Genomic DNA, 144,179 nt, shown 5'->3' on the forward strand with positions numbered 1-144,179 from the left:
CGGTTCCGTGAGTTCGCCTCAAGGGAGGATCATCATCCTGAGGTATTGAGTCGACTCGCAGAAATCGAAGCCCAATTTAGTGCCGGGGACAAGAAATTAGATGTAAAGCCACAGTCCAGAGCACCGTCGCCTACTCCCGAAGGAACTATTTCTCAACTACCGGTGCCACAAGACACCAACTATCGTTCGGAATCGCATTCTGGTTCTCGTTCCGGTTCTCCGACACCTTTCGGCATGCCTGGCTCAAAGATTAACATCGAGCCCAGTGAGTGGAGTCGAGTCCATGAATCTATGGTAGGCCGTACTACTGGGAGCTATGCCTCGATCGTGGAACGTATAACTAAATGGGGAATTGCCTTTAGCGGAGCTACCGACCCTATCTATTTCATAGAGCAAATAGAGACTCGAGCCGCGACGTACCGTTTGAGCTTGAAGACACTGCCTCCGATGATAGCCATCTTATTGACCGGAAGGGCCGAAAGCTGGTGGCAAACCAGCGGGTATCCGGAGATGACATGGGTCGATTTCAAGTCCGAATTTCTAGAGTTCTTTCTACCCCCACTCTATTTTGAGAAACTAGAGGATAGCAGACGTGGTCGAAAACAACGCCATCAGGAACCATACAAGGAGTATCTAGTAGACCTTCGATTAATGATGAAGAGAGCTCATTACTCGACGTTACAGGAACTCGACAGGATCTACGAAAATCTATTACTACAAGCTGTATACCCGACAAAATGATTTCCAAACGTTACCCGGCTTAACCAAGTTGAGTTATGAGTTATGAGACGATTCGTGGAAAAGGAGCAACGCCGTTCAAAATAAGCCCTTTGATCATATAACTTCCAGCGTAAACGGGACTGCTATATGTCAACTCTTCGAAGCACCCGTGGATATCGGCACAGCTTGCCGCAAATGTGCGGAAGCTGGTCACATCGCACGAGAATGTACGAAGCCCCGTGTGTTGTTCTGTTGGCAATGCGGGTTACGTACCATCGAATGTTGCCGTCGTTCGGGAAACGGACCAAACCTCCATCTCAATCTGGGCCAGACGGAGGGACCAGACCAGGACCCCAGCCCAGTAACCGCCTCCTCCTAAGGAAAGGCCCCATCCAACTGCATGTCTTCGTCAATAGAAAACCAATGGTAGCTACCTTGAAGTGGCTCTTCAGCACTTCGCCTCCTGCGAGACATTCATACTAATATTAACCTTGCCGATAATACTCGGACCTCGATCAAAAGTTCTCTCAGGGCAAGCATCAGTCTCGGGGCACAAACCGTACATATGACATTGTTAGCGATGCCATCGATGATGGACCCTCTTATTCTGGGAGTGGATTTCCTTCGGAACATAGGAACTTCCATATGTTGTGGAGGTTATCTGTTACAGTTGCCTACTTTCGATAAGCCACACAGTCCCGTCGTGGCGAAGGAACACACGCAGCCTAATGCTCTTATAAATCGGTTAGATCCTGCAGAAACGCCCGCTAAGCCCCAGGATAGCTCGGACTCTCAACATAGCGACAAAACAGTATCTCAGTCGGGCTCAGTCTTGCCGCCTCCAACACCTGATGCCGTCCTTAAAAACCCATTCCGCCAGCCCGGCAGCGAAAAGGAACCGGTAACCGAGATGGACGCCCGATTAGCCTCAGTAGAAGCTGAGATCCGCGACGAGGACTGAAAGCCGGAACAATCATCCAGTATGGAACAGGAGACACTAGAGCCGGAACTTAAACCATTCTTGACGCGGAAATCACTAAGTTCGATGGACTCAACGGCATTACCCCAATAGCACAACATGTCATTGTTTTGAAACACGATCGACCCATGAAGCAGAGGTACTATCCCCGTAATCCGGCCCAACAACAAATTATCAACGAAACAGTAGACGCATTGCTGAAGGAAGACCGTATTGAACCATCCAAAAGCCCTCACAGCGCACCAATCGTGTTGGTAGGTAAGAAAACTGGCAATACTTGCATGTGCATAGACTTTCGGCAGCTGAACGCTCAGTCAGTGCGCGACGCATACCCCTTACCTCATATACACCATATTCTAGAGAAATTGAGGAACGCAAAATACATCTCTACTCTAGATTTAATGAGTGGGTATAGGCAAATACCCTTATAGGTCAAAAGTAGAGAGTGTACAGCTTTCACAGTGCCCGGACGCAGGTTATTCCATTGGAAAGTCATGCCTTTCGGCTTACACTCCGCATCCGCCACGTTCCAGAGGGCTTTGGATAGCATGATTGGACCCGAAATGGAACCACATGCCTTCGCTTATCTAGACCATATTATCGTAATCGGAAAGACGCTCGAGCAACACCTCTCACACCTGCTTAAAGTTTTTCGACGTCTACGTAAAGCCAATTTAAGAATCAACCGAGACAAATGTCGTTTCTTCAAAAAACGGATCCAATTTCTAGGTCACGTTGTCAGAGAAAATAATATCCATACTGACCCTGAAAAGGTAGCAGCTATCCGCAATCTTTAGCCTCCAACCAATGGCAAGGAGTTACATCGATGTCTCGGTGTCGCCTCTTGGTATCGTCGGTTCGTACCCAACTTCTCTGACACGGTGCAACCTCTCACGAGTTTGTTAAAGAAAGGTTTGAGTTGGTTTTGGAACTTAGAACAACAACAGGCGTTCGATGTACTCAAGACCCGTCTCATCACTGCCCCGGTAAAGTTCTGCTTACAGACTGATGCCAGCGACGTTGGCCTCGGCGCAATGCTCACTCAGAGTATCAACGGTGCGAAAAGAGTCATTGCTTACGCTAGTCGACGTCCCTTGAAGGCGGAGGAAAATTACTCGACTACTGAGAAAGAATGCCTAGCGATAGTCTGGGCCATCAGGAAATATCGTTGCTATTTGGAAGGCTATTGCTTCGACGTGATCACGAACCATTTAGCTCTCAAATGGCTAAACTCGATAGAAAATCCCACGGGCGGGTGGCCAGATGGACGCTGGAGTTGCAACAATACGAGTTCGAGGTACATTATAGACGAGGTAAGCTGAACGTGATTGCCGATGCCTTATCGCGTCAACCTTTGGATGTACTTCACTGGGCACAACTAGTAGAACCGGAGAGCAAATGGTGGCTAAAGATGCGGCAGCACGTCACGGAGCACCCTGTGGATTTCTCAGACTATATATTCGAAAACGGCCAGATTTATCGCAGACGAGACTCCCACCCCGATGACCACGGTTCTACACCTTGGAAACTATGCGTCCCCTTAGAATTTCGACACCAAGTACTAAAGGAATGTCATGATATGGTGACGGCTGGCCACTTGGGAATCAGGAAAACCACTTTGCGAGTGACCCAAAGATACTTTTGGCCTGGCCTCTTCCGAGATGTTGCGCGTTACGTTAGATGCTGCCTCGTCTGCTCGCATTTTAAGCCGGCGCAAATGAAACCAGCGGGCAAAATGCTCACCCGTCAAGTCGCGGAGTCGTTCGATACCGTGTGTACTGACTTTATCGGGCCTTTGCCGCGTTCTAAGCAAGGTAATACAATGTTACTAGTTTCTTGGATTTATATAGTAAATGGGTCGAGATGGTACCACTTCGTAAGGCCACTGCAGTTGCTTTGGAGAAGGCATTTCGGGAAAGGATCTGGGCCCGATTCAGCAATCCTCGTACCCTCGTGAGCGATAACGGTACCCAGTTGACTAGCAAGCTTTTTAAAAACTTCTGCAAAACGTCCGGAATTATACTCCAGCATACCGCCCCCTATTCTCCACAGCAGAATCCTACCGAGCGCGCAAATCGAACAATCAAAACCATGATTGCACAATACCTGGAGAATGGGCAAAACACTTGGGATCAATGGCTTCCAGAAATAACACTAGCGATCAACTCAAGCGTCAACGACACCACCGGATTCAGTCCAGCCTACATCATATTAGGGCGGGAACCCCGTATGCCCGGCGCCCTTTATGACCAAGTAACGGATGTCGCCGGTAACGAACCTCCTAGCCCTGAAGAGCGCACCCGACGAATGGAAGATATTTTCAAGCTCGTACATGAGAATCAACTGAACGCAACCCAGAATCAAAACAAATACTACGACCTGAGGCGACGCAACTGGCGTCCAAACATCGGGAGCATGGTCATGCTCAAGCAACATGTGCTGTCTAATGCCATCGAAGGGTTCAATGCCAAACTGGAGCCTAAGTATAAAGGCCCGTATAAAATAATCAAGTTTCTTTCCAGCATCGTCGTTAGACGACAAGAAACCCAGGGGCGTAAACGACGTACCGCGGGTCTGGCTGACTTAAAGGCCTTCAATAGTGACGACAGCGAACCACCAGAACTTGGTCCTTCTGACGACATCGGCCTCGGGACACCGCGTTCCCACGGCCCGCACGAGGCCACTGATTAAAGATCTTTCAAGGGGGATCACTTGTTGGTGGGTGCGCCTGCCCAACGTCCCCCTCCCTTCTAAAGAGGGGTTCGTCGCGCCGATGCCAGGCAAGAATTGTCTAAAACCATTGTATCTTAGTTTTAATCATAGCATTTTTGTAAACCGCACTCATAGGGCCCCGTTAGTACACTCAGAATGCAGGGTAGTTTTAACGCACTTTATATTTCACAGTATGTCACAGCAAGGAGAAGACGACGGCGATCGCGCGGCAGATATAGCCCGGATCGTCGAAGAAATTATAGCCGTATGGGAAAGGGAACATGGCCCTGTCATGCCCGTTCCCCCACAGGCGATAGTGCACCGGAAGAACCTGTCCGGCTTTGCCGCGTAGAGTTGGCCCCGACAGACATCCCTATGGAGCGACCATCAGGGAGCAAGGGTCACCAGGGCGACCGAAAACCACCCGACGAGGCTCAACGAGCTGCAGATTCTGCCCGACCAGAGCGCGCCGTGATCCTGTCGGTGGTCAATCTCCCCTCCTTGGCACAAAATATTGGACCCTCGGAGTCTGCCGGCCCCATTCATACAGAGGAAGAGACGATCGTCTCGGCCGCAGCTACGTTCTTTGGATCAGTCCCGGTGCCCGTGTGCCCCCGATATATGGCGCTCGGACAATATCGACAAAACATGGTCACACCCCCGCTACCCCAAACGGAGCCCCTCGTCTGGCCGGCAGAGCGCGTTTTCTTGGAGGAGATGTTCGTCCTGCCGTACCCAGGGCCGGACCCTGATGAAGTACTCGCCGTCCCAATAGAGGACTACAGAGTCCCAACCGCCGATGACCAGGGATCCAAGTCCCACTCTCCGTCCCACCGTGTATCGGACACCCCTCCGCGGCCCGTACATGAGTCTTCCAAAGCCCGAGCAGACCCAGTTCCACTCACAACGGACACCCCTCCGCGGCCCGTTTGTGAGTGTCTGGAGACACGTCCATCTCTGGCAGCCGTAGAAGTACGTAAAAGTACAGTACCGGACACCCCTCCGCGGACAGCGTATGAGCCGATAAGTCCCCCAACCGTCAGGGTCCGTGAGTGTCCACCTGTCAACGAGGAGATGCCTCTGGATCTCTCTGGGCCCCGCCCCCGACCAGCGCTCGCCCCAGCAAACGAGATCGCTACCACACCAACTCACGCCAGCATTGAGCTAACGTCGCGAGGTCCTTTGCGCCGATCCACGGCAATTTATGTGCCGGAGGCCACCCCCGCGGCTTCCAATTGGGTCATCACACCGAAAGAATGGATCGTCAACAACCCGGATAGGCGAGTGCCCGTTGAGATACGAGACCAGGTGGCGGTAATCTATCAAGAAGGACCCCGCCGAAACCACCGATTCCTCATGTGGGCGGAAGAGCATCTGTTCCGCATCGAAATCAAGCTACATGGGCGAGTCACGATCCGTTTCGTCCGGTCGAAGTAGGGACACCGTGTCACGAGTCACATTTCCATTGCGGCTTAAACTACGCCCATGTGGGGCCCCTCTGTATTGTTACTTTTATTTTTCATACGCCCATGGAGGGCACATTAAATACCTCAACATGAAAAGCCTCTCTCTCTTTCTAACTACCGTCTTGATGCGGCTGCAGCGTCGACGCGTCGCGGAGAGAACAACCTCCCGACTGCGGACGCTGCGCTGCATGGCGACGCTAAAGAGACCATGAGAAAACTAAAAGTGAAAGAGAGAGACGACGATCGTGACGCGTGCCAAAGCACAAGACGCATCGAATGTTTTCACCGTTAGGACATAAGTAGGCAGAGCAAGGGTGGGTTTGAACAGAGAGCTGGAATTAGGAGAAAATCACTTCGCCAGTAACCACGGGAGTAATCAGTCGCATTGTGAAACAGTGAGAGTAAATCAACAAGTGCAACCAAGAAAAACCAAGACTAGAGACCGAGTACCAGAGAGAGATCCTTCAGGAATAGCAGGTGAGCCCGTGACCAAAGTTCCCCTTTATTTCTACTTGAGTGCGGTAGGGACCCAGATTTCCAAATATGTTTAGGATTAATTAATTATTAATAAATATTACAACATGATCACTTAATCTAACCCGGCATTATTTCTTTATTCGGCACTGAACTTTCGTATACCCTTTCCCTTCCCTTTTCCTTGCCCACTTAACTATTTGAGTGGAGCCAAAGGATCAGCGGACTTCGGCAGGATGAGTTATTCTCCTGCAGTCGAAGTCAGTCGCTGGTCCCTATGCTCAGTCACTCAAGGTGAGGAGGCAACGGTTCTCGGCCAAGCGTGCTTCGCTTGGCAGACGAGATCAGTCGTTGCAGTTCCTCTTCACCATTCCTGTCTAATAACCCCACTAACATTTCCTTTCACGCTTCCTTTTCCCAGTCCAAGAGGCAACGGATCTTGGCCAAGCGGGCTTCGCTTGGCAGACGAGATCAATCGTTGCTACTCCTCTTGGACTCTCCTTCTACTCCTTTCCCTTCCCTTTTCTGCCCTTTAGGTGGTCTCAGTCCCCTATCCTAATACTCGTCAAGGTCTCCCGATCAAATAAATGTTCTGTAGACTGGATTCTGGGACTGAGAATTGTACCCCAGCCAGAGCTTCCTTACAACAGTATAATCACACACACGTAAAAGTTCGGTTAAAGGTAAACTGGATATTTTAGCAAGTGGAAAAAAGTGCGGGTATTCGGGGAAAAATCTCGTACTGGAAAGAATATGGCGATTTACAGGAGAACCCTTCGTCACTCTCCTCAGTATGACCGAATTCGGTTTTGGGAAAAATCCTACCCCTCACTCTCTGCTGTTCACCCGGTGGCGTGAACATACCGCCCCCATTGCAACAAGTTCCAATTGCCTTGCTAGACATGTCTAAGAATGGGGGGATGGCAGCGTTCTGGATCGCCAAGTCACGGGTGGAGATGGAGGGGGAACTTTGATGACCTCTGGATAAAAGACCGAATGAAAGGCGGGTGCCTTTCGGGCCTTTGCTCTTTGGGTTGGATGTACGCGACTGAGCTCTCGATGTTCAAGAGAGTGTGGTGTTGCATGCCACATCGGTGGCATCCTGCTGTGCTCCTGCAGGAACCATTGGAATACTCATGAGCCAAACAGTTCGGGCAGTATACGTTGCTCAAGACTATCCGTAGCCTGTCGTCATCTCGTAGTCCTCGAAACTGTGCCCCTTGACAAACGCGGCACCTGAAGTAATTGGAACTGCGTTCTAAATCGGATGGTGCTGCTGTCCTAAGAGACATCTTCGGACTGCTGGAGGAGGTGGACCGAAACCTTCTGGATTTTCCAGTAACAGATAACAGATCCAGAGATAACATCGTCTTGATCTCCACGAAAGAATCACCAACATTCTTTATGATTCGTTCCCCAAGGATAGTGGGAAGGAGCTCGGCTCCAAGCACCAAATCCACAGGAGCTCTTTGGTGAAATTGCGGATCAGCGAGCGGAAGGTCAAGCGAATCCTGCTTCACCTTATTCGGGACGGCGCGGGACGGAAGTGCTTCAGCTACACTAGGCAGCACCACGGCGACTGCTTGGAACTGTCGCAGCGGTTCGTCAGGAGGAGAAATCTGTAGGCGGCACACTTTGTCGCCGCTACCAGCATCGCATTGCCCAATGCCGCGAATGCTAGTTGATACTTTGCAGCTTGGAGGATTAATCAATTAAAACATTCTTTGGGAAATAAAGGACGCTTCGGATCCCATATCAATCAAAGCGCGGACTTAAAGCTGCTTGCCACGATGATGAATAGTTACCCTCGCAGTACCTAGAAGGCCAGTGTTGCGAGTGGAGGCGAAGTAACTTCCCACGTTTACATGAGGGCTGCTGGAAAAATCGGACGACGCAGAATTTGGAATTATACACGCATCAGGTGCTGAGCTCTCTTGCACTTGAGCGGAAAAGGCCTGAGCTCTTGCTGTAGGTTTTCGGCTTACGGATGGAAAGGTCTGACCGCTAGAGCTTGGTTGAAGGACATCTGTGGCCTCTAGTACACGGTGGCGATCAGTTGGGAATCGATTCAGGTCGTCCCAGGATGAGACGGCGGTCTTATTTGGAACGGACTGTTCCCACAACAGAAGGGTGCCCAAATCATTTTGCTCGTACAGATTGCTATGAGAAGGATATCCCAATTGTCTGTACGAGCCCCGGAAAGCTCAAGACCGGTTAAGCAACCTCGAATTGACGTCTGCAGTTCTCTCAACGCTTTGCCAGACTCTTGGGTTCCAGCTGGGATCTGTAGAAGCTGCTTGGCTTGGCTCATAGTCAATAATCGATTATTTTCGTATCGCGCAGTGAGGTTATCCCACGCGGACTGGAACCCTTCATTGGTCAAGAGTGATCTAGAAACAATGGCTCTGGCTTCACCGCGAGTTTTGCAACTTAAGTGGTAAAGTTTCTCCACTTGTGTTCGGCTTGGGTTATGGATAAAAATCGCAGCAACAAATCACGGAATGTAGGCCAAGCCAGGCTGTCTCCGTTGAAGATTTCGACTTCGCACGGGGGAACTGTGTGGCTTTGATGGGTGGAATTGACGGAGAGCCTGACTGGTGGGGGAGCCATTTTCGCGGACAACTACTCGATTCGCTCTCCAAACAAAGTCCCGCCTCGCACATATACCAAATAACAATATTCATGTTTAGCTTTAATTGTAGCTATGTGCTTCGGACTATCTTCGTTCTTTTGAGCCGTCAAGGCCTTATAGCATCGTGAAAACTCTGCCTCGACTTTTGTCCAAAGTGACTTAAGCTGGTCTAAGTGTATTTTAATGGAGACGAGTGGCACATCGTCAGCTAAAGCCTGGGACTCGCGAGTCTCGAACGCCGTTAATGCCTCGCACACGGCAACAAAGTCGGAAAGAGACATCGTAGAGTGTTCTCTGAGCTATTACGAATCGAATGGAAACAAATAACTTCGTGGAATGAGAGCTCTCAAGCGAGGAGATCGAAACGAAGCCGTAAGTGGACTGTATAATTTAAGGATAGAGGAGTGAGAAGGAAAAATGTCTCCTCTTTTTAATGAACACAATGAATAAGCATAGATAGCATAAATAAAATTAGAAGGATTTTTAGTTTTCCTCGCAGTTGTGTGAATAATTATAATTATAATCACTTGGATATTAAAATTTTTGCAATGTGGAAATATGTTGAAATTTATAAGAGTATTTAAAAAATATGGAAAAATTGAGATCAGTAGGATTGTGAGTGCCGATAACTTTACAATGAAGAAAAAAACTCGGAATTAATTTTCATTAAACGGACTAGATCAATTCCATGGATCTGTGAGGAAAAAGTCAAAATGCACCAAGACAAGACAAAATATTAATTCCATATGAACAAAATTGTACTTAGTTTTTTATAGAAAATATTTTGCGAATTAAATTCAATCAGTCGATTGAAATATGTCTTTTTTACACAATACGAAAATCACGATGGAAAAAATGGATGTCGTGACCGAGTCACGGCTTGGCTCAAGTGTCAGCACTGATGAAGCTTGAGTGTCAGCACTGATCGGGAGTCAGCTGTTCTGCCGTTGTTTATGTTTTGTGAATTTAATTAATTTTAAATTGTTTAACGAAGATCACGATTTCCTGCTTTAATTATGTAGGTTTCGAATTATTAAATTGCGGAAAGCCAATCGGAATGGCTGCAATTAATTTTGTGTGGGTGAAATCAAATTGTATGTGGACATATGTATGTGTGTAAATGTGTGCTTACCGCGGCAAAAGTATTACAAATTAAAGTATTAAAATTAAAAGTATTAAAAATTATTTGACATAAATAATTTATGCCGATGGACTAATGATCAGCCCGTGGAGTGTGCTGTACACTTTAAGTAAAGGTAAGTGGTACTTTATAAATTCTCGATTATTAAGCACATCTACTTGCAGGTTAGAAAACAGCTGTTTTTACATGTACGTTTATGTATGTATATATGTACATACATATGTATTGCTATGCAATTGGACTTTTAGGCAATCAGAATTTCAAAGAATGGAAAAAAAAGCACTTCATAAACACAAAAAATGATCGGGAAATACCATGTAATCTTTGGAACAGGGCACTTTTATAAGTTTGCAATGGGATATAATGTGAGTGAGATTTTTAATAAGAAATGTTGTACTTATCAGGAATTATGCCGATGCAAGCTGGAAGAGCGGAAGGAGATCCGGCTCGAAGGACCAATGTTCGTGGAGGGATCCAAATAAAAATACAAATAGTTGGCGGGTGCCAATTTCTTCTGGTCGGTGGGCTGGTAAATAATTAAAAACGCGCGGGAGCTTCATTTAAAACTATGATTTTTATTTATAATATATAATCTCACACACGAAAAAGTTCGGTTAATGGTAAACTGGATATTTTAGCAAGTGGAAAAAATGCGGGTATTCAGGGAAAAATCTCGTACTGGAAAGAATATGGCGATTTACAGGAGAACCCTTCGTCACCCTCCTCAGTATGACCGAATTCGGTTTTGGGAAAAACCCTACCCCTCACTCTCTGCTGTTCACCCGGTGGCGTGAACAACCCGGCAAACGTTGTTTTGCCATATAATTAATTAACTAGTAATTTCTAGTATCATTAATGAAACAGTACCAATCTCTTTAGCTAATACAAACAAACTGGATGGTTTACCCACGTATAATTGTCCGTGTGAAAAACATGGTGTTCTCAAATCTAATCCACAGACATCGTTTAACCTTGGGATTTGCTGATAGTCCTTGCAAATGCCAATCTAATCGAAAACTGAATACGTTTGAATTGAATTGGCACATCTGGATGTATAAAAGGTATGAGTGGTATGAGTATATTTTCACATCTGAACTTGCAATTTAAAATTCTGGCTTCGATCACATTTTTCATGAATTTTTGAATGACTAATCGCGTACCGTCGCGTACAGCCGGGACGGGTTCAGATTACAAAAAAGATGATTGGAGATCCAACCTTTAATTGTAAATTATGCGGTGGCATGCCTGGAAAATCCAATGAGTTCAAAAACTCTGTGGGAAAATTAACTGCTTCGCTGTCGTCGCAAACTGTATCAATAGATTTATATCATACCAAAGTCCCTGGCAACAACATTTGTATCTTCACATTTAAATTGTCACTCATGATTTATGTACTATGTGTGTACATCGGGCAATATTTGTTCTATGAGAGTACCTTGCGAATCAGCGATTGTGCAGAAATCGATCGGTAATTTTACGTATCCAGTTTCATCTATAGCAACTTTTCCATCACCGATATTAAGGAGTTGTTTTGAAAATGTTTCAGCGGATTGATATTGAAATATTTGAACGCGCATATTTATTTTTAGGTGTAATTTTTTAACATTCCGCCACAATGGAGATGATTTTAAGCAAGCGTTGATCTCATCAGCGTATGTTGAACGTGGAATGACTAGAAGTGTTTGTCTGAAATCACCTGATAGGACCAACAGAGTTCCGCCAAATAGTTTGTCACTGTTTTTAATATCTTTCAATGTCCTGTTCAACGCCTCAAGTAAATGTTTGCGTGCCATAGTAACTTTATCCTAAATAATAATTTTAGCACAGCACGTTTTAGCACAGTGGCCATGGACGATTGTTTCTTAATGTTGCATACTGCGTCAATGTTATTCTGTCGTTGTTGGACATTTGTTCTTCTTCTATTGACTGTGAAACGGCGTGGTTGTCGTTGTTCTAATCTTCTGACTTCACTGCGTTCAGCTCGTGTGTCTTCTGCTCTTCTTGATTAAATTGCACCATTCTGACATGTGCATCAGTATTTTGTTGCTGTATTTGTACTTCTGTTCTTTCGGATCTGCTATTTCGCAAGTACCGAGCATTACTTGTAGTGCGGCTAAAACCAGGCCCTTTGCGTTTTCTTGGCATTGCTCACTGTACAAAACGTACATAAAGAGAATTAATGAAATTATTTAATGATGAAAAATGTGACAACTAATTCAATGACGATTGATCAGTTATCGACCGGAGAGGAAAAATGATTAAATAACTAAAATGGCTATTAAAAAACATCTGATCAATTTTACAATACCCTCTGCAAGGGTATAAAAATAAGGGTTGATCGTGGAAGGGATGCTTCGTTCTATGCGCTGCACACTTCTGACCAAAATAAATATACCCTTTTTGCAAGGGTATAAAAAGGAATAATTAATATTTTAAGGGTAACAAAATTTGTTAATGTGCAGATTAAGCCTTCACAACTAAAGAGTAAAAAGTAGGTACAAGAATACATTAATGATAAACACAAAAATAAAAACACGTATCACTGAGTCGCGGGTAGGCAAAAAAAGAGAGCGCAATTAAACAGAAATAGGATAGAGAGAGCGCGTAAAATTGAACGAATGCAACGTTAATTTGTACACATTAGCGCGAGTGTTAGTTACAACAGTAAAATGTAATACACAAAACCAAAAGAAATAAGCAAAACCGCTAATGCAAATTTCGTTGTAAGTTTAAAATAATTTTGAAATCCTTCAAGATTTTTTTTTGCCCCTTTTGCAGGGATATAACAAACAAAAGACTCATCAGCTTTTTTCTTTCGGGAACGAGGAAATGTCCTTGCTTATAAAATATGACCGATAGTCTTTATATTGCTGCCGAACAGCTGAACTAACTCTCCATGCGAATCGCGGGATCTATGAGCTTATGACATTCCAATACCACTCGCGAGCCTTTCCTCCAAATAATATTTAATTGTGCTTGCACAATCCGATAAAATCACTTTCTAGAGTTTTTCGGTTAGAGCTCTTAATTTATTAATAAACTTTTCACTCCTAGACTTTCAGCGGATCCGTCAAAACGTAGATTCCACGTCTGCATTACATTTGCAATTTTTTTGTATTTGTAGAAACTGTTTGTTCGATCATATTTTGTATGACCGTATAATCTAACCCTTGATTGGCTTCACTCTTCGCTGATTAGACATTATTCTGGATAATAAAGTCTCATGTTGGTGACTACTGTGACTGGCATCCAAACATGATACTGATGTGTCACTATCTGATATAGCAGGTTCAGACTATGTAGACACATCTACTTCGCTCTCACAATTTGGGTAAAGCTGTTGCTTATATAGCAGGACTTCCAAACAAGATTTATGGAAAATGTGTTTACAGGACGTAGAGTAACATGCTTACGTGTAGTCTAAAACCAAGTAACAAATTTGAACTAGAGACATATTTTTATATGTGAAGATAGCTTTTCCGACCCCATAAATATTCTTGAGTCGAATATAAAAAACTTTCTCGGCATCGTTAAATTGAGTAAGACCATCTTTAGACACGGCAATGCCATGTTTTCTTTACGGATGACTTCTGTCATAAAATTGTGGTTATACACTTGGATAGTATGAGCATTGTTAGATGAAGCGACGTAACTATATCGGGAACGGATATGGAATTATTTAACATAGCACCTCTGATGCCACATTGCCTCTCTTAGCCGAGGGCATGAAAGTATGAAACGAATTCTCGTTAAACAGAGAGCTCTTCAGCGCATTTTGAATCTTGGAGGCATTCAAGAATATCGAAAAATTCAAAACCAGTGCTGAGTTGAGCTGAAGATTGAATACAAGCTAGCTCGACGACGTTCAGCTGTGTTTCTGACTGTTACTGACTCTGTTATTGACTCACGGCCTTCAAACGCTGCCACCGGTAGATGGAACCTGGTCCTTGATAGGTAATGATAGATGAAACCTGGTCCTTGATCTCAGGTTCTGTGACGTATAGCAATGGGACGGATAGGAAATGGCCAGGGGTCAAAGCCAAAGAATCGGTGGGGTCTTCAGACATAGGAAAAATCTGTCGCGAGCTCAGGCAAGCCATAATTTTAGTCAACAGAGTTGAGATCTCCTCGAAGGTATACCTTTGGTTGGAAGTGACCTTATAGAACAGAGTTTTGAAACTTCTAACTCTGACCTCCCACAATCCTCCCATATGTGGCGCCCCGGGCGGGATGAAATGCCTGGACATATTCTGATGGCTATAATGGGATAGAATTTTCTGCTGGGTCGACCTTAGTAAATCTTTTTCGAAAACTCTGGACGCGCCTACGAAGCTATTATTTTAACTTTTGCATTTTTTAATTTTGTTCTTTAAAATTTCTTGAATTTATTTTAATTTTTGCATTTGTTAATCTTGTTCTTTTTTTTATCGGCATTGCGAATTTATTGTTGCATTTATTGTCGTAAGGAGACTCCCGCATAACTATGTGAAAGTTAACTGATGCCCGAGCAGGGATCGCCTCGAAACCAATCGCGAGTGTCAAATCGAGTTCCAGTGAAATTAAAAAGATATCAAAGAAAAAAAGCAAAAAAAGGAAAAGAACAAATTATGAAAAAAAATTATTAAGAGACAAAAGCCTCCAGCAGGCGCCTGACAAACGAAACAGACAAACGACAAACGAAACAAGAAACAAAGGAAAATGTAAACAAATTACTTTTATGAAAATGTTTTATCGCAGTGCGTGGGTATTAAAAGAAACAAGAGAAAAATCGAAATGAAAATTAAATAAACTTTAATTTAATTGAATTAATTTTGATTAATTTGGTTTAATCAGAATAAATTTACAGTCGTTGCTCTCTCGCTCCATGCTACCAAAATGCTTGCTCGCCCTGCAGCCAAGAAGCGCCAAAGCTCCCTAGCTGGCCCTAAGTTGCTGCCGCAGCGCGAATGACCGTCCGAAGGTCGCCGCGCATCCGGTGTCACCCCCTTGGTTCTTGGGCAAGCGGTTAAAATGTTAGCTTCTCCATCCTTTCTGCTGAGCCAGCAATCCACGCTGAGCCAGCAGTTTGTGCGAGGGGAAGAATGGCCTAATGTTTGTGGGCACTCGCAGAGTTCATGGTTTTAATTTGTATATATTCAACTTACTATAGTAGCTTAAAAGAATTTTAGAGTTATTTTTTATACCATACACCCATAGGGTGAAATGGTATATTAAAGTCGCCAAAATGTATGTAACAGGCAGAAGGAAGCTTCTCCGACCCTATAAAGTATATATATTCTTGATCAGGATGAATAGCCGAGTCGATCTAGCCATGTCCGTCTGTCCGTCCGTCCGTCCGTCCGTCCGTCCGTCCGTCCGTCCGTATGAACACGCAGATCTCGGAGACTATAAGAGCTAGAGCCACCAAATTTGGTATGTATACTCGTGTAGTATGCACATGTTCAGAGTTAATTGGAATTTCGGCTACGCCCCCTTACGCCCCCAGGAATCACATAAAACTGTTTTTCTTAAAAAGTATAACAGCTAGACACATCAAATTTGGTTTATATACTCGTTTAGTTGGCGCGCAGAAACTAATTGTTTAAACTTTTTGCCACGCCCCCTTCCGCCCCCGGAATTTACATAGAACTGATATTCTTAAAAACTATGACAGCTACCGACATCAAATTTGCTATGCAGATTAGTTTAATAGACGCGCAGAATCTGGCTATTTAAAAATTTTGCCACGCCCACTTCCGCCCCCGCAAATCAAACAAAACTGATTTTATCAAAAACAAACAAAGCTAAAGTCACCAAATTTAGTATGTATACTGGCTTAGTATTCGCGCAGAGTATATATATTTTCATATTTTGCCACGCCCACTTCCGCCTCCATAATTAAGAAAAAACCGATTTTCTCCTGTAGTTTTTTGACTATCGCATTCAAATTCGGCAGACTAATTAATCTTATCTATTTCTACAAAACTACCAAATTTTATTGAAAACGGACTAGAAACATGCAAAATATGCGTATGAACGTATTTTACTACGCGGTCCACAAGGCCAGAATTGGACGTTGGCTAGTAGCGGCGCTAGAGTGCTCGTGTGTTCGTAGAGTGAGCGAGATAGCACATACTATGAAACATGTAAAAACAATTTAATAGACATATGTACATATGTACATTTGGTTTTCGAAATTTAAAAAAATTTGTTTCACCTGGTGTATGGTATACCCGAGTCGACGAGTCGACTTACTTGCTTCATTTTAATTTAGTTGTGTGCTCGGTTCTGCTTTCCAGACTAATTCCGATTTCTGCTGACTGGTCTTACTGCTTTTAAGCTCTGCTATTATGATGGGAACTATCCATCATACTTTAAACATAGGAGCAGGATGATAGACAAAGAGCATTATGGAGGGGCGACTTAAATTTCGTATGCAGATGGCATCACTGATTTTTCAAGGTTAATTTCAAACTGTGTAGCTTAAACGGCTACATGAACTGGTCTCATTGAGTTGATCAAGATTATAAATAATACAAAGCGTAAGATGAAGGTTTAATTTTATTTTAAAAAGTCAATATCAAGTTAATCTTTTACATATACTAGTTACAAAAAGGAAAAAGCAAATTAGGATTAAATTTTAAGTATATGTATATACATATGTATATATAGGGTTCGTCTTTTTATGGTGTGTAATATTTTGAGTCGATTTTCCACAATTTAAGTTTTTCATTTATCCATGGTCGTAAGTAAGCAACGTTTGCATATACTCCAGGTATATTTTCCTCTCCACAACCAATGCCCCAGGCAACAATACCAGCTGATTTAAAACGATTTGTTTCCCCTTTTATTGGACAAACCAATGGAGAACCACCATCGCCTTTGCAAGTGTCCTTTCCCTTTTCTCCACCAGCACAAATGAAACTATCATGTAAATTAAAATGTTGACCCAGCCGAGTTTCACGTAAATTTGATTGACATATATTCTTTTCTACAACGGGCAAGTCAATTTTTTTTAATATAACTTGGTATTCACCGTCTTTTCCAAATTTGTTTTTTCCCCATCCTGTAGCATAACAACGGTTATAGTTGAATACTTCACCAACGTCTGGCAAACATACCGGCTGGATGTTACTTTGGGAGGTAAAGGGACTTTCTACCAGAAGCAGTGCAATATCGTTATAAAGTGATCCTTTATTATAACGTTCATGATAAACTATTTCTTTGACATATCGATCTTCATGTGGGATTATTTCATCTTTTGTTTGAGTATCCCATTCGCCGGCTCTGACTGAAATAAATCAACATTTAATGGTTCAAATTATTACAGTGTCTCTAAATTTCTTTATTACCAATAAGAGTGTTTGCATCTTTATTATGAACACAGTGAGCCGCTGTTAGTATTATATCAGGAGCTATAAGCGCACCACCACATTCATACAAATTTAATTTATTTTCCTCTCGTAAAATTGCAACCATCCATGGAAATTCTCCGAATTCTGCTTCTTGATTAACCGCTCCAGTAATTTTAAATCCAACACCGTTTGGATTTTGGTATCCACATCCATCAGGAGTTTCGGAAGGTGGTAAACCGGAGGTTTTTTGCTATGTGCAATGTATTCGGATTCAACAAAATATTTTTTCTTATTGCATTTTACTAAATTACCTTATTTGGAAGATCACAACAGAGTTCCAAATACTTGCAAGGCGATCCAGCATCGATTCGGATGTCGATTATATTTTCACCGCTAGAGTTAATTGTGTCATTAGCACACAACCATCGAGGTACGCATTCTTTTTGATTGCCACAGGACTGATATTTTGGTGACAATTTGGGATGGTTATTTTTTTCTAAAATACTACTGGATTGCGTAGTGCTGATCGAGTTCTCACTCGTTTTAAATATATCTGCAATAAGGTTATCCAATGATGTGTCTTGCGCAATACAAATTTGGCTCATCAGCCCTAGGAAAATAAACCCCTGAAGTATTATCATTTTATCTGTAAAGTAAAAATTTAAATATTTATACATAAATAAACATATAGCATAAAGTTAAAGAACATTGTACCCTTGCACACGATATAATAAAAATGGACAAATGAGTTTAAAGAAAATCTTCTCGACAGAATAATGTGTATAAATGTTTATAAAGTATATTCTTGATCAGCAATTTGAAGTCTAAAATTTGGAGTCTCTATGGACTGTCAATAACAGTAACCCAAAGCCCGGGACTGAAAACTGGGGGCGAACGAGCTTGGCATGTTAAATTTTTCTTAACAAAAAATATTTGGGTTTGAAGTTATTTAGTTTCCCATTCTTTCTAGTCTTATCACATTTCAATTAAAATGTGTACATTTCTTTTTCTTTAGGTTCCATGTAGAATTTTTTCCAAACATTCTGATGGTTTATAAGCCTGATAAATAGAAAGTTACACAAAAAGCAATATAGAGTAACGTTAACAGCTAGTAATCGTATGTTCTCAGTGAAGTCTTTAACATCTTCTTGCATTTGCTACCGTTGAGTCATCGTGTTTTTTTTTTATTGTTTTTGTTTTGTTACAATATTTTAATGGTACACTATCTTTTATAACGAGTCCAAATTTAAAATTTATTTTTTTTATAAAATATTTTTCATTACCAATTATTGTTTTATGTGGTGCTTGGAGATAGGCTAAAAACGTTAGGGTGTAAACCTTATACAACAATTGTATTATTAATCACAATTATCAGTCTAACGTCGATGAATACCGTGGATGCTACCAACAACAAGAGCAATGTATTTTGGCAAAATACACAATTTGACAAAAATTGTCTCGTAAATAAGAAAAGTTTGTGCGCGCAGTTTGCTTTTTTGAAATCAGAGTTGAAATTTAAAGTGCTCAAACATCAGTTTAAATGTTCACATCCTTAGCTTAAAGGGCGAAAACTACTGGAAATAAATGACATAGACGTGGAATGAACATCCATTAATGGCAATACAGCAAGAAAATTTTAGAGGAATACTCATCTAGCTGACAAAATTACAGTACTCAATGAGGCATTTATTAAATGATGCTTAACAATTCTTCATGCTATATCTTCCAAAAACAAAATAAATAATAAAAGTTCGGAGACTATGTCTTTGAAACCGCTAAGCTGCTTTTCACTGGATTTCCTTGGTACTAACTGTCCACAATTAATGCCTATTCACGGTTTTGGAGTAATAAAACATTCCTCGGTATAGGAGAGCTTTGAAAAAAAGACTAAGAGGAGTACAAAAAAGATATTGAAATATTCAGTATAACCAATAATAAATTATTGATAGTTACTTTTAAGCTCCGATCTATTAGGTTCGAGGACAAGAAAAGTTTTCAATAAACAAACGTAAACGCAATTAACTTGATTGAAGATACAATTTAAAAAGTTAAGTTTTCAATCCCTTTTGCGTTTCAACAGCAGTCGGAGTAGGCCAGCGAATCATTTGCATTATCCCTGGAAACGCAGGATGCGACGGCGAAGTATTGGGCGATAAACCTATATCACACCCAGACCCGGGGGAACTCAACTCCTCTCGTAAGTTCAAGGTCGAGGGAGGGATTAAATCCTAATTGCGAATTCAAGGCGGTCCTTAAGATCCGCTCCCGTCTGTCTGAGCTATTCCCGTATACTTACGTCTAAAAAAGTGACATCCCAAGAACGCGAATACGAATATTTTAGAGTCCTGTGAGCTAGATCAAGACTTTGTTCCCCATCCCATTACAGATGCGGCTTACGGACTCTCGTTCAGTATGAAGGCCGTCTCTGTTCTCAATACACATGCAAACCCCAGGAAGACAAACTAGTACCGTTTGAAAGCAGTGGTGTTGGAAAAGATCGCACTCCCTAATAGAAGTCCAACCAACGAAAAGGTGGAGACAGCTCTCGCAACGTTGACTCAGTGCCTGACAGATACCTATAAGGCTTACGGACCGACGACACACAAGAGGCGAAACAAGCCACCCTGCCGGTATCCGGACGTTCAAATAACTCAACAAACAAACTCCAAGCTTGTTTGATTAGCTGACCACGAAATTCCCTGGCAGGATTACAATGAAGCAAAACGGAGATCCTGCCGAGAAACGGCCAGACTTCGCAATCTGATAGTCAGCTAAGAATGGTGTGCGGCGAGCAACGAAGCCCTTAAGAGCTTAAGAAAAACCTATCGATTCTTCCAAGTTTGTAGCCATGGATCACATGTTAGAACGGAAGAGATCCAAAAACGAGGCAGCCGTTTTTCAAAGTCACAATGTTCGGTAGACGGGTCAAGAAACCCACAATGCAGGGATGGGGGCAGCGGTGTACTGCGATACAAGCTACCTGTTCATTGCAGCATATTCCAAGCAGAGGTATTGGCTTATCTAACCAAGAATAGCGGTAATGACGCTATCTCCAACCCGTGAATTTAAAGCCATCTAGTAGTAAACCTGTCGGGCTGTATGTCGTGTATGCTCTAAACATCATTAAAAAGATGTGCATCTACTGGATACCACTGCACCGCACGAATTCCACAATAATAACAAACAGAGTCACAGGGTCTTGACTTACAGCAACTCGTGCGAACAAACTAAACCTACTAACTGCAGGATATGTGAAGTTCCGGATGTTCGAGGATTGCTTGAAAACATCCTATGCGAATGCCTAATCCTGGCAGCAATGAGAAGTGGCCTTTCTATCGAACTCCCTTTGGCTTTCGACAGACACACGCATAGCCTATCAGATAGAAGCCCCGCTGGGTACTCTGGAAATATAGCAACCCTAAGGACCACAATCTTCTATGTGAGACTCCGAATGGATGTCCACTAGCTAAAATTAACCTAATTGTAGTTATTCAGTATTGTAAAATTGTCTGAAATTAAAACTTCAATACAGAGAGAAACGATCAAAAATAAAGAAGAAACAAATAGATCATTAGTTTTGGAATAGCACCGCCCTGTATTTGGCAGAGTATTAACGAATTGCAAATTCTCTTTTAGTCTTTGTACAATATTCAAAAATGTAGGTGAAAGTTAGTAAACGTAAAACATGTTTTGGTGGTTATACACCAGATAGAACACAAATTGTTATGTATCAGTTAAAATCTAAAATAAGCATTTCCCAACATTCTTAAACCTTGTATTCCTTAGATCTGGTAACATTGTTACTCCAAACCAATAAACGGTCAGTCTAGCATAAGCTCTCAACAAGAACACGCTTACCTCTCTACTGTGGACACAACATTAATGGCGACGAGGCAAAAAAGAAATTAAAACGTTTAGCTACAATAATTGTGTAAAATCTAGTTGGTCAGTCATTGATTCTCATCAAGATGCAAATAGAAAGCGAGGAATTTCAAGAATTGCTTTCCCAGCAACAACAATTCACAACGAACATTCTAGAACAACAACGTCCATGGATGAGAGAAATTCTTGAGAATAATTCTTCATCTAGTGCTAGTAATTCAAGCCAAGCGGGTGAATTATCTATGTGTCCTCCATTTCACAAATTTGACAAAGACAATCAAAATGGAGAGTCTTATCTTGAACAGTTATCGTAACATTTTAATGCATATTCGGTCAGTGCAGATGAAAACGAAAAGCATATTTTATTCTTGGTGTGGCGTCAGTTTGTTCGAGCTTCTTCAAAAACTCTTCGGGAGTAACAACTTAAACACTTGTACATATAATGAGAGACTCAAGTTCCACTCAACGCGAACCATACATTCAAAAAGTACCAGAATAAACCGAACAAAGAGAAACATTGCAAAAACTCGTAAAACGTCTCACACCAGAGAGAGAAGCAAGAATCGTGACGCCGTATGTTACAAATGTGGTAGAAAAGGCCATATTTATATATCCTGTGTATGTCAAAGCAAGACAAAAATAACTCGCAAACACAAAAAAGTTAAGAAGCAAATTTAATGGAAAAAGTGAACACTATAACAGGTCAAGTCAAAAACGAAAATCGTAAAAAGCTAATTAATGTCAAAATATTGAATCAAGTTATAACTTTTCAAATGGACTCAGGGTTAATAGCTGATAAATTTTGAAACATATTTATTACTGAATAAACTGAAATTGCAAGAATGTTCCAGAGAATTTTTCGGATATACACACATTCCAATACCAATACTAAACGAATTGCACACTGTCGCAAAGTGTTGAGAAAAAGTCGAAAATATTGTAATCATTGTTACTAGTAAAAGAGATCTTTTCGGAACAGATTTATTTAAAAAATTTGGACTCGTCATTGTCCAAATATGTAAAATTTATGAGCAAGAAAATATTCGAATTAACGTTCTTTGCTGCAAATATAAGTCAGTGTTCGAGCCTGCCATGGGTACCATAAATGATTTCAAAGCCAGCGTATTTTTAAAATCAGTACAGTAACACACAAATTTTGTAAAAGTCGTCAAATTTCATTTGCTCAATTAGAAAAGTTCAAGGCCAAAGCAAATCGTCTCACAGAAGCCAATATCTGAACACCGATTAAACTTAGCAACTGGGCATCCTCAATTGTGTTAGCACCTAAGCCAGGTGGAGCCATTCGGATTTGTGGTGATTTTAAGCAAGCAGTTAACGCATAAATCGACATGGAGCAGTATCCATTACCAACAAAAGAGTCCCTATTTCACAAGATTCGTCATGGTAAGCAATTCAGCAAAATAGACCTAAAAGACACCTATCTTTAGATGGAACTCGATGAGGCAACCAAGCAATTCATGGTCGTCAACACGACATTGGGTCTACTCTAATATCAGCGCCGTCCTTATGGAGTTCCTTATTTTTTTTTTTTAATTTTAGCTTATTCTAGCTAATTTTTTTCCTCAATCTAGCTCTCAAAAAACTGGCAACACTGGTCTCTTATTCAATTTACATTACAAAAATCATAGCTTCTGAATCAATAGAGCGTCCGTGTCCGTTGTGCTGTAATATTCACAGTCAAAGACAGAGTATATGCAGGTTACACAAGAAGAATTAAGGATTCTATTGCTGAAGGTAGCGGCTTAAAGTAAGGATGTGATGCCGGTAGGTCGAGAATGAGATGACTCAGTTCTGAAGCTTATCGCTTATGAAGTAGTCTCCAAAAAGTATCTCTAGATCCACCACTCCCAATTTACAGCAATTGATATAGTTTAAGAGCCCGGTGGTGTATGCGCTTAGTGAGCTATTACCGGTATCACCTGGGAATAATCTCTCAAAAACAGTGCCAATTGCAGTGTCCGATTTGTTAAAGTTAACGTCTCGAAAATTGCGGTGGAAAAGTTTAAATTTTCTTATTCTCGGGACTTTTCGTCTAATAAAATTAGTGTTTCTGCAAATATCTTCGACAATGTATTTTATACTGCTATTTGCTCTTCGTGGCTAAAGCTGGGATCGAAATGTCAATTTGTCTTCGTACTCTAGTAGACTTCTTTTGATTAACCTTCCTTCCTTAATTAACCGTAGAATTATGCTTGGTGTTAATTTTATGCTCAAGCTCCTAAATATTGACACTCCTGAGTTATTAGCTCAGGTTAATCTGTTGGTACCATGTAGAATGAAAAGACATCCCATTATACTTTAAACCCTTAGTCGTTGTTCTTCTAAATATGCCTTGCATGAACCTTTTAGGGTCCTCTGCTCTGATTACAACCTTCTATTCCCTGTAATCAGCTCAGAGTTTTCTATTAATATGCTTAAAACATCTATCCTATCCCATTTAGTTAATAGATAGCTATAGTATTATTTGTTTGTCATCTATCTGATTTGGTAGGGGCACCTGAACCTACTGCGCATAAAATCGTCAACATGGAATTGTTTGTGTATCTAAGTATGACATGTTCACAAATTGTTAGGCATTATATTTATTATTTATTTAGAGCACATTTATAAATGAAGCAAGTAAGTCGACTCGTCGACTTGGCTATACACCAGGTGAAACAAATATTTCAAATTTAGAAAACCAAATGTATATGTATGTCTATTAAATTGTTTTTACATGCTTCATACTATGTGCTATCTCCTTCACTCTACAAACACACGAGCACTCTAGCGCCGCCACTAGCCAACGTCCAATTCTGGCCTTGTGGACCGCTTTGTAAAATACGTTCATACGCATATTTTGCATGTTTCTAGTCCGATTTCAATAAAATTTGGTAGTTTGGGATAAATAGATAAGATTAATTAGTCTGCCGAATTTAAATGCGATAGTCAAAACACTACAGGAGGAAATCGGTTTTTTCTTAATTATGGAGGCGGAAGTGGGCGTGGCAAAAAGTTTGAACATTTAATTTCTGAGCGCTAACTAAACGGGTATACAAACTAAATTTGATGTCTCTAGCTGTCATACTTTTTAAGAAAAATAGTTTTATATGATTCCAGGGGCCGTAAGGGGGCGTGGCCGAAATTCCATGTCCGGCTGTCTGTCCGTCCGTCCGTCCGTCCGTCCGTCCGTCCGTCCGTCCGTCCGTCCGTCCGTCTGTATGAACACGCAGATCTCGGAGGCTATAAGAGCTAGAGCCACCAAATTTGGTATGTATACTCGTGTAGTATTTAACTGTAGTAACACATAAAACTATTTTTCTTTAAAAGTAAAACAGCTACAGACATCAAATTTGGTTTATATTTTCGTTTAGTTAGCGCGCAGAAATTAATTGTTCAAACTTTTTGCCAAGCCCCCTTCCGCCCAAGGAATTTCTATAAAACTAGTTTTCTTAAATTATTTCTGATTTCCTCATACATTTGGTTTTCGAAATTTGAAATATTTGTTTCACCAGGTGTATGGGATACACAAGTCGGCGATTCGACTTACTTACTTCATTCATTTTAGACCTCCTTGATACTTTTGATGCCATAATAGGCTTCGATCTGCTAACGCAGGCAGGGATAACCCTAAACTTACACAGCGGTAGTATTACATATGCCAATACGACAGAAGCATTTCAACACCATACTTGCGATAGTGTTAATTTCACACGCATTGATAACAGTTCCTGATAGCGTAAGAGAGGAAGGTAATAAAAAGGTAATACTGAACAGGATCGGCGCATTTTCGACCCCTAACAAGGCATTGCCATATAACACTTCAGTCATTGCCACAATTCACACGATAGACAACCGAGAAGTGTACTCCAAGCTTTACCCATATCCTATGGGTGTAGCCGATTTCGTGAGCAACGAAATCTCTCAGCTGTTGAAAGACTGCAGTATAAGACGATCTCGGTCTGCCTACAACAGTCCTGCATGGGTTGTTGACAAAAAAGGGTTTGACTCAAATGGTAACAAAAACCAACAACGCGTCATTCACTTTCGAAAGTTAAGCCAGCGGGCCATTGCCGACCGGATGTTCAATGGTTGTTCCAACCGACCGGATGTTCCAATGATTCTAGCGAATCTTGGAAAGGCAAAATTTTTCACGACATTGAACTTAAAATCCGGGTACCACCAGATATATCTAGCTGAAAAGGAACGCGCGAAAACAGCGTTCTCAATAAACAGCGGGAAATACGAATTCTGTCGCTTACCCTTTGGGTTCAAAAATGAAAGAAGCATATTTCAGAGAGCAATCAATGATGTTCTAAGGGAACAAATCGGAGAAAATATGCTACTTCTACGTAGATGACATGTTAATATTTTCCGAGCATGTCAAACACATGACATTGTGCTCCAGCTGCTTTGCAACGCCAACATGAGAGTGTCGAAAGAAATAACAAAATTTTTTAAAGAAAGCGTCGAATATTTGGGTTTCATCGTTTTTAGTGACGGAACAAAAACTGACCCCGAAAAGGTCAAGGCAATTCAGGAGTATCCCGAGCCAAAGAGCCTCTATGCAATAAGTTTTTGGGCCTTGCTAGTTGCTACAGGGCGTTTATTAAGGATTTTGCATCAATAGCAAAACCTTTAACCGACATACTGAAAGGCGAAAATGCAAAAGTAAGCGCTTGCTTATATGTCCAAAGAGGTCCCAATCGACTTTAATGAATCGCAACGTCACACCTTTGACCGCTTAAGAAACATTCTGGCATCTGAGGATGTCGTACTCATGTATCCGAATTTTCAAAAACCTTTCGACCTCACAACCGACGCTTCTGCCGACGGGATTGGAGCAGTGTTGTCCCAGGGCGGGAGACCAATAACAATGATATCCCGAATATTAAAGCAAAGTGAAACACTTTACGCCACTAATGAAAGGGAGTTGTTGGCAATCCTGTGGGTTCTTCGAAAACTACAGAACTACCTGTATGGAACCAGAGAGTTGCACAGTTTCACAGATCACCAACCGCTCACATTTTCCGTGTCACAAAAAACACAAATGAGAGAATTAAAAAGTGGATGGCATTTATTGAAGAACGTAACGCTCAAATTCACTACAAGCCAGGGAAAGAAAACCTAGTCGCAGATGCCTTATCACGGCAAAATGTGAATGCCCTACACCATGAAATTCAGTCATGTGCTGACCTACACAATCGAGACAACGGACAAGCCTGTTAATCCTTTTAGAAACCATTATGGGTATAACAAATCTTGACGTCATCCGCAAACATGAGCACACGTGAATGAGCCAAGGCCAAGGGCAAATCATTAATAAATAGTGGGCCCAGATGACTGCCTTAGAGGACACCTGAGGTAACTCGAACAGTTTTAGATATTGGGGAATAAAAAGACACCTTTTGGGTTCTGCCAATACGATACGATTTTAACCAAGTCAACAGTTTCGGGGAAAAGCCCATAATGTTAAGTTTCGTAAGAAGCATGGAATTATCAACCGTATCAAAAGCCTAACTAAAGTCGGTATGAATAACATCAGTTTGACACTTTTTACGGAAGCCGTGGTGTACAAGGGTAGTCAATTCTAAAAGGTTGCTAAGCGACGAACGACCTTTCATGAAGCCATGCTGACAAGTAGAAATTGTGATTCTGGATAGGTGTTGAAGGGAAGACATAGTAATTTTTCCAAACAGCATAGGTATTACGGAAAGTTTGGTAGTTAAAAATATCTGATTTGTCGCCCTTTTTAAAAGGCGGAATAATAAAAGACTCCTTCCAAATATCAGGAAAGCTACAAGTCTGACTGGATATGAAAAATGAAGTAAGTAAGTCGACTCGCCGCCTTGGGTATACCATACACCAGGTAAAACAAATATTAAAAATTTCGAAAACCAAATTTATGTCTATTAAATAGTTTTCACATGCTTCATACTATGTGCTTTCTCGCTACAAACACACGAGCACTCTAGCGCCGACACTAGCCAACGGCCAATTCTGGCCTTGTGGACTGGTTAGTAAAATTCGTTCATACGCATATTTTGCATGTTTCTAGTAAGATTTCAATCAAATTTGGTATGTTTTTAGAAATAGATAAGTTTAATTAGTCTGCCGAATTTAAATGCGTTAGTCAAAAATTCCGGGGGCGGAAGTGGGCGTGACAAATTGTTTGAACAATTAGATTCTGCGCGCTAACTAAACGAGTATATAAACCAAATTTGATGTCTCTAGCTGTTATACTTTTTAAGAAAAATATTTTTATGAGATTCCTGGGGCGTAAGGTGGCGTGGCCAAAATTCCAATTAACTCTATACATTTACATACTACACGAGTATACATACCAAATTTGGTGGCTCTAGTTCTTATAGCCTCCGAGATCTGCGTGTTCATACAGACGGACGGACGGACAAACAGGCGGACATGGCTACGTCTATGTCTTTGGAATGCTAACGGCATCTCCAAGCACAAAAACGAACTGCAACTATTCCTAGACTCAAGTGAAATCGACGTTTTGCTGATATCGGAAACACATTTAATGTCAAAAAATAATTTTCAAATACCAAAATATACCTTCTACGCAACAAACCATCCAGACGGAAAAGCTCATGGCGGGACTAGTATCCTAATCAAAAACCGTATAAAACACACGTTCCTCAACAGATTTGAAACACAGCACCTACAAGCAACTGCTATAACCGTCCAAACCAGCTGCGGCGACACTACATTGTCTGCCCTGTACTGCCCACTACGCTTCTCAATCTCTGAAAAGGAATTTACCGATTTCTTTAACACACTCGGAGATCGCTTCATTGCAGCAGGGGATTATAACGCCAAACATACGAACTTGCGTCTCACCGGGTAGGCCTACTTATTGGCCCACAGATCCACAGAAAGTGCCTGACTTGATTGATTTCGCAATAACCAAGAGAATTCCGCGTAATCGGATCACTGCGGATACACTGCTAGATTTAACCTCCGATCACTCTCCAGTGCTATTCACACTATTAACAAGACCTTAAGTACTTGATCGCCCATATAAGCATACAAACAACAAAATAAATTGGCTTAAATTTACATGTAAAATTTATGCTTAAATTTATGTGCACATGAGTGCCCACATTGACTGTTCGCCGAAACTGGATGCTCCAGAGGACATTGACATGTGCGTCTCTGCACTTGAGTCGTTGATGGAAGCTGCAGCAAGAGTATCTACTCCACATGCCCCTACTTACACTAAACCTGTTGACAGGCCTACGAACCGGCGGATAGAACAATTAGTAATGGAAAAATTACGTCTAAGAAGAGAATGGCAGATTACTCGATCACCAGCAGCAAAACTTCGCCTAAGGCATGCCAATCGCAACCTCTCCAAGGAGTTAAGACAAGAGGAAAGCTGGGCTCAAAGGAAATACATACAAAAGCTCAGTCCAACCAGGACTAAACATCCTCTGTGGAAAGCCCACCCAACTTGAGGCGCTCCTACAGAGACAGTTTCACCGATAAGGGGTCCAACCGGTGGATGGGCCCGCAGTGACGAAGAGAGGGCATCCGTATTTGCCACACATCTTAAAATGGTTTTCCATCCAAATCCAATATCAAACTCATTTGTACTTCCCCCTTTGAGCATATTAACGGATAGTGAGTACTCAGAACTCCAATCGGATAAGGTCACTGCAGTTATTAAAAATCACATAACACCGAACAAAGCCCCTGGCCATGACCTAATCACATCGAAAATGATCCTACAACTCCCTATCATCGCCATACAATACATCTGCAAACTGTTCAACGCTATAATAAGAATTGGATACTTCCCAAGAGCATGGAAAAGGTCCACTATCATCATAATTCCTAAACTTGTAAAGGACAAAACCTAGCCATCATCCTATAGGCCAATTAGTTTGCTGTCATGTCTTTCGAAGCTTTTTGAAAAGTTCCTGCAGATCCGACTAAACTCATTTCTGGCATCGGAGAACACAATCCCTTCACACAAGTTCATCTCTCGCGAAAAACATGGGACAATTAAACAACATCCGAAATACGAATAGCATTCCGATGTTCAAAATCCGTCAGAAACTGCCACAGTACGCCGATGACACGGAAATCCTCAGCAGATCAAAATGACCAATACAAGCCTCTGCAAAATTTGAGGAACACCTCAAGGTAGTAGAGGAATGGCTAGCAACCTGGCGTATCCGGGTCAACGAGCAGAAATGCAAACATGTCACATTTACGCTTAACAGAAGAAACTGTCCAGCTCTAATGCTAAACAACGTACCAATACCTCAAGCCGTGGATGTCACTTACCTTGGCATCCACCTAGACAAAAGAACAACTTGGCGCAAGCACATCGAAGCAAAAAAGTCACAGCTTAAACTGAAAACGAGCAGCTTACATTGGATCATCAATGCTGGGTCCCCTCTACGTCTGGAGTATAAAGTCCTCCTTTACAACTCCGTACTGAAACCCATCTGGACTTACGGTGCCGTACTATGGGGAAATGCAAGTACCAGCAATGTCGACATTATACAAAGGGCGCAGTCGAATATTTTAAGATCAATCACGGGGGCTTCGTGGTACATACGGAACTACAACATTCAAAATGATCTAAATATACCTAGCGTAAAATCTGAAATATGTAGTCGACAACTGAACACACCCTAATGTTCTTGCCAATTCCCTTTCGCAAACTAATAATAGAACTCGTCTTAAAAGAAATGATAGACCCACCCAATAATAGGTGATTAGGGCCGCCTGCAATATCCCCAGGATTTTTCTTAAGTACTAGATTAAGAAAAATATCTCAAACTTGTTGTTAGGCTCTAATTTAAGAGTAGATTCAAAAAAGATATATTCAACATTAAAAATAAAAACATGTGCAAAATTAGTTTTCTGCAACTGAAGTCATCAATACACAAACAAAACATTATTACTCTTTTTACTAAAATTGTTTCTTTTTCTTCCATCATTCCCTAAGCAAAGCACGGCTCGCATACACATACAGTTAGTGTAGCGTTGCGTCTGTGTGTGTATGCATGTGCTCTGTTGATTTGATGATGACGTAGTAGGCAGCAAGCAGCACTGCCGGCAGCGATTGAAGCGATTTATATTGACTGTAACTTGTTTTCTATTTATCCGATCGGAAATTTGGAATCTGAGTTTTTATATCCATTACTATCACCGTAGTAAATTTCATGGGTATACTCCAATTTTGATAAAAATGTTTCTTCTAGTGCCATATGATATAGTGGTCCGATCCTGACAATTTTGATACTTTATCTCACCAGGGTAATAAAAAGACCCCAACGAAAATTTCATTGCGATAGCTCTTAAGATGGCTGAGTAAATAGCATACGCGCCGACGGACGGACGGACAGACGGATATGGCTATATCATCTCAGCTTCTTATGCTGATCAAGAATATGTATACTCTATGGGGTCGGAAACGTCTCCTTCTGTGCGTTACAAACATCTGACCAATTTTATAATACTTTCTGCTTTTTTATTTTGAAAAAAAAAAATAGATGGGTGCACGGAGATCTTACATTTAGAATTAACAAAATTATAAAATTGTTTAGGGTCAGAAGAAAACTGAAGCTTACACCGCTGAAGATAATTCTTATAGCATTGTGTATTAATGCTATAATGAGGTTGGCTTCACCCCTCGTTTTCGCTAGGAGATGGTACAGCTTTCAACGGGGGAAATTCGATATTCGCTTATTTAGATGGCCGTAAAGAAGTCACGGAAGGTAGGCCATTTTAGGTAATCTCCCGTAAATACATCTGTGTCAATGGGCGGTAGTCGACAGCCTCGTTCTGCTGGTGCAGAGGTAGACCCATGACGGTTCTGAGGAGTAGGCGAAGACGCTCCATGGATAAGCTAGCTTAATCGAGCCGTGCATCGCGCGTAAGTTTGGTAGCATTTGTTATATTTAACTTGGATGGCTAAATTTTCAGAGCTACCGTCTTTTTTATCTGGGAGTGCCTGGCATTTCTCATATTCCTGCTCGACCCTCTCTTACAACGCTCAAACTCGATCACGATGGATTTGGAGCTTAAATACGCTGACCTCGGACAAAAAAGTGACGTGGGTGTCGACTTCAAACTGAATTATCACCAATCGAGATTAACTTCTGCAACGCCATGGTGGAAGCAACTAAGGTCCTTTTGGACTCGGACCGAGTGACTCTTGGGGCAGTTACCAAAATCTGTGGAAGTGGTACCAGTGGCTTGACCCTTTTTTGGCTTGCTCGACGTGGCTCTGACGTGGCTTGCTGAGAAGTCGTGTTTAATGGTGCGGAAGTGAGAGCTAATAGACTAAAAAGGGTCTGAAGCGCTCTGGAAGGATAAGTAGTAGGGCTGGTACTCCTCTGATGGGGACTTGGAGCCAAAATCGAAGATTTGCGCGCGACAGCGGTGGTCCTGCCCTCTTTATCGTCTTTTGGAGGTTCGTGCTCATAGCCCCACAGAATTGGCAAGGCTTAGGAATTAGTAAAAACACAACCTGGAACGTTTGGGAAAACCTGAAACGCTACCAAACACCCAAGTAACGGCCTGGAACGCCTTGAAATTGAATAAAAAGCAAAAACGCAAGTTGGAACGTTTGGGATAGAATGCTTTTCTAAGTCTTATCTTTGGTTTGATTTTTGAATTCCAAAGCATTAAAGGCCATTCATTGGTCTTTTTTCGGCACCGCTTTAGGTTCTTCAAGCGAAAAACTTTGGAATTCAAATATAAAACCCAAGAATACGACTTGGAATGCTTGGAAAACTCTGGAATTCAAGTATAAAAACAAAGTTACGATTTGGAACGTTTTGGAATCAGAGAAAAATCCCCAGTCACGACTTGGAACGATTGGAACAATTTGAAATTAAAAAAAAAAACGAAAGATACTACTTGGAACGCTTGGAACACTTTGGAGCTGAGGACCCTAAAAGGTTCATGCATGGCATAGTTAGAATTACAAAGACTAAGGGATAAAGGTATCAAAGGATGTCTACTCCGTCTTCATGGTCTCCGACAGATTTACCTGAGCTAATAGCTCAGGCGAGTCGATATCACCAATTAGGAGCTTGTGCATAAAAATAACACCAAACATAAATTTACGGCTAGTTAGGGAAGGAAGGTTAATCAAGAGAATTCTACTAGAATACGAAGATAAATTGACATTGCGATCCCAGCTTAACCTACGAAGAGCAACTAGCAAGAACTGCATTTGAACGGATTCAAGTCTAATCTGGCGCGACTCATATTGAGGTGACTAAATGCAAGATCCATACTCTAAAATAGGACGGACAAGCGAAGTTAAAAGAACTTCAGTTATATAGGGGTCGTCAAATTCTTTTGACCATCTTCTAATGAAACACAGAACACTTATGACCTATGCGACCGTGGTGGAAATATGGGTGTTAAAATTTAAGTGTTGGTCCATAAGTACGCCCAAATCATTCATATTGTTTAGATGTTATAAAGGACTATTGTTTAGAAAATAAGTGACCAGTTGAGGAGAGTTACGCAAAAAAAGTCAATACCTTACATTTGGTAGTGTTAAGATTTAGTAGATTAAAATGGCACCAGGACTAAAAATGTTTAAGATCAGCTTGTAGCCGATTAAATGAATCTGTATCTTTATAAATAAGACAAAGCTTGACATCGTCAGCATACATAAGCACACGCGAATGAACGATGACTGATGGAAGATCGTTAATGAATAATGTGAAAGGCAGAGGGCCAAGAAGACTACCTTGAGGTACACCAAAAGTCACAGGAATGGAATCGGAAAAAGAAGACTTAAAAAGTACCTTCTGTTTTCTATTTGTTAAATATTCTCGAACCCAAGAAAGGAAAAGAGGTGGAAACCCAATGTCGTTCAGTTTAGAAAGTAATAAAGTATGATTAACAGAATCAAAGGCTTTGCTGAAGTCAGTGTATATGACATCAGTTTGTTTAGCATTTTTGAACCCCTTGATAATTATAGATGTAAATTCTAAAAGGTTAGTGGTTGTAGATCTACGTTTCACAAACCCATGTTGGGATGGCGGAATAATAGAGCTGCAAAAATCTTGCAATTAAGAAGTTATAATTTTCTCAAAAGCTATAGTTAGAGGCTTAATATATATGCAGAGGAATGATATTCGACTCCTTCCAAATAGATGGAAAAGAGGAAGATTCGACAGACAATAGAAACAATTTTAAAATGGGTTTACATAATGTGTTTGCACAGAACCTGAGTACACATCCAGGAAGACCATCTGGCCCCGGAGAATAAACAGGTTTAACTAGTTTAAGTTCGCTGAGAAGACAACTTTCATCAATCACTGGATTGAAAATGCAATTAGCCTTTTTTAAATGATAAAGATTTGGATCTTGACAATAATAATTTTACATGTTCAAAATTATTTTTCTGCAACTCAAGTCATCAATACACAAACAAAACATTATTACTCTTTTTACTAAAATTTTTTCTTTTTCTTCCATCATTCCCTAAGCAAAGCACGGCTCGCATACACATACAGTTAATGTAGCGTTGCGTCTGTGTGTGTATGCAGGTGCTCTGTTGATTTGATGATGACGTAGTGGGCAGCAAGCAGCACTGCCGGCAGCGATTGAACTGAGTTATATTGACTGTAACTTGTGTTCTATTTATCCGATCGGATTTGGAAATTTTGGAATCTGAGTTTTTACATCCATTACTATCACCGTAGTAAATTTCATAGAGATACTACAATTTTTATCTAAATGTTTCTTCTAGTACCATATGATATAGTGGTCCGATCCTGACAATTTTGATACTTTATCTCACACGGGTAATAAAAAGACCCCAACGAAAATTTCATTGCGATAGCTCTTAAGATGGCTGAGTAAATAGCATACGCGCCGACGGACGGACGGACAGACGGACATGGCTATACCAACTCAGCTTCTCATGCTGTTTAAAAATACGTATATATACTTTATGGGGTCGGAAACGTCTCCTTTTGTGCGTTACAAACATCTGACCAATTTTATAATACCCTCTGCAAGGGTATAAGAAGTCGCAAACATATCGGCAATAGCCTGATCAGTGTTCGCTTTTTTTATTCAGAAAAAAAAAAAAATTGATGGATGCACGGGAGTCTTACGTTTAGAAGTAACAAAATTATAAAATTGTTCAGGATCAGAAGAAAACTGAAGCTTACACCGCTGAAGATAATTCTTATTGCATTGTGTATTAAGCATCATGCATTTTGAACGAGCGACTGTATACAGAGAGTAATCTAATGAACTACGTGTCTTTTGAAACTTCTTATAATATCGAGTCTTAACAGGGAGAATCAGGGAGGTTTGTTAAGCCGCTCCAGCCTACCAAGAGGCACACAAATATCAAAGAGTGAGCTGAGTTCATATCTCTACAATTTTACAGATAAGACCAATCGGTGGTAGTAATGTTTTCATTAAGGCTGGCAAAGTCATTTGAACCAAGTAATGGTGAAAGCAAGGGCAGATCAATTTTTAAATTAAATGTAGGATGAAATTTGTCTCGGGTAGAACAAATGGTTCGATCCTAGAAACATCACAATAAGAAGAATCCAATACAAAAAAAAAGATCTTACTATTTTCCATTAAAATTTAAGACAGGATTGACTTGGTATAAATATAAGCCTAGAAGGCCATCAATAAAGTCATGTGACATAGAGGGCAGCAACATGGTAGATTCATCTGTTGGTGACCATGTTGAAGCGGGTAAATTAAAATCACCTACAACTATGACCATGTCTTGACTGGAAACTAAAGAGGAGACAAACTGAATTGCTTCTAAATGATTTAAATATACCGCCATGTCTGACATTGATGGAATATAGGAACAAGTAATAAAAGCATTAAAAGATTTAAAATTTACTTTAACACCGACAAACTCAATTTCCTGGGTACTAGAAAATTGAATCGTTTCAGATGATAAAGCAGCATCCACAGTACGTTCCATGCCGTTTCAAAACCATCATTTGTAAGCGAAAATTCTGCTCTAATGAGGTTGGCTTCACCCCTCGTTTTCGCTAGGAGATGGTGCAGCTTTTTCCTCTCTTACAACGCTCGAACTCGATTACGATGGACTTGGAGCGTAAATACGCTGACCTCGGACAAAAAAGTGACGTGGGTGTCGACTTCAAACTGAATTAGTTTATCGCCAATCGAGATTAACTTCTGCAACGCCATGGTGGAAGCAACTAAAGTCCTTTTGGACTCTGACCGAGTGAGTCTTGGGGCAGTTACCAAAATCTGTGGAGATGGTACCAGTGGCTTGACCCTTTTTTGGCTTGCTCGACGTGGCTCTGACGTGGCTTGCTGAGAAGTCGTATTTAATGGTGCGGAAGTGAGAGCTAATAGACTAGAAAGGGTCTGAAGCGCTCTGGAAGGAGAAGTAGTAGGGCTGCTACTACTCTGATGGGGACTTGGAGCCAAAATCGAAGATTTGCGCGCGACAGCAGTGGTCCTGCCCTCTTTATCGTCTATGGAGGTTCGTGCTCATAACCCCACAGAATTGGCAAGGCTTAGGAATTAGTAAAAACACAACCTGGAACGTTTGGGAAAACCTGAAACGCTACCAAACACCCAAGTAACTGCCTGGAACGCCTTGAAATTGAATAAAAAGCAAAAACGCAAGTTGGAACGTTTGGGATAACCTAAAGCGGTGCCGAAAAAGACTCATGAATGGCCTGGAATGCTTTGGAATTCAAAAATCAAACCAAAGATACGACTTGGAATGCTTGAAACACTTTGGAATTCAAATATAAAACCCAAGAATACGACTTGGAACGCTTGGAAAACGCTGGAATTCAAATATAAAACCAAAGTTACGATTTGGAACGTTTTGGAATCAGAGAAAAATCCCCAGTCACGACTTGGAACGATTGGAACAATTTGAAATAAAAAAAAAAACCAAAGATACTACTTGGAACGCTTGGAACACTTGGAACACTTTGGAGCTGAGGACCCTAAAAGGTTCATACATGGCATAGTTAGAACTACAACGACTAAGGGATAAAGGTATCAAAGGATGTCTACTCCGTCTTCATGGTCTCCGACAGATTTACCTGAGCTAATAGCTCAGGCGAGTCGATATCACCAATTAGGAGCTTGTGCATAAAAATAACACCAAACATAAATTTACGGCTAGTTAGGGAAGGAAGGTTAATCAAGAGAATTCTACTAGAATACGAAGATAAATTGACATTGCGATCCCAGCTTAAGCTACGAAAAGCAACTAGCAAGAACTGCATTTGAACGGATTCAAGTCTAATCTGGTGCGACTCATATTGAGGTGACCAAATGCAAGATCCATACTCTAAAATAGGACGGACAAGCAAAGTTAAAAGAACTTCAGTTATATAGGGGTCGTCAAATTCTTTTGACCATCTTTTAATGAAACCCAGAACACTCATGACCTTTGGTCCATAAGTACGTTCAAATCATTCATATTGTTTATACGTTCTAAAGGGCTATTGTTTAGAAAATAAGTGATCAGTTGAGGAGAGTTACGCAAAAAAGTCAATACCTTACATTTGGTAGTGTTAAGATTTAGTAGATTAAAATGGCACCAGGACTAAAAATGTTTAAGATCAGCTTGTAGCCGATTAAATGAATCTGTATCTTTATAAGTAAGTACCTTCTGTTTTCTATTTGTTAAATATTCTCGAACCCAAGAAAGGCAAAGAGGTGGAAAGCCAATGTCGTTCAGTTTAGAAAGAAATAAAGTATGATTAACAGAATCAAAGGCTTTGCTAAAGTCAATGTATATGACATCAGTTTGTTTAGCATTTTTGAACCCCTTGCTAATTATAGATGTAAATTCTAAAAGGTTAGTGGTTGTAGATCTACGTTTCACAAACCTATGTTGGGATGGCGGAATAATAGAGCTGCAAAAATCTTGCAATTAAGAAGTTATAATTTTCTCAAAAGCTATAGTTAGAGGCTTAATATATATGCAGAGGAATGATATACGACTCCTTCCAAATAGATGGAAAAGAGGAAGATTCGACAGACAATAGAAACAATTTTAAAATGGGTTTACATAATGTGTTTGCACAGAACCTGAGTACACATCCAGGAAGACCATCTGGCCCCGGAGAATAAACAGGTTTAACTAGTTTAAGTTCGCTGAGAAGAGAACTTTCATCAATCACTGGATTGAAAATGCAATTAGCCATTTTTTAAACGATAAGGATATGGACGTTGAGCAATAAGTTGTTCTGAAAATATCAAAGAAGCTAACATCGGCTATGTCGAAGTTTGTATACCCTTGCAGTCCTTGACAAAATTAATTTTACATGTTCAATTCAATTCAAGCGCCGCCGTGTGCAGTCGTGTTTTTTAATGCACTCCTCAAAATTTAGTGTAAAAATAAAAAAGATCACGTTTGCAAAAATTGTGTAGGGCTCTCAGCCGCCTCGGAAACGCATATTTACAATCATATTGCTATTGGTTTGTTCTAATGGCAATAAATACTAAGTTGCAACAACGACTCTCGGTCCAACGCATACTTTTCGGTGGTGTCGGCGACCCCACCGTATGCTACCGTAAGCAATAACACCGAATGTGCAAGCCACTCGGCAATCAACTGCAATTTACCGTGGAGAGAGCAGTGTGCTTCTCCATCAATATCGATAACGGAGTCACCGATTGCACCGACCAAAACCGTGCAATCGGTGACAGCAACTACTGCAAAATCTGCCGAAGTATTGACCTGCCTCAAGCCGTCAACGACAAGTTGCGCAGAGTCAGCCACAAGAATAAACCCAACGCCTTCTGTCTAAACTGGAATGGATATACATATATTAAAATAACTAAGCGGAAGCTAAGCCCGCAAAAGTAAAATTGGCAATACGCCGAAAATAACCAAACCAAATGAACGAGTAGCACTCCTAAGCGGGAATCGTTTTAAAATTCTTTCCGATCAGCAAGATGATCAAGCCGGCGCTGTAGACAAAGTCAAATCGGCTAAACCACCCCCCTTTATACATCCGTGGAGCCAACTGCAGCGCCCTGATTTCGAAGCTAGTAGAAACAGTAGGGGCAAATAACTTTTTTGTAACCCCTCTCAATAGGGGTAACATAAAAGAAATTAAATGTCAACCCAAACAGAGGACAAATTCCGCATCATGGAAAAGTAAAGGGCTCCAGGTTGTGTTAAAGGGGATTGAGCCATCGGTCTTTACTCAAGAAATAGCAGACGCATTGGCCGAAAACAACTTTGCGGTTAAGTCCGTTGTCAACATCATCAACAGGAACAAAGTCACACAGCCGCTCTTTAAAATCGAGCTCCAACCAGATGCAAAGCGGTCGAAGCCAAATGAAGTGCACCCAATCTACAACCTTCAGCTCCTATTGCAAAAAAGAATGACCGTAGAGGAGCCCCATAAGAGACACCAACCACAGCAGTGTAAAATTTGCCAGGAATGCAATCACACCTCTAACAATTGCAACTTTAGGTCAGTGTGTGTTGGCTGCGGCGAACATCATAAAGATGGCATTTGCACCAAGGACAAAAACAAAGTCGCACTAAGACTATGCATCAACTGTGGAGGGAACCACAAGGTCAACTACAGAGGATGTTCTGGATCTTAAATCACACCTAAACGGGCGCAAACCCTCAGCTCAACCAAAAATCACCTTCAACGCCTCTAAAACTACACCGGAGGTATTCTTCGCCAAGGCTGTTAGATCATCTAACATGCCTGCTACATACAGTCCTAGTGTATCCTTCGCTAGTGTGCTCCGAACTGGACAGACGGAGCCCGCGAAAGAGACCCCGTCACTCCACCATCTACAGAATGCACAACCTAGCGCACCAGATCTTGGCCAGCAAACTCCAAGTGATTTAGAGTCCCTATTGATCTCACTTAACAAAACATGACCTCTTTTATGACGTTGCGGAAACAAAACCTGCATATCCAGAAGCTTATCGATAACAAATAATGGCTTCCCTACGTCTATGTCTTTGGAATGCTATGGGCAACTCCAAGCACAAAAACGAACTGCAACTATTCCTAGACTTAAGTGAAATCGACGTTTTGCTGATATCGGAAACACATTTAACATCAAAAAATTATTTTCAAATACCAAAATATACCTTCTACGCAACAAACCATCCAGACGGAAAAGCTCATGGCGGGATTGGTATCCTAATCAAAAACCGTATAAAACACTCGTTCCTCAACAGATTTGAAACACAGCACCTACAAGCAACTGCTATAACCGTCCAAATCAGCTGCGGCAACAATTTATTGGCTGCCCTGTACTGCCCACCACGCTTCTCAATCTCTGAAAAGGAATTTCCAGATTTCTTTAACACACTCGGATATCGCTTCATTGCAGCAGGGGACTATAACGCCAAACATACGCACTGGGGGTCTCGCCTGGTGAATCCTAAAGGCAAGCAGTTGTACAACACAATAGTCAACCCACTCAATAAGATGAATTGCGTCTCTGCACTTGAGTCGTTGATGGAAGCTGTAGCAAGAGTGTCTACTCCACATGTCCCTGCTTACACTAAACCTGTTGACAGGCCTACGAACCGGCAGATAGAACAATTAGTAACGGAAAAATGACGTCTAAGAAGAGAATGGCAGATTACTCGATCACCAGCAGCAAAACTTCGCCTGAGGCATGCCAATCGCAACCTCTCCAAGGAGTTAAGACAAGAGGAAAGCTGGGCTCAAAGGAAATACATACAAAAGCTCAGTCCAACCAGGACTAAACATCCTCTGTGGAAAGCCCACCCAACTTTAAGCGCTCCTACAGAGACAGTTTCACCGATAAGGGGTCCAACCGGTGGATGGGCCCGCAGTGACGAAGAGAGGGCATCCGTATTTGCCACACATCTTAAAATGGTTTTCTAGCCAAATCCAATATCAAATTCATTTGTACTTCCCCCTTCGAGCACATTAACGTATGGTGAGTACTCAGAACTCCAATCGGATAAGGTCACTGCAGTTATTAAAAATCACATAAAGCCGAACAAAGCCCTTGGCCATGACCTAATCACACCGAAAATGATCCTACAACTCCCTATCATCGCCATACAAGACATCTGCAAACTGTTCAACGCTATAATAAGAATTGGCTACTTCCCAAGAGCATGGAAAAGGTCCACTATGATCATGATTCCTAAAGTGGGAAAGGACAAAACCTAGCCATCATCCTATAGGACAATTAGTTTGCTGTCATGTCTTTCGAAGCTTTTTGAAAAGGCACTGCAGGTCCGACTAAACTCATTTCTGGCATCGGAGAACACAATCCCTTCACACCAGTTCGGCTTCCGCGAAAAACATGGGACAATCGAACAACATCTGAAATACGAACAGCATTCGAACTAAAAGAAGACTGTGCGGCTGTGTTTCTCGGAGTTGCCCAGGCTTTCGATAGAGTTTGGCGGTTTTGCAGGGTCTGATGTTCAAAATCCGGCAAAAACTCCCACAGTACACCCACAAACTCATGGAATTTTACCTTTAAAATAGGATATTCGCTGTAAGATGTAATGGCTCCGTCTCGGCTGACTTTGAAATCAAAGCTGGGGTACAGCAAGGCAGTGTACTCAGCCCATTGCTCTACCTGCTGTACACTGCATACTTATCAACGAGTTTAAGACTTACAACGTCCACTTTTGCCGATGACACGGCAATCCTCAGCAAATCAAAATGCCCAATACAAGCCTCTGCAAAATTTGAGGAACACCTCAAGGTAGTAGAAAAATGGCTAGCAACCTGGCGTATCCGGGTCAACGAGCAGAAATGCAAACATGTCACATTTACGCTTAACAGAAGAAACTGTCCAGCTCTAATGCTAAACAACGTACCAATACCTCAAGCCGTGGATGTCACTTACCTTGGCATCCACCTAGACAAAAGACCAACTTGGCGCAAGCACATCGAAGCAAAAAAAGTCACAGCTTAAACTGAAAACGAGCAGCTTACATTGGATCATCAATGCTCGGTCCCCTCTACGTCTGGAGTATAAAGTCCTCCTTTACAACTCCGTACTGAAACCCATCTGGACTTACGGTGCCGTACTATGGGGAAATGCAAGTACTAGCAATGTCGACATTATACAAAGGGCGCAGTCGAATATTTTAAGATCAATCACGGGGGCTTCGTAGTACATACGAAACTACAACATTCAAAATGATCTAAATATACCTAGCGTAAAATCTGAAATATGTAGTCGACAACTGAACACACCCTAATGTTCTTGACAATTCCCTTACGCAAACTAATAATAGAACTCGTCTTAAAAGAAATGATAGACCCACCCAATAATAAGTGATTAGGGCCGCCTGCAATATCCCCAGGATTTTTCTTAAGTACTAGATTAAGAAAAATATCTCAAACTTGTTGTTAGGCTCTAATTTAAGAGTAGATTCAACAAAGATATATTCAACATTAAAAATAAAAACATGTGCAAAATTAGTTTTCTGCAACTGTAGTCATCAATACACAAACAAAACATTATTACTCTTTTTACTAAAATTGTTTCTTTTTCTTCCATCATTCCCTAAGCAAAGCACGGCTCGCATACACATACAGTTAGTGTAGCGTTGCGTCTGTGTGTGTATGCATGTGCTCTGTTGATTTGATGATGACGTAGTAGGCAGCAAGCAGCACTGCCGGCAGCGATTGAACCGATTTATATTGACTGTAACTTGTTTTCTATTTATCCGATCGGAAATTTGCAATCTGAGTTTTTATATCCATAGTAAATTTCATGGGGACACTCCAATTTTGATAAAAATGTTTCCTCTAGTGCCATATGATATAGTGGTCCGATCCTGACAATTTTGATACTTTATCTCACCAGGGTAATAAAAAGACCCCAACGAAAATTTCATCGCGATAGCTCTTAAGATGGCTGAGTAAATAGACGGACAGACGGACATGGCTATATCAACTCAGCTTCTTATGCTGATCAAGAATATGAATACTTTATGGGGTCGGAAACGTCTCCTTCTGTGCGTTACAAACATCTGACCAATTTTATAATACTTTCTGCAAGTGTATTAAAACTCGCAAACATTTCGGCAATACCCTGATCAGTGCTCGTTTTTTTATTTTGAAAAAAAAAAAATAGATGGGTGCACGGAGATCTTACGTTTAGAATTAACAAAATTATAAAATTGTTTAGGGTCAGAAGAAAACTGAAGCTTACACCGCTGAAGATAATTTTTATAGCATTTGTTTATTAATGCTATAATGAGGTTGGCTTCACCCCTCGTTTTCGCTAGGAGATGGTACAGCTTTCAACGGGGGAAATTCGATATTCGCGTAGGCCATTTTAGGTAATCTCCCGTAAATACATCTGTGTCAATACGCGGAAGTCGACAGCCTCGTTCTGCTGGTACAGAGGTAGACCCATGACGGTTCTGAGGAGTAGGCGGAGACGCACCATGGATAAGCTTTAGTTCATATCTCTACAATTTTACAGATAAGACCAATCGGTCGTAGTAATGTTTTCATTAAGGCTGGCAAAGTCATTTGAACCAAGTAATGGTGAAAGCAAGGGCAGATCAATTTTTAAATTAAATGTAGGATGAAATTTGTCTCGGGTAGAACAAATGGTTCGATCCTAGAAACATCACAATAAGAAGAATCCAATACAAAAAAAGATATTACGATTTTCCATTAGAATTTAAGACAGCATTGACTTGGTATAAATATAAGCCTAGGAGGCCATCAATAAAGTCATGTGACATAGAGGGCAGCAACATGGTAGATTCATCTGTTGGTGACCATGTTGAAGCGGATAAATTAAAATTACATACAACTATGACCATGTCTTGACTGGAAACTAAAGAGAAGACAAACTGAATTGCTTCTAAATGATTTAAATATACCGCCATGTCTGACATTGATGGAATATAGGAACAAGTAATAAAAGCATTAAAAGATTTAAAATTTACTTTAACACCGACAAACTCAATTTCCTGGGTACTAGAAAATTGAATCGTTTCAGATGATAAAGCAGCATCCACAGTACGTTCCATGCCGTTTCAAAACCATCATTTGTAAGCGAAAATTCTGCTCTAATGAGGTTGGCTTCACCCCTCGTTTTCGCTAGGAGATGGTGCAGCTTTTTCCTCTCTTACAACGCTCGAACTCGATTACGATGGACTTGGAGCGTAAATACGCTGACCTCGGACAAAAAAGTGACGTGGGTGTCGACTTCAAACTGAATTAGTTTATCGCCAATCGAGATTAACTTCTGCAACGCCATGGTGGAAGCAACTAAAGTCCTTTTGGACTCGGACCGAGTGAGTCTTGGGGCAGTTACCAAAATCTGTGGAGATGGTACCAGTGGCTTGACCCTTTTTTGGCTTGCTCGACGTGGCTCTGACGTGGCTTGCTGAGAAGTCGTATTTAATGGTGCGGAAGTGAGAGCTAATAGACTAGAAAGGGTCTGAAGCGCTCTGGAAGGAGAAGTAGTAGGGCTGCAACTACTCTGATGGGGACTTGGAGCCAAAATCGAAGATTTGCGCGCGACAGCAGTGGTCCTGCCCTCTTTATCGTCTATGGAGGTTCGTGCTCATAACCCCACAGAATTGGCAAGGCTTAGGAATTAGTAAAAACACAACCTGGAACGTTTGGGAAAACCTGAAACGCTACCAAACACCCAAGTAACTGCCTGGAACGCCTTGAAATTGAATAAAAAGCAAAAACGCAAGTTGGAACGTTTGGGATAACCTAAAGCGGTGCCGAAAAAGACTCATGAATGGCCTGGAATGCTTTGGAATTCAAAAATCAAACCAAAGATACGACTTGGAATGCTTGAAACACTTTGGAATTCAAATATAAAACCCAAGAATACGACTTGGAACGCTTGGAAAACTCTGGAATTCAAATATAAAACCAAAGTTACGATTTGGAACGTTTTGGAATCAGAGAAAAATCCCCAGTCACGACTTGGAACGATTGGAACAATTTGAAATAAAAAAAAAAAACCAAAGATACTACTTGGAACGCTTGGAACACTTGGAACACTTTGGAGCTGAGGACCCTAAAAGGTTCATACATGGCATAGTTAGAACTACAACGACTAAGGGATAAAGGTATCAAAGGATGTCTACTCCGTCTTCATGGTCTCCGACAGATTTACCTGAGCTAATAGCTCAGGCGAGTCGTTATCACCAATTAGGAGCTTGTGCATAAAAATAACACCAAACATAAATTTACGGCTAGTTAGGGAAGAAAGGTTAATCAAGAGAATTCTACTAGAATACGAAGATAAATTGACATTGCGATCCCAGCTTAAGCTACGAAGAGCAACTAGCAAGAACTGCATTTGAACGGATTCAAGTCTAATCTGGCGCGACTCATATTGAGGTGACCAAATGCAAGATCCATACTCTAAAATAGGACGGACAAGCGAAGTTAAAAGAACTTCAGTTATATAGGGGTCGTCAAATTCTTTTGACCATCTTCTAATGAAACACAGAACACTTATGACCTATGCGACCGTGGTGGAAATATGGGTGTTAAAATTTAAGTTGTGGTCCATAAATACGCCCAAATCATTCATATTGTTTAGACGTTATAAAGGACTATTGTTTAGAAAATAAGTGACCAGTTGAGGAGAGTTACGCAAAAGAGTAGTGGTAGTGGTAGTGTTGTTGGTAGTGTTAAGATTTAGTAGATTAAAATGGCACCAGGACTAAAAGTGTTTAAGATCAGCTTGTAGCCGATTAAATGAATCTGTATCTTTATAAGTAAGACAAAGCTTGACATCGTCAGCATACATAAGCACACGCGAATGAACGATGACTGATGGAAGATCGTTAATGAATAATGTGAAAAGCAGAGGGCCAAGAAGACTACCTTGAGGTACACCAAAAGTCACAGGAATGGAATCGAAAAAAGAAGACTTAAAAAGTACCTTCTGTTTTCTATTTGTTAAATATTCTCGAACCCAAGAAAGGAAAAGAGGTGGAAACCCAATGTCGTTCAGTTTAGAAAGAAATAAAGTATGATTAACAGAATCAAAGGCTTTGCTGAAGTCAATGTATATAACATCAGTTTGTTTAGCATTTTTGAACCCCTTGCTAATTAAAGATGAAAATTTTAAAAGGTTAGTGGTTGTAGATCTACGTTTCACAAACCCATGTTGGGATGGCGGAATAATAGAGCTTCAAAAATGTTGCAATTAAGAAGTCATAATTTTCTCAAAAGCTATAGTTAGAGGCTTAATATATATGTAGAGGAATGATATACGACTCCTTCCAAGTAGATGGAAAAGAGGAAGATTCGACAGACAATAGAAACAATTTTAAAATGGGTTTACATAATGTGTTTGCACAGAACCTGAGTACACATCCAGGAAGACCATCTGGCCCCGGAGAATAAACAGGTTTAACTAGTTTAAGTTCGCTGAGAAGAGAACTTTCATCAATCACTGGATTGAAAATGCAATTAGCCTTTTTTAAATGATAAGGATATGGACGTTGAGCAATAAGTTGTTTTGAAAATATCAAAGAAGCTAACATCGGCTATGCCGAAGTTTGCAGTCCTTGACAAAATTAATTTTACATGTTCAATTCAATTCAAGCGACGCCGTGTGCAGACGTGTTGTTTAATGCACTCCTCAAAATTTAGTGTAAAAATAAAAAAGATCACGTTTGCAAAAATTGTGTAGGGCTCTCAGCCGCCTCAGAGACGCATATTTACAATCATATTGCTATTGGTTTGTTCTAATGGCAATAATTACTAAGTTGCTACAACGACTCTCAGTCCAACGCAACAACGCATACTTTTCGGTGGTGTCGCCGACCACACTGTATGCTACCGTAAGCAATAACACCGAATGTGCAAGCCACTCAGCAATCAACAGCAATTTACCGTGGAGAGAGCAGTGTGCTTCTCCATCAATATCGATAACGGAGTCACCGATTGCACCGACCAGCACCGTGCAAGCGGTGAAAACAACTACTGCAACGTCTGCCGAAGTATTGACCTTCCTCAAGCCGTCACCGACAAGTCGCGCAGAGTCAGCCACAAGAATAAACCCAACGCCTTCTGTCTAAACTGGTATGGATATAGATATATTAAAATAACTAAGCGGAAGCTGAGCCCGCAAAAAGAAAAAAGTGGCAATACGCCGAAAATAACCAAACCAAATGAACGAGTAGCACTCCTAAGCGGGAATCGTTTTAAAATTCTTGCCGATCAGCAAGACGATCAAGCTGGCGCTGTAGATAAAGTTAAATCGGCTAAACCACCCCCTTTATACATCCGTGGAGCCAACTGCAGCGCCCTGATTTCGAAGCTAGTAGAAACAGTAGGGGCAAATAACTTTTTTGTAACCCCTCTAAATAGGGGTACCATAAAAAAAATTAAATGTCAAACCCAAACTGAGGACAATTTCCGCATCATGGAAAAGTAAAGGGCTCCAGGTTGTGTTAAAGGGGATTGAGCCATCGGTCCCAACTCAAGAAATAGCAGACGCATTGGCCGAAAAAAACTTTGCGGTTAAATCTGTTGTCAGCATCATCAACAGGAACAAAGTCGCACAGCCGCTCTTTAAAATCGAGCTCCAACCAGATGCAAAGGGGTCGAAGCCAAATGAAGTGCACCCAATCTACAACCTTCAGCTCCTATTGCAAAAAAGAATCACCCTAGAGGAGCCCCATAAGAGATACCAACCACCGCAGTGTAAAAATGCCAGGAATACAATCACACCTCTAACAATTGCAACCCCCAGCTGGACCAAAAATCACCTTCAACGCCTCTAAAACTACACCGGAGGTGTTCTCCGCCAAGGTTGTAAGATCTTCTAACATGCCTGCTACAAACAGTCCTAGTGTATTTTTCGCTAGTGTGCTCCGAACTGGACAGACGGAGCCCGCGAAAGAGACCCCATCACACCACCATCTACAGAATCCGCATCCTAGCGCACCAGAACTTGGCCAGCCAACTCCAAGTGGCTTAGAGGCCCTATTGATATCACTGAATCAAAACGTTTTTTTTTTTTTCATATTGTTTATTGATTTGCGATCTATCCTAAGGGGACAATAAGCAAATGTAAGGCCAGAATCAAAACTTGACCGCTTTTATGGCGTTCATGAAAAACTGTATGCAGAAACTGATGCGGAATCAAAACCTGCTTATCCAGAAGCTTATCGAGAATAAATAATGGCTTCCCTACGTCTATGTCTTTGGAATGCTAACGGCATCTCCAAGCACAAAAACGAACTGCAACTATTCCTAGACTCAAGTGAAATCGACGTTTTGCTGATATCGGAAACACATTTAACATCAAAAAATAATTTTCAAATACCAAAATATACCTTCTACGTAACAAACCATCCAGACGGAAAAGCTCATGGCGGGACTGGTATCCTAATCAAAAACCGTATAAAACACTCGATCCTCAACAGATTTGAAACACAGCACCTACAAGCAACTGCTATAACCGTCCAAACCAGCTGCGGCAACCCTACATTGCAATGTATGGGATTGTTAGTCGACAAGCCCAAAGTTGGAGGGTCTGGATCATCGAATGATGGAAACACTGCCAGACACTTTTTTAATAATGCGTGCCTTTCGGCTGAAATAACTGGCCTGGATGTAGACCTTATTGAAAGATGTGGGACAATATTACAAGCCCTCTCTTCTGGTTACCAAATTAATGTAGAAAAATTTAAGGCATAAGGTCGATATCACCAATTAGGAGCTTGTGCATAAAAATAACACCAAACATAAATTTACGGCTAGTTAGGGAAGGAAGGTTAATCAAGAGAATTCTACTAGAATACGAAGATAAATTGACATTGCGATCCCAGCTTAAGCTACGAAGAGCAACTAGCAAGAACTGCATTTGAACGGATTCAAGTCTAATCTGGCGCGACTCATATTGAGGTGACCAAATGCAAGATCCATACTCTAAAAATAGGACGGACAAGCGAAGTTAAAAGAACTTCAGTTATATAGGGGTCGTCAAATTCTTTTGACCATCTTCTAATGAAACACAGAACACTTATGACCTATGCGACCGTGGTGGAAATATGGGTGTTAAAATTTAAGTTGTGGTCCATAATTACGCCCAAATCATTCATACTGTTTAGACGTTATAAAGGACTATTGTTTAGAAAATAAGTGACCAGTTGAGGAGAGTTACGCAAAAAAGTCAATACCTTACATTTGGTAGTGTTAAGATTTAGTAGATTAAAATGGCACCAGGACTAAAAGTGTTTAAGATCAGCTTGTAGCCGATTAAATGAATCTGTCTCTTTATAAGTAAGACAAAGCTTGACATCGTCAGCATACATAAGCACACGCGAATGAACGATGACTGATGGAAGATCGTTAATGAATAATGTGAAAAGCAGAGGGCCAAGAAGACTACCTTGAGGTACACCAAAAGTCACAGGAATGGAATCGGAAAAAGAAGACTTAAAAAGTACCTTCTGTTTTCTATTTGTTAAATATTCTCGAACCCAAGAAAGGAAAAGAGGTGGAAACCCAATGTCGTTCAGTTTAGAAAGAAATAAAGTATGATTAACAGAATCAAAGGCTTTGCTGAAGTCAATGTATATAACATCAGTTTGTTTAGCATTTTTGAACCCCTTGCTAATTATAGATGTAAATTCTAAAAGTTTAGTGGTTGTAGATCTACGTTTCACAAACCCATGTTGGGATGGCGGAATAATAGAGCTTCAAAAATGTTGCAATTAAGAAGTCATAATTTTCTCAAAAGCTATAGTTAGAGGCTTAATATATATGTAGAGGAATGATATACGACTCCTTCCAAGTAGATGGAAAAGAGGAAGATTCGACAGACAATAGAAACAATTTTAAAATGGGTTTAAATAATGTGTTTGCACAGAACCTGAGTACACATCCAGGAAGACCATCTGGCCCCGGAGAATAAACAGGTTTAACTAGTTTAAGTTCGCTGAGAAGGGAACTTTCATCAATCACTGGATTGAAAATGCAATTAGCCTTTTTTAAATGATAAGGATATGGACGTTGAGCAATAAGTTGTTTTGAAAATATCAAAGAAGCTAACATCGGCTATGCCGAAGTTTGCAGTCCTTGACAAAATTAATTTTACATGTTCAATTCAATTCAAGCGACCCCGTGTGCAGACGTGTTGTTTAATGCACTCCTCAAAATTTAGTGTAAAAATAAAAAAGATCACGTTTGCAAAAATTGTGTAGGGCTCTCAGCCGCCTCAGAGACGCATATTTACAATCATATTGCTATTGGTTTGTTCTAATGGCAATAAATACTAAGTTGCAACAACGACTCTCAGTCCAACGCAACAACGCATACTTTTCGGTGGTGTCGCCGACCACACTGTATGCTACCGTAAGCAATAACACCGAATGTGCAAGCCACTCAGCAATCAACAGCAATTTACTGTGGAGAGAGCAGTGTGCTTCTCCATCAATATCGATAACGGAGTCACCGATTGCACCGACCAGCACCGTGCAATCGGTGAAAACAACTACTGCAACGTCTGCCGAAGTATTGACCTTCCTCAAGCCGTCACCGACAAGTCGCGCAGAGTCAGCCACAAGAATAAACCCAACGCCTTCTGTCTAAACTGGAATGGATATAGATATATTAAAATAACTAAGCGGAAGCTGAGCCCGCAAAAGAAAAAAAGTGGCAATACGCCGAAAATAACCAAACCAAATGAACGAGTAGCACTCCTAAGCGGGAATCGTTTTAAAATTCTTGCCGATCAGCAAGACGATCAAGCTGGCGCTGTAGATAAAGTTAAATCGGCTAAACCACCCCCTTTATACATCCGTGGAGCCAACTGCAGCGCCCTGATTTCGAAGCTAGTAGAAACAGTAGGGGCAAATAACTTTTTTGTAACCCCTCTAAATAGGGGTACCATAAAAAAAATTAAATGTCAAACCCAAACTGAGGACAATTTCCGCATCATGGAAAAGTAAAGGGCTCCAGGTTGTGTTAAAGGGGATTGAGCCATCGGTCCCAACTCAAGAAATAGCAGACGCATTGGCCGAAAAAAACTTTGCGGTTAAATCTGTTGTCAGCATCATCAACAGGAACAAAGTCGCACAGCCGCTCTTTAAAATCGAGCTCCAACCAGATGCAAAGGGGTCGAAGCCAAATGAAGTGCTCCCAATCTACAACCTTCAGCTCCTATTGCAAAAAAGAATCACCCTAGAGGAGCCCCATAAGAGATACCAACCACCGCAGTGTAAAAATGCCAGGAAACACACCTCTAACAATTGCGACCCCCAGCTGGACCAAAAATCACCTTCAACGCCTCTAAAACTACACCGGAGGTGTTCTCCGCCAAATCTGTAAGATCTTCTAACATGCCTGCTACAAACAGTCCTAGTGTATTTTTCGCTAATGTGCTCCGAACTGGAAAGACGGAGCCCGCGAAAGAGACCCCATCACACCACCATCTACAGAATCCGCAGCCTAGCGCACCAGAACTTGGCCAGCCAACTCCAAGTGGCTTAGAGGCCCTATTGATATCACTGAATCAAAACTTTTTTTTTTTTTTTCATATTGTTTATTTATTTGCGATCTATCCTAAGGGGACAATAAGCAAATGTAAGGCCAGAATCAAAACATGACCGCTTTTATGGCGTTCATGAAAAACTGTATGCAGAAACTGATGCGGAATCAAAACCTGCTTATCCAGAAGCTTATCGAGAATAAATAATGGCTTCCCTACGTCTATGTCTTTGGAATGCTAACGGCATCTCCAAGCACAAAAACGAACTGCAACTATTCCTAGACTCAAGTGAAATCGACGTTTTGCTGATATCGGAAACACATTTAACATCAAAAAATAATTTTCAAATACCAAAATATACCTTCTACGTAACAAACCATCCAGACGGAAAAGCTCATGGCGGGACTGGTATCCTAATCAAAAACCGTATAAAACACTCGATCCTCAACAGATTTGAAACACAGCACCTACAAGCAACTGCTATAACCGTCCAAACCAGCTGCGGCAACCCTACATTGCAATGTATGGGATTGTTAGTCGACAAGCCCAAAGTTGGAGGGTCTGGATCGTCGAATGATGGAAACACTGCCAGACACTTTTTTAATAATGCGTGCCTTTCGGCTGAAATAACTGGCCTGGATGTAGACCTTATTGAAAGATGTGGGACAATATTACAAGCCCTCTCTTCCGGTTACCAAATTAATGTAGAAAAATTTAAGGCATTCGCACTTAATATAGTGAATGATCTTACAAGGACATATTCTTGGTACTATCTGCCACCTACCGTTCATAAAATTTTAATTCACGGTACTATCTGCCACCTACCGTTCATAAAATTTTAATTCACGGCCCATACATAATAGAAAATGCTTTACTTTCTATTGGAGAGTTGTCAGAAGAAGCTGCTGAGTCAAGGAATAAGGACATTAAAAAATATCGTCTGCAACATACCCGCAAGATTTCTCGTCAGGCAACAAATGAAGATTCATTTAATCGACTATTGCTGACGTCAGATCCTTTTATTACAGAACAGCGAAAGTTACCCAAAAAAAAGAATAGAATAGAATAGTATTTTATATTTAATCATACTTAGCATAATATATTACAACAAATTTGAAATATATTCAACTTTTTTAAAAATGGGGATTTGGGGCCATGGCCATGGGTGGCATATCGAAAAGGGCTTACTTACGGAAGATTTATATATATTTTAACAATTACTGTATTTTTATAGAATTTCGGAAAAAATTTCAGAATTTTATCTCCACTAGAAGTATTTTTGGCCGCTCGCTCCATACAAGCCCAACCACTGTGCATTGGCTGCCCTGTATTGCCCACTACGCTTCTCAATCTCTGAAAAGGAATTTCCAGATTTCTTTAACACACTCGGATATCGCTTCATTGCAGCAGGAGACTATAACGCCAAACATACGCACTGGGGGTCTCGCCTGGTGAATCCTAAAGGCAAGCAGTTGTACAACACAATAGTCAACCCACTCAATAAGATGAATTGCGTCTCTGCACTTGAGTCGTTGATGGAAGCTGTAGCAAGAGTGTCTACTCCACATGTCCCTGCTTACACTAAACCTGTTGACAGGCCTACGAACCGGCAGATAGAACAATTAGTAACGGAAAAATGACGTCTAAGAAGAGAATGGCAGATTACTCGATCACCAGCAGCAAAACTTCGCCTGAGGCATGCCAATCGCAACCTCTCCAAGGAGTTAAGACAAGAGGAAAGCTGGGTTCAAAGGGAATACATACAAAAGCTCAGTCCAACCAGGACTAAACATCCTCTGTGGAAAGCCCACCCAACTTTAAGCGCTCCTACAGAGACAGTTTCAGTTTCGATAAGGGGTCCAACCGGTGGATGGGCCCGCAGTGACGAAGAGAGGGCATCCGTATTTGCCACACATCTTAAAATGGTTTTCTAGCCAAATCCAATATCAAATTCATTTGTACTTCCCCCTTCGAGCACATTAACGTATAGTGAGTACTCAGAACTCCAATCGGATAAGGTCACTGCAGTTATTAAAAATCACATAAAGCCGAACAAAGCCCCTGGCCATGACCTAATCACATCGAAAATGATCCTACAACTCCCTATCATCGCCATACAATACATCTGCAAACTGTTCAACGCTATAATAAGAATTGGCTACTTCCCAAGAGCATGGAAAAGGTCCACTATCATCATGATTCCTAAAGTGGGAAAGGACAAAACCTATCCATCATCCTATAGGACAATTAGTTTGCTGTCATGTCTTTCGAAGCTTTTTGAAAAGGCACTGCAGGTCCGACTAAACTCATTTCTGGCATCGGAGAACACAATCCCTTCACACCAGTTCGGCTTCCGCGAAAAACATGGGACAATCGAACAACATCTGAAATACGAACAGCATTCGAACTAAAAGAAGACTGTGCGGCTGTATTTCTCGGAGTTGCCCAGGCTTTCGATAGAGTTTGGCGGTTTTGCAGGGTCTGATGTTCAAAATCCGGCAAAAACTCCCACAGTACACCCACAAACTCATGGAATTTTACCTTTACAATAGTATATTCGCTGTAAGATGTAATGGCTCCGTCTCTGCTGACTTTGAAATCAAAGCTGGGGTACAGCAAGGCAGTGTACTCAGCCCATTGCTCTACCTGCTGTACACTGCATACTTATCAACGAGTTTAAGACTTACAACGTCCACTTTTGCCGATGACACGGCAATCCTCAGCAAATCAAAATGCCCAATACAAGCCTCTGCAAAATTTGAGGAACACCTCAAGGTAGTAGAAAAATGGCTAGCAACCTGGCGTATCCGGGTCAACGAGCAGAAATGCAAACATGTCACATTTACGCTTAACAGAAGAAACTGTCCAGCTCTAATGCTAAAAAACGTACCAATACCTCAAGCCGTGGATGTCACTTACCTTGGCATCCACCTAGACAAAATACCAACTTGGCGCAGCTTAAACTGAAAACGAGCAGCTTACATTGGATCATCAATGCTCGGTCCCCTCTACGTCTGGAGTATAAAGTCCTCCTTCACAACTCCGTACTGAAACGGTGCCGTACTATGGGGAAATGCAAGTACCAGCAATGTCGACATTATACAAAGGGCGCAGTCGAATATTTTAAGATCAATCACGGGGGCTTCGTGGTACATACGAAACTACAACATTCAAAATGATCTAAATATACCTAGCGTAAAATCTGAAATATGTAGTCGAAAACTGAACACACCCTAATGTTCTTGCCAATTCCCTTACGCAAACTAATAATAGAACTCGTCTTAAAAGAAATGATAGACCCACCCAATAATAGGTGATTAGGGCCGCCTGCAATATCCCCAGGATTTTTCTTAAGTACTAGATTAAGAAAAATATCTCAAACTTGTTGTTAGGCTCTAATTTAAGAGTAGATTCAACAAAGATATATTCAACATTAAAAAAAAAAAACATGTGCAAAATTAGTTTTCTGCAACTGTAGTCATCAATACACAAACAAAACATTATTACTCTTTTTACTAAAATTTTTTCTTTTTCTTCCATCATTCCCTAAGCAAAGCACGGCTCGCATACACATACAGTTAGTGTAGCGTTGCGTCTATGTGTGTATGCATGTGCTCTGTTGATTTGATGATGACGTAGTAGGCAGCAATCAGCACTGCCGGCATCGATTGAACCGATTTATATTGACTGTAACTTGTTTTCTATTTATCCGATCGGAAATTTGCAATCTGAGTTTTTATATCCATAGTAAATTTCATGGGGATACTCCAATTTTGATAAAAATGTTTCTTCTAGTGCCATATGATATAGTGGTCCGATCCTGACAATTTTGATACTTTATCTCACCAGGGTAATAAAAAGACCCCAACGAAAATTTCTTCGCGATAGCTCTTAAGATGGCTGAGTAAATAGACGGACAGACGGACATGGCTATATCAACTCAGCTTCTTATGCTGATCAAGAATATGTATACTTTATGGGGTCGGAAACGTCTCCTTCTGTGCGTTACAAACATCTGACCAATTTTATAATACTTTTGCAAGGGTATAAAAACTCGCAAACATTTCGGCAATAGCCTGATCAGTGCTCGTTTTTTTATTTTGAAAAAAAAAAAAAAAAGATGGGTGCACGGAGATCTTACGTTTAGAATTAACAAAATTATAAAATTGTTTAGGGTCAGAAGAAAACTGAAGCTTACACCGCTGAAGATAATTTTTATAGCATTGTGTATTAATGCTGTAATAAGGTTGGCTTCACCCCTCGTTTTCGCTAGGAGATGGTACAGCTTTCAACGGGGGAAATTCGATATTCGCGTAGGCCATTTTAGGTAATCTCCCGTAAATACATCTGTGTCAATACGCGGAAGTCGACAGCCTCGTTCTGCTGGTGCAGAGGTAGACCCATGACGGTTCTGAGGAGTAGGCGGAGACGCTCCATGGATAAGCTTTAGTTCATATCTCTACAATTTTACAGATAAGACCAATCGGTGGTAGTAATGTTTTCATTAAGGCTGGCAAACTCATTTGAACCAAGTAATGGTGAAAGCAAGGGCAGATCAATTTTTAAATTAAATGTAGGATGAAATTTGTCTCGGGTAGAACAAATGGTTCGATCCTAGAAACATCACAATAAGAAGAATCCAATACAAAAAAAGATATTACGATTTTCCATTAGAATTTAAGACAGGATTGACTTGGTATAAAGATAAGCCTAGGAGGCCATCAATAAAGTCATGTGACATAGAGGGCAGCAATATGGTAGATTCATTTGTTGGTGACCATATTGAAGCGGATAAATTAAAATCACATACAACTATGACCATGTCTTGACTGGAAACTAAAGAGAAGACAAACTGAAATGCTTCTAAATGATTTAAATATACCGCCATTTCTGACATTGATGGAATATAGGAACAAGTAATAAAAGCATTAAAAGATTTAAAATTTACTTTAACACCGACAAACTCAATTTCCTGGGTATTAGAAAATTGAATCGTTTCAGATGATAAAGCAGCATCCACAGTTCGTTCCATGCCGTTTCAAAACCTTCATTTGTAAGCGGGAATTCTGCTACAATGAGGTTGGCTTCACCCCTCGTTTTCGCTAGGAGATGGTACAGCTTTCAACGGGGAAAATTTGATATTCGCTTATTTAGATGGCCGTAAAGTAGTCACGGAACGTAGGCCATTTTAGGTAATCTCCCGTAAATACATCTGTGTCAATGGGCGGTAGTCGACAGCCTCGTTCTGCTGGTGCAGAGGTAGACCCATGACGGTTCTGAGGAGTAGGCGAAGACTCTCCATGGATAAGCTAGCTTAATCGAGCCGTGCATCGCGCGTAAGTTTGGTAGCATTTGTTATATTTAACTTGGATGGCTAAATTTTCAGAGCTACCGTCTTTTTTATCTGGGAGTGCCTGGCATTTCTCATATTCCTGCTCGACCCTCTCTTACAACGCTCGAACTCGATCACGATGGACTTTTAGCTTAAATACGCTGACCTCGGACAAAAAAGTGACGTGGGTGTCGACTTCAAACTGAATTATCACCAATCGAGATTAACTTCTGCAACGCCATGGTGGAAGCAACTAAGGTCCTTTTGGACTCGGACCGAGTGACTCTTGGGGCAGTTACCAAAATCTGTGGAAGTGGTACCAGTGGCTTGACCCTTTTTTGGCTTGCTCGACGTGGCTCTGACGTGGCTTGCTGAGAAGTCGTGTTTAATGGTGCGGAAGTGAGAGCTAATAGACTAAAAAGGGTCTGAAGCGCTCTGGAAGGATAAGTAGTAGGGCTGGTACTCCTCTGATGGGGACTTGGAGCCAAAATCGAAGATTTGCGCGCGACAGCGGTGGTCCTGCCCTCTTTATCGTCTTTTGGAGGTTCGTGCTCATAGCCCCACAGAATTGGCAAGGCTTAGGAATTAGTAAAAACACAACCTGGAACGTTTGGGAAAACCTGAAACGCTACCAAACACCCAAGTAACGGCCTGGAACGCCTTGAAATTGAATAAAAAGCAAAAACGCAAGTTGGAACGTTTGGGATAGAATGCTTTTCTAAGTCTTATCTTTGGTTTGATTTTTGAATTCCAAAGCATTAAAGGCCATTCATTGGTCTTTTTTCGGCACCGCTTTAGGTTCTTCAAGCGAAAAACTTTGGAATTCAAATATAAAACCCAAGAATACGACTTGGAATGCTTGGAAAACTCTGGAATTCAAGTATAAAAACAAAGTTACGATTTGGAACGTTTTGGAATCAGAGAAAAATCCCCAGTCACGACTTGGAACGATTGGAACAATTTGAAATTAAAAAAAAAAACGAAAGATACTACTTGGAACGCTTGGAACACTTTGGAGCTGAGGACCCTAAAAGGTTCATGCATGGCATAGTTAGAATTACAAAGACTAAGGGATAAAGGTATCAAAGGATGTCTACTCCGTCTTCATGGTCTCCGACAGATTTACCTGAGCTAATAGCTCAGGCGAGTCGATATCACCAATTAGGAGCTTGTGCATAAAAATAACACCAAACATAAATTTACGGCTAGTTAGGGAAGGAAGGTTAATCAAGAGAATTCTACTAGAATACGAAGATAAATTGACATTGCGATCCCAGCTTAAGCTACGAAGAGCAACTAGCAAGAACTGCATTTGAACGGATTCAAGTCTAATCTGGCGCGACTCATATTGAGGTGACTAAATGCAAGATCCATACTCTAAAATAGGACGGACAAGCGAAGTTAAAAGAACTTCAGTTATATAGGGGTCGTCAAATTCTTTTGACCATCTTCTAATGAAACACAGAACACTTATGACCTATGCGACCGTGGTGGAAATATGGGTGTTAAAATTTAAGTGTTGGTCCATAAGTACGCCCAAATCATTCATATTGTTTAGATGTTATAAAGGACTATTGTTTAGAAAATAAGTGACCAGTTGAGGAGAGTTACGCAAAAAAGTCAATACCTTACATTTGGTAGTGTTAAGATTCAGTAGATTAAAATGGCACCAGGACTAAAAATGTTTAAGATCAGCTTGTAGCCGATTAAATGAATCTGTATCTTTATAAATAAGACAAAGCTTGACATCGTCAGCATACATAAGCACACGCGAATGAACGATGACTGATGGAAGATCGTTAATGAATAATGTGAAAAGCAGAGGGCCAAGAAGACTACCTTGAGGTACACCAAAAGTCACAGGAATGGAATCGGAAAAAGAAGACTTAAAAAGTACCTTCTGTTTTCTATTTGTTAAATATTCTCGAACCCAAGAAAGGAAAAGAGGAGGTTAGAAAGAAATAAAGTATGATTAACAGAATCAAAGGCTTTGCTGAAGTCAATGTATATAACATCAGTTTGTTTAGCATTTTTGAACCCCTTGCTAATTATAGATGTAAATTCTAAAAGGTTAGTGGTTGTAGATCTACGTTTCACAAACCCATGTTGGGATGGCGGAATAATAGAGCTGCAAAAATGTTGCAATTAAGAAGTCATAATTTTCTCAAAAGCTATAGTTAGAGGCTTAATATATATGCAGAGGAATGATATACGACTCCTTACAAATAGATGGAAAAGAGGAAGATTCGACAGACAATAGAAACAATTTTAAAATGGGTTTACATAATGTGTTTGCACAGAACCTGAGTACACATCCAGGAAGACCATCTGGCCCCGGAGAATAAAAAGGTTTAACTAGTTTAAGTTCGCTGAGAAGAGAACTTTGATCAATCACTGGATTGAAAATGCAATTAGCCTTTTTTAAATGATAAGGATATGGACGTTGAGCAATAAGTTGTTTTGAAAATATCAAAGAAGCTAACATCGGCTATGCCGAAGTTTGTATACCCTTGGAGTCCTTGACAAAATTAATTTTACATGTTCAATTCAATTCAAGCGCCGCCGTGTGCAGACGTGTTGTTTAATGCACTCCTCAAAATTTAGTGTAAAAATAAAAAAGATCACGTTTGCAAAAATTGTGTAGGGCTCTCAGCCGCCTCAGAGACGCATATTTACAATCATATTGCTATTGGTTTGTTCTAATGGCAATAAATACTAAGTTGCAACAACGACTCTCAGTCCAACGCAACAACGCATACTTTTCGGTGGTGTCGCCGACCACACTGTATGCTACCGTAAGCAATAACACCGAATGTGCAAGCCACTCAGCAATCAACAGCAATTTACCATGGAGAGAGCAGTGTGCTTCTCCATTAATATCGATAACGGAGTCACCGATTGCACCGACCAGCACCGGTGAAAACAACTACTGCAACGTCTGCCGAAGTATTGACCTGCCTCAAGCCGTCACCGACAAGTCGCGCAGGGTCAGCCACAAGAATAAACCCAACGCCTTCTGTCTAAACTGGAATGGATTTAGATATATTAAAATAACTAAGCGGAAGCTGAGCCCGCAAAAAGAAAAAAGTGGCAATACGCCGAAAATAACCAAACCAAATGAACGAGTAGCACTCCTAAGCGGGAATCGTTTTAAAATTCTTGCCGATCAGCAAGACGATCAAGCTGGCGCTGTAGATAAAGTTAAATCGGCTAAACCACTCCCTTTATACATCCGTGGAGCCAACTGCAGCGCCCTGATTTCGAAGCTAGTAGAAACAGTAGGGGCAAATAACTTTTTTGTAACCCCTCTAAATAGGGGTAACATAAAAAAAATTAAATGTCAAACCCAAACTGAGGACAATTTCCGCATCATGGTTAAGTCTGTTGTCAACATCATCAACAGGAACAAAGTCGCACAGCCGCTCTTTAAAATCGAGCTCCAACCAGATGCAAAGGGGTCGAAGCCAAATGAAGTGCTCCCAATCTACAACCTTCAGCTCCTATTGCAAAAAAGAATCACCCTAGAGGAGCCCCATAAGAGATACCAACCACCGCAGTGTAAAAATGCCAGGAAACACACCTCTAACAATTGCGACCCCCAGCTGGACCAAAAATCACCTTCAACGCCTCTAAAACTACACCGGAGGTGTTCTCCGCCAAGGCTGTAAGATCTTCTAACATGCCTGCTACAAACAGTCCTAGTGTATTTTTCGCTAATGTGCTCCGAACTGGAAAGACGGAGCCCGCGAAAGAGACCCCATCACACCACCATCTACAGAATCCGCAGCCTAGCGCACCAGAACTTGGCCAGCCAACTCCAAGTGGCTTAGAGGCCCTATTGATATCACTGAATCAAAACGTTTTTTTTTTTTTTTTCATATTGTTTATTTATTTGCGATCTATCCTAAGGGGACAATAAGCAAATGTAAGGCCAGAATCAAAATATGACCGCTTTTATGGCGTTCATGAAAAACTGTATGCAGAAACTGATGCGGAATCAAAACCTGCTTATCCAGAAGCTTATCGAGAATAAATAATGGCTTCCCTACGTCTATGTCTTTGGAATGCTAACGGCATCTCCAAGCACAAAAACGAACTGCAACTATTCCTAGACTCAAGTGAAATCGACGTTTTGCTGATATCGGAAACACATTTAACATCAAAAAATAATTTTCAAATACCAAAATATACCTTCTACGTAACAAACCATCCAGACGGAAAAGCTCATGGCGGGACTGGTATCCTAATCAAAAACCGTATAAAACACTCGATCCTCAACAGATTTGAAACACAGCACCTACAAGCAACTGCTATAACCGTCCAAACCAGCTGCGGCAACCCTACATTGCAATGTATGGGATTGTTAGTCGACAAGCCCAAAGTTGGAGGGTCTGGATCGTCGAATGATGGAAACACTGCCAGACACTTTTTTAATAATGCGTGCCTTTCGGCTGAAATAACTGGCCTGGATGTAGACCTTATTGAAAGATGTGGGACAATATTACAAGCCCTCTTTTCTGGTTACCAAATTAATGTAGAAAAATTTAAGGCATTCGCACTTAATATAGTGAATGATCTTACAAGGACATATTCTTGGTACTATCTGCCACCTACCGTTCATAAAATTTTAATTCACGGTACTATCTGCCACCTACCGTTCATAAAATTTTAATTCACGGCCCATACATAATAGAAAATGCTTTACTTTCTATTGGAGAGTTGTCAGAAGAAGCTGCTGAGTCAAGAAAAAGGGAAATTAAAAAATATCGTCTGCAACATACCCGCAAGATTTCTCGTCAGGCAACAAATGAAGATTCATTTAATCGACTATTGCTGACGTCAGATCCTTTTATTACAGAACAGCGAAAGTTACCCAAAAAAAAAAAAAAAATCAATTTTAAATAAATCTGTTTTTGATTTGTTAGAATAGTATTTTATATTTAATCATACTTAGCATAATATATTACAACAAATTTGAAATATATTCAACTTTTTTAAAAATGGGGATTTGGGGCCATGGCCATGGGTGGCATATCGGAAGGGGCTTACTTACGGAAGATTTATATATATTTTAACAATTACTGTATTTTTATAGAATTTCGGAAAAAATTTCAGAATTTTATCTCCACTAGAAGTATTTTTGGCCGCTCGCTCCATACAAGCCCAACCACTGTGCATTGGCTGCCCTGTATTGCCCACTACGCTTCTCAATCTCTGAAAAGGAATTTCCAGATTTCTTTAACACACTCGGATATCGCTTCATTGCAGCAGGGGACTATAACGCCAAACATACGCACTGGGGGTCTCGCCTGGTGAATCCTAAAGGCAAGCAGTTGTACAACACAATAGTCAACCCACTCAATAAGATGAATTGCGTCTCTGCACTTGAGTCGTTGATGGAAGCTGTAGCAAGAGTGTCTACTCCACATGTCCCTGCTTACACTAAACCTGTTGACAGGCCTACGAACCGGCAGATAGAACAATTAGTAACGGAAAAATGACGTCTAAGAAGAGAATGGCAGATTACTCGATCACCAGCAGCAAAACTTCGCCTGAGGCATGCCAATCGCAACCTCTCCAAGGAGTTAAGACAAGAGGAAAGCTGGGTTCAAAGGGAATACATACAAAAGCTCAGTCCAACCAGGACTAAACATCCTCTGTGGAAAGCCCACCCAACCTATCCATCATCCTATCGGACAATTAGTTTGCTGTCATGTCTTTCGAAGCTTTTTGAAAAGGCACTGCAGGTCCGACTAAACTCATTTCTGGCATCGGAGAACACAATCCCTTCACACCAGTTCGGCTTCCGCGAAAAACATGGGACAATCGAACAACATCTGAAATACGAACAGCATTCGAACTAAAAGAAGACTGTGCGGCTGTATTTCTCGGAGTTGCCCAGGCTTTCGATAGAGTTTGGCGGTTTTGCAGGGTCTGATGTTCAAAATCCGGCAAAAACTCCCACAGTACACCCACAAACTCATGGAATTTTACCTTTACAATAGTATATTCGCTGTAAGATGCAATGGCTCCGTCTCTGCTGACTTTGAAATCAAAGCTGGGGTACAGCAAGGCAGTGTACTCAGCCCATTGCTCTACCTGCTGTACACTGCATACTTATCAACGAGTTTAAGACTTACAACGTCCACTTTTGCCGATGACATGGCAATCCTCAGCAAATCAAAATGCCCAATACAAGCCTCTGCAAAATTTGAGGAACACCTCAAGGTAGTAGAAAAATGGCTAGCAACCTGGCGTATCCGGGTCAACGAGCAGAAATGCAAACATGTCACATTTACGCTTAACAGAAGAAACTGTCCAGCTCTAATGCTAAACAACGTACCAATACCTCAAGCCGTGGATGACACTTACCTTGGCATCCACCTAGACAAAATACCAACTTGGCGCAGCTTAAACTGAAAACGAGCAGCTTACATTGGATCATCAATGCTCGGTCCCCTCTACGTCTGGAGTATAAAGTCCTCCTTTACAACTCCGTACTGAAACGGTGCCGTACTATGGGGAAATGCAAGTACCAGCAATGTCGACATTATACAAAGGGCGCAGTCGAATATTTTAAGATCAATCACTGGGCTTCGTGGTACATACGAAACTACAACATTCAAAATGATCTAAATATACCTAGCGTAAAATCTGAAATATGTAGTCGAAAACTGAACACACCCTAATGTTCTTGCCAATTCCCTTACGCAAACTAATAATAGAACTCGTCTTAAAAGAAATGATAGACCCACCCAATAATAGGTGATTAGGGCCGCCTGCAATATCCCCAGGATTTTTCTTAAGTACTAGATTAAGAAAAATATCTCAAACTTGTTGTTAGGCTCTAATTTAAGAGTAGATTCAACAAAGATATATTCAACATAAAAAAAAAAAAACATGTGCAAAATTAGTTTTCTGCAACTGTAGTCATCAATACACAAACAAAACATTATTACTCTTTTTACTAAAATTTTTTCTTTTTCTTCCATCATTCCCTAAGCAAAGCACGGCTCGCATACACATACAGTTAGTGTAGCGTTGCGTCTATGTGTGTATGCATGTGCTCTGTTGATTTGATGATGACGTAGTAGGCAGCAATCAGCACTGCCGGCATCGATTGAACCGATTTATATTGACTGTAACTTGTTTTCTATTTATCCGATCGGAAATTTGCAATCTGAGTTTTTATGTCCATAGTAAATTTCATGGGGATACTCCAATTTTGATAAAAATGTTTCTTCTAGTGACATATGATATAGTGGTCCGATCCTGACAATTTTGATACTTTATCTCACCAGGGTAATAAAAAGACCCCAACGAAAATTTCTTCGCGATAGCTCTTAAGATGGCTGAGTAAATAGACGGACAGACGGACATGGCTATATCAACTCAGCTTCTTATGCTGATCAAGAATATGTATACTTTATGGGGTCGGAAACGTCTCCTTCTGTGCGTTACAAACATCTGACCAATTTTATAATACTTTCTGCAAGGGTATAAAAACTCGCAAACATTTCGGCAATAGCCAACGGGGGGAAATTCGATATTCGCGTAGGCCATTTTAGGTAATCTCCCGTAAATACATCTGTGTCAATACGCGGAAGTCGACAGCCTCGTTCTGCTGGTGCAGAGGTAGACCCATGACGGTTCTGAGGAGTAGGCGGAGACGCTCCATGGATAAGCTTTAGTTCATATCTCTACAATTTTACAGATAAGACCAATCGGTGGTAGTAATGTTTTCATTAAGGCTGGCAAACTCATTTGAACCAAGTAATGGTGAAAGCAAGGGCAGATCAATTTTTAAATTAAATGTAGGATGAAATTTGTCTCGGGTAGAACAAATGGTTCGATCTTAGAAACATCACAATAAGAAGAATCCAATACAAAAAAAGATATTACGATTTTCCATTAGAATTTAAGACAGGATTGATTTGGTATAAAGATAAGCCTAGGAGGCCATCAATAAAGTCATGTGACATAGAGGGCAGCAATATGGTAGATTCATCTGTTAGTGACCATATTGAAGCGGATAAATTAAAATCACATACAACTATGACCATGTCTTGACTGGAAACTAAAGAGAAGACAAACTGAAATGCTTCTAAATGATTTAAATATACCGCCATTTCTGACATTGAAGGAATATAGGAACAAGTAATAAAAGCATTAAAAGATTTAAAATTTACTTTAACACCGACAAACTCAATTTCCTGGGTATTAGAAAATTGAATCGTTTCAGATGATAAAGCAGCATCCACAGTTCGTTCCATGCCGTTTCAAAACCTTCATTTGTAAGCGGGAATTCTGCTACAATGAGGTTGGTTTCACCCCTCGTTTTCGCTAGGAGATGGTACAGCTTTCAACGGGGAAAATTTGATATTCGCTTATTTAGATGGCCGTAAAGTAGTCACGGAACGTAGGCCATTTTAGGTAATCTCCCGTAAATACATCTGTGTCAATGGGCGGTAGTCGACAGCCTCGTTCTGCTGGTGCAGAGGTAGACCCATGACGGTTCTGAGGAGTAGGCGAAGACTCTCCATGGATAAGCTAGCTTAATCGAGCCGTGCATCGCGCGTAAGTTTGGTAGCATTTGTTATATTTAACTTGGATGGCTAAATTTTCAGAGCTACCGTCTTTTTTATCTGGGAGTGCCTGGCATTTCTCATATTCCTGCTCGACCCTCTCTTACAACGCTCGAACTCGATCACGATGGACTTTTAGCTTAAATACGCTGACCTCGGACAAAAAAGTGACGTGGGTGTCGACTTCAAACTGAATTATCACCAATCGAGATTACCTTCTGCAACGCCATGGTGGAAGCAACTAAGGTCCTTTTGGACTCGGACCGAGTGACTCTTGGGGCAGTTACCAAAATCTGTGGAAGTGGTACCAGTGGCTTGGCCCTTTTTTGGCTTGCTCGACGTGGCTCTGACGTGGCTTGCTGAGAAGTCGTGTTTAATGGTGCGGAAGTGAGAGCTAATAGACTAAAAAGGGTCTGAAGCGCTCTGGAAGGATAAGTAGTAGGGCTGGTACTCCTCTGATGGGGACTTGGAGCCAAAATCGAAGATTTGCGCGCGACAGCGGTGGTCCTGCCCTCTTTATCGTCTTTTGGAGGTTCGTGCTCATAGCCCCACAGAATTGGCAAGGCTTAGGAATTAGTAAAAACACAACCTGGAACGTTTGGGAAAACCTGAAACGCTACCAAACACCCAAGTAACGGCCTGGAACGCCTTGAAATTGAATAAAAAGCAAAAACGCAAGTTGGAACGTTTGGGATAGAATGCTTTTCTAAGTCTTATCTTTGGTTTGATTTTTGAATTCCAAAGCATTAAAGGCCATTCATTGGTCTTTTTTCGGCACCGCTTTAGGTTCTTCAAGCGAAAAACTTTGGAATTCAAATATAAAACCCAAGAATACGACTTGGAATGCTTGGAAAACTCTGGAATTCAAGTATAAAAACAAAGTTACGATTTGGAACGTTTTGGAATCAGAGAAAAATCCCCAGTCACGACTTGGAACGATTGGAACAATTTGAAATTAAAAAAAAAAACGAAAGATACTACTTGGAACGCTTGGAACACTTTGGAGCTGAGGACCCTAAAAGGTTCATGCATGGCATAGTTAGAATTACAAAGACTAAGGGATAAAGGTATCAAAGGATGTCTACTCCGTCTTCATGGTCTCCGACAGATTTACCTGAGCTAATAGCTCAGGCGAGTCGATATCACCAATTAGGAGCTTGTGCATAAAAATAACACCAAACATAAATTTACGGCTAGTTAGGGAAGGAAGGTTAATCAAGAGAATTCTACTAGAATACGAAGATAAATTGACATTGCGATCCCAGCTTAAGCTACGAAGAGCAACTAGCAAGAACTGCATTTGAACGGATTCAAGTCTAATCTGGTGCGACTCATATTGAGGTGACTAAATGCAAGATCCATACTCTAAAATAGGACGGACAAGCGAAGTTAAAAGAACTTCAGTTATATAGGGGTCGTCAAATTCTTTTGACCATCTTCTAATGAAACACAGAACACTTATGACCTATGCGACCGTGGTGGAAATATGGGTGTTAAAATTTAAGTGTTGGTCCATAAGTACGCCCAAATCATTCATATTGTTTAGATGTTATAAAGGACTATTGTTTAGAAAATAAGTGACCAGTTGAGGAGAGTTACGCAAAAAAGTCAATACCTTACATTTGGTAGTGTTAAGATTTAGTAGATTAAAATGGCACCAGGACTAAAAATGTTTAAGATCAGCTTGTAGCCGATTAAATGAATCTGTATCTTTATAAATAAGACAAAGCTTGACATCGTCAGCATACATAAGCACACGCGAATGAACGATGACTGATGGAAGATCGTTAATGAATAATGTGAAAAGCAGAGGGCCAAGAAGACTACCTTGAGGTACACCAAAAGTCACAGGAATGGAATCGGAAAAAGAAGACTTAAAAAGTACCTTCTGTTTTCTATTTGTTAAATATTCTCGAACCCAAGAAAGGAAAAGAGGTGGAAACCCAATGTCGTTCAGTTTAGAAAGAAATAAAGTATGATTAACAGAATCAAAGGCTTTGCTGAAGTCAATGTATATAACATCAGTTTGTTTAGCATTTTTGAACCCCTTGCTAATTATAGATGTAAATTCTAAAAGGTTAGTGGTTGTAGATCTACGTTTCACAAACCCATGTTGGGATGGCGGAATAATAGAGCTGCAAAAATGTTGCAATTAAGAAGTCATAATTTTCTCAAAAGCTATAGTTAGAGGCTTAATATATATGCAGAGGAATGATATACGACTCCTTCCAAATAGATGGAAAAGAGGAAGATTCGACAGACAATAGAAACAATTTTAAAATGGGTTTACATAATGTGTTTGCACAGAACCTGAGTACACATCCAGGAAGACCATCTGGCCCCGGAGAATAAAAAGGTTTAACTAGTTTAAGTTCGCTGAGAAGAGAACTTTGATCAATCACTGGATTGAAAATGCAATTAGCCTTTTTTAAATGATATATCCTTATCAATAAGGATATATAAGTTGTTTTGAAAATATCAAAGAAGCTAACATCGGCTATGCCGAAGTTTGTATACCCTTGGAGTCCTTGACAAAATTAATTTTACATGTTCAATTCAATTCAAGCGCCGCCGTGTGCAGACGTGTTGTTTAATGCACTCCTCAAAATTTAGTGTAAAAATAAAAACGATCACGTTTGCAAAAATTGTGTAGGGCTCTCAGCCGCCTCAGAGACGCATATTTACAATCATATTGCTATTGGTTTGTTCTAATGGCAATAAATACTAAGTTGCAACAACGACTCTCAGTCCAACGCAACAACGCATACTTTTCGGTGGTGTCGCCGACCACACTGTATGCTACCGTAAGCAATAACACCGAATGTGCAAGCCACTCAGCAATCAACAGCAATTTACCGTGGAGAGAGCAGTGTGCTTCTCCATCAATATCGATAACGGAGTCACCGATTGCACCGACCAGCACCGGTGAAAACAACTACTGCAACGTCTGCCGAAGTATTGACCTGCCTCAAGCCGTCACCGACAAGTCGCGCAGAGTCAGCCACAAGAATAAACCCAACGCCTTCTGTCTAAACTGGAATGGATTTAGATATATTAAAATAACTAAGCGGAAGCTGAGCCCGCAAAAGAAAAAAGTGGCAATACGCCGAAAATAACCAAACCAAATGAACGAGTAGCACTCCTAAGCGGGAATCGTTTTAAAATTCTTGCCGATCAGCAAGACGATCAAGCTGGCGCTGTAGATAAAGTTAAATCGGCTAAACCACCCCCTTTATACATCCGTGGAGCCAACTGCAGCGCCCTGATTTCGAAGCTAGTAGAAATAGTAGGGGCAAATAACTTTTTTGTAACCCCTCTAAATAGGGGTAACATAAAAAAAATTAAATGTCAAACCCAAACTGAGGACAATTTCCGCATCATGGTTAAGTCTGTTGTCAACATCATCAACAGGAACAAAGTCGCACAGCCGCTCTTTAAAATCGAGCTCCAACCAGATGCAAAGGGGTCGAAGCCAAATGAAGTGCTCCCAATCTACAACCTTCAGCTCCTATTGCAAAAAAGAATCACCCTAGAGGAGCCCCATAAGAGATACCAACCACCGCAGTGTAAAAATGCCAGGAAACACACCTCTAACAATTGCGACCCCCAGCTGGACCAAAAATCACCTTCAACGCCTCTAAAACTACACCGGAGGTGTTCTCCGCCAAGGCTGTAAGATCTTCTAACATGCCTGCTACAAACAGTCCTAGTGTATTTTTCGCTAATGTGCTCCGAACTGGAAAGACGGAGCCCGCGAAAGAGACCCCATCACACCACCATCTACAGAATCCGCAGCCTAGCGCACCAGAACTTGGCCAGCCAACTCCAAGTGGCTTAGAGGCCCTATTGATATCACTGAATCAAAACGTTTTTTTTTTTTTTTTCATATTGTTTATTTATTTGCGATCTATCCTAAGGGGACAATAAGCAAATGTAAGGCCAGAATCAAAACATGACCGCTTTTATGGCGTTCATGAAAAACTGTATGCAGAAACTGATGCGGAATCAAAACCTGCTTATCCAGAAGCTTATCGAGAATAAATAATGGCTTCCCTACGTCTATGTCTTTGGAATGCTAACGGCATCTCCAAGCACAAAAACGAACTGCAACTATTCCTAGACTCAAGTGAAATCGACGTTTTGCTGATATCGGAAACACATTTAACATCAAAAAATAATTTTCAAATACCAAAATATACCTTCTACGTAACAAACCATCCAGACGGAAAAGCTCATTGCGGGACTGGTATCCTAATCAAAAACCGTATAAAACACTCGATCCTCAACAGATTTGAAACACAGCACCTACAAGCAACTGCTATAACCGTCCAAACCAGCTGCGGCAACCCTACATTGCAATGTATGGGATTGTTAGTCGACAAGCCCAAAGTTGGAGGGTCTGGATCATCGAATGATGGAAACACTGCCAGACACTTTTTTAATAATGCGTGCCTTTCGGCTGAAATAACTGGCCTGGATGTAGACCTTATTGAAAGATATGGGACAATATTACAAGCCCTCTCTTCTGGTTACCAAATTAATGTAGAAAAATTTAAGGCATTCGCACTTAATATAGTGAATGATCTTACAAGGACATATTCTTGGTACTATCTGCCACCTACCGTTCATAAAATTTTAATTCACGGCCCATACATAATAGAAAATGCTTTACTTTCTATTGGAGAGTTGTCAGAAGAAGCTGCTGAGTCAAGGAAAAGGGAAATTAAAAAATATCGTCTGCAACATACCCGCAAGATTTCTCGTCAGGCAACAAATGAAGATTCATTTAATCGACTATTGCTGACGTCAGATCCTTTTATTACAGAACAGCTAAAGTTACCCAAAAAAAAAAAAAATCAATTTTAAATAAATCTGTTTTTGATTTGTTAGAATAGTATTTTATATTTAATCATACTTAGCATAATATATTACAACAAATTTGAAATATATTCAACTTTTTTAAAAATGGGGATTTGGGGCCATGGCCATGGGTGGCATATCGGAAGGGGCTTACTTACGGAAGATTTATATATATTTTAACAATTACTGTATTTTTATAGAATTTCGGAAAAAATTTCAGAATTTTATCTCCACTAGAAGTATTTTTGGCCGCTCGATCCATACAAGCCCAACCACTGTGCATTGGCTGCCCTGTATTGCCCACTACGCTTCTCAATCTCTGAAAAGGAATTTCCAGATTTCTTTAACACACTCGGATATCGCTTCATTGCAGCAGGGGACTATAACGCCAAACATACGCACTGGGGGTCTCGCCTGGTGAATCCTAAAGGCAAGCAGTTGTACAACCCACTCAATAAGATGGATTGCGTCTCACCGGGTAGGCCTACTTATTGGCCCACAGATCCACGGAAAGTGTCTGACTTGATTGATTTCGCAATAAACAAGAGGATTCCGCGTAATCGGATCACTGCGGATACACTGCTAGATTTAACCTCCGATCACTCTCCAGTGCTATTCACACTATTAACAAGACCTCAAGTACTTGATCGCCCATATAAGCTTACAAAGAACAAAATGAATTGGCTTAAATTTAAAATGTACATGAGTGCCCACATTGACTGTTCGCCGAAACTGGATGCTGCAGAGGACATTGACATGTGCGTCTCTGCACTTGAGTCGTTGATGGAAGCTGCAGCAAGAGTGTCTACTCCACATGCCCCTACTTACACTAAACCTGTTGACAGGCCTACGAACCGGCGGATGGAACAATTAGTAACGGATAAATGACATCTAAGAAGAGAATGGCAGATAACTCGATCACCAGCAGCAAAACTTCGCCTAAGGCATGCCAATCGCAACCTCTCCAAGGAGTTAAGACAAGAGGAAAGCTGAGCTCAAAGGAAATACATACAAAAGCTAAGTCCAACCAGCACTAAACATCATCTGTGTAAAGCCCACCCAACTTTAAGCGCTCCTACAGAGACAGTTTCACCGATAAGGGGTCCAACGGGTGGATGGGCCCGCAGTGACGAAGAGAGGGCATCCGTATTTGCCACACATCTTAAAATGGTTTTCCAGTCAAATCCAATATCAAACTCATTTGTACTTCCCCCTTTGAGCACATTAACGTATAGTGAGTACTCAGAACTCCAATCGGATAAGGTCACTGCAGTTATTAAAAATCACATAAAGCCGAACAAAGCCCCTGGCCATGACCTAATCACATCGAAAATGATCCTACAACTCCCTATCATCGCCATACAATACATCTGCAAACTGTTCAACGCTATAATAAGAATTGGCTACTTCCCAAGAGCATGGAAAAGGTCCACTATCATCATGATTCCTAAAGTGGGAAAGGACAAAACCTATCCATCATCCTATAGGACAATTAGTTTGCTGTCATGTCTTTCGAAGCTTTTTGAAAAGGCACTGCAGGTCCGACTAAACTCATTTCTGGCATCGGAGAACACAATCCCTTCACACCAGTTCGGCTTCCGCGAAAAACATGGGACAATCGAACAACATCTGAAATACGAACAGCATTCGAACTAAAAGAAGACTGTGCGGCTGTATTTCTCGGAGTTGCCCAGGCTTTCGATAGAGTTTGGCGGTTTTGCAGGGTCTGATGTTCAAAATCCGGCAAAAATTCCCACAGGGCGCAGTCGAATATTTTAAGATCAATCACGGGGGCTTCGTGGTACATACGAAACTACAACATTCAAAATGATCTAAATATACCTAGCGTAAAATCTGAAATATGTAGTCGACAACTGAACACACCCTAATGTTCTTGACAATTCCCTTACGCAAACTAATAATAGAACTCGTCTTAAAAGAAATGATAGACCCACCCAATAATAAGTGATTAGGGCCGCCTGCAATATCCCCAGGATTTTTCTTAAGTACTAGATTAAGAAAAATATCTCAAACTTGTTGTTAGGCTCTAATTTAAGAGTAGATTCAACAAAGATATATTCAACATTAAAAAAAAAAACATGTGCAAAATTAGTTTTCTGCAACTGTAGTCATCAATACACAAACAAAACATTATTACTCTTTTTACTAAAATTTTTTCTTTTTCTTCCATCATTCCCTAAGCAAAGCACGGCTCGCATACACATACAGTTAGTGTAGCGTTGCGTCTATGTGTGTATGCATGTGCTCTGTTGATTTGATGATGACGTAGTAGGCAGCAATCAGCACTGCCGGCATCGATTGAACCGATTTATATTGACTGTAACTTGTGTTCTATTTATCCGATCGGACTTGGAAATTTTGGAATATGAGTTTTTATATCCATTACTATCACCGTAGTAAATTTCATAAAAAAGACCCCAAACAAAATTTCATCGCACCGACGGACGGACGGACAGACGGATAGACGGACATGGCTATACCAACTCAGCTTCTCATGCTGATCAAAAATATATCTACTTTATGGGGTCGGAAACGTCTCCTTCTGTGCGTTACAAACATCTGACCAATTTTATAATACCCTCTGCAAGGGTATAAAAATTCGCAAACATATTCGCAACAGCCTGATCAGTGCTCGCTTTTTTATTTTGAAAAAAAAAATAGATGGGTGCACCCAGAGGTCTTACGTTTAGAATTAACAAAATTATAAAATTGTTTAGGGTCAGAAGAAAAATGAAGCTTACACCGCTGAAGATAATTCTTATAGCATTGTGTATTAAGCATCTTGAATTTCGAACGAGCGACTGTATACAGAGAGTAATCTGATGAACGACGTGTTTTTTGTAACTTCTTATAATATCGAGTCTTCACATTTTTCAAATTGGATAAATCTCGAGAGAACCAGGAAGGTTTGTTATGCCACTCCAGCCTACCAGGAGGCACACAAATATCAAAAAGTGAATTCAGAGTATCATAAAAAAAAACTAACAGCTGAATTCATATCTCTACAATTTTACAGATAAGACCAATCGGTGGTGGTAATGTTTTCATTAAGGCTGGCAAAGTCAGTCTTACGAAAGCACCTAGTTTGAGTCAACTCATTTGAAGCAAGTTATGGTGAAAGCAAGGACAGATCAATTTTTAAATTAAATGTAGGATGAAATTTGTCTCGGGTAGAACAAATGGTTCGATCCTAGAAACATTACAATAAGAAGAATCCAATACAAAAAAAGATATTACGATTTTCCATTAGAATTTAAGACAGGATTGACTTGGTATAAAGATAAGCCTAGGAGGCCATCAATAAAGTCATGTGACATAGAGGGCAGCAATATGGTAGATTCATCTGTTGGTGACCATGTTGAAGCGGGTAAATTAAAATCACCTACAACTATGAGCATGTCTTGACTGGAAACTAAAGAGGAGACAAACTGAATTGCTTCTAAATGATTTTAATATACCACCATGTCTGACAATGGTGGAATATAGGAACAAGTAATAAAAGCATTAAAAGATTTAAAATTTACTTTAACACCGACAAACTCAATTTCCTGGGTACTAGAAAATTGAATCGTTTCAGACGATAAAGCAGCATCCACAGTACGTTCCATGCCGTTTCGAGACCATCATTTGTAAGCGGGTATTCTGCTACAATGAGGTTGGCTTCACCCCTCGCTTTCGCTAGGAGATGGTGCAGTTTTTTCCTCTCTTACAACGCTCGAACTCGATCACGATAGACTTGGAGCGTATATACGCTGACCTCGGACAATAAAGTGACGTGGGTGTCGACTTCAAACTGAATTACCGCCAATCAAGATTAACTTCTGCAACGCCACGCTGGAAGCAACTAAAGTCCTTTTGGACCGAGTGACTCTTGGGGCAGTTACCAAAATCTGTGGAGGTGGTACCAGTGGCTTGACCCTTTTTTGGCTTGCTCGACGTGGCTCTGACGTGGCTTGCTGAGAAATCGTGTTTAATGGTGCGGAAGTGGGAGCTAATGGACTAGAAAGGGTCTGAAGCGCTCTGGAAGGAGGAGTAGTAGGGCTGGTACTCTTTTGACGGGGACTTGGATCAAAAATCGAAGATTTGCGCGCGACAGCAGTGGTCTTAGCCTCTTTTTCGTGCTTATAACCCCACAGAATTGGCAAGGCTAAGGAATTAGTAAGAACACAACCTGGAACGTTTGGAAAAACCTCAGACTCTACCAAACACCCTGGAACGCCTTAAAATTGAATAAAAACAAAAAACGCAAGTTGGAACGTTTGGAATAACATAAAACGGTGCCGAAAAAAGACCAATGAATGGCCTGGAATGCTTTGGAATTTAAAAATAAAACCAAAGATACGACTTGTAATGCTTGGAACACCTTGGAATTCAAATATAAAACCCAAGAATACGACTTGGAATGCTTGGAATTCTGGAATTCAAATATAAAACCAAAGTTACTACTTGGAACGTTTTGGAATCAGAATAAAATCCCCAGTCACGACTTGGAACGATTGAAACAATTTGGAATTTAAAAGAAACCAAAGATACGACTTGGAACGCTTGGAACACTTTGGAATTTAGATATAAAACCAAAGATGCATCTTGAAACGCTGTGGAATTGGAACAACCAAATTGAAATTTCGTTGCCAACCGCCACGCGAGCAACGGATCGCAAGGTAAGAAATGCACGATTTTTGGAATTGTGGAGTTGGGACGGAAATTTCACCAAGTTTCTGGGCTAAAAAGCGAAACGATTGGGAAAAGAATTCAGCAAAATAATGAAAAATTAATTTTCCAAGCTTATTTTCCAAAATAAGCTATGCTTTATTTTTTTGTCGCGTTTATGGAAAAAATAGTTATATTTATAGATTTGTGTGCGAATATAAAAATTATGGAATATATATATATATATGAATATGTAAATTTTGGAATATGTGAATATGAATGAATGATATATATTTATGATAATGAATGAATATTTGTGTATGGATGTATTAATTGTCTCCGCTTATTCGGAGACTAATAATGTTTAAAATATGTATGTGAAATGGAAATATGCAGAGGTGTGAATGGATTGGATGAATATAAATTTCTATATTAAAAATTTATTATTTTGGGTTGAAAACTTTTCTCTTTGTGGTTCCACGTTTTACGTAGCGCACACAATTTTCACTGGAGTGGACGCATGGATGGATAAATATGGCGCCTTATATACTGGGCATATAAATATGTATAAAAATTTGAGACCAAATTATCTTTCTTTTCAAGAGGAAAGAAACGAATTGAGTGCAGGAATTTTGCGCCAAAGTAATTTTTTGAGTAGCAAAATCAGGGGAAGCAATTATATGTATGTGAGTTTGCGTACGGATGCTGAAGGCATGTACATGTACTCATATTATTTATTTATGTAAATCAACTAACACAGCAGTCTACGAAACAGTTTAAGCTAAAGACAGATAGTAATTAAATGAAGAAGGCAACTTAGCTTTATTCACAACTAAACATCCCCGACCCGGTGGAGGTTTTTTATTTGCACAAGGTGCCAGCTATGCCTTGGTTCACAGCCAATGTGGTCAGGGATGAGTTGCAGCCAATCCGAGTCCAGAACATTTTTATTGGTTTCGCTGTAGATGATTAAAAAATATAGCGCGAAGAGAAGTGACAGAAAGATGAGGAGAGATAAGGTGGGAAAGGTTGTTAAAAGATTGGCAAAGAACACGAAAAGGTTCGTGAAGAGAGAAGTTAGTCAGACATCTACTAAGGTGAATAGGAAAATTGTTTCTGGTCTGACGTGAGGGAACACCAAAATATAGCGTATCTAGTAAATTGGTAGAAATGACTTCGCCGTTGACTAGTTTATGGAGAAAGAGAATGCCAAAAACAAGCCTACGGTTATAAAGTGAAGGAAGATTAATAAGAAGAAGTCTGTCAGAATAAGAAGGTAGGCGAAGACCCGGGTCCCAATTTAGACCGCGTAGCGCAAACTTAAGGAATTGCTTCTGTACCGATTCAATTCTACACTGGTGAACATCATATTGCGGGTTCCACACTGGCGAGCAATATTCTATAGTAGGGCGAACTAACGAAGTATATAAAACCTTTGTTACATAGGGTTCATCAAATTCTTTGGCCCAACGTTTAATGAAGCCAAGAAGGCTGCATGCTCTATTGACAATTGAAGAAATATGAACATTAAATAAAAGTTTAGGGTCAAACATAACGCCTATGTCTTTGAATGATGGTACAAAATCTAACAGAACAGACTTAATAGAGTAATGAGCTAGGAGCGGAGACAAACGACTGAAAGTCATAAAAGAACACTTAGGGGCATTAAGGTGTAATTTATTAACGTGGCACCAATCACAGAACGCATCGAGATCTGATTGCAAGTACTGTTGGAAAGAAGGATCATTACAGGAATAACAAATAAAGACGTCATCCGCAAACATGAGCACGCGTGAATGAGCCAAGGCCAAAGGCAAATCATTTATAAACAATGTAAATAATAGTGGGCCCGGATAACTGGGGAAAAACCTATGATGTTAAGTTTTGCGAGAAGCGTAGAATGATCAACCGTACCAAAGCCTTACTATATCAATTAGTATAAATAACATCAGTTTGACACTTTTTACGGACGCCATGGTGTACAAGGGTAGTCAATTCTAAAAGGTTGGTAAGCGACGAACGACCTTTCATGAAGCCATGCTGGATAGATGTTGAAGGGAAGACGTAATAATTTTCTCAAACAGTTTAGGTATTGCCGAAATTTTGGCAATGCTACGGTAGTTAGAAACATCCGATTTGCTACCCATTTTAAAAAGCGGAATAATAAAAGACTCCTTCCAAATATCAGGAAAATTACAAGTCTCACTCGATATATAGAATAACCGAGATAAAGGCTTAAATAGGGAAATCGAACACATTTTAAGGATGTAACTAGGTATATTATCAGGCCAGGTACGAAGGAAGACGTCATAGATGACAAGCTAGAGATAATACAGTCTTCAGTAATACTAGGAAAAAACATACAATTTAAATGTGGGATTGAGAAGGGATAGGGTGTTGGATCCGAAACAGTAGTAGAATAAGTCGACTGAAAGAATTTAGCAAACAGATCTGCAATATCTGAATCATTATTAGCAGTCTTGTCGTTAAGTCTGAAGGTAGTACATTAGAGCGTCTTTTGGAATTGACAAATTTGTAAAATCTTTTGGGGTTCTTATAAAATTCAACCTTACAGCGAACGAGATAATTGTTGTAGCATTGAGTATTTTAAAGACAAAATTGAGATTTGTATAGTCAAGTCGCGAACCAGTTTTTTTAAATCTTTTAAAATATTTCGATTTAATGTTACGGAGATTAGAGAGCCTGAGAGAGAGCCGTGTGATCCAGACTGGCGAGCTGGAGACGGTAGAGACATTCACATAAGGAACGCATGTATCAATTAGAGAATTAAGAGCAGAGTAGAAAAACTTCACTGCACAATCTATATCGCAGCACTCAAATAGAAATGACCAATCAAAAGAGAAAATAAGGCTGTCAAGAATATTGAAATTTGTTTTACGAAAACATCTACGAAGAGAATTTAAGATGTTATTAAATGAATTAGTAACGGAATTGTAAGAAATAGTAACTTCAATGGTAGGGTGATAAGGGTCTTCAGGTTTCACTAGTGGCTGTTTTTGTGATACAGCACTAACAGTGGGATCAGAGACAAAAACAGAAAGAGCGGAATAGCACATAGTATGAAGCATGTAAAAACCATTTAATAGACATACATTTGGTTTTCGAAATTTGAAATATTCGTTTCACCTGGTGTATGGTATACCCAAGTCGGCGAGTCGACTTACTTACTTCATTTCACTTCTTTTCTAATTGAACTAAAAACTAACTGAGCTAAGACCGGTGGACATGTTCGGAAGAGCGGTGCTAGGAGAAAGCTCGCCTCCCTCAGCCCTTGTGTTGCCCGTTGGGCATAAACACCCCTATAGTTAAAGGCTTCGGACTTTTCGCCATTTATATGCAGAGGAATGATATCCGACTCCTTCCAAATAGATGAAAAAGAAGAAGATTCGACAGACAATAAAAACAGTTTTAAAATGGTTTTACATAATTCGTTGGAATAGAACCTGAGTTCAGGATTGACTTGGAATAAAGATAAGCGTAGAAGGCCATCAATAAAGTCATGTGACAAAGAGGGCAGCAACATGGTAGATTCATCTGTTGGTGACCATGTTGAAGCGGGTAAATTAAAATCAGCTAAAACTATAAGCATGACTGGAAACTAAAGAGGAGACAAACTGAATTGCCTCTAAATGATTTAAATAGATTACAATGTCTGATGATGGTGCAATATAGGAACAAATTATAAAAGCATTTAAAGATTTAAAATTTACTTTAACACCGACAAACTCAATCTCCTGAGTACTAAAAAATTGAATCATTTCAGATGACAAAGCAGCATCAACAGCTATCAGAACGCCACCGAGAGTTTAGGAAGTTTAGGTTTCGGTCCTCTAACATTCTGGTAACCCAGGTTAAGGGACGAAGCTAGTTTTTTGACACACCAGCAGATGCTGATGTGGCAGGAATGGTGTTAGTTGTTGTTGTTGGCAGGCGAATCGGTTGCCGATTTTCCTTTCTTACAATATATTCCTTAAGTATTATAAGTATCGGCCAAAAGTCTTCTCGACAAGCTTCTGAACTGAGTCTCCACCGCAGTAAACTCCGCTTGGAGTTTGTAAAAACCTGCCCTTAGTCCGCCTCATCTCATTCTCGACCTCCCAGCAAGCATCACATCCATATTTTACGCCACCACCTTTAGCAATAGACTCTGTTGGTGTTTAGATTATATAAAATAACATTAAGACATTTATAATATAGAACAAATGAAAATGCATGTCAAAATAAGTATGTAACCCGATTATAGATATCGATGGCTCATCAGTCATAAGTAGATCTGATATGATCAGCAGTAACAATAACGACCTAGTTAATTAAGCTGCTGTGGTTATCGATTATCAATAAAGACGTATTTTGCTGACCTAACACTATGTGGAACTATGCACTGGTGAGCTCTGTTTTTTAACTATAAAAGAAATGCATTAGTAAGATCAGATACCAATTGTAGTTACATCGGGTGTGCTTCGTTGTGTCTTTGGCCTCCATCTCTACCTTTGTAATCTCACTCCGAAGTCCACCCGATTTATTTGTTTGTTACGAAAACCTTGAGTCACTGGTTTATGTGCTAGTGCCTATTTATATATAAATAAATAAACATTTAATTAATTCAAGAATTACTAACGTCTTCCATTGAACATTTTGGTGATCCCGACATTGGCGGCTTGGTAACAGACTTCATCAAGGAGAATATTTGGTCAACTCAGACGACCAAACTTTCAACAACAAGGAAACTGGTCAACTAGGCGGCTACTTTCTTTGCACGCTTTGGACACAGAGCAATCCTAAGCGAGGGAACAAATTGATTAACAGTTCACATCAATCTGGGGTCCCGACGAAAAACATCGCATTTGATTAACTTGGCAATCATTGCGTAGCCAACTTGGCGACTAAAAAAATTTATTGGAAAACTAGGAGTTGGTTTTCCGCAACGTGGTAGCAGTGCATACCCATTGGAGAATCCCGGGAAGTAGCCATATTCATGTCGTTAGAGCGGCGAATGCGCCCTGACATAAAAAAGGAGTATGTGAAATTTATGTCAGAATATGAAAGCTGTTCATATTCTGACATAAATTTCACATACTCACATATGAACAGCTTTCATATTCTGACATAAATTTCACATACTCCTTTTTTATGTCAGGGCGCATTCGCCGCTCTAACGACATGAATATGGCTACTTCCCGGGATTCTCCAATGGGTATGCACTGCTACATATGAAGCAGGTAATGGCAGAACAAATTCCTAACAACCATTACTTTATACCGCATCATTGTGTACTAAAGCCAGAAAGTACCACCACCAAGCTAAGAGTGGTATTTGATGCATCATGCAAAACGTCATCTGTAAAATCACTGAATGACATTTTATATCCTGGACCAGTTGTACAGAGTCAACTCTTCTCAATTCTTCTGCGGTTCAGGACACACAAATATGTGTTCACTGCGAATATTGAAAAAATGTATCGACAAGTTTAGATAATCCCTTCCAATCAATTCAATCAGATGATTGTGTGGAGAGAGGATCCAAGTCAAGAACTAAAGTTTCATAGTTTAAAAACGGTGACTTATGGAACCACATCATATTTTCGACGAAGTGTCTGGAATATTTGGCACTAAAAACATGGAAAAATTGTCCTCTGGAGCATTAGCATTAAAAAATGACTTTTATGTTGATGATTGTCTCACAGAAGCAGACAGTTTACCGGAAGCCCTGCAAATAAGACAAGAGCTTCTAGAAATCCTGAGGCCAAAGGGTTTCAACTTACGAAAATGGTGTTCAAATAGCAGTCAACTTCTAAAGGAAATTCCAAAGGAAGATACGATTGCTGACATCAATCTCGGTGACACACTGGAACAAAGTGTGAAAACATTGGGAATCATATGGGCACCTAAAGACGATCAATTATGTGGAAAGTCTCGAAAGCATACAAAAGGAATAACCAGACGAATAGTGCTATCTGAAGTCGGTCAAATCTTCGATCCTTTAGGGCTGTTCGCACCTGTGGCGGTAAGAGTGAAAATGTTTCTTCAACATGTTGCTACCGAATGAATCGAGATGGATGATGACCTGCCGACGTATTTAAAGAAGCAATGGGAAGCCTACAGAGAGGATGTACAGGATGTAAACCACATGAAAATTCCAAGGCATATTTTGGCAAGGTCTCCAATACAAAGGAACTGCACACATTTGTTGATGCATCAGAAATGCATGGAGCGGCAGTTTATGTCCGATCAACCTATAAAAATGGCCAAATTTCAGTAAGATTATTGTGCGCCAAGTCGAGAGTGTCTCCCCTTGAAAAGCAGACACTACCCCGGCTGGAACAATGTGCAGCTGTGCTTGGGGCTGAACTCACGGATAAAGTTCGACAGGATCTCCAATTAGGATCAGAAAGTGTAAAATTATTTCTCTGGTCAGACTCAACAGTAGTACTCTCTTGGATTAATTCACGGGCATCACATTTCCACACGTTTGTGGTTGACCGATTGATCGATTGACCAAAATACATGCAGTATCACATCCAAGGCAATGGCGTCATGTGTTATAAGCGCTCAACGCAGCTGATGTTCTGTCTCGAGGCATATCAGCAGCCCAGCCTAGCACACATACATTATGGTTGTATGGACCACTATTTTTGCATAGACCACAACGACACCGCTGAGAAGAAAACCAAGGTATTCAGCATGGTGGCTGCCACTACAAACAACAAGAGTGAACGGATGTATACGGGAAATCACAGAAATTCATGTTACCAGCTACTGCGAATAGTGGCGTATGTGCTACGCTTTTGTCACAAGCAGAATAGGAAACCAACAACTCAGTTAGAGTTGGAAGAGTTGGACCAAGCACGAAGAATAATCATCAAGCAAATTCAAGAAACAGGATTTGCATATGAATTACGACACTTAAAGAAACGACCTGATCAACCGCTGGATCACAAAAGCACGGTGGCAACATTGCCACTAATTCTGGACGAACATTCAATCATACGAGTAGCAACTCGGCTACAACAAGCTCCAGTATAAACGGAAACAAGGAATCAATATCTCTTGCCGTTTAATTATCCGGTGGTAAAAATGATACTACAGAAACTTCACGAAGAGAATCTTCATTGTGGACATGAGGCACTACGCGGGATAGCTCGGCAACAGTACCACTTTATTAATGTTAAGGATCCAGGGCTGCGTAGCATGCACCAAGTACCGGCCTCAGTTCTTTAAACAAGTCATGGGCGACTTACCTGAGCACCGGGTATCTCAGAATAGACCCTTTCTCAACGCATGAGTGGACTATTGTGGACCATTCTGGATCCATCTTAAAGTTCGAGGAAAACGTCCCGACAAAGCTTACATTCCAGTATTTGTATGCTTTGCAACCAAGGCAGTACACTTGGAGTTGGTCGGAGACCTGTTCACCTCCTCATTTGTGGGTGCGCTTTAGCGCTTCAGAGAAAGATGCCAGACATTATACTGCAATAATGCAACAAACTTTGTTGGAGCAAACAATCAACTGAGAAAAGGCAGCAGGTACTATCAAGGAATTTTGCAACCAAAAAGGAGTGCAATTTAAGTTCATACCACCACGGTCTCCACATTTCGGAGGATTATGGAAAGCTGCGGTAAAGTCCGCTAAGCATTTACTGTTGAAAAACGTATCGACAGCAAACTTAACGTTTGAACAATTGTCTACCATCATTGTCAATGTTGAAGCAGTGCTGAACTCTTGTCCGTTAACCCCAAACTCAGACGATCCCAAGGACTTGACAGCTTAACCCCAGGCCATCTATTAATCGGAGAACCATTGGTAGCCCAACCAGATGCAGAGCCAGTAACACAACGATCGATTCCAGAGCAAGTGCAACGACTTAAGCATACATACTGGACACAGTGGTCTCAGGAGTACCTACAGGAATTGCAGGGTACATCCAAATTGAAGAAACCAAAAAACAATGTCAAAGAAGGCATGATGGTAATTCTAAAGGAGGATAATGAGCCAATCTTGCAGTGGCCGATGGATACGTCCGTGTGGTGGACGTTAAAACAGCCAGAGGCACCTACAAGCGGGCTATCCATAAATTGGCTCCCTTGCTTAGAGAGACGGCGATAAATCGGAAAATCGAGACAGACGACACAGAATCGAAGTCCCAAGAAAACCCTGGTATCGAGGACACAGTAGAACCAGAGACAAAAAGACGTTTGTCTTTCGGTCTGCCACCGTTGGCAATGACGATCTGCCTAATGATGTTGTTACTTCCTATAGCATTTGCTCAAAGAACTAACATAACTCGATTCAACCCCAGACGAGGCATATACTATGAAAGTATTGGCACAGGAAGGATGGCAATGTCTGACTGGACTATTGTGGCATATTACGATCTCGAAACATATTGGGCCGACCTGAAGACATTTTCAGACGGAGTAGTAAAGGTTGGATAAATATGCGTGGTAATGAAGGTTCCAGAGGCTTGCACCGCAATGCAGAGATATAATTGGGAACATTGCGAACGGCCTTCTTGGTGTGCTGGACTTAAAGAATGCAACAGAGATGTCATGCACCTTATGAAAAGTTAAATCAAATGAAGAATACTTATTGAACTTGCTACAAAACCAGACATCTGTAATTGACTCAACGATAAATATCATTAAGCAAAACGAAGCCTCTGTGTTTACAGATGCTCATCATAGCAAAATAAGCCCGTTACTACTATCACCACGCCAGCTTCGGGAACATCTGAACCAACTTAAGAGACATCTTTGGGTTGGATTTGCCAGTTCCAGATAACGACGTCATGCAACTATACGGCTTAATGAAGGCACAAGGCACAATCATGTGATATTTAAAGTCACGTTTCCATTAGTGGCAACGCAGGCAGTCCAACTGTATACCTGACACTCTTTTTTGACTCTTTTTTTACTATAAAAGATATGCATTATTCTTAGAAAGATCAGATACCAATTGTAGCTACATCGGATGTGCATCGCTGTGTCTTTGGCACCCATCTCTACCTTTGTAATCTCACTCCGAAGTCCACCCAATTCATGTGTTGGTTGCGACAACCTTGAGTCTCTGGTTTATGTGCTAGTGCCTATTTATATATAAATAAATAAACGTTTTATTAATTCAAGAATTACTCACGTCTTTCATTGAACAGACTCCTTTATTCTGAATGTGTAACCTGCACACTTAACGTGAACGGCATTGTCACACAACCAACAAAGAATATAATCATGGGAGTCAACCGCATTAGTGACAACTATGCAATTATTTTTTGAGCAGACAACCATTTTATCAAAAAGTTAAATTATTTTAAAAAAGGAATAAAAAAATAAAAATTGTAAAGGTAAAAAATCTATGCATAAGTATACTGACCAGTTCTGACACAAGGGTTAATGTGCAGAGTAAGCCTTCACAACTAAAGAAATTAACAATCAAGAATACACAAAAACAAAAACACGTATCACACAGTCGCGGGTAGATAAAAGACGAGAGCGCAAATCAAACGAGAATAGGAAAGAGCGGGAGAGCGCGTCAAATTGAACACATGCAACAACAATTTGTACGCAAGAGCGCGAGAGTTACGAGAGACACAAAAGCAAAATAGAAAAGCAAAACAACAACACCGCTAACGCAAGTATTGTTGTAAGTTTTGATTTATGTATATTTTAACAAAAACAAATAAGTTTAAAGTTATAGAAAAGTATATAATCGCGAGAAAAAAATAAAATTTGATAAGCGCAAAAACAACATGTCCGTCCTCTGCAACGGGTGAAAGTTAAAATATTATGGCCAAGGACTGCAAGGGTATATAAACTTCGGCCCAGCCGGAGTTAGCTTCTTTGATATTTTTTATAATGCTAACAGCTTCTACACAAATGTGTCTATTCGTTTAGATATCAGTTCAAAAAATTTGTACTGTCCATCATTAGAATGTCATTGCTGTCAAAGGTTCCCTCCAGTACCAAATGTCCCCGGTCGACAATGTCGCCGCATCGTCGACTATACCGAAGTCGGCAGAATTAAATTCTGCCGGCGTCGACATGCAAAGACCAGCCGACGGTGCCCGAACTATCCAATGTCGTCATCGAAACACTTCGGCTACCGAAAAGAGTTGAGCAAACACAATTTCTTGAAAAAAATTGCCACAAAAAAAAAGGCAAGAATAGGAAAAATGCAGCATCATATAATATTTATTTTCATGACGGCTTTTCCATACCCTTGTTACTTATGGATGAGGGAAAAATTTGAACATTATTACCATATACATATTATTTTTATATATACATAATTTGTCAATAACTTGTTACTTATACATAAATTGATCATTAAATAAGCATGTTTTTTTGATGTGAAACATATGTAAATTTCACATAATTTTACATGCATCGTCGGTTATGGCCAAGCATACTCTGTGTTTTCGGCACGCCACAAAAAGGAAGACAAAAAGAACAAAGTTCAAACGGGACATTGCATTGTTGTTTTCATTTACCATTTCGGCACGCGTCGCTTTGTAATTTTCGTTTCTCTTTGCATTTGATTTAAATTTGCGTACAAGACAGTTGTCAAAGATTTCAGTGTGAAAGATTACAGTGAAAATATTTAAATTATTAAAAATTTATAAAGGTAAGTTTGCATGCATTTCAAAATAATTCAAATAAAGTTTCTAAATTTTAAAAATAGAAGTGACAAATTTTAATTTTTTATGTTGCAGATGTCTCAAGGAGTACAGCCGGCGGCATTAGAAGATACATAATTTATTGTTTATGTTTATTGTTATACCCTTGCTGTTAAATAAAAATTTAATAAATGAATAAATTAATAAAAAGAAAATTTTGTATTTTGTATTTTATTTTTGTATGGACAACACTATCGACATTTAATGTAATTGTCGATGGAACGTCCTCTGAAGCGCATGAAAAAAAGTCCCACCGACCAACGGTCGACATTCAACGCAATTGTCGATGGAACGTCCTCTGACGCGCATGCAAAGAAGATCCGTCGATCAACAGTCGACATTCAAAGCAAATGTCGATGAAACGTCCTCTGACACGAACGCAAAGAAGACCTGCCGACGTACCGTCGACGTTCAGAGGAAATTTCTTTGCAAATGTCCCTCAATACATTTTCGAAAAACCATCCGCGGACATACCGTCGACTATGTCGCTCAGTTGTCCCGATTGTCCTTATTGCTAGGCCATCTAATGTTAAATGTCGCCGCAACTTAAATGAGCGTGTCGCCGCTATGTCCCCCAAGACAGCGGACATGTCCCCGGAAACTCGACGGAAAGTCTCCGCAGACACGTACTGCAGGGTTACATTGTGATACCCACAGCCAGAGCGGTGTACTTCCCCTACACGAAGATACATATGTACATACATATCTAAGTATGTATGTATGTATACATATGTATGTATATGTCCTTACATAAGTGGAATAAGTACATACATACATACATATGTTTATGAAAGCTCATTTTATTCGTTCACAGCGTACTTTTCAAGCATCAAATGTACATACATACGTACACACATACATACATACAAATATACATGAATAGATACATTTGTGTATGTACATACATACAAACATATGCAAATTTGTGTGTAGATATGTACATATGTATTTAGGCACACATGTACATACATACATTATATACATACATACATACTTTTGTATCACAAATTCTTTATCATGCAAATTTATTTTTTAGTTTTGTATACCATGTGTATGTTACATATGCATATATGTACATACATATGTACGTACATACACATACATACATATGTATGTATTCATAGATATGCGCATATGCATGTATGTACGTATAATATGCTGTATCTTTTACTACATAAATTCTTATATAAAATTTAGAACTAGTTTGCAATAAAATGGTATTTAGACATTAAAACTTATATTTTTATACCGCCACGTTTAAAGAACTGCACTGAACTGTATTTAAATTTCAGCATTCATTTGTGAAATTTTCTTTTTGTTATCTCAAAGTGGCTTGAAACCGGTTTAGCTTTTAAGATTCTTGAAAAAGCTTGGGACGCATGCAATTGATTCGAGTCGAATCATTCGACAAACAATACATTTAAGTGATCGTGTTACATACATACATACATATGTATGTACATATACATGTATACATACATGTATGTACAGTAGTGTCAAAGTTTTTCGGGCATACAGTTTTTTTTCTCAATTTGGTGTAAAAATACATATGTACATATGTATGTACATAGATCAAATTCATCATCAACTTTATCTTAGATTTACTAGACCTAGCGTATTGCACTATAATGCTCCAGAAAAAATTACGGTTCACAAAACTTACGATACACTATTTTAATACAATGACATCTGATTAAAATTATTTGAAAATCGGAAAAAGTGAAAATTTAGATTAAAAAAAAAAAAAAAAGTAACAGTATGTCCTAAAAACTTTGCCGCCACTGTGCATCCAAATATAAATATACATATGTACATATGTATATGTACATACATATGCATTCATGGACACACATAAATAAACATGCTTATGTACATGAAAATGTAAAAGTACATGCACATGTTCACACATCACACATTTGTACAAAATTTGCGCATGAACTATCCGAATATACATATGTACATACATACATACATACATACATAGGACATACGGACGTTCCATATGTTTTGGCGACTTTAATATACATATGTATGTATGTACATACATATGTACCTTTTCACGCCATGGGTGCGTGGTATAAAAATACATATACATATGTAAGTTAATAAATTAATTTTTTTCATTTTGCACAGAATTACTTGACAAATTGTAGCACGTAGTACTTACATACATATGTATGTGTATTGATTTTGCCACGCCCCCTTACGTTGGAAAAACTCGATTATCTCCCGTATTTTTCAACCTAATGCAATCAAATTTGGCACACTTAAATTTGATACTAATATCCAGCAAAATATTTGATCAAAACCGGACAAGAAATAGTCGAGTTATTCACATAAACGTTTTTCCATAAGACCGGAGATAGCCGTTGGATGGTGGCGGCGCATAGTTGGGCCTCTGCCCGGATAGCGTTGCAAAAATGTCGTTTGGCAGAAATTATATATGCACTCGATAGGAAATACTTTACAGATTATGAATTAAAAAATTTTTGTAATTGGTTGAGATTCAATGGTGCTAGAGGCGCTGTTAGTTGAGATATTTTTAGTCAATGCGAATAAAATAAATAAATCATTGGTTAAGGGATTCGGATGAACTTCGAGGCGGTCTCTATAGCGCGTTCTGTGGGAAGGCCCAGGTCGTGGTGGAGAATTGAATTTCACATGTACCATTCTACTCCTGTAATGCGACGAAGCGCTGTGTTCTGCATGGTTTGGACCCCTTTTTACAGTAGATGCATGGTGCCCATGTGCGAAAATGTGCGAATTCAAATCGTTAGCCATTAAACTAGGGAAACCTATCCCTAAAACGTGTCGCATGTGTTAGGAAGAAGAAGAGCGCTTGCATACTTCGCTATAAATTGGGCGTTGTTAATTGTTAACATTGCACAATAATATTTGTAAAATACTACTTAACTATATATACATATGCATCCTAGAAATATTGGATTTTCATTTAAGGTGATTTTAGGTAATAAATAATTGGGTTTTTTCAAGTTTAATAAGTATTAAACTGGTTTTGGTTACTGCTACGAACATGGAATTTTTCACATGCATTGCAAAATCAAGTGGATGGAATTTACGTTGAAGCTGACCTTGAATCATTAATGACAGTTGTTGGTAAGATCATTGAAAAGTTGGCTGCACCACCTTTTATTTGACTTTTTAAAATAATGTTCGAAAATCTCATTTAAACATTTAAAAACGTCATATAGTCGTTTTAAACAATAAAAAATTTGTGATGAAAAAATAAACGGTTTTCATTCCATTATTAAAGGAAAAACATGCTTGAAAATAGTTTTTGACTTTGACTTTAAATATTACACCAACACTGACACGCAACACTCTTGGCAAACACTCAGTTTGAAGCTTGATGTATTTTTATACCCTTGCAAAAAGGGTATATTAATTTTGGTGCAACGCATAGAACGAAGCATCTCCGACCATACAAAGTATATATATTTTTGATCAGCACGACGAGTCGAGTTCAATTAGCCATGTTCGTCCGTCTGGATCAACGCAAACTCCTCCTAGACCGTAAGAGCAACAGAGCTGAAATTTTGATTGTAAGCTTGTATATACTGCAGGGGTTGTATATCTCGGATTCAGCCGGATCAGGCCACTATATCAAATAGCTCTCATACAAACCCCAAAATCACAAACAGTGACTTTTCTCAATAACTTTGTTCTTTTCTCACACAGGCAGGTTCATCGTTGCATCTGTGTGCATGCTAAATGAATCTTTTGAAGCAGTGATCATTGGTGCAAAGGAAACAACTCTATCCTCTTGCGTGCTCTTTTTATGACAGCGTGAATTTTGAGCAGTGCAAAATTACTTAGCATGCATATGTATGGTGCAAGTGAGATGGAACGACAGATTGTCGAATTTTTTCGTTAGTCAAAGGTAGAGCATACAGATAAGAAGGTTACTTAAATGTAATGGATGTCACGTTTACGCAGAGAGAGCGCGAACGGTACGTAGATCACTCTTCGTTGTTCGCCAAGATCCTGTTTATGGTTCAATGCAGCGGCAGGTAAACAATGCCAAACATGCAGATCGCAGAGAGAACCAGGACTACAGAGAAGAAGAGCGGAACCGTGATGCAAATAACCGTCAAATTGCAAGACGGAGTTCTAGCACAAAAAGGTAAATTTCTCTTAAGTTTCCCTGATTAGACATCTCAAAAGCCTTCTATTTCGTCAATAAAAGTTAATTTTAAAAATGACATTTTTTTATTTTGCTCAACATGCCATAGAGCAATAAATATAGAAAAATTCCAAAATTATGCCTTTCAAAAAATTTTTGCATTCGTTGAAACTATAGAATGCAAGCAGGATAAAACATGTGTAGAAGAAAGCCTTTTTTACGCGTTATCCCTAGGCTATGCAAGGCAGTGTGCAGTAAGAGGATCAGTTGTTAATGTACCTATTTCCTTTAATAATACTGTAACAGCTCTGCCCCGTACCTTTGACAATACCCATGTGGTGCAAATACTCCTGAAGTAGAAACTAGAGTACATAGACAGTTTCATGACTATTACCTAATAGGCTTGAAGGCTTCATTAGTCAATGTAATTATTCAAAAGCAAAGATATTTTTGGCGATTTTGAACTAGCTAATTATTATTAGAGAATAGAATTTCTACAACGTGGCTCACCACACTCTCATGGGATATATTGGTTAAACGGAGCTTTAAACATGGAGAATACTAATGGAGGTTAAACACAGAAGATTTTCTTAGATTCAATAATATGTTCATTACTACTAACGAAGATAATGAGGATTTTCAATATGTTCTGAGGTATCAATACCATAAACACAGTGGCACATGCAAAAGCGAAATTCGTAGCGAAAGAAAATGTCGGTTTAACAATCCCCACCCGCTAATGAGAGAATTTATAATTCTAAATCCCTTTGGTGGGGAGGAAACTGTCCAAGAACAGTATAAAATTTAGACGTAGTCGTGCAACGCTCAGTACAAACAAGTAGCCCATATGACACCAGGCCCGGGCTTGTTACGAATGACCCTTAGTGAAGTTAATGTTACTGCTCTACCCATTCCGACCTAAGGGCAAAGGTAAGGACAAGAGTGCAGTTTTTATACCCGGAAGCGATCTCTGTTGAAGTCACGACATAGTATAAGAAAAGGTTGATGCAGAGCAAAGTTAGTTGTGCAAGTAGAAAGCATAAGCGGTGTGAAATTCCGGATCCTTGTAGATATGACAGAACTGTTAATTTGGCTAAACAGCTCGGAAGAGTCGATCTCATCATTCAAAAGTTTGTAAAGTAAAGTTACACAAAGCATAATTCTACGATTAGTAAAAGAAGGAAGGTTAATTAACTGAAGTCGGCTAAAAAAAGATGGAAGTTGTACGGTTGGATCCCAGCGCAAATCACGAAATTCAAAAAGTAAAAATTGTTTTTGTGCAGACTCTAATTTGTTTTGATAAAACTCATATTGAGGAGACCAAACACAAGATCCATACTTTAATATGGGGCGGACTAAACAAGTATAAAGTATTTTGGTAGTATATGGATCCTTGAACTCCATCGACCAGTAGTGGATATATGCTGATTAAAACTTATTTTGTGGTCTATTAAGATCCCTAAATCTTTTACAACCAAAGAAGTATTATTAATTCTTTCTAACGCGAAATTATTTAATAAGTAACTTGGTAATTGGGGAGAACCTATATAAAAAGACATAATTTTGCCCTGAGAATATTTTAGCGATAACAATTTAGCTCTACACCACCCATGAAAAGCGTTCAGGTCAGCTTGCAGGGTATGCCATTTAAGAGAGATAGAGTCTACGATGCGATTAGCGATTTTTACATCATCGGCATACATAAGAACTTTGGAATTTAAAAGAACTGGGGCGAGATCATCAATAAAAATGGTGAATAGTAATGAGCCAAGGTGACTGCCTGTGGCACTCCCGATTCAACACAAACGATCTTAGAAAGAGAGGACCTAAAAAGAACCCTCTGTCTCCTATTGCTTAGATATTGTAAAATCCAAGCAAGCAGAGCATCCGGAAGCCAACTAAATTCAGCTTATGTAATAGTAAGGCATGGTTTACTGAATATAACATCAGTTTGCTTTTGTTTCTTAAAACCTTGGATTACAAACGATGTAAAATGTTAGTTGTGGTAGACCTTTTTTTGACCAGCCCATACTGGTATGGCGAAATAATAGATTTACATAAATGCTGTATTTGAGACGTCATAATTTTCTAAAACAGTTTAGCAGCTGACAATTTAGATTTTCCTCTGTAATTAATGACGTCGGATTTATTGTCATATTTGTGAAGAGGTAAAAAAAACTTATCCTTCCATATATTTAGAAGCTCGGACAGCGTAACGGACAACTCAAAAAGCTTAAGTAAAGGCGAGCACAATGTCTCCACACAGAACCTTAGGACACAAGCGGGAATACCGTCTGGGCCCGGTGAGTTTATCGCTTAATCGTCATTAGTTCCTTAGCTACCGAACTTTACGTTATAAAAGGATGAAGAATAAAGTAGCATTTCGTTATAGGATATGGATATATATGTCTGAAAAAGTCAGCAAATAAATTACAAATAGATTGATCAGAAGAGGCCAAAGCATTATTCAAAACTGCAAACTATGGATGGGTAGTAGAATTTCCCTTTGAGTTAACGAAACTATACAACTTTTTGGGACTATACAACTCCTGGGAGTTTCAGCTTACAACGTTGTAAGTAATTATTATAGCATTCAGACTAAGAAACAATAAAATTCGATTTACCAACCATGTAACAAGAAAGATCCGATGATAGACCCGTGACTTTATACTTTTTGTAGTACCAAGACTTAAGATACTTCAGTTTTGAAAGCCCCCGCGTAAACCATGGTAAGACACCAAAGGAGACACTGTGGGTACACAGTCATAAAAGATTGAGTCAACAGTGGTATAAAATAAAGAAATGACGGAATTTATATTCGTACAAGTGTATAAATTAGTTCAATCGGTGTTAAGAAAGGCATTGTTTAGTGCGACAAAGTCAGTCTTCCGAAAACATCGGGTGCGTATCGTAGGCTCACACTCGGAAATGGGCTCGCGGTCGGGAAACTCAATAGATAACTCTAAAGTTGAATGAAAACCATCCTATGGTAACACCAGTGGGCTAGTTCTAGATACTTCACAAAAACTAGGATCATAAGTAAAAATCAGATCCAGAAATCTGCCAGACGTATTTGAAATCCAATTCAGCTGGGTCAAGCGGACCATCAATAAAAAAGTGACACGTAGAGGGCAGCAACGTTTTGCTACCATGAAGTGTTGACCAAGTTATAGTGGGCAGGATAAAGTCCCCAAGGACAATTAAAGAGTCTCTATGTAGTGTCGGTTGGCCATTCCGATTGGAGCGGAATGTAAGAAAAATGTCAGGTTTTAACCAAGTCTCAGTAAAGACAATTAGCTCAAAATCAAAAGACAGACTATCCACAAAGATTTTAGAAAGTTTATTATTAAGGCCTCTGACATTCTGATAGCCGACAGAGAAGGAAGTTGTTAATTTTTTTGATAGAGTAGAAGAAGGAATAGATGGATAAGATAGATGGTGAAGGAATCCTTGTTAAGCCCCGTGTCTTTCTTTTTCTGGATATAAACTCCTCCACAATTAAGCTTTTCGGCCAGAAGCTAGAACTGCAGATACTGTCAAAAAACTCAATTGGAACACTGATTTTAAAAGATGAAATTTCTCTATAATATGAAAATTTTAACTTTTCTATGGATATATTGGAGACATCTAGAGTAGTCCGAATGTGAGCCATGACATCATATGATGCGATGTAGCATCAGGGAGAAGTCTCGAAACAAAAATGTGTTTTTTAGGTGGCACTCCCACCAATGGTTTTGGCATTTCGGGTAATGTATCAGCTACCCCATTAATTGTAGCGTCAGTTACACCAGTAATGCCATAGTAATATTACTAGAATCACTGTCGGCAATATTCATGGGTGTAGATTCTTGCCCTGACAAAGCAGACATTTCAGACATTGTCTGCGGAATTGCAAACTTGGTTGAGAAGGGGTCGGGACCGATACAGATGTGGCGACCGGCAAAAGCAAGGACAAATCAGAAGTCTGTTCTCCCGCCTTCTCAAGCTTTCGAGACTCAGTCAGTAGCGTAAAACTTCAAAACTTAGACTCGACAGGTCTAAACTCTTGCGAGAGTTTAAGTAAACTGTTGGACAGACTCATTAGGTTATCCTTTGTTTTCCGCATGAAAAGTTCCCCATTTGAAACCATTTTTTGAATTAAAAGATCCTTTACCCTGCATGTAAAGTCGGCGCAATTAACATGTACTGTAGTTTTACACAACCAACAGTAAATAAAACTATAAAGGGGTGGGGCGGGCTGCAAACAAGTTTTAACCGAACAGCCAGGCATTAGGAGGTAATAAGAAGAATAAGTAACCCAACAAATAAAAATGAGAAATGTTTTGCTATAAAAATATATAACTCACTCTGCGGTCCAGAAATAATAAGAAAGTGAGATATTAAGATCTTGATGGCCAAGATACTGTTTATGGTCCAATGCAGCGGCAGGTAAACACTGCCGCACATGCCGATCGCAGAGAGAACCAGGACTACAGAGAAGAAGAGCGGAACCGTCAAATCGCAAGACGGAGTTCAAGCACAAAAAGGCGGGAACAAAGAAGGACGACTCGAAGGTAAATTTCTCTTAAGTTTTCCTGATTAGACATCTCAAAAGCCTTCTATTTCGTCAATAAAAGTTAATTCTAAAAATGACACTTTTTTATTTTGCTCAACATGCCATAGAGCAATAAATAATGGAAAAATTCGAAACTTATGCCTTACAGAAAATTTTCTTCATTCACACTGAGCTATACCAAAAGCATAGAATTTCTGTCTTGCCTAATAGGCTAGAAGGCTTAGTCAGTCAATGAAATTATTCAAAAGCAAAGATATTTTTGGCGATTCTGAACTGGCTAATTATTATTAGATAATAGAATTTCTACAACGTGGACCACCACACTCTCATGGGATATATTGGTTAAACGGAGCTCTAAAAATGGAGAACACTAATGGATGGTTAAACACAGAAGATTTTCTTAGATTCAATAATATGTTCATTACTACTAACGAAGATAATGAGGATTTTCAAGATGTTCTGAGGTATCAATACTATAGCGAGTAAAACACGTCTATCTTTGGTGAGCTCTCCATAAAAACTGAGCCACTCTCATTCTTTTTATTTGAATCTCTCTGTTCTTTTCTAAAAAGTGAGACAGCACGCTTCTCGTACTGTACCACTGCATAAAACTTAAAACTAATTTGTAACAAAGAAAAGAGTAAGATATACTTAATTCTAAACATATTGCACTGGGGAAAAGAGTAAGATATACTTAATATTAATACATATTGCTACAATTCGGCCATTCTGACAGTAAGGATCACCTGATCCTAGTCTTCTTTATGACGACCTTTGCTTCTCTTATTATAGTTGTGTGTACTGTTGTCATTCTTAGCGCTTTCCAATTTACTTATTTCTTTGCTTAACATACTGACTTTTTCTTTAATAGAATTTTCATTTACATTTAGGTTTGTATTTATTTTTATCTGTTCATTCGTATTTTCATCTTTCTCTATATTTACATTATCTTTATTAGTTTCATCTGACCAATTGAACCATGGCTTCATATTTGCTATAGACCAAATTCCAGTAAAAGGAATCTTCGACTGCTGAAATCCGTCGACGTCACTTACAACGTATCGATCATTTTCGAGGCACTTAACGATTTTAAAAGGCCCTTTGAATCTCGGCACTAATTTTTTGGATACCCCTTTGTGAGTGTCAAAATTTTTAACTACCTGTTAAAAACTTTTAGCCCTCGTCTTTTTCGATTCGCTAGACATTCATTATACTCTTGAAGTTTCTTTTCTTTTTCTTTAGCTTTTGCTCGTACCGACTCCAAATTTCTTTCCACAGACCTGTCTTCTAACAAGTAGTCTTTTAATTCATCTACTTGTCGTCCTTTTTGGCCGGCGCCAAATAGTACGACACTTGGATGCTGTCCCAATGACCTATGAATAGTGTTATTCATGGTATACTCTACTATCTCTATGGCCTGACCCAAACTAACATTTTCTTCTGAGGCTAATAATTTTGCCAACATAGGGCCTAGACTTCTATTTATTCTTTCAACCTGGCCATTAGCTTGCGGCGAACCAGTTGCAATTTTGACATGTTGTATATTACAAGACTCTAAAAAGCTTGAAAATTCGTTAGACGTAAAACACGTTCCCCGATCCGACACTATGCACTTTGGCCTACTATAGGATCTTTAGATTTAGTGGTTTTCGCTAAGTAAAGTCTGACAAATTTCGTACAAGCGTCAACCACCACTAATACGTGTTTCTTTGTGCTTCCTTTGACATCGATTGGTCCGAAGTGATCGATATGAACCACTTCGAATGGCACATCAGGTTTAGGTATATTGTGGATATGACCCTCTTGTTTTCCATTTTTTGACGAAAAGACTATACACCTTAGGCAATTATTTACATGTTGTTCTACTTTTTTCCGTAACTTTGGAAACCAATACGACTTTGTGATAACTTCTACAACTTTGTCTATGCCTGTGTGGCCTAACTCATTATGATATTTAAACAGGACATGTGATTCCATATTTTTCGGGACGTAAAAAGCAAGGAAACCATTTTGTAGTTTTTTATAAATTAAACCGTTTCGCATTTCATACGAACTGTGTTCAGACCTTTCTAACATTGACTTTAATCTTAAAATTTCATCATCTTGGTTCTGACATATTACTAAGTTATCTTCAAATGAGTTAGTTTCCACAACCATAATGTTAGTATTTCTACTTAAAGCATCTACATGTTGCATTCTCGTTGCCGGCCTATGCTCTAGCACATAATCGTAGTTTTCTAACTCTAGAGCCCAACGGGCTATTCTGTTGTTAACTTCTCTTTTGCTAAGTGTCAATGTAAGCGAGTTATAATCTGTCGCGATCTTGAAATGCTTTCCCTGCAAATATACACGAAATCGTTTTAACGAATAAATTATCGCCAATGTTTCTAACTCAAAGCTATGATATCTAGATTCCACATCGGTAGTTCTTTTAGAAAAATAGAAAACTGGATGCCATTTACCATCGCTTTTCCTTTGTAGCAAAATCGATCCGAAACCAATAGAACTTGCGTTACAATGCAGTTCGGTTTTATCATTTGGGCTATAAAGCGTAAGTATTGGGGCCTCTGTTAACTTAGACTTTAGATTTTCAAACGTACTAAGTTCGATGTTCCCAAACATGAACTTTTTGTCTTTTCTAACTAGGTCATATAATGGCTTGGCAATAGTAGCAAAATCTTTAATAAACCTACGAAAATAGGAACATAGTCCTAAAAAACTTTGAACCTCGCTGACTTTAGTCGGAACTGAAAAATCCTTTACTGCTTGTATACCCTTATCGCCAGCTTTGATGCCTTTGCCTGTAATCGAATACCCTAGGTACTTAACACTCGTCTGAAGAAATTCGCACTTATCTAATCTCAACTCCAATTTGTTGTCAACCAATCGGTCAAATACTTCTTTTAAAATTTCTAGATGCGTATCAAAATCTTTTGTTGCTACCATAATATCGTCTAAATATATAATAACTTTTTCATCCCTAATCATATCGGCAAATATCCTGTTTATAAACCTTTGAAATGTAGACGGCGCATCTCTGAGGCCAAATGGCATACGAAAAAAATCAAACTGACCAAGCGGTGTCGTAAATGACGTAAACTTCACTGAATCCTCATGCATGTATACATGGAAAAACCCATTCTTTAAGTCGAGTTTCGAAAATAAGGTTTTTCCTGCAAGTCTATGTAACAGATCATCAATAAATGGAATAGGAAAACTATCTTTTGAAGTCGCCTTGTTTAATTTTCTAAAATCAACGCACATTCTAAGTTCACCTGTAGTCTTTTTTACGAGCACGATTGGGGAAGCATATTCTGACTCACTCGGCCTAATATATTCTTTGCTTAAGTGTTCGTCAATTATTTTTTGCAATTCAGCCTTTTCGCTATAAGAAAGTCGTCTTGGATTACAGCTAAACGGACTTATGTCATTGATTGTGAGTTTCATTTCGCATTTAACCTTTGGTTCATTTGGTCGATTTCTTTCCAGATAGAATTTAGAAAAAATATTTTCAAACATTGTCGTTTCATTAAAACTTAAACTTTTGCCAACAGAATATTTTGAATTTACCACGTCACAATCAATATTTAGCATTTGGTTTTCAAAATTATCTTCTTTGCTCAAGTCATGGCTTAACTTAATACTTTCGGCCATTGACTCTTTACACAGATCATTGTCAAGCTGCAGTACAATTTTAGCTTTACATATTTTCATAAAATCTATTGGACTTCCCATAGACTCGTTGGAAACAATCAGTAGTCGAACGCAAACATTTTTATTTAATATTTCAACGTAACATAAAATACTTCCAAAGACTTCAAGTTTACTTTTATTTAAACCAAAATATGCATACTCCTTTTTAATTAAGCTAACTGCGCTTCCCGAGTCTATGAGGCATCCTAGGGAAAATACATCATTACCTATGTGAACTTTTACAATTCTTATATTATCCAAACTACTGATATTGCTGCGGGCTTCTTCTTATTTTGACTGCAATCTGCCACTCGGTGACCCATTTCACCACATCCAAAGCAAGCACTAGTTGCTCTTATTGGTTTGTTACAGTCGGCTGCTAGGTGACCCAGGCAGTTACAGTTGAAGCACCTGAATGTGGGCTTCTTCTTTGCGGAAACATTTGGCAGAGATACAGGTTTTTCCCGCTGCAGCACTGTGTTGACAAATGCTGCCAACACGTCATCCTTAGACCCTAAACGCTGCATACAAGCCATCTCTCGCAAGTGACGGTCTGGTATCCCGTCAACAATATACTCGACCATCTCGTCCTCCGGCAAACGCAAGCCGCCAGCCAAGCCAACTTTGTCGTTAAAGTAATTCAGGAACGGTTCGCCGACGCACCACTTGCGTGCCTCAAACTCTCGTCGAATTATTACATTGGTCTTCTTTGATACGAAGACTTTTCCCATGGCATCGAATATGGTTTTCACAGGCTGACACAAACACTCAGGGTTTGAGTGTATCCAATCCAAAGCTTTGCCCTTTAGTTTACCGAAGACAAGCAAACGTAAATTATTTTCGTTCAAGTTGAATGATCTTTCCAAATGAAGCACGGAAGATATCCAACTATAAACATTTCCATTACCTTCAAAATCGAGTACAAAATCTTTCACATCTTTGGCCAAGACCTGGTCACCTGTCTTCGTCGCCAGCCAGCTGCTTGGTGGCCAGACTCAGGGTTGCCAGCAAGGCGCAAAAACTCGTTCTCTCTACGAACCAGTTCGATTTCTTTGCAAAGCAGTTCCACCTTTTTTTTCCAAAGTGTACTTTACTATGTTTTCTTCTTTTTGGTTCTCTTCATTCGACTTCTCATTTGTTCTGTTGCGCTCTCCGTTGTTACTCTTTTCATTTGACTTCTCATTTGTTGCGTTGCGCTCTCCGTTGTTGCTCTTTTCATTTGACTTCTCATTTGTTGCTTTGGATATTTCTTGCGGTTCATTCAGAATGCTCTCGTTTTCTGTCTGCGTCTCGTTTTCTGCATCGTTTTGTTCATTTTCTGCTTCGTTCTGGTCGTTTGCCGTTACTTCTTGCTGCTGTTGACCTTGGAACAAGTCTGCCTCGAAATTTTGCGTCTGACCGGCGCCATCGTACGCTTCTCGTACTGTACCACTGCATAAAACTTAAAACTAATTTGTAACAAAGAAAAGAGTAAGATATACTTAATTCTAAACATATTGCACTGGGGGAAAGAGTAAGATATACTTAATATTAATACATATTGCTAGAAAGAGAAAGCAAATGTCGGTTTAACAATCCCCACCCGCTAATAAGAGAATTTATAATTCTAAATCCCTTTGGTGGGGAGGAAACTGTCCAAGAACAGTATAAAATTTAGACGTAGTCGTACAACGCTCAGTACGAACAAGTGGCCGAGCTTGTTACGAATGACCCTTAGTGAAGTTAATGTTACTGCTCTACCCACTCCGACCAAAGGCGTATTACAGTTATAAACATAAATTGAACTAAAGAAATAGAAAATATTAAAGGTAATAAGATAATAGGTTACACATAAAAAGAAAACAGGATAGATTAATTTAAAGATTATTACAATTAATTACAAGGATCCCAGCGCAAATCACAAAAGGCAAAAAGTAAAAACTGTTTTTGTACAGATTCTAATTTGTTTTGATAAAACTCATATTGAGGAGACCAAACACAAGATCCATACTCCAATATGGGGCGGACTAAAGAAGTATAAAGTATTTTGCTAGTATATGGATCCTTGAACTCCATCGACCAGCGTTTTATGAAGCGAAGAACACTCTTAGCCCTACTAACAGTAGTGGATATATGCTGAGCAAAACTTATTTTGTGGTCTATTAAGATCCCTAAATCTTTTACAACCAAAGAAGTATTATTAATTCTTCTAACGCGAAAGTAGTTAATAAGTTACTTGCTAATTGGGGAGAATCTCTATAAAACAACATCATTTTGCACTGAGAATATTTTAGCGATAACAAGTTAGCTCTACAGCACCCCTGAAAAGCGTTCAGGTCAGCTTGCAGGGTATGCCATTAAAGAGAGAAAGAGAGAGTTCACGATGCGATTAGCGATTTTTACATCATCGGCAAAAGAACGGTGGCAAGATCATCAATAAAAATGGTGAATAGTAATGAGCCAAGGTGACTGCCTGTGGCACCCCCGATTCAACACAAATGATCTTAGAATAGAGCCCGGCACTCATATTCCCCGGGGGACGAACACGTTCGGCACCTCATTTGCGTGTAACCGAACGGCTGTCGAAGTCCTCACACAAAAAAATCAAGAGCATGAGGGTGGATTTAGTTTCCCTCAGCATTTCGACGCAAGCAGATCTATGTCGCTTTGTTGAGAGAACACACAAGAAAAAATTGATCGCTGCTTTTTTTTTTCTATCTTTCTCTTGCATCAGAATATCTGCTGTACTCGTTTTCTTGATTTGAGGAAAATTTCATTTTGCGCAGTGTAAAGCAACACACGCACACAAGCAAGTGCACACATACAACTACTTTTTTCTAGCGCTCTCTTTGTGCTGGGCCCTGTCTTAGAAAGAGAGGACCTTAAAAGGACCCTCTGTCTCCTATTGCTTAGAAATTGTATAATCCAAGCAAGTAGAGCATTCGGAAAGCCAACTTAATTCAGCTTATGTAATAGTAAGGCATGTGAAGATGATTTCAGTACCGCAAACTTAAACACGATCTTCATTTCTTGAATTCAAAATATGAACTGATGTTATTAATAAAGGTCTTGTGTATATAAATGAAACCTTAAAATCCATGAGACGACAATTGTTCTTAAAAGTACTTATTCTAATGACCCACGTTTTTAGAGGGTTGAAAACTATTTATATTTCATGCTCAGCGTCGTTTTCTTGTTACCGCGCCGCTGTTACAATCTTAAGTATTTTCCACAGAGTGTGGATGCATGTTCTGTTTGGTTTTTGAGCCATACTTGATATATGAATCTGTATCAGCTATTTTTGTTTTATGTTTTGTATATTTTTTTTGTTCAATCTGATTTGGTGAAGCCATTTTAGATGAAAACGATGTTTATTCTTAAACATTCTGCCAAAGAGCCGCCAAATGTGACGTTTTGGTTTTTATTTTTATAGTAGTTAGTTGTCTTATATAAATTAATATTAATATTGTCATAAGTAAGATAACTGTTGTTAAAGAAGCATGTCGCGCTACATGAGAAAAGTTAACCCTAGCAAATCAATGTTATCCTTCTTATAAACTGACTTCCTATTAATTTGTATGATTTACCAAATTGGTTTACTAATATCGCCCGATGCTTAGCAAATTTTGTTTCTGGATATCTACCCACTCCTGATGTGTATTACTATGTTGACTTCTAGCCTTTTTATATGGTGGAGACTTTGAAGACCAACTTCTTCTACCTCTCGGCTTTTGCTCCACTGTTTTGACATTTCGCTGATAGCTGAACTTTGAACGTTTATTCTGTTTAAATGTTGCCCCTTTATGAACATCTTGCATTCACTTCCCTTTTTGTAATACAGTCTCGGACAATTTGTTACCGGAATCTATTTTGACACTATTTTTTAGATGATCATTATTTAATTTAACGTTTGCCATCTGAACATTCTCATTTTGTACTGGCTCTGTGATATATACTTTTTCTTCCCCAGATTTTACTTTACCTCCAAACTGTGGTACTGCCGGGGGACATAAACTTATTTCTTTTTTTACTTTGAAAAACTACTTCTTTTACCTCAGCTTTTATCTTACCTCTAAGGTGAGGTTCTGCCGGGGGAGTCTGATGCGAATCTTGAGTTTTGTGGTTGAGTTTGTGTTGAATTGTGTTGTATTTATTCTCACTATTACCTTTCTTCTTCTTTCCCCAACGCTTTTTAAACCTGTGACATCTATTGTTGTTGCCACTACAGATTTATTACTTTTTGAATTTTTGCATCCCGAGACGATCAAACCAAATTGAGTATTTTGACCTAGGAGGCCATCAATCTTTGTAACACCTTCTTTTATGATTTGGGTACATAAGTTAACAATCAATCTAGCGAACTGCCCCTGCACTAAGTCTTAGAAGAATCTTTGCAGCTGCAACGTCGATGTAACGAATTCCACATAAGCATAAATACGCTGACACAGCGTCTGACCAAGAGCTCATAGCATGACCATACGCCTTACATATTTACTTCTTATGTATTTAGCTTTAGATACATATTCCCACTTATATATTTAGCTTTAGGTTCATATTCCAATTTATGTACTTAGGTTTAGTTCTCTTTTATTTCATTTAATACAGTCAGTTTTGATATAACCCTTTAACAATAAAGAAACATAACTCCGGCACTTAGCCGTAACACAAATTGTAATCTCTAATATATTGCTGATCCACAAGGACGGCGATTCAGATACCTAATCGTATCTCATCCTAATCAACATAAATCAATCCATAAACTGGATCCCACCAACGGCAACCCCTAACAGGAACCAATGGACATATTCAACATCATAACTGGCGCCCAACCGGAATTGGATTACCCTCTAAGAATCCACACCCTACCAACATGTAAGTGACTGTTCGGAAAAAATAAAGACAAATTATAAAATATAAATTTGAAGCCAAACAAATATAAAAACAATAATAAAAAAATAATAATAAAAGTGGCAGCATTAAGTGATCTTGTAACTAATTTGCATTGAATGTATTTGCATTGAATTTAATTGTGAGTTTAAATGTGTGCGATTATATTGTTAGATTGAATTCGCTAAGACACTGTGTTAAACAACTGCCAATGAGTTGGTCCTATAGGGACATTAAAAAAGAATCTGATAGCGACAAAGATATTATAGTACAATCTAGGCCTCAGGCACTCGATCAAACAGAAATGGATCCACAAACGTTAAAAGTTATAATAGAGAGCGCAGTCAGCACCGCGGTTAACGCACAAGAACAACGCATAAGAGGCGAGATACACGCCGAACTCGAACATCTAAGAAACCAAGTGAACTCATTTAGAATTGAAGCGCCTCAAGTACAGGTGTACGAAAGCATAACAATTGGCCCCAGCATTAGATGTGAGGTTAGACTCGACGGTGCGAAATCGGTGCCGAATTTTAATGGTGACCATGAAGAATATGTGTCTTGGAGACAATCAGCCATAGAGGCATATCTAGCCTACAAGGGATAATATGGGAGTGAAACACATTACCAAGTAGTGATTATTTTAAAAAATAAAGTTTGTGGTGCCGCTTGCGCACTGCTTACCTCACATAACACTGCGCTAAATTTCGATGCAATCATTGCTAAACTTGATTGCACAAAGCAATTCAAGATAGGAGCCACCCAGGAGAAAATAACAAGCAAGGGAATCAATGACCATACAGGGAAAACATTTTGAGAAAAACCCCCATTTTACAGGAAAACAAGTCCAAAACAGACCCCAACAGGGTGAGCAGGGACCAACATCGAACAGTAAACAAATTGGAGCCCAAGACCAAGCACAACCGATGGATGTTGATCCATCAGTTTCCAAACTGAGACAGCAGACTGCTTGGGGTAAAACCCGCGGTAGCGCCACTTACGGCGAATCTCAAAAGAGACAGAACGCATCAGAGCGTATGACTGGACAGAGTCGCCAGAATGTTAACAACATTTCTCAAAAAGACTCGGCCCAAGACCAACAATACGCGCGTATAGCAGAGTCCCCCGTCGCAGAGGCTGGCGATGAGAACGACACTTCAGCCAAGAAGTGTACTCCAAGTCTTACCCATATCATATGCGTGTAGCCGATTTTGTTAATAACTAAATCGCTCAATTGTTAAAAGACGGCATTATAAGATCATCTCGGTCTGCCTACAACAGTCCTGCATGGGTTGTTGACAAAAAAGGCTTGGACTCAAACGGTAACAAAAACAAACGACTCGTTATTGACTTTGGAAAGTTAAGCGAGCGAACCATTGCCGACCGGTACCCAATGCCAAGCATTCCAATGATTCTAGCGAATCTTGGAAAGGCAAAATTTTTCACGACTTTGGACTTAAAATCTGGGTACCATCAAATTTACCTAGCTGAAAAGGATCGCGCGAAAACGGCGTTCTCAGTAAACGGAGGGAAATGCGAATTCTGTCGCTCACCCTTTGGAGCATATTTCAGAGAGCAATCGATGATGTTCTAAGGGATCAAATCGGGAAAATATGCTACGTCTACGTAGATGACGTGTTAATATTTTCTGAAACTGAAGCCGAGCATGTCAAACACATTGACTCTGTGCTCCAGCTTCTTTGCAACGCTAACATGAGAGTGTCGAAAGAAATAACAAAATTTTTTAAAGAAAGCGACGAATATTTGGTTTTCATCGTCTCTAGTGACGGAACAAAAACTGACCCCGAAAAGGTCAAGGCAATTCAGGAGTACCCCGAGCCAAAGAGCCTCTATACACTAAGATCGTTTTTGGGCCTTGCTAGTTATTACAGGTCGTTTATTAAGGATTTTGCATCAATCGCAAGACCTTTAACCGACATACTGAAAGGCGAAAATGGAAAAGTAGGCAAGCACATGTCCAAAAAGGTCCCAATCGACTTTGATGAATCGCAACGTCACACCTTTGACCGCTTAAGAAACATTCTGGCATCCGAAGATGTCATACTCATGTACCCGAACTTTCAAAAACCTTTCGACCTCACAACCGACGCTTCTGCCGACGGGATTGGAGCAGTGTTGTCCCAGGGCGGGAGGCCAATAACAATGATGTCCCGAATATTAAAGCAAAGTGAAGCACTTTACGCCACTAATGAAAGGGAATTGTTGGCAATCGTGTGGGCTCTTGGAAAACTACAGAACTACCTGTATGGAACCAGAGAGTTGCACATTTTTACAGATCACCAACCGCTCACATTTTCCGTGTCACAAAAAAACACAAATGCGAGAATTAAAAAGTGGATGGCTTGTATTGAACAACGTAACGCTCAAATTCATTACAAGCCAAGCAAAGAACACCTAGTGGCAGATGCCTTATCAAGGCAAAATGTGAATGCCCTACAAGATGAAATTCAATCATGTGCTGCCACCGTCCACAGTGAGCTTTCCTTGACCTATACAATCGAGACAACGGACAAGCCTGTTAATATTTTTAGAAACCAATTAATCCTAGATGAGGCGCGCTACAACTTGCATGGGAGACTAATTCTATTCGGCAGCAAAAACGACAATTCTATTTTGGCATTGCAAGAACATGGTTACTGATATAACCAACAAAGTAATCAGATTCAGATAGTTAATACCGAACATAATCGCGCACATAGAGCAGCGCAAGAAAATATCAAACAAATACTTCGGGAGTATTACTTTCCAAAAATGGCCAAATTAACCAATGAAATCGTCTTAAATTGCAATGTCTGCACCACAGCTAAGTACGACCGTCACCCAAAAAAACAAGAACTTGGGCAAACACCTATTCCGTCTTATCCCGGCGAAATGCTGCATATCGATATATTCTCCACTGACCACAAGCTATTCTTGACCTGCGTGGACAAGTTTTCCAAATTTGCTGTTGTACAACCCTTATTATCCCGAACAATAACGGATATGACTATCCCCATATTGCAATTACTCAATATTTTTCCAAAAATAAAGACAATTTATTGTGACAACGAAGCATCGTTTAATTCAGAGACGATTACTTCGATGTTAAAATTCGATGTTACATTCCCCACAGGTTAATCACCATAATACTGTCAGTCCTAGCCGCAGCAGGGGCACGCATTATCGACTACTCCAATGCAAATTACATTCCCGTGCTAGACGGCAATGTTTTAATATGGGAGCAACGCGGCTACCTAAGACATTCAACGAACCTGACTGATACACCACAGGATGGCAAGAAGTCTAGATTTTTTGGGCACAGCGCTAAAGGTTGTGGCAGGAACGCCTGATGCGGCAGATTTGGAAAGAATTAAAATAACAGAAGCACAGTTAATTCAATCTAACAATAGACAAATAATAATTAACACAGAAACTCAAAGGCAAAATAATTTACTTACAAATAATTACTTACAAAATAATTTACTTATAAAATAATACAGTCCAGAAGTGGTGAACTTACTGATATACCACACTTATACGAAACTTTACTAGCAAGAAATAGAATGCTAATTACAGAAATTCAAGACCTTATGCTTACTGTCCCACTTGTCAAATATAATATATATAATAAACCCAGCCATTTTTGATCAAGAAGATTTAAAATCTATTTTTACCGAACAGTTCACAACAGTCTCCATAGTTAATTTAATGGCTGTGTCCAACATTAAAATATTTCAGTCCGATCGTACCATACATATAATTATAGATTACCCTAGAATTAAACTTTTATGTAAGAAGGTCATTATTTTCCCTGTGATAAATGGGGACACCATACCACAGATACACGAAAACATAGTGGCAGAATGCGACGACGGAGTAAAGGCGGTCACAGAATGAGTTACCAACAATCACGTAACATTTTGCAAACTGCCTTAACCACAGCAAGGTCGTAAGTAAGGTTCCTGGCATCCCAGCTTTCCCTTTGCTGCATATAACGGGACACGATCATGTGTTAAGTCTACCTCTGCTACAGCGAATGAACGAACTCAACCTAAACGCCATCTAGGAGTTGAATGATGATATGATATCCAACGGATCGCCCAAGGTTTGGTTCGCGATCGGAGTACTTGTAAGCTTCTTGCTCTGTAGCCTCGTCGTAGCTGGTCACTGCAGGTACCAGAGGAAGTCAGCTGCTCAACTGCAAAAATTCGTCCAAGAGTCATGCATCACCGAGGACGGCAATGAATTTAGAAGGGGAGAAGTTAAAAAACAATTCAACGAGCTCCCTTCGCACTAAGTCTTAGAACAATCTGTGCAGCTGCAACGTCGATGTGACGAATTCACAGCGTCTGAACAAGAGCCCATAGGATGACCATACGCCTTACATATTTACTTCTTATGTATTTAGCTTTAGATTCATATTCGCATTTATGTACTTAGGTTTAGTTCTCTTTTATTTTCTTCAACATATTCAGTTTTTGTATAACCCTTTAACAATAAAGAAGCATAACTCCGGCACTTGGCCGTAACACAATTTATAATCTCTTATATACTGCTGATCCACAATTACGGTGATTCAGATACCTAATCGTATCTCATCCTAATCAACATAAATCAATCTATAAGCTGGATCCCACCAACGGCAACCCCTAACAGGAACCAGTGGACATATCCAACATCTTAACTTGTACAGGGTTCTTCGTTTAAAGTTTATTTCTTTAAACAAACTGGCCAAACAGCTGTCCAATGAGTGTTTATTGTCGCAATTCAAGTTCGTTCCACCTTCTGATAAGTTGCCCAAGAAGTATGCCCTTGAGTTACCTCATAAGCCGTCTCCAGCCCTCTCTATTACATTTTCTCCCATTTTACTTGTCACTTGTCACTCTTTACCTGGTGTTACTCAATCTTTTCCTCACGGGAACTCTGATCAATAACAGGATCATGCTGGCTCCCAATCACTTGTTGATTCCAATGCTCCTCCGCCTTCAGTAACTGTAATGCCTCATCGCAAACAATTATTTATCTCTAGGCTTGCTTTGATGCTTCTGAGACGTCTGCGGCAGCAGACAACGGTAATATATATCCTGCTAAGGTCTTAATTCAAATAGAGAAATATCCTCTTTTAAAATTACTGTACCAAATGAGTATTTCTCAGTTACTTTACACACTTCGGACTTAAAATCTGGGTACCATCAAATTTATCTAGCTGAAAAAGATCGCGCGAAAACGGCGTTCTCAGTAAACGGAGGGAAATACGAATTCTGTCGCTTACCCTTTGGTTTGAAAAATGCCGGAAGCATATTTCAGAGAGCAATCGATGATGTTCTAAGGGAACAAATCGGGAAAATATGCTACGTCTACGTAGATGACGTGTTAATATTTTCTGAAAATGAAGCCGAGCATGTCAAACACATTGACACTGTGCTCCAGCTGCTCTGCAACGCTAACATGAGAGTGTCGAAAGAAAAGACAAAATTTTTTAAAGAAAGCGTCGAATATTTGGGTTTCATCGTCTCTAGTAGCGGAACAAAAACTGATCCCGAAAAGGTCAAGGCAATTCAGGAGTACCCCGAGCCAAAGAGCCTCTATGCACTAAGATCGTTTTTGGGCCTTGCTAGTTATTACAGGGTGTTTATTAAGGATTTTGCATCAATCGCAAGACCTTTAACCGACATCCTGAAAGGCGAAAATGGAAAAGTAGGCAAGCACATGTCCAAAAAGGTCCCAATCGACTTTGATAAATTGCAACGTCACACCTTTGACCGCTTAAGAAACATTCTGTCATCCGAGGATGTCATACTCATGTACCCGAACTTTCAAAAACCTTTCGACCTCACAACCGACGCTTCTGCCGACGGGATTGGAGCAGTGTTGTCCCAGGGCGGGAGGCCAATAACAATGATATACCGAATATTAAGGCAAAGTGAATCACTTTACGCCACTAATGAAAGGGAATTGTTGGCAATCGTGTGGGCTCTTGGAAAACTACAGAACTACCTGTATGGAACCAGAGAGTTGCACATTTTTACAGATCACCGACCGCTCACATTTTCCGTGTCACAAAAAAAACACAAATGCGAGAGTTAAAAAGTGGATGGCTTTTATTGAAGAACGTAACGCTTAAATTAATTACAAGCCATTCTATTCGGCAGCAAAACTTGCCATGTGATACAATTCACAGACAAGAACGATCTCGTTGAGTTGTTAAAGCTTGTAGTGAACCGTGATGTTGTAAATGCATTCCATTGCAATCTTCCTACATTAGCCGCCTTTCAACATGAATTAGTGCGACTTTTCCCCACAACAATGTTTTGGCATTGCATTGTTACTGATATAACCAACAAAGATGATCAGCTGCAGATAGTTAATACCGAACATAATCGCGCACATAGAGCAGCACAAGAAAATGTCAAACAAATACTCCGGGAGTATTACTTCCCAAAAATGGCCAAATTAACCAATGAAATCGTCTTAAATTGCAAAGTCTGCACCACAGCTAGGTACGACCGTCACCCAAAAAAACAAGAACTTGGGCAAACACCTATTCCGTCTTATCCCGGCGAAATGCTGCATATCGATATATTCTCCACTGACCACAAGCTATTCCTGACCTGCGTGGACAAATTTTCCAAATTTGCTGTTGTACAACCCTTATTATCCCGAACAATAACGGATATTACTATCCCCATATTGCAATTACTCAATATTTTTCCAAAAATAAAGACAAATTATTGTGACAACGAAGCATAGTTTAGTTCAGAGACGATTACTTCGATGTTAAAAAATCAATTCGAAATAGACGTAGTAAACGCACCTCCATTGCATAGCTGCTCGAATGGACAAGTGGAACGATTCCACAGTACATTGCTAGAGATAGCCAGATGCATGAAAATTGATAAACAACTTAATGATACGACACAGATCATGGTAAGAGCAGCAATAGAATATAATAAAACAATTCATTCGGTTACGGAAGAAAAGCCAATAGACGTTATCCATGCAGAACACACTGTTTTGCGGGAAAATATTAAAGACAGAATAAACAAAGCACAACAAGATCAACTCAACAGATGCAACCCAGATAGGCAAAATAGGGTATTTGACGTTGGCGACAAAGTATTTATTAAGAACAATAAAAGGTTGGAAAACAAATTATCCCCGTTGAGTTCTGAGGGACGCGTACAAGCAGACCTGGGAACTTCTGTACTTATTAAGGGGAGGGTGGTCCATAAGGACAATTTGAAGTAATTTTTCCCCACAGGTTAATCACCATAATACTGTCAGTCCTAGCCGCAGCAGGGGCACGCATTACCGACTATTCCAATGCAAATTACATTCCCGTGCTAGACGGCAATTTTTTAATATGGGAGAAACACAGCTACCTAAGACATTCGACGAACCTGACTGAATTCACGAAAATTATAGACGATACGATAAAACTGGCTGAATTATTTCCCTTGACGAACATGCGAAAATTTATAGAAGTAGACATAAAACATGTTAAAAATCTTTTGTCCGCGTTAATGATACACCACAGGATAGCAAGAAGTCTAGATTTTTTGGGCACAGCGCTAAAGGTTGTGGCAGGAACGCCTGATGCGGCAGATTTGGAAAGAGTTAAAATAACAGAAGCACAGTTAATTCAATCTGACAATAGACAAATAATAATTAACACAGAAACTCAAAGGCAGATTAATTTACTTACAAATACTGTTAATAAAATAATACAGTCCAGAATTGGTGAAATTACCGATATACCACACTTATACGAAACTTTACTAGCAAGAAATAGAATGCTAATTACAGAAATTCAAGACCTTATGCTTACTGTCACATTTGCCAAATCTAATACAATAAACCCAGCCATTTTTGATCAAGAAGATTTAAAATCTATTTTTACCAAACAGTTCACAACAGTCTCCATAGTTAATTTAATGGCTGTGTCCAACATTAAAATATTTCAGCCCGATAGTACGTTAGAAGGTCATTATCTTCCCTGTGATAAATGGGGACACCATACTTCAGATACACGACAACATAGTGGCAGAATGCGACGACGGAGTGAAGGCAGTCACAGAATGCGTTACCAACAATCACGCAACATTTTGCAAACTGGCTAAGCATGACACATTCGCTCGCGGACTACATTCAGGGCAATCTGCTATATGTCGCACGCAGCCCAGGCACCTGGAGCCCATTACAAGGGTTGACGAGGGGATAATTATTGTCAACACGCGTGCGAGTTGATGGCCCTACGTTACACGTCAACGGAACCCATCTTATAACGTTTGAGGAAAGCGCTACGATACGAACCACAACCACAACCACAACAAGGTCGAAAGCAAGGTTCCTGGCATCCCAGCTTCCCCTTTGCTACATATTACGGGACATGATCATGTGTTAAGTCTACCTCTGCTACAGCGAATGAACTCAACCTAAACGCCATCTAGGAGTTGAATGATGATATGATATCCAACGGATCGCCCAAGGTTTGGTTCGCGATCGGAGTACTTGTAAGCTTCTTGCTCTGTAGCCTCGTCGTAGCTGGTTACTGCAGGTACCAGAGGAAGTCAGCTGCTAAACTGCAAAAATTCGTCCAAGAGTCATGCATCACCAAGGACGGCAATGAACTTAGAAGGGGAGAAGTTAACAAACAATCTAGCGAACTGCCCCTGCACTAAGTCTTAGAAGAATCTGTGCATCTGCAACGTCGATGTGACGAATTCCACATAAGCATAAATACGCTGACACAGCGTCTGACCAAGAGCTCATAGCATGACCATACGCCTTACATATTTACTTCTTATGTATTTAGCTTTAGATTCATATTCCAATTTATTTCCTTTTATTTCCTTCAATATATTCAGTTTTGATGTAACCCTTTAACAATAAAGAAGCATAACTCCGGCACTTAGCCGTAACACAAATTGTAATCTCTAATATATTGCTGATCCACAAGGACGGTGATTCAGATACCTAATCCTATCTCATCCTAATCAACATAAATCAATCCATAAGCCGGATCCCACCAACGCAACCCCTAACAGGAACCAGTGGAGATATTCAACACCATAACTTAACATAACGTTTACCCCCATTATTATATCAACCATACCAGGTTTATTAAAAGTAGGATCAGCAAGTACGAAGGTATGCCATTTTGACATATCCACGCTTACTCTTTTTAATGAAAGAGCTTTTATTAACTTTGGCAACACAATCGCCTCAACCTTAAGAAGTTCTTTCCATGGATTTCGCGACTTCACATCTGTTTTTACCTTATATTTTGCCTTTTATTGACGACACGCCACTTATTTCTGTATTTTGTTTAATATTAGGTAAATTTAGTATTTGAGCCGCCTCTTCAGACAAAATGGTACTCTGTGAACCACTATCAATAAGGGCTCTTAGAGTCTTATATCCTCCATTTACATTTTTTACTTGTACTAGAGCTGTAGCCAACAGTGTTGATCGTGCCGTTACACAAGCATTAACTCTCTCCTGTTTTTCTTCAAAATAGAGTAATGTATGGTGTCCTTTACTACACAATGAACAAATGACTTCATTTGTGCATACTTACTTATTGCTTGAATGTTTCAAGCATCTTGTGCAAATCTGTACTTTTTTTGCCATTTCATACCTTTCCATAGGTGTCAAACCTTTAAATTTATAGCACTTATCCGCCTTATGCCCTGCAACTTTGCAAAACGGACAGTTATCTTCGAACACCGACCCGACGTTTTTTGTAACGGTTTTTTCTCTTCTTTGCTTATGGCACTTAGCGAACAATATCTTTGCTCCAAGTATTACATGACATCAGATAGCAATTGCATCTGCCTTGCTTTTCTAATTTGACTCTCATATAATTGTAGAGTATCGCTGTCAAATTTTCGATGTATGTGTTGAGCCAGCATTACGTCAACTTCATCGGACAAATTTGCTTTAAATTTAATTAAGTGTATTGACTCATCATGTCAATCACTCCTTTTACGCTCATCAACGATCCGATTTAATTGCTCGAAAAATACCCTGAACCTTTAGCTGAACCTTACAATAGATGAGCTACCATGCTCCCTTCTCTTTTTTCAATTAACTCCGTAAATAATTCTACAAACAGGTCCCACTCTCTAGGTTCTCCAGAAAATGTGGGTACCCGAATCTTTGGCAACACCGGTAGTTCGCCTCTCACGGTAACATTCTCAACTTTCAAATTTTTCTGATCGTTTATTTTTTCTTCTAATGCTACCAAGGTATTCTGAAGGTCGAACTCTAATTCTTCTATGACCTCTTTAAACGTATCGTTACCTATAAACTCAACTGAATAAGCTTGGCACATCTGTACCTTCCTGAACAAGAATTTTATTTTTTTAACATACGTTTCGCCTGTTCTATTGTCTATCGTACGTAAATCTTTGCTCACCATGTCCAAATATTCCTGCAGCTGACGAACCTTTTGTTGCAATTTCTCCTGGCTAACCTTAGCATTCTCATTACTGGAGGTCGCGTTTCCTCGCGACTCTCCGTTGCTGTCTTCAGACTTGTCGAACATCGTTGCATCTGCTTCAATGTTTTCCGAATCAACAGTGCCCTGACTGATTGCCTCTCCTTTGGCTATTAATCTGGCTATCATATCTAAAGCTTCCTCATATTTTCCATCTGTAAAATAGAAATGTTCGGTTACTCCACTCTGTAGCATTTGGGTATTGTAACTAATCCATTCATTCTGTATGTCCCTTACTTCATTAAGAATTTTCTTAGTGAACTTACTAGCATCAATCTCTTCTATTTTCTTCAACCTGTTATGCAACTCGTACTGCTTCGCTAACAATTTTTCAGTTTTGTTAGGGAACATTTTATATTGTGGATGTATGTATGTGACAATAAATTTATTTATTTTTTTATACCCTTGCAGAGGGTATTATAAAATTGATCAGATGTTTGTAACGCACAGAAGGAGACGTTTCCGACCCCATTGAGTATATATATTCTTGATCAGCATGAGAAGCTGAGTTGATATAGGCATGTCCGTCTGTCCGTCCGTCTGTGCGTACGCGTTTTACTCAGCCGTCTTAAGAGCTATCGGGCTGAAATTTTTCTTCGGGGGTTTTTATTACCCGGCAAAAATAAAGTATGAAAACCATAAGGATCGGACCACTATATCATATAGCTCTAGAAGAACTAGAAGAAACATTTTCATAAAAATCGAGTATGCTATGAAATTTACATATGTGATAATATGAGAGTAAAATTGTTTTGTTTGTATATTGATGAATTGAGTTGCAGAAAACAAAATTTGAACATGTAAAATTATTATTACCAAGGACTGCAAGGGTATACAAACTTCGGCATAGCCGATGTTAGCTTCCTTGATTTTTTGAATATGTATTTACTTATATGGAAAATTTTTACTTTTTCGTATATTTTTATTTTTAGTTCTTGACTTCAGCGGGCAACTTTCTTAAAAATTTTGTTATATTTTTTTTTTATTATCAATTTTGGTTATTATTTTTTTTTTTAACTTTCCCTACTCGATCATCTCAGGGATCTTCCTACCTAATGTTTTGCATAGCTTTACAGGCTATGCTGCTATCGGGCAGATAAGGTTCCGCTCAATTTTACAATATTTGTATCTTAGAATATATGTGTGTATATTATTTCTTATTTATAATCTGCAACTGCTTTTTTTTTTTGTTTTGTCGCATCAGCTGGTCGTCGCCGTTTGGCTCGCTGATGCTCCCTCGAAGGCGTAAAAGACGGCCTGCCTTTCACGCTCGTTGTCAGCTGCTGATGTCAGGGCTATGGGCTCAGGTGGTACCGTTGTTGTTCTCCAGTCGCCTCTTCCTTGCAACTATCTTGTTGCCTTGCAAATGCGTCGTTGATCTGCTTCTTGTTGCCGACTTGCAACTGCCTCGTTGATCTCCTTCTTGTTGCCGACTTGCAACTGCCTCGTTGATCTGCTTCTTGTTGCCGACTTGCAACCGCCTATAGTGTATATATAGGCGAGGATATATTATTTTTTTATACTTTCAGGGCTTCGAATACGCCACACACAAAACCACTCCGCCGCCGAAATTACTACAGTTGCTCCGCTAGCCAAACTGCCTTTAAATTCGAACGCACGCACTTTTTATTTATTTAAGCAATATTTTGCTTTTATTTTATACTCTGCCTCTTACCACTGGTGGGGAAAACAAGAGTTATTTTATTTTGCAACCTTTAGCTGATCTTAGCATTAATACTTGCATAAGAATTCAGACTTCAAGGAGCTGATTCACTCTCTGAGTCTCTTACCACTGGTGGGGGAAAACTACAGAGTTCCTTTTTCTCGAAGGACCAAAATGAAGAGGATTTCAGCACCGCAAGCTAAAACACCATCTTCATCTGTTGAATTCAAAATATGAACTGATTTTATTAACAAAGGTCTTGTTTATATAAATGAAATTTAAAATCTATGAGACGACAATTGTTCTTAAAAATACTTATTCTAATGACCCACGTTTTTCGGGGGTTGAAAATTGTTTATATTTTATGCTCAGCGTCGGTTACTTGATACCGCGCCGCTGTTACAATCTTAAGTGTTTTCCACAGAGTGTGGATGCATATTTTGTTTGGTTTTTGAGCCATACTCGATATATGAATCTGTATCAGCTATTTTTGTTTTATGTTTTGTATATTTCTTTGTTCAATCTGATTTGGTGAAGCCATTTCAGATGAACACGATGCTTATTCTTAAACAGCATGGTTTACCGAATCGAAAGCCTTACTGAAATCCGTATTTATAACATCAGTTTGCTTTTGTTTCCTAAAACCTTGGATTACAAAGGATGTAAAAGGTTAGTTGTGGTAGACCTATTTTGACCAGCCCATGCTGGTATGGCGAAAAAATAGATTTACATAAATGCTGTATTTGAGACGTCAAAATTTTCTAAAACAGTTTAGCAGCTGACAATTTAGACATTCCTCTGTAATTAATGAATTAATTTGTGAAGAGGTAAAAAGAACTTATCCTTCCATATAGTTGGAAGCTCGGACAGCGTAACGGACAACTCAAAAAGCTTAAGTAAAAGGGAGCACAAAGACTCCACACAGAACCTTAGGACAGAAGCGGGAATACAGTCTGGGCCTGGTGAGTATACCGGCTTAATCGTCATTAGTTCCTTAGCTACCGAACTTTCCGTTATAAAAGGATTAAAAATAAAGTTGCATTTCGTTATAGGATATGGATAAGTATGTCTGAAAAGTAACAAGAAGGATCCGATGATAGACCCGTGACTTTATACTATTTGTAGTACCAAGACTTGAGATTCTTCAGTTCTGACAGCACCCGCGTAAACCATGGTAATTCTTGCGCCACCACAGAAGACACTGGGGGTACACAGTCATAAAAGATTGAGTCAACAGTGGTATAAAATAAAGAAATGACGGAATTTATATCCGTACAAGTGTATAAATTAGTTCAATCGGTGTTAAGAAAGGCATTGTTTAGTGCGACAAAGTCAGTCTTCCGAAAACATCGGGTGCGTATCGTACGCTCACACTCAAAGATGGGCTCGCGGCTAGGAAACTCAATAGATAACCCTAAAGTTGGATGAAAACTATCCTCTGGCAACACCATTGGATTAGTTCTAGATACTTCACAAAAACTAGGATCAGAAGTAAAAATCAGATCCTGAAATCTGCCAGACGTATTTGCAATCCAATTCAGCTGGGCCAACGAAACGCCCAGAGGGCAGCAACGTTTTGCTACCATGAAGTGTTGACCAAGTTATAGCGGGCAGGTTAAAGTCCCCAAGGACAAATAAAGAGTCTCTGTCAGAAAGTAGTTCAAGTATAAATTTAATAGATTCTAAGATTGTAAATGGGTTGGCCATTCCGATTGGGGTGGACTGTAGAAACAGGTAACCAAAATGGAAAAACATATAAAAGATACTTTAACGCATATAAATTCGTTACTATTTTCGACAGGTATCGTTATCAGACCCGATGATATGTTTCAACTAAGTCTCAGTAAAGACAATTAGGTCAAAAACAAAAGCCAGACTATCTACAAAGAGATTAGTAAGTTTAGTAGAGAAAAAGGTTGTTAGTTTTTTGAGAGTAGAAGAAGGAATATATAGATAAGATAGATGGTGAAGGAATCCTTGTTTGGCCCCGTGTCTTTCTTTTTCTGGATATAAACTCCTCCACAATTAAGCTTTTCGGACAGAAGCTAGAACTGCAGATACTGTCAAAAAAGTCAATTGGAACACTGATTTTAAAAGATGAAATTTTTCTAGAACATGAAATTTTAAACTTTTCTATTGACATTCCAGGTATTGTATCAGATAGCGCATTAATTGTAGCTTTAGTTACAACAAGTGGCACTCTGGCAGTAATGCCATAGTAATATTACTAGAATCACTGGGTGATTATAATAAAGATATTTTAAAACTACACCGAGCAAATAAGAATATCCAATTCCTATTGGATGCATATGGATGCATAATATAAATAAATCGAAGCCATGAACACTACAGGTGGTCGTCGAGATCGGTCGATTAAGGAAAAACTGCTGCATCTTGGTAGCAACTTCTTAAACGGATTATACATTTCAGCTTAAGAGGCCGTTTATAATATTCTTAAGGTTCACATTTCAGAGACGAGCCACTTAAATACATATATTCATAAATACCTCTCATCGTAATCAAAGAGTTCGGATGATAAAGTCTAAAAAGGAGTTGGAAAGATTGCGTCCTGACTTAGAAGCAAATGAAAGAAAGATCCTCTTCGAACAAATGGCAACTTTGATGAAAAACTTCAGCAAACAATTTTGTATGAAACCATCGTGATAACTTAAAAAACTAATGATGCAGTTCCATTCGCATGTCCCGAAATAGGGTGAAACCATCGAATTCTGCCATGTCTTTTTTTTTTTTTTTGATTAAAAATATCACAGTGTAATTCATCAAATATCAATGAAACAATTTTTTGGAACAGAATATTCATTTTGGCTGAGAGACCTGAGGTGGAGAACCATCGATGGGACCATCGATAGTATCGATGGAAATTTAGCTTTTCGATAAATCGATGGAAGATGTCGATATATAGATAGTTTAATGTGAGTCGAAAATTCCCACGAGGCACGATTAAGTTGTCTAATTCTACTTTTATTGAACCTTTTGCAAAATAACTTTTTATATTGATTTTTAGGAAACAAAACAAAGTGATCTTTCTTAATATTGGCAACTCCTCATTCAAAATGGACAAATTTGTCGCTACGTCAAGTAAGTCTCTTAATTCAAAAGTAACTATAGTCCGATTTTAATATATGTACTATTTTTTATAGAAAAAGATTCTCTTTTCTCTACGCCTGCAAAAAATGTGTGTCGGAAGTTTGGTCTCATTTTGACCGGTTAAAAAATGAAATGTTTGCAAAGTGTCGACATTGCGGAAGAGAATACCGTACCAGTGGCAATACATCTAATTTGATGGAACACCTAAAACTTGTCCACACATTGAAATCTTGTTGTACAAGATGTTTTGATTGATAACAATGTTAAGCAAATATTGAATATCATTAAACGGATTGTCACATTTATCAAAAGCAGCTCCATTGCCAATGCCAAGTTTTTAAAAGCTCAGGCCACGGATAATCCCCTTAAATTGTTGCAAGAGGGGCCAACAAGGTGGAACAGCTCTTTTTACATGCTGCAACAGGTCTTACGCACCAGGAAAGCTCTCTTTGCGACTCTTTTAAAATTGCAAAATGCTCCGATTCCGAATCGAGGACTTTGTTCTGTATTTGGCCCTTTTGAGATAGCTACAAAACACTTATCGGCGTCAAATACAGTAATGATTTCGCTCATCATTCCAGCAGTATTGTCCTTGACGAAAACCTTACAAGAGTTATTGCCTATAATGAAAACAACTTTTGGCAGAGAAACCTGCTCAATTTTGATATTTCGAGTAAAAAAAGGCTATACCTTTATGAAAATCGTTCTGGCCCAAGACCTCGTTTGATGCTCGATTCAAAAAGGAGGGATTCCAAAATGCAGGAAAAACGCATCAAACAGCCTTAGCACTAGAGGATGAGCTATGCACAATTAAGGACTATGCGACAAATCCCGCAATTGATGAGGAATTGCCAAAAGAGAATATATCACCATTTCTGTTTAAATTTGTGGGGAAAAAAAAATTGTGACAAACGTTCTAATTGCCGAGCGGATGCCATAATGATGAGACAATATTTAGAGCAGCAGAACGCATTCCAAGACACCGATCCGCTTCAGTACTGGAATGTAACCCATAAAACATTTTTATTTGGCTCAATTTGTAAATTTCTTTTCTTTAAAATAATTGAAGTTAAATACCCTTAGTCGCTGTGCCTTAAAGTTTTTGGCAATCCCGGCAAGCTCCGTAGAATCGGAACGGATATTTAGTAAGGCTGGGGCGATTATCACAGACCGCAGGATTTCCTTGAAAGAGAAGCATGTTAACCGAATCATTTTTTTAAGTATAAGCCAATGGTTGGACACCGTTAATGAAAATGAAGCTTTAATACCGTAAGAACATTGATATTATGTTTAAGAGTTGAAACCAAATATGGATCTCATATATTTTTGTTATTTTTTATAATTTTGTTAAAAAGCAACTGAAAGGATCTCATTGTTGTTAATATTAAATAAATTTGTTTTGCTTTTCTATGACTTCTAGCGTTCATAGCTTGGGAAAGATTTGTATATCATTTTCCAAAAATTTAAATTTTAATAGAACAAATTTTCGATAGAACTACCGATAATATCGATGGTTGAAACCATCGAAAGAAAAACTATCGAGTAACGCCACTATCGATGGTTCTCCACCTCTCCAAGAGACAACTACGGCTTTATTGCAGGGACTAGAGCTGCAAAAACATCGATGTTTGGGACCATCGATGTTTTTGATGTTTTCAACGTCAAACATCGATGAAATATCGATGTTTCAATGTTTGCGCGGTATTTTTAAAATCATTCATTTATTTCGCGAATATCAATGGAATAAAGAGACATAGCACCAATAGTTAAAGCGATACTAAATAAAAACGATCCGACTAAGCAAGATTTGGTGTTATATTTTAATTATAAGCTAAAATTTAGTAATAACAATTCATTCATTTGGTAGCTTTTTTTATAACTAACTAATTTTAAAAGAAATACGTTCTTTTAAAGCTTTTACTTTTGTTTTAAATTATTGCCATTCAAAAAAAAAAAAAAAAAAACAAGGTTAAGGGATAATTTTTGAGATTTTTGTTTAAAAACAAAAGTTTCTTTAAGACACAAGATTTCCAAGAGCAACGTCTATCCGATATTATTTGGTCTGCCGTGCTAGATAGTAATTCCGACTCGCAGGACGATGCAGACACACATAGAAATTTGTTATCCATTTTTTTAAAACTTTTGTAAAGAAGATAATATTAACTGTAAAGAAGTAAAATCGTACTTATATGCTTTTCCCTCGAAGAATTGTAAAAGAAAGAAAACATCAATAGTGCTGGCCAAACATCGATGTTTTATAAAAATACAAAACCATCGATGTATCGATAGTACCATCGATGTTTTTTCCAGCTCTAGCAGGGACTGCAATTTAGGATTTGTTTTTTTAGATTTTAAAAACTATTCTATTGTTATAAATTTGGAACAATAGAACGAAGTCATCCGATATTTGACGAATACATTCGTTCATCTTTTTTCAGACAAAACTGATTGTTTTACATATTGTTTTAACACGACACCATCAGCAACGCATAAGTTTTGTTTACATGAACTCGTATTGGGCAAATTACCAAAGCAGTTTATTCATTTTAACAAAATTGATAAAGTATATCCTATTTACAATTAAGATGACTTTTCTAAGGAAATAAAGTTATGTTAGATAAAGCCAAGGCTTATACGAAATTATTATATAACCAAAAAATACCAAGATCCTCTCGAACCTTTTGCACATGGGAGTTTCATACATATTTCAAGCTGAGTAATTTTTTCAAATTTGTATATGAGTACATGTACATACATACATGCCTCCAGCATCCGTCCCCATACTCACATACATATAATTGTTTCCCTTGATTTTTCCTAATCAATGTAAAATTATTACCTCCTCAAAGGGGAGAAAATTTTGGTACCCAATTTTTTTCATACATATATATGTGTCCAGTACATAAGGCGCCATATTTGTTCGCCCACTTCAAGATTTTTTTCTCGCACTTTTTCATATATAGGCCAAGTATATAAGGCGCCATATTTATTTACCTATTTTTTTCACAATTTCCAAAAAATATTAACACATATGTATGTATGCATTGAAACAAACCTAAGAAAATCAAAGTGATCTCCTACATACATATATATATATATATATGCAAGCAGAGTGTGTGAATGTGACAAAAAATTACAAAATTTATCCAAAGCTACATTAAATCCAAAAATAAAGGTTTTTTTTTTTTTTGTACAAATACAGTCCACTCCTGGGAAAAGTGTGCGCGAAGTGAAAGGTGGTTACAACGAAGAGAAGAAAAATTTTCAATACCAATTAATAAAGATTTTTAAAACAAAAAAAAAAGGAAAGTGAACCACCCTCTCAACTATAAAGGCCACATTTAGGCATTTCTTGTGTCCCGCGACAGCCTATAAAGTTGGGGCATATCAGTTAGACATAAAAAAAAAAAAAAAAAACCAAAGAATTATTAATTTGTGTAAAGAAATCCGATCCATTCACACCTCTGCATATTGTCATTACATATTTTCATATTTAAAAAAAAAAAAAAATTTAAATACATATATACATATACTCCAACATATTACATATCCATACACATATGTATATATATATACATATTTTTCCATACATAAAATTTTAGATATTGATATTCATATCCATATACATATACATACATACATACATATATTCCACAAAAATTCTTAATTTTTTCGCACACAAATATATATTTTTCCATCACCGCGAACAAAATCCCGATACTCCTTGCAGCCTATATACATACATACGTGCATACATATACATACATACATATATTCCACAAAAATTCTTAATTTTTTCGCACACAAATATATATTTTTCCATCACCGCGAACAAAATCCCGATACTCCTTGCAGCCTATATACATACATAAGTCCCGCTTAACTGCAGTATACCAGCACAGCTGCAAGCTCATATGCCAAAGACCGGCACAAAGCAGTGTCAGTGTTTCAAGTCATCCCAAACGTACCAGCACGTTTTCAGGATTTTTCAATCTATTTCAAGGCGTTTCAAAACCGTTCTTTGAGTGGTTTGGTAGTGTTCCAGTTTTTCCCAAACGTTCCATTTTGTCTTTTTCGCTAATTTTCAAGCCGCGCCAAACCAGCTCACTACTTTATAACCGAAATTCTCTGGGGTTATGAGCACGAGCCCGTCAAAAGACGAGAAAGAAGCTGAGAACAATGCGGCCACAAGCAAATCCTCAATTGCTGCTACAGGTCAGCGCATTTCAGCATTTCAAACCCTCTCTGTCCGAAACCAAAAGGGTTTTAGTTGCTTCCACCATGGCTTTGAAGAAGTTTGTCTCCAAAGAGTCACTCGGTCCGAAACCAAAAGGGTTTTAGTTGCTTCCACCATTGCTTTGAAGAAGTTTGTCTCCATTAGCGATAAACTAATTCAGTTTGAAGTCGACACCCACGTCACTTCACTGTCCGAGGTCAGCGTATTTACGCTCCAAGTCCGTCGTGATCGAGTTCAAGCGTTGTGGGAGAAGGTCGAGCAGGAATATGAGAAATGCGAGGCACTCCCAGATGGCAAAGGCGATAACTCTGAAGATTTAGCCGTCCAAGCTAAATATGACAAATGCTATCAAGTTTACGAGAGATGCACGGCTCGATTAAACGAGCTTATCCACGAAGCGTCTGCTCCTACTCCTCCGATCCGTCAAGTGGCTACCTCTGCACCAGCATAACGAGGCTGTCGATTGCCACCCATTGACACAGAAGTCTTTACGGAAGATTACATAAAACGGCCTACGTTCCGTGAGTTGTTTACAGCCATCTACATAAGCGATTCGCGAATTTCCCCCGTTGAAAAGCTGTACCATCTCCTAGCGAAACCGAGGGTTGAAGCCAACCTCATTGTAGCAAAATTCCCGCTTACAAATGATGGTTTTAAAACGGCATGGAATGCACTCAAACAGCGTTTCGAAAATAAGCGACTTATCGTGAACAGCCAATTCCGAGCACTTCTTGACCTGCCTCAAATTTCCCATGAGTCCGGAAAAGCATTACAGGATCATCAGAATGCTCTGCAGGCATCCATTCGCGCTTTTGAGCACTGTGGCCTGCCAGTAACCACTTGGGAAGGCATGTTCGTATTTTTCTGTTCCATCAAATTACCAAAGAACACCCTTTTACTGCGGGAACCATCTCTGGGAGACAAGACTGCCATTCCAGAGTGGTAAATGATGGACGATTTCCTCACTGAGCGGTTCCGTACGCTCGAAGCAGTTGAAAATACAACTGCAATGGCTATTTCGGTTCCCACATCGAAACCTCCGCGAAATCCGCTTCCAGCCACCCGAAAGGCTAATACATTTGAAGCCAAGGTGACCACCAGACCAAAATCCTGTGATCTCTGTAAGAAGGAGAATCACCCGGTGCGTCGATGTCCCCGCTTCCTTCAGATGCCGGTGCCAGAGAGGGTGGCATACATAAAGAAAAAGTCCCTTAGTCTGAACTGTTTCGCAAGAGGACATCAAGTAAAAGATTGTCCGAGTCAGCACAATTGTTTCACGTGCAAGGGGCGTCACAATACGCTCTTGCACAAGGATGCCCGACCGGAGAATAGTCCAACGCCGGTCCCAGCGCAGCCCAGTTCTCACAATATTGTCCGGACTTACTTTACCTCTGAGGCAAGGTCCTCACGAGATAAGTTGTTAGGTACAGCCATCGTGGACTTTTGGCACAAGGGCACTACTTATGCTTCAAGGGCGCTATTAGACCCGGCTTCGGAAGCCAATTTCATATCCGAAGGAATGTTCCGGCTCATGAAGTTACCATTCCAAACTGTCAGGGCCGAAGTGACAGGCATTAACGGAAAGGTCAATAGAACCTTGAAGGTCTGTCACATAAGCATTTGGACATCGCATGGACCTCCAGTCCAGATAGAGATAGAAGCTTTTGTCTTGTCCCAAGTTGCTGTTGATTTGCTGTCATGTACGATAGCCCACTCCACACTGGAAGGAATGCCCAATATTCCTCTAGCCGACTCTCCTTCAGATTAAAGGCAAAGATCGATCTACTTCTTGGCATTGATGTCATACCAGCGGTAACCCTTTCCGGCATCCAGTCCGAAGTGTGCGGATCTTTAATGGCTCAACTGACGAGATTCGGTTGGGTCATTTCAAGCCCGTTGCAAGGGGTTTTTTTTTTTTTATATTCATTTATTTATTTATTAATTAAGCAACAAAATAGAACAGAGATGAAAGGGCTAATAACAAAAAGATAGGGTAAAGAAATAAATACATATAAGGAAAAGAAGGTGGGTAACAGAGAAAGGAAGAAAAAATGGGGGAGACGCTGCTTTGGCAACAGTGGCGGCCGGGATCCTGCGGTACTTCCTCGAGGGAATTGCTTCGCAGGATAGCTGATACCTCCTATGCCGCTCCAGGTCCAGCCCTGCCATCCGCGCAGCTCGCGGATTGTTGACGCTGCGAAACTGTTCACCGCCTCCCACATGCTTTTTCTCGCCACCATCAGATCCACAAGATTTTCGGCGCATATTTCAACGTTTGCCTCCCGTTCAAGCGCCCTCCTGCCGTTGTCAAAGCGACTGCACGCGAACAGGATGTGTTGCGCGTCTTCCACTATTTCGCCGGGGCAGATTGGACAGCATTGAGAGCTAGCGTGCCCAAAACGATGAAGGTACTGTCGGAAACACCCATGGCCGCTCAGGAACTGGGTCAGGTAGAAATTTACCGTACTATGAGTCCTCTCTGTCCACTTCCTTATGATCGGGATAAATCTGTGGGTCCACCTGCCTTTGTCCGACGCATCCCATCTAGCCTGCCATAGGTCGATGCTTGCGTCTCTAGCGTTCGATCGCGCGCGGCGCCTGGCCAAAGATCCACGCTCTGTAGCAGATATAAATTCCGCCTCCTTTGCCTGTAGGTCGATAGGCACCACTCCGGCGATCACAAGTGCCGCTTAGATATTGTGCGAAAACCCGGCAGATTCGCAGCGCGCTTAGCCTGTGCGACGATCTGATCCCTCTTGTGTAGCTATCTACGCTCATGGCGAGTGCCCAGATTGGGGCCTCGTATAAGATGATCGACCTGCAGACTGCCATTAGCAGCTTCCTGGACTCCTGCTTGGGTCCCCTCGTGTTCGGCATGATCCTTGAGAGGGCACGAACGCTCGCGGCTGCCTTTTCGCTTACATACGCCAAGTGCTCCCTAAAGGTCCATACTCCGAGGTAGCGAATCGCACGCTTTGATTGCACCGTGTTTCCGTCGATTAGGATTGTGGCGGTCTCTACGATCTTTCGGGTACTAATCAGCACCGCTTCGGTTTTTTGTGCTGCCAGGCTCAGGCCCACGGAGCTCATCCAAAGCATGATGGTCGCTATTGCAGAGTTCGCCCCATCTTCGGCCTGTCTGATGGTCTTACTCACCACTATGAGGGCCACATCGTCTGCGTATCCTATGAGTTGGCAACCAGCAGGCTCAGCCAGCCTCAAGACGCCGTCGTACATGGCATTCCATAATGTTGGGCCTAGGACAAGGGGTCCCGGTTAGTTCGTGTGCCGCGTTCACCACGAGGGTCGCTGTTAGCAGAGAGGAGGCACTTGAAACTCTTCTCACAAGGTTTTGGGAGGTGGAGGATCTACCGGGCAAACCGGTAGAAGATTCTGATTCCGTTTGCGAGGTTATTTTCCAGAAGACCACAAGAAGAGATGTTTCGGGGAGATATACGGTCTCACTTCCGTTTCGAGATCCAACTGAAATTAACCTTGGTCATTCCAGAGCAGGGGCATTCTCAGTTCCTAAGAAATGAAGGCCGGCTCCTAAAAAATATTCCGGCGAAAACTGAGTATGACGCCGTCATCCCAGAATATTTGGACTTGGGCCATATGCGTCAGGTGCCATTTGACGGCAGTAATAACAATTTTTATTTGCCACACCATGCAGTTTTCAAGCCCGACAGCACCACAACAAAAGTACTTAGTTTTCAATGCCGACATCACAAAAATGTACCGCCAAATTATGGTCGATCCAATCCATACGCCATTTCAGAGGATCCTGTTCCGAAATAAAGAGGGGCAACTTGGTGATTACGAGCTGAATACAGTCACGTTTGGCATTAACTGTGCTCCGTTCTTAGCCATCCGAGTACTTCAGCAACTCGCAAGTGATGTACAATCCAAATTTCCTTTGGCTAGCGATATTATCAAGTCTTATATGTATGTCGATGATGTCCTGGCAGGGGCTCACAATGAAGCAACGGCAATCGCAATGGTCAATGAACATCAAGACGCTCTTGGTTCAGCTGGCTTTCCTTTGCGCAAGTGGACATCGAATGTGAAGAGCGTGCTCAGTTGCAGTCCAAAGTGTCATTTGCTGAATGCTGATTTCCTCGATATCGAAGAGGCTAGCACAGCAAAAACACTGGGAATCCGATGGAAAGCGACTACGGATGAGTTTTATTTTGTCATCTCACCCCAAGATATCAAGTCAGCTTATACTAAGCGAGAATTCCTCGGGCAGATCGCCAAGTTATTCGATCCCGCTGGCTGGCTGGCTCCCTTTGTAATTCAAGCCAAGGTGTTTATGCAAGAGCTTTGGCTACAAGAGCTAGGGTGGGATGATCCATTGCCCAGTGAACTCCATCATAGGTGGCAGGATTTTACAAAGAGCTACTACTTCCTTGACCAGATCCGAATTCCACGGTGGGTTCTCCATGATCCAAATTCCGACATTCCATTGTTTTTGCGATGCGTCACAGCGGGCTTATGGTGCCGCAATTTACGTGTGCGTTAGCAATGACCACGGCATATCGTGCTGCCATCTTGCAGCGAAATCTAGAGTAGCCCCGGTTAAAACGGTTTCATTGCCCCGCCTTGAATTATGCGGAGCCACGCTTTTAGCTGAACTGGCAGCTGCAGCTCTTCCGCAACTTCCAGTTGATAATGAGGCGGCATTTTATTGGTCAGATTCCACCGTCGGACTGTCGTGGTTAAATAAGCCACCCTGCACATGGACAACGCAAATCGGGTAGCCAAAATTATGACGGCAACAAATAGCTCCCCATGAAATTCCGTCCGTTCAGAAGACAATCCAGCAGATCTCCCTAGCCGCGGCCTGAGTGCGCAGGAACTTGTGCACAAGGATTTGTGGTGGCACGGCCCATCATGGCTACGGGAACCACAAGAGTCCTGGCGGCGAGCGACACCACTCCCACTAGACACTACCTTGGAGAAGCGGGTAGTGAAGGTCCACGTCGCGATCGCTAAGCCAGCCAACGAGATACCGTTTCGTTTTTCCAATCTGGCACGTGCCTTACGAGTGGTAGCATATGTGGTCCGTTTCAGCAGAAAGTGTCGTAAACTTCCAAACAATTCCTCCGGGAAGGTGACCTCTAACGAGATAGATCAAGTACTCCAGGCGTTGATCCGAGTCACTCAGCGTGACTACTTTCCGACGGAACATCGGTGTCTACAGCAGAAGAAATCTCTGCCCACGTCCAGCACCATTCTTAATTTGAATCCTTTCATTGACGCATTAGGTGTGATCCGAGCATGTGGGCATGCAACAAGCACCGGCCGTCAGTTACGATGAGCGTAACCTCATTCTGTTGCTAGTAGTAAGTCCATTGTCCCGGCTGTTGGTGCTTTTCACGCAGCAGATCTCTCTCGATGGGGGCAGTCAACTGGTAGTCCGTCTAATCCGACAAAGATACTGGATCCCAAGACTGCGGAATCTAGTCAAATTGGTGGTCAATTCATGCAAGGTCTGTGTGATTTACAAAAGGCTGCAATCACAGCTAATGGGCACCCTTTCGTCCGAACGAACTACTTTCGCACGTCCTTTCACGACCACCGGGGTAGATTTCGCAGGTCCTTTCGACCTCAAGAGTTTCGCCGGCCGCGCTTCTCGCATATCAAAGGGATATGAGTGTGTCTTTGTTTGCTTTTCCACCAAAGCCAACTCTGTTTTACAAGGCCACCTCCAACCAAAAGTATACTTTTGAAGAGTTCTCTACGCTGCTGGCTAAGGTAGAGGCTTGTTTGAACTCGCGGGATATTTCTCCTATTTCTGAAGACCCCACCGATTCCTTAGCTTTGACCCCAGGCCATTTCCTAGTGGGCGGTCCATTGCTATCCGTGACGGAACCTGAAATCAAGAATCAGTTTCCGTCTATCATTAACCGGTGGCAGCGTCTGAAGGCTGTGAGTCAGCATTTCTGCACCCGATGGAAAGACGAGTATCTGAAGGAGCTACATAAGCGCAATAAGTGGCGATTCCCTTCTAAAAATCTTGAAGTGGGCGATCTGGTGGTACTCAAAGACGACAATCTTCCATTTAATGAGTGGCGTCTCGGGCGAATCCACCAAACATGCCCTGGCAGTGACGGCAATGTCCGCGTCGTCGAACTGCGTACCGCTCGTGGTATTGTGAAGCGTCCAGTCGCAAAGCTGATCTTTCTTCCTCCAGAAGAAAGAATTCAAACACATTACGTAAAGCTACAGTAGCATCCAGTCCTTTCTCCCAATTAAGAAGGGCCGAGATGCCAGTAGTAACATGTGTATTCTATAGTCCTACATTAATCATTAAGCAGCTTTCTGATATCCGTCAATCTACATCCCGTTTCTATGGCTCCGAGACCACATTCAGTACAGGCATCGAAGGAGGAGCGCAGATCTTTGCGAGGAACTGAGTCCTTCCGTTGCCGAGTCTGTCGCGGAATCCATCCTCTGAAGCGATGCCGTCGCTTCCTGCGGCTAAACGTGGAGAAGAGGATGAGGGCAGTGCTCGCCAACAAGTACTGTGCCAACTGCCTGTCCCACCAACACTCCAAAGCAAGCTGCTTGAGCGGTGATATGTGCCGAATATGCAAGGAGGACCACCACCCACTACTCTACTTCCACGAGGAGCCACGTCGACGCACTCCATGCTCCGTTTTACGCCGAGTCACCCCCGAGTCCTCCAGACGAAGGGTCGCACCAACGCCAGCCTCCGATCCTAAGCTGACACTGGCCACACTGCTGCAGCACCGCAACCCACATCTGATGCCAACGTTGATGGTACGTCTTGAGACGGGAGGGAGAACCTTCGACGTGAAGGCCCTCGTGGACCCATGTTCGGCGGTATCGTCGATGGCGACGTCACTGGCCATGGCCTTTAAATTGACAGCCGTCAATATTGGGGCGGAGCAAGCGGTGACAGCAGTGATCCGGTCCCCGATCAGTGAAGGATGGCGGTTGGAGGCGATAATTAAGGTGGTCGAGCAACAGAGCTATATTTATCCGATCACATTCAAATTTTGTGATCTGGGGTTTTATATCAAATATTTTCACATATGTAAATTTCATAGCATACTCGATTTTTATGAAAATGTTTCTTCTAGTTCTTCTAGAGCTACATGATATAGTGGTCCGATCCTGATGGTTTTCATACTTTATTTTTGCCGCGTAATAACAACACCCGAAAAAAATTTCAGCCCGATGGCTCTTAAGACGGCTGAGTAAAACGCGTACGCACAGACGGACGGACAGACGGACATGGTTATATTAACTCAGCTTCTCATGCTGATCAAGAATATATATACTTTATGGGGTAGGAAACGTCTTCTTCTGTGCGTTACAAACATCTGATCAATTTTATAATACCCTCTGCAAGGGTATAAAAAATGATTTATAAATATTCTTTATTTATATATATATGTGTGAAAATTTTGGTATAAGGTAAAAGACTTTTTATAATCACATCTAGAACACAGAATTATTTGGATTTTTCTTTATATCTTTTGAAAGTACTCGGCTTAGACAAAATAAAAAAAAAAACTATTTTTGATATTTGCCTAATAAACAGCCAGTCTAAGAAAATTCTGGATAAAAGCAGCGAGTAAGATAAAAAAAAAAAAAATTTCAAATAACTATGGTACAAGTTGGAATATTTGAAAACTGTTAAAAATGAATTTTTTCTTTATTCATATGAATCGAAATAAGTACTTTTGAGTAAAAATACGCAAAAGTTTTTTTAATGGCTCACTTGGGAGATTTTCACACATATATTAACACCTGCTCCAAATGACTACATATGATATATGTATTTTACTTCATTTCTTGAAAAAGGGAGGTGTAGCATAACTACTCATCATCATATTTAAAATATTCCAGGACAAGATCGCAGAGCGTGGAAAACGCTGAGCATGAACTTTACAGCTCAAGTGGTCAGACAATATATTACTTATGCAGGATTTCTGCATTGTAAGAATGCATACAATTTACAATTTATATATGTATACATATGTAGATGTAAGAATTAACTAAAGATGTATAAATTAAAACCAGAGGGCCGGGGCTAACTTCGACCGCGTCAAAGTTTGTATACCCTTGCAACTGTTTTGGTAACTCTTTCCTTACCTATTAGCCATCAATATGGAAGAACGTTTTATCTAAAACGGCTTATGTTTGCGAAAGAATGGCCTACAATCATAGGAAATAACGAAGATATTGATCAAAGTCACTGTTTTCCACCGATCGTTCCTATGGGAGCTATATGATATAGTCATCCGATCTTGATCAAATTTGGCACAGTCGTTTATAAGCGTAATAATAACATAGAAAATAACGAAGTTATTGAGAAAAGTCACTGTTCGTGACTTTGGGGTTTGTATGGGAACTATATGATATAGTGGTCCGATCCGGCTGAATCCGAGATATACAACCCCTGCAGTATATACAAGCCTACGTTCAGCTCTGTAGCTCTTACGGTCTAGGAGGAGTTTGCGTTGATCCAGACGGACGGACGGACGGACATGGCTATTTGAACTCGTCTCGTCATGCTGATCAAGAATATATATACTTTGTATGGTCGGAGATGCTTCGTTCTATGCGTTGCACACTTCTGACCAAAATTAATATACCCTCTTTGCAAGGGTATAAAAAGGACAAATCTACCGAATTATGCGTATAATTGGATATTGTATCGTAGACGCCCTGGGTGGCATCTCGGGTGGTAAGCAAACTCTCTCCATTAGATAGCGTTCCCGATTCCTCCGTCTGGGCACATTAAAAAAGTCGCCATAGGGAAGGATTCTGTTTTGAGCTAGCGAGATAGAGATAGAAAGAAGAAAATGAAGCAAGTAAGCGGTCTCGCCGACCATACACCAGTAAAACAAATATTTCAAATGTATAATAAGAAACGCATTTACGTATTTTAAAAAAATTCTGTTCAAATGCTTTTAACAAGCATATTTTAGTACATCGCTCAACCAAGCATAAGAGCTCCTACATAACAAATTTGGCTGTATGTTTTATAATCTCCGAGAGATATTGGTTCATACGGACGGACGAACAGACGGACGGACGGACACGGTTAGGTCTTTGCTGTTGATGCTCGAATCGTAGCAGTTCTGATTCTCACTTAGTAAAGGTAAATGGGGAAATATAAAAAAATTTAACTTGAAGAAACCCAATTATCCATTATCTAAAATTAAATATACCTATTTCCGTAGGCAACTAGGAAACTATCACGAAAATAAAAATCCTATATTTCTAATAATGATAAATGTATATATTGTAACAGCAAGGTTTATTCTTTATTTATTATATTTTATATCACAGGCTTATTATTTATAATTTGATCGTAGCCTATCGAATGACTCTCTCTCTCTCCGCTCGTCTTTCTGTCTCTCTTTTCATTCTCAACAGTGTTGGCCTTTTCAGCATACTTATCAGTGTTCGTTATAGTTTAAACTAGTTATCCTACTACTTCTCGGCCATCCTGACAGTTGGATATCTGATCCAAATATGCAACTTACATTATAACATTTGTAAAACGTAGACTATATATATACAATTGATATGATGCATTTGAATTTTATACATTAAAGAAGATTTTGTGTAATACAATAGTTCTTATTTTCTACTATTTGGCCTCTTTTTCCCCAACCAGAGTCTCATGTTCTGCGCATTCCAAACACCTTGATAGGGATTGCGTGAAACCTGGAAACCGTCGACGTCTTAAATCAAAAATCTGTCATTTCTTAATAGTTTTTCAACTACGTAAGGTCCTTTATGTTTAGGTATTTCCTCGACACATCACGAAATCTCCTTTCTGATAGTGTGTTGGCATTATCTTAGACTTGTTGTAGTATGTTTCATTGTACGACTGCGCTTTTTTCTGGTTTTCTATTGCTTCTTTACGAATATTTTTTAAACTTTCCGGTTTCTCAGAACATTGGATTTCTTTTAATTTTTTTCTTAACTGATCAATAACCTCACCTTTCTGTTCTATTCCAAACAGCATCTTATTTGGCTGTTGCTTTATACTTCTATGCAATGTCTTGTTAAAAGAAAATTTTACTGTTTCAATTACAGAGTCCCAATGCAAATTTTTCTGGTTTTACAAGTTTAGCTATCATTGGAACAATCTATGCTTCTATTCAATCGTTCAACTTGAACATTTCCTTCAGTCATAAATTGTTCAAACTCACTAGACGTAAAACAGCTCCCTCTATCGGACACAATACACTTAGGTCGGCTATACGCCCTAAAATAATCTCTTAACGCTTTCACTACTTCTTTCGTGCTTGTGGACTTTGTTGTATACAATATAATGAACTTAGTAAATCCGTCCACAACAACGAATATGTGTTCGTTTGCTCTCCCTGCTGCTACTGGTCCGTAATGATCTATATATGTATATTAGTTCAAATGACTTATCTCCTTTTGGTATGCTATGCAATAGTCCTTTTATTTTTCCTGATTTTGGGGAAGAAGCAACACATTTTAAACAATTTTCGATGTGTCTAATGCACTTATTCTTAATGTTTTTGAACCAATAACTTTTTGAAATCGTATCTATCATCTTATCTCTGCCGATATGACTGATTATCCATATCTTCAGGAACATAAAACAATAACCTGCCAGGTGGAACTTTGAATATCCAACTACTACTGATATCTAATTCTACCCAATAAGATCTTGTTTCCACAATCGTTGTGTATAAGCAATTCGATTTGGTATTCTGTTTAAAAGGTGACATTTCACAGGTATCGTCATTGGCAATACTCCATGGCCAACTTCCTTCACAAGTTCTCCTGTTCGACTGCCAGTTCCGACATTTTTGAATAGCTTATTCAGACATTAAGTGATACGAGTCTATCTCAAAATTATATATTATGTACTTACTATCTATATGGATCATTACCATTTGATTAGAGCTTAATCGTCCCGGCACCGGAATAACTTTGTAAAGAGAGGATGGATGTCTACCAAAAAGTGGTATTTTTGCATTTATAATTAGTTTTCTGTCTATAAAAATACCCTTGGCCGTCAACAAAGTGTACATATCTTTTAACTCAGTACCTGACCTTTTACCAGGTAATACTAATGTTTCGGACAACTTGTCCTTTATTTTTGTTATTTCCGACTTCATCTGGCTTGGTTTTAATATGTTAGGGTTTAACCTACCATGGTTAATGTCTATTAAAAGATTTATAACTCCTGTCTGAATTTTTTCACATTCATCAATCACGGAACTCAGTTGCCTTACAATCATGAAGAATTGGATGTATTCTCTATATACGTAATAGCTTTCTTTTAGTACTTCTGTCATATTTTCAATCCGGTTGTTCATGTTGCGAAAGTTAACATTTATTTCATCTATAGTTGTCTTAAGAATGTTTGCCGTGGAGTCTAGCTCCCATAGGAACGATCGGTCAAAAACAGTGACTTTTGTAAATAACTTCGTTACTTTTAACGCGATTGCTTTTAAATTAAACATTTCTTAATTTAATATATCTGTTAATGACAGTGCCGAATTTGACAAAGATTATTTATAGTTGTCTTGCCGTGGTGTCTACTTTCGATGTCTGCCTTTCTTCTAGGTGTTTCAAATTTTGCTGATTTGTCAGCAAACTTCTCATGTTATCTTCCATCTGTACTCTAACATCTGCATCCATGATGCCAAACAATATATGGTACAGTGAACCCATGAATTCAAACGGTGCTCGCTTGCTTCTTGGCTTATTTAAACAATCTATTATTTACTTCGATTCCCGTAATTCGTTTTATCGTGTTGTCTAACAAGAAATGACACTGGTCTTTAAAATTATATAATTTTTGACATAAATCCCTCATTTTAGGAATCAACCTGTCGCCTTTATTAAGCATTTCAAAATACGCCGACATGTCATAGTACACTACTAGATCCCATGAGGAAGCTACTACTTCAACTTCACCCATTGGATCTAAGTACAATGCGGCTGTTGCGTTTAGTTCTCTTATTATAATTTTTGGTCGATTATCTTTAATGCTTGCTGTTTTCGAAAGTTGACAAAACAAAACAATAAAAAAATTGCTAATATCATTACGGTTCCTGCTTTGGACAGTTGACCGAATCTGGTACTTTTCCGATATCGGTTCTCCTCAATTTCTTCGGGTGATTTTACGCCAACAAGTGGACAGATTTTATTTATGGGTCTTGTAATTCACCCTTTTTGCAATTTGACTTTGACCACTCTTACTTTATCGTCCCTACCTTTGTGAATTTCCTCAATCTTGACCAGAGGCCACCTGGCTGGGTGACAATTTTCATCTTTGGTACGACCTGTCCATTCTCTAAGTTTTCTGTGGTACGTCTCCACTTATTTCTTTGCTGGAGAGTATATATGTAGATATTCGTCTTTCCATTTCGCTCAAAAATTTTTTTTCATTTTTCGAAATAATTTCCATTTGTCTAAATTTCCAATTTTTTCTTTTGACATGGACTCGCCTGCTTTTAATGTACGTCTTCCAATTAAGAAATGACCGGGAGCTAACACCTCGTTGTTGTCCATATCTTCACCCGTCGTATAAAACGAACGTGAATTTAGCACGGCTTCTATTTGGCACAACAATGTTGCCAGATCCTCATATATCAGGTTACTGTCTCCTATGACTCTTTTCAGATGATACTTAACGGATTTGACCCCAGCTTCCCATATACCTCCGAAATGAGGTCCTGCCGGGGGGCTAAAATGCCAGCTAATCTGTTCTCGCTCTAGAACAGGGGCAACATGGACGTTATCTTGAACTGCTTTTTTGAATTCTTCATCCAGCTTCCTAGCCGCACCCACAAAATTTGTACCGTTATCAGAATATATGTTCGCGCATTTACCCCGTCTTGCCACAAATCTTCGAAATCATCAGGCATCAGTTGTCAAGTCACTAACAACTTCCAAATGAATTGCCTTAGTTTACAAACACACAAATACTGCTATGTACCCTACAATACTACAATACTATTGTGCTCGAGTTCGAACCCCGACATAGGTGGAGTTTCCCCCGATGAAGCAATACTGCAAGGTAGTTCCGTCGGCGAAAATGGAAACGATTGTGGATAACGAATAATTTTTTTGCTGTGTACCCTTTGAATGTTTTTTGTCCCCGATTTTTTGAGCATCTTATATGATATGGGCCGGCAAAATCAATCCCAGTGTTATGAAATGGGGGTGACACCGTTACCCTACTTTTGGGTAGGTTACCCATAATTTGCTCCGCAGTTACTTGGCGATATCTGGCACAAGTGACGCATTCCCTTAGGTATTTTTTAAGAGCGTTTCTTAAACCGAAAATCCAAAATTTCCTTTGAATTTGGCTTCTCATAAGGTTAATTCCTCCGTGTAAGGTTTCCTTATGAGCATCTTTAATCAACAACATTATTAGATTTGATTTATCTAAAATAATTGGATGTTTAGTATCAAAACATATGTTGGCATTTTGCAATCTTCCCCAAAAATGGATTTAAGCTCAAAATTTTGCTTTTTATGTCAATTTGCTTGTTCTGCGTAAGATATGAAATCTCTTTGCTAAATTGACATGCTTGTTGGTGTTTAATTATAAAATTTTTAGCATTCTTAAGCTCATTGACGGTTAGATATGATGGGTACGCCTTATCTCTTTTTTTAATGCCAATAAATCTAAATACATATGGCGTAATTCTGACCAGCTTATTTATACAGGAATACTTTTCAATTAGCTCCTGCATAATACTACTTTCTGTATTTAATAGTACGGAATTTACCATAACCTTGTCATCATCTGTTTTTTGTTTAGGCCATTTGTCTTTTGCCTCAACGAGCCACTTTGGCCCATTCCACCACAATTCGCAATCTTTTAACTTATTTGGATAAATACCCCTTGAAGCTACGTCTGCAGGGTTATCTTCAGATCTTACATGGTTCCATGTTATTTCTTTGATTTTTAGGATATCCTCTATGCGCCGCCTTACGAACTTTTCTTTACTAGCACCGTTTTTAATCCAGCATAGTGTGATAGTAGAATCGCTTCAAGCATACATTTCAGCTGGAGCAGCAATAGCCTACTGGACTCTTTGTAGCAATTGCGATAGCAAGTGTGCTGCACATAATTCCAATTTAGGAATAGTTTTCCTATTTTTGATAGGGTTAACTTTGTTCTTACTGGCTATTAAGGTAACTGCCCCACCAATTTTGGCATATTCTGATGCGTCAGCAAAACCATCAATCTGTAACAACATATCAGGCTGTGTCTTGATCCATCGGGGTAATCTGACTTCTTCCAGATACACCAAATTGTCCCTGAAAAACTTCCAGTCTGTTGCGTCGATATCGGACAACTCTTGATCCCAATTTTGGTCAGCTAGCCACAACTTTTGCAAGAATAACTTCCCTATTACTGTTACTGGTGCTAGCCAACCTAGTGGATCATAAATCTTGGCTAGTGTAGATAGCACTATTCTTTTATTTACTTTTCTGTTCTCGTCACAGTGTACCTTAAACTTAAATTCGTCTTTAAACGGCTCCCACTGCAAACCCAAGGTTTTAATTGCTTCGTTGTCATCAATTTTACTTTATTACCGCCTGTATAAATAACTTCTTCAACAATTTCGGAACATTTTCGAAATCCATTTTCTCAAATTCATTCCTGCCTTTTCCAGCTCTCTGGAAACCTTCTGAACTTTGTGTTTTGATTCTTGTATAGTATTACCTCCTGTTATTAAATCATCCATGTAGAATTCATCTCGGATAATTTCACTAACCACTTCATCCTGACACCTGTTTGCTATCTCTGCAAGTACCCTTGTATCTAAATAAGGTGCTGATGCAGTACCGTACGTTACCGTTGTCAATTTATATTTTCTTAATTTTTTCTGCGGTGAATTTCTCCACAAAATATGCAAATATTTTTGATCATCTTGATCAATGTCTATCTGCCGATACATTTTTTCAATATCTGCAGATGCTATGAACTGCCATTTTCTCCATTTTAAAATAATGTCGAATATTGTCCTTTTGAAGTCGTGGCCCGATCCACATTACGTCATTTAGACTTCTGTTGTTTGTTGTCTTCGCGGAGGCGTCAAATACAACTCTTAGTTTAGTAGTCAGACTTGTTTCTTTGACTACTGCTTGATGGGGCAGATAATAGACCCCTTCATCCTTAGTTTCGATCGTAGGACCCAAATCCAAATATTCCTTAATAAACTTTTCGTACTCTTTTTTTAAGTTTTGGATTTCTGTGAATTTTTTTTTCTGTCACCTAATTATTTTTCTTGCTTAAATTGGATCGTTACTACATATCTTCCTGAGGCATCAATCCAACTGTATCTACTTTTTCATCTGCCTCCATCTCCCAAAAACGCTCCATATCTGTGACATCTATTGCTGTAGCTACTATAGATTCATCTCCTTTTGATTTGGTACATCCCAACACGATCCAGCCAAACTGAGTATTCTGACCTAGCAAGCCATTCATCTTGGCAACTCCACCTTTTAAGATATGGGTATATACGTCTACCCCTATTATCATATCAACCCTACCAGTACCAGAGTATTTCGTCAACTTCATCGGACAAATTTGCTTTAATTTTAATTAAGTGTATTGACTCATTAATTATGTCAATCACTCCTTTTACACTCTTTGCGGATTCATTGTTGATCATCGGTAAATCAACGAATCGATTTAATTGCTCGGAAAATACCCTCCGATTATTTTCATACCGCTTGGGTAACAGTTCCCAAACGACACTATAATTGTCAGCTGAACCTGACAATAGATGAGCTACCATGCTCCTTGCTTCGCCCTTTAACGCGGATTTTAAATAATTAAATTTAAGATCAAGACTTAAATCTTCTCTTTTTTCAATTAATTCGGTAAATAACTCCACAAACAGGTTCCATTCTCTAGCCTCTTCCTGAATCTTTGGCAACACCGGTAGTTCAACCCTCACGGTAACATTCTCACTCTTACAATTTTCCTTATTGTTCACTTTCAATTCTAACACTGATAGCGAATTCCGGATATCGAATTCTAAATCATCCATAGTATTCTTTAATCTTCTTTAAGCTTCACCTGGCACGCCTGAACTTTCTCCCATAAATAATTAGGTATCCATTGATTCCTTATCTCGTTTACTTTCTCTACAACTCTGCGAGTTATGCTTCTAGGATCTAGTGCTTTTAACTGACTTAACCTGGTATGTAACCCTGCCTGCTTCTCTATTACTTTTGCAGCCTTATTTGTGAACATTTTAACTTATGCGTATATTTGGATATCGAAATAATTATATAATGATAATAATGAAATAAGTGGGTTGATGTAAGTACTTATGACTATTTTAATTTATTTTTTATCTGATGATCCTGTTCGCTGCTGCTTGTCTGTCAATGTGTAGAGTTTGCCGATAGCTTGGTGATGATTCGCCTGCCTCTTAACTCCGTCTGGTCTCCGGGCGCTTTTTCGTTTTCGAACTTTCGTGTTGCCTTGCTGCTTCTTTGCAACTGCGTCGTTGCTTGTTGAAGTTTTGTGTTGCCTACTTGCAACTATTTATGTGTGTACATATATATAGACTGATTTGCATATTATATATTTTTTTATTTTTTGGTTTTCACTTTCGATATCTGGGCTTCGAAATTATTGCAGTTGCTCGAATAGCCAAACTGCCTTTATTTAACTCGGTCGCACGTACTTTTTTTTTGCCGTCGCCGAAATTATTGCAGTTGCTCGATTAGCCAAACTGCTCTTTTAATCAGACGCACGCACTTTTTTTATTTATCAAGCAATATTTTGCTTAAATATTATACTCTGTCTCTTGCCACTGGTGGGGGAAAATAAGAGTTATTTTATTTTGCTACCTTAGCTGATCTTAGCATTTACACTTGCATAAGAATTCAGACTTCAAGGAGCTGATTCAATCTCTGAGTCTCCTACCACTGGTGGGGGAAAACTACAGAGCTCCTTTTTCCCGAAGGACCAAAATGAATAGGGATTCCGAAAAAGAAGAAAAACAAAATCTTCATTCGTTGAATTCAAAATATGAACTGATTTTATTAACAAAAGTATGGAGCTTATATAGGGAATCTTAGGCTCTAGGAGGTAATAATTGTTCTTATCTTATTGGAATGTAATCTTTTGGGTTAGTTTAGAATTACAAGTGTTTTTTCTACAATGTCTGAGGCTGAGAGAGCAAATGCTAGATTAGTTGTTTGTGACAAAAGTACTGTAGTATATTCATGCAAATAATCATTCAGTACAATGAGCTCAACTTGTAACACTCTGTTGCAAGTATAAACAATTAAACATATACGCACTAAAATATAATTGTGCACTTGAATATGTTTATATATATACATTGATGTATGTACATAAACATATTCACATAAATCTACAGCTAAGCATGATCATATATGTATGTACATTTGTATATGCACATACATATATTCACATAAGCAATGTATGCACAAGCGTAACATGAGCTAGAGCCAGGCCAGCGTGTGAACGCTGACCAAGCACTTTGATGCAAGCGCTCCAACAATATGTATATATGTACTGACACTCTCCCTCTCTTTTGTAGCTGTCGCATAAGTCGCAGCATAAGAATATGTATGTAAACTTAGCTTAAGCAAAATAATAATTTGGAATAAAGAATAATTCTAAAAACGACTATGCATGGACACTGACGTGTTCATCTTGGATATACTATTTTTTTATCAAAGGAACCCGGTCTTGGTATATATATAACATGGCGACCGTGACAGGACAAGGACCCGCTATCTGCTAACAAAAACAACAACTGCAATCTGCAAACCAAATGCAAAAATCAAACCAATCAATCAACGTTAATGTCAGAAGAACAACAACTGCAAGTATTAACCACAACACAAAACATGAACATTTTATTTATTTAAATGAAAATTTTATTTTAAATCAATTGGAATAAATGCCCAGAAGAAAGCAGAAGCAGCGGTTGGAACCATTTATAAATCAAGCGAACCAAAAGAAAATCAACCAATCAATCAACAAGGAACACCAATGAACAGTGAAGATATTCCCTTTGCGGAATCTGCTCCTATCGAGCAAAGGGATGCGCCGACGCTAGAAGAAGCGCTAGAGTTGTATCCCAACGATGGACCGCGCCCACTCACAATAGCTGAGTACCGGGCCCGCAACACCAAATCAACAGAGTCAAAGAAGACAAAAAGAGGAGGCCAAGTAAGAAAGCTACTCCAGCAGAAGAGGCTGGAAGTAGACCTACTGGCCACTCTGAAGACGGAGGAAGACCGACAACGCTGCATAGAGCGTATTGACATACTGAAAGCTGAACTTCGCCAAAGAGCGAAGAAACGCAAGGGGGCCGCAGAAATGCGCAAGCCTTAACTTGCCTTTAATTTAATAATAGTAATAATAACCTTAATAGCAAGTTGAAGCACGAAAGTGCAACTTGCGACTTACTAACTGTCCGATAGGCTTTTACTAACAATGTGGTTGGAGATTTTTTTTTAACAATAAATGAAAATGAAATGTATACCTGAATTGTGAGCCAACCACATTTTCTATAATTTTTCCACGTCTCTGGCTCGCTGTGCAAGACACAGTTGAGATAAATTTTATTTCTCTCTTACTTTTTTTTTTCTCTTCACAAATAATTAAAATAAAAAAAAATACGCATGAATCCATAACAATCTTATTTTAATATTTCAAATAGAAATCAAATTCAGACATTTTATGAAAAAAAAATTAAAGTAATTGCTAAAAAACAAGTTTTTAACCTGTCTTTATGAACTTTATTTCATATTTTTGAATACTTATAAAAAATAAAAACAAAAATCCCATACGTATGTTCGATAATAGTATAAGTAAATTTGATGATATATCCGTTATACCCACAATGGGGTTAATCGAAACAAAATCAGTGGACTCCACTGCAAATGTCATAAATAAAATTGAATCATCAAATGCTGATATGAGATTAACGAACATACTACTTTTAATAATTGTCATAATATTGTGCGCATATGTATTATATAAGGCTTACCTATTACACAATAAATGTGTAACAAAAAGAGCTCTAAGCCAAGCTAACGATCTAGATAAGATCTAAAAATACATATGCACACAAGCAATTATAAATCAAAACCTTTTTAACAAAAGATAAAATATATATATATATAAAAAAAAAAAAAAAAAAAAAATGACCCATTGTGACAGGTACTTTGAAAAAATAAACAACAGGCACCCTAGCATAGTCCAAGACTTAATTGAGGTTTTTAGGAGCGAGGGAAGTACCTCACCTCAACGCTCCATAAACTTAGTACAAATTAGGTTAGCTTACCTTGACATAACGGGCGAAGATTTCCCAGTCAAAGGAGGCACTAGGGTACAGATGAGTTTCATTCTCACGGTACCATATGTATGCTGTTTTTCAAACGCAGCGGGCACACTGCGTTTCTACCTAATGGAGGAACAACAGCAGTAAAGAACTAAATACATCCATAATCAGTTTAATAGGTTTAGGCAGTTAGTGTAGAATATGGATAAAGCAGAAACAAAACAGCTCCAAAAATATTTACCTTTCCTTGATTTCCTGATACAATCAGGTGAAACAAATCACAAATACAAGGAAATAAGGTATTGGATAGCCCACAACTACAAATTTCAAAAAAATATTGTAGATCTTATGGAAAAATCCATAAAAGTAGATTGTTAGCTAAGACTCCTTTAAGAAAAGACGTGCCCGGATGGGTCCACGAACTTTTCAAGGACTCAATTGCGCTGATAAACATATCAGAATCGAGTGCAGAACCAATAGATTTAACAGACTCAGATGTAGAAATAATAGACATAGAATAGTAAAACCTTACACATTTTCAATTTTTTTTTTCTTTAATTAACAAAAGGTCTAAACGACAAATTTCTTTTTTTTTTTAGTAAAATGGGTTCTCAAGAATCCAAAATAGAAATAGAAATTAATCTTAGAAATTAATCTTAACAAACTATGGTTACTTGGGATGATATAATAGGAAAAGCTAGAATACATGCACAAGAATTAACTAAATCTTGTAAGTGCCTCTCGCAGAATAGAGAAACATCCCAAGACACAGTAACCAAACACACGAAGATAATAACCGAGAATCTTCAAGCTATTAGAGCAGTATTAACTGAACACTATAGCAAACTAAAGATATGGCAAAAAGCAGCCGCAAGTGCGTTCTACAGTGATTACAAACAAAAAGCAATAACTGTGTTTAACAGACACAATATTGAATTTAAACAAACATCAGATTTGGAAACTTCAATAGTACTGGAAGAAAAAACGCAACTAATGGCTAATGAAGAAATAAGTCAAGAAGAACCATCAGCAATAAGTCTTAACAAGCCAATAATTCCCAAAGAAAACAACAAAATGACACAAACAGTGGTAGAATTCATAAACACAGCCACCAGGCTGCTACCATACTTCGATGGTGATATTAAAAATCTACCTGGTTTCCTTGGAGCGCTTCGCGTACTTAACAGCATAAAAGAAACGCACGAAGCAGTAGCTATCGAAATCATAAAATCAAAATTAAAGGGTCAAGCGGGTAATACCCTAAGTTCTGAAACAACGATTGATGAAGTAATACGAAAACTATCAACAATCTTCAAGGGGGAATCAGTGGATCTTTTAACAGCAAAAATTAAAAATCTGCAAAGAAACCCCAATAACTGTGTTTCATACACAAAGGAGATTACTGAGTTGACCGACGCCCTTAAAGGCGCATATATTTCGGATGGTCTTCCAACTGAACAAGCAATAAAATACACCACCAAAGTGGCAGTAAATGCTATGGTAAGCCATACCAAAAGTCAAAGAGTCCAGCTATTAATGGAATCAGGAAACTTTGATTCGGCTAAAGAAGCCATTGCTAGATTCACTACTCTTTCAGTAGAGACGGGCTCCACAGAAGGTTTCCAAAATAATACCATTTTTTATGCCCAGCATAATGACCGCGGCAGACGCCGCTATAACAATAATGGTAACTGGAGAAACAACTCGAATTGGAACAATAACAACTCGAATTGGAGCAATAACGATGCCCACAGAGCCCAACGAGGCCGAAATTATTCACGCTACCGAAGAGGCGGCCGTGGAGGTGGACACAATAATAATAGACAAAATACAAATAACCAACAGAATGGTTACAACAACACAAATGTCCGAATTACCCAAAGCGACCAGGGAAACGGACAAGATCCTCCAAATGCTCAAAATTAAAAAATAAAGTCTATTCCATTAACCTAAGTCTTAATAATTTCGTATCATTTAAGAATGTTAAAACAAATAAGAAAATAACATTTTTAATTGATACCGGTGCAGACATTTCAATAATAAAAGAAAATTCGGATGTATTTCACGACATCCAAGTAAACAAAACTGTAGACATTCGAGGCATAGGAGAAGGAGTAATAAACTCCAAAGGCCTAGTCTCAATAGAATTGCAGACAGATAAATATATTATTCCATACGAATTTCACATGCTTCATTCAGATTTCGCAATCCCATGCGATGGAATAATAGGATTAGATTTCATAAAAACTTTTAATTGCAAATTAGATTACAGCAATTCAGAAGATTGGCTTATACTTAGACCACAAAAATTAACGTACCCAATTTAGGTTCCAATAACATTCAATTCTGGTAACAACTCAACACTTCTACCAGCAAGATCCCAAGTGGTACGCAAAATAGAACTATCTTCAGCAGAAGATAACATTTTGATTCCGAATCAGGAAATTAAACCGGGCGTTTATGTCGCAAACACTATTGCAACAGCCCAAAGTACTTTTGTCCGATTCTTAAATACCACAGATAAATGCCAAATAGTAGGCGTTAACAATATAAAATTTGAATCACCTTTGAACTACGATATAGTTCAAAATACCAGAGATATAAGAAAAGAATCTGTAATTCATAAATTGAAGAAAAATTTCCCAATACTATTCAAAGACAAACTCGAAAAGTTATGCACTGAGTATAGTGATGTGTTCGGACTTGACACCGAACCGATCACAACAAATAATTTTTATAAACAAAAATTAAGACTTAAGGATGATGAACCGGTATATGTGAAAAATTACCGGAGTCCGCATAGCCAAATAAACGAGATCCAGCGACAAGTTGGAAAGTTAATCGAACAGGGTATTGTTGAACCATCTGTTTCGCCTTATAATAGCCCACTCTTGCTAGTCCCAAAGAAAACACTTTCGGGATCTAAAGAAAAAAACTGGCGATTAGTAATTGACTATCGTCAAATAAACAAAAAATTGCTGTCAGATAAGTTTCCGCTCCCCAGAATTGATGATATTCTTGATCAATTGGGAAGAGCAAAATATTTTTCTTGCCTTGACTTAATGTCAGGTTTTCATCAAATTGAACTAGAAGAAAAATCAAGAGATATAACGTCTTTTTCAACAAGC

General features: G+C 39.7%; 1 protein-coding gene across 4 annotated transcripts; it reads right to left on the minus strand.

Moving 5' to 3' along the window:
- Nucleotides 1-16,646: 16,646 nt before the first annotated feature.
- Nucleotides 16,647-88,061, minus strand: LOC137586301 (phenoloxidase-activating factor 2). Of its 4 annotated transcripts, none has more exons than XM_068302309.1 (4): nt 88,037-88,061; nt 17,770-18,104; nt 17,456-17,708; nt 16,647-17,394 (listed from the first exon to the last, which is right to left on the minus strand). In XM_068302309.1, the coding sequence occupies exons 1-4, from the start codon at nt 88,044-88,046 to the stop codon at nt 16,787-16,789; spliced, it is 1,206 nt and encodes a 401-aa protein (XP_068158410.1). In that variant the 5' UTR covers nt 88,047-88,061; the 3' UTR covers nt 16,647-16,786. The 4 variants fall into 4 exon arrangements, with proteins under 4 accessions (XP_068158410.1, XP_068158407.1, XP_068158408.1 ...); XM_068302306.1 differs by lacking the exon at nt 88,037-88,061 and adding an exon at nt 87,281-87,371; XM_068302307.1 differs by lacking the exon at nt 88,037-88,061 and adding an exon at nt 86,194-86,307.
- Between the last annotated feature and the right edge of the window lie 56,118 nt (nt 88,062-144,179).

This window comes from Drosophila tropicalis, unplaced genomic scaffold (genome assembly GCF_018151085.1).
Source record: "Drosophila tropicalis isolate 14030-0801.00 unplaced genomic scaffold, ASM1815108v1 contig_979, whole genome shotgun sequence".
Taxonomy (NCBI): domain Eukaryota; kingdom Metazoa; phylum Arthropoda; class Insecta; order Diptera; family Drosophilidae; genus Drosophila; species Drosophila tropicalis.

What these genes read in the sequence shown, in the direction of transcription:
- LOC137586301 (XM_068302306.1), bottom strand. Translation starts at nt 87,332, where the DNA reads ATGCGCCGCCACCATCCAACGGCTATCTCCGGTCTTATGGAAAAACGT. An exon ending in TCTTATGGAAAAACGTTTAT is followed by an intron (nt 18,105 to 87,280) that starts GTGAATAACTCG and finishes TTTACTTTACAG; the next exon opens with ATAAAATGATAATACTTCAG. An exon ending in AGATGCAAACACTCTTATTG is followed by an intron (nt 17,395 to 17,455) that starts GTAATAAAGAAA and finishes GATTTATTTCAG; the next exon opens with TCAGAGCCGGCGAATGGGAT.